The 141,071-nt window shown below is 37.1% G+C and overlaps 13 protein-coding genes across 21 annotated transcripts; 3 read left to right on the top strand and 10 right to left on the bottom strand.

Moving 5' to 3' along the window:
* Nucleotides 1-2,171: 2,171 nt before the first annotated feature.
* On the bottom strand, nt 2,172-3,257 carry LOC113777909. Its single transcript, XM_027323140.1, has one exon. It carries the CDS (start codon nt 3,255-3,257, stop codon nt 2,172-2,174), a length of 1,086 nt encoding a protein of 361 aa, XP_027178941.1.
* A 15,054-nt stretch (nt 3,258-18,311) lies between these two features.
* On the bottom strand, nt 18,312-23,172 carry LOC113777400 (LRR receptor-like serine/threonine-protein kinase HSL2). Its single transcript, XM_027322450.1, has 2 exons — nt 20,263-23,172; nt 18,312-19,048 (listed from the first exon to the last, which is right to left on the bottom strand). The coding sequence occupies exons 1-2, from the start codon at nt 22,883-22,885 to the stop codon at nt 18,678-18,680; spliced, it is 2,994 nt and encodes a 997-aa protein (XP_027178251.1). The 5' UTR covers nt 22,886-23,172; the 3' UTR covers nt 18,312-18,677.
* Nucleotides 23,173-37,606: 14,434 nt separating this feature from the next.
* On the top strand, nt 37,607-42,507 carry LOC113777792 (malate dehydrogenase, glyoxysomal-like). Its single transcript, XM_027322993.1, has 9 exons — nt 37,607-37,967; nt 38,139-38,354; nt 38,978-39,292; nt 39,435-39,524; nt 39,661-39,744; nt 40,946-40,981; nt 41,088-41,177; nt 41,264-41,358; nt 42,066-42,507. The coding sequence occupies exons 1-9, from the start codon at nt 37,893-37,895 to the stop codon at nt 42,136-42,138; spliced, it is 1,074 nt and encodes a 357-aa protein (XP_027178794.1). The 5' UTR covers nt 37,607-37,892; the 3' UTR covers nt 42,139-42,507.
* Nucleotides 42,508-53,146: 10,639 nt separating this feature from the next.
* On the bottom strand, nt 53,147-57,486 carry LOC113778761 (leucine-rich repeat receptor-like serine/threonine-protein kinase BAM1). The gene is made up of 2 exons (XM_027324252.1): nt 54,775-57,486; nt 53,147-53,999 (listed from the first exon to the last, which is right to left on the bottom strand). Exons 1-2 carry the CDS (start codon nt 57,362-57,364, stop codon nt 53,536-53,538), a joined length of 3,054 nt encoding a protein of 1,017 aa, XP_027180053.1. The 5' UTR covers nt 57,365-57,486; the 3' UTR covers nt 53,147-53,535.
* Nucleotides 57,487-66,377: 8,891 nt separating this feature from the next.
* LOC113778446 (probable hexokinase-like 2 protein) lies at nt 66,378-70,036 on the bottom strand. The gene is made up of 9 exons (XM_027323859.1): nt 69,733-70,036; nt 69,452-69,602; nt 68,879-69,055; nt 68,370-68,444; nt 68,084-68,239; nt 67,894-67,992; nt 67,679-67,809; nt 67,159-67,240; nt 66,378-66,793 (listed from the first exon to the last, which is right to left on the bottom strand). The coding sequence occupies exons 1-9, from the start codon at nt 70,005-70,007 to the stop codon at nt 66,470-66,472; spliced, it is 1,470 nt and encodes a 489-aa protein (XP_027179660.1). The 5' UTR covers nt 70,008-70,036; the 3' UTR covers nt 66,378-66,469.
* An 840-nt stretch (nt 70,037-70,876) lies between these two features.
* Nucleotides 70,877-73,988, bottom strand: LOC113776697 (COMPASS-like H3K4 histone methylase component WDR5A). The gene is made up of 2 exons (XM_027321759.1): nt 72,965-73,988; nt 70,877-71,631 (listed from the first exon to the last, which is right to left on the bottom strand). Exons 1-2 carry the CDS (start codon nt 73,616-73,618, stop codon nt 71,341-71,343), a joined length of 945 nt encoding a protein of 314 aa, XP_027177560.1. The 5' UTR covers nt 73,619-73,988; the 3' UTR covers nt 70,877-71,340.
* A 2,593-nt stretch (nt 73,989-76,581) lies between these two features.
* Nucleotides 76,582-84,248, bottom strand: LOC113777535 (kinesin-like protein KIN-8B). The gene is given in 17 exon segments (XM_027322656.1): nt 76,582-77,439; nt 77,571-78,134; nt 78,435-78,548; nt 78,627-78,731; nt 78,955-79,191; nt 79,268-79,330; nt 80,049-80,095; nt 80,098-80,198; nt 80,275-80,421; nt 80,510-80,611; nt 81,278-81,369; nt 82,302-82,397; nt 82,494-82,638; nt 83,418-83,506; nt 83,655-83,771; nt 83,965-84,036; nt 84,145-84,248. Coding segments are annotated over 17 exon segments (2,394 nt in total). The 5' UTR covers nt 84,193-84,248; the 3' UTR covers nt 76,582-77,184.
* A 2,500-nt stretch (nt 84,249-86,748) lies between these two features.
* LOC113777712 (probable starch synthase 4, chloroplastic/amyloplastic) lies at nt 86,749-95,097 on the bottom strand. Of its 5 annotated transcripts, none has more exons than XM_027322892.1 (19): nt 94,827-95,091; nt 94,263-94,296; nt 94,104-94,182; nt 93,879-94,007; nt 92,991-93,201; nt 92,613-92,747; nt 91,849-91,953; nt 91,541-91,639; nt 91,174-91,303; nt 90,689-90,739; nt 90,472-90,582; nt 89,628-89,737; nt 89,251-89,419; nt 88,780-88,847; nt 88,538-88,589; nt 87,780-87,893; nt 87,405-87,466; nt 87,225-87,321; nt 86,749-87,114 (listed from the first exon to the last, which is right to left on the bottom strand). In XM_027322892.1, the coding sequence occupies exons 1-19, from the start codon at nt 94,928-94,930 to the stop codon at nt 86,995-86,997; spliced, it is 1,980 nt and encodes a 659-aa protein (XP_027178693.1). In that variant the 5' UTR covers nt 94,931-95,091; the 3' UTR covers nt 86,749-86,994. The 5 variants fall into 5 exon arrangements, with proteins under 5 accessions (XP_027178693.1, XP_027178692.1, XP_027178694.1 ...); XM_027322891.1 differs by having other exon boundaries at nt 88,538-88,609; nt 88,780-88,866; nt 94,827-95,090; XM_027322893.1 differs by lacking the exon at nt 91,541-91,639 and having other exon boundaries at nt 88,538-88,609; nt 88,780-88,866; nt 94,827-95,089.
* Nucleotides 95,098-95,478: 381 nt separating this feature from the next.
* LOC113777705 (protein SPT2 homolog) lies at nt 95,479-100,481 on the bottom strand. Of its 3 annotated transcripts, none has more exons than XM_027322877.1 (11): nt 100,177-100,481; nt 100,032-100,098; nt 99,304-99,379; nt 98,973-99,217; nt 98,121-98,238; nt 97,594-97,674; nt 97,365-97,482; nt 96,720-97,267; nt 96,418-96,557; nt 96,105-96,191; nt 95,479-95,912 (listed from the first exon to the last, which is right to left on the bottom strand). In XM_027322877.1, the coding sequence occupies exons 3-11, from the start codon at nt 99,325-99,327 to the stop codon at nt 95,801-95,803; spliced, it is 1,473 nt and encodes a 490-aa protein (XP_027178678.1). In that variant the 5' UTR covers nt 99,328-99,379; nt 100,032-100,098; nt 100,177-100,481; the 3' UTR covers nt 95,479-95,800. The 3 variants fall into 3 exon arrangements, with proteins under 3 accessions (XP_027178678.1, XP_027178677.1, XP_027178676.1); XM_027322876.1 differs by having other exon boundaries at nt 100,032-100,068; XM_027322875.1 differs by lacking the exon at nt 100,032-100,098.
* A 2,486-nt stretch (nt 100,482-102,967) lies between these two features.
* On the bottom strand, nt 102,968-108,031 carry LOC113777907 (phosphoenolpyruvate carboxykinase (ATP)-like). The gene is made up of 12 exons (XM_027323139.1): nt 107,787-108,031; nt 106,947-107,131; nt 106,636-106,789; nt 106,371-106,455; nt 105,753-105,853; nt 105,247-105,545; nt 104,905-105,078; nt 104,672-104,737; nt 103,969-104,147; nt 103,642-103,811; nt 103,346-103,514; nt 102,968-103,228 (listed from the first exon to the last, which is right to left on the bottom strand). Exons 1-12 carry the CDS (start codon nt 108,029-108,031, stop codon nt 103,085-103,087), a joined length of 1,971 nt encoding a protein of 656 aa, XP_027178940.1. The 3' UTR covers nt 102,968-103,084.
* A 2,382-nt stretch (nt 108,032-110,413) lies between these two features.
* LOC113777463 (tRNA-dihydrouridine(20) synthase [NAD(P)+]-like) lies at nt 110,414-115,520 on the top strand. The gene is made up of 9 exons (XM_027322551.1): nt 110,414-110,522; nt 110,661-110,766; nt 111,660-111,798; nt 112,180-112,288; nt 112,386-112,522; nt 113,027-113,163; nt 114,467-114,573; nt 114,744-114,871; nt 115,054-115,520. Exons 1-9 carry the CDS (start codon nt 110,478-110,480, stop codon nt 115,124-115,126), a joined length of 981 nt encoding a protein of 326 aa, XP_027178352.1. The 5' UTR covers nt 110,414-110,477; the 3' UTR covers nt 115,127-115,520.
* A 2,368-nt stretch (nt 115,521-117,888) lies between these two features.
* LOC113778361 (protein RMD5 homolog) lies at nt 117,889-123,126 on the top strand. Of its 3 annotated transcripts, XM_027323750.1 has the most exons (3): nt 117,889-118,161; nt 119,388-119,470; nt 121,675-123,126. In XM_027323750.1, the coding sequence occupies exon 3, from the start codon at nt 121,714-121,716 to the stop codon at nt 122,872-122,874; it is 1,161 nt and encodes a 386-aa protein (XP_027179551.1). In that variant the 5' UTR covers nt 117,889-118,161; nt 119,388-119,470; nt 121,675-121,713; the 3' UTR covers nt 122,875-123,126. The 3 variants fall into 3 exon arrangements, with proteins under 3 accessions (XP_027179551.1, XP_027179553.1, XP_027179552.1); XM_027323752.1 differs by lacking the exon at nt 119,388-119,470 and having other exon boundaries at nt 117,889-118,059; XM_027323751.1 differs by lacking the exon at nt 119,388-119,470.
* Nucleotides 123,127-125,839: 2,713 nt separating this feature from the next.
* Nucleotides 125,840-128,637, bottom strand: LOC113778144 (E3 ubiquitin-protein ligase WAVH1-like). The gene is made up of 2 exons (XM_027323432.1): nt 127,934-128,637; nt 125,840-127,825 (listed from the first exon to the last, which is right to left on the bottom strand). Exons 1-2 carry the CDS (start codon nt 128,357-128,359, stop codon nt 125,960-125,962), a joined length of 2,292 nt encoding a protein of 763 aa, XP_027179233.1. The 5' UTR covers nt 128,360-128,637; the 3' UTR covers nt 125,840-125,959.
* Nucleotides 128,638-141,071: the final 12,434 nt, after the last annotated feature.

Raw genomic sequence — 141,071 nt, 5'->3', positions numbered from 1 at the left:
ACTTTATCTACTACTTTCTCTCACTCTTTATGGGCTGGGTACTGCTGGCTGGGATGTGCCCATTTCAAGTACAAACGTCTAACAACCAACTATTCTTAGAGCAGTTGACCTGCGTTCTAGAGACTCTATTCGATATAGGTCAAAAGATTGAATTTCTTGACCAGCGTTCTAAAAATTCAGAACTTGCTAGAATGTTTCGCTAGTGGGTGCGTAGGCATTCGTCAAGACTGATAATGATTTAATCCCCTTGAATTCTCCCCTTGGCCCCGTTGGGTCATTCCCCTCCTCATAGTATGAAATAGGAATAGGCTCCTTATAGTATAAAATATGAATAGGTCTATTGTATCTAGCCAAAAAAAAAAAAGGTATGAACGTCTAGCAGAGGGACTCATGCAAGCAATTTCATCAGTCCAACATATATATTTCTCTTGTGGATGTAGCCATCGGATCGTAATCTCAGTCATGTATCGCTCCAGAAAATCTCAACAAAGCAATAGCGACTCTTCAGATTTTGAATTTAGAAATGTACTCAGTCCGTCGTCCGCCTTGGGAATTATCAAGCTCATCTGGACTTTTCTTGTTTAGCATGTACGGTGAATCTAGCCAAAAATGTGACTATGTGAGTTGTTTTTCGTTAGCTGGCGGAAGGACTGGACTGAATTGATAAACAAGACAGGAGCTCCTTTGGAGAAGCTACATTCACTTGTTCATTCCGCCAATCGATTAAATGGTCTAGACTTCGTAAATGTTTTTGGAGCTTGTTGTAACCCAGTAAAAATACACTACTAACATACCAAAAGAAAGAAGACAAATATCCCCAAAATAAGAATAGGGTATACAAAATTTACCCCTCAAGATTAATATCATCATTTTGTATAAACAGAGAACCTCCAAGATCCACAGTGTAAATCCTATAGAAGATGATGAATTTCGAGGTTCTCAGTAATCTGATTGACCAACGTCCAAAATTAGTTCAAGCCCATGGAAAAAAAAAAAAAAAAACTATCAGGCCTTTCTCAGCGCAATGCACACGGCTCACAGTCCGCACCATTTAGCCTGATGGTGGAAATTATAGAAATTTGACATTGATGAGATCATATGTGCTTACCTTAGTTATGTACATGATTTACTTTTTAAAGGTACTAGAGTTTGTTTTCCTGGGTTAATTCCAGAAAACTTCCCTCAGAAATATTAATTAGTATTTTTGAAGTTTAAAAATATTAATTAGTATTTTTGTAACAGATAAGATTATTTCATTTCAAAATTGCTCTTTTGTTGTGGCCCCTTTATTGCCATTTCTACGCTTTGGTCTCAACATGGAGTAGTGATGTGAATCGTGTGTTTCCCAAAATCTATCTTCTTCTTGTCCTAACTCCTAACATTTCAGGTTTCCTCATCCTCAGACAGGCAGTGGCTTCCAATGCGAATAGCGACCCTACCATACTAAGATTCTATTCATTTTCTATGGGAATTCTAAGAACATAAAAAAAAAAAAAATTTGTTTTTGGGGGAAAGAACATAAAGATTAACTATAAATTTTGCTTAAATCTTTTAACTAAAATTATGTCCTTGTACATTTCTTTTATGAATATCAAAAGAAATAATATTGATAATAATGAAAATTCGAAGGACGTTCCTACATTACCTCAGAGTGTCTGTCATACGTTAAGAAACTTGAGAAATCTCGGAATATATACAAATTCATAAACCAAAAAACGAAAAAAAATATCTAAAGATAAGAAATGATTAGATGTCCAACTTTTGCGAGCAAGTGCTAGCATAAAAATTGTGTGTATATGGTGGAAATTTGTGTATTCCTCCCGACATCAGCTTCGTCACATTCAGCCTAATTATCCAGATTCTTCCTCCATCTCTTGATGGCATCGCCAGGAATTGAGTTGATGATAACTGAAATCAATATATACAAAATTTTAGCCGCTAAACACTCTCTGCATGTACAACGAATTCACATGCATGCATTGAAGTGTTATTATTATTATCTAATCTCATAATTGAAAATTTTATTTACAATGACTACAAGAATTCCACTTTCCAAGAACAATTCTAATTGCGTTAACAAAAAAAAGGAATAAAAATTAAAGGGAAAACAATAGAAAAGCCGATCGATTGGGAGGTCAATGAATCCAGATACCCCCATGGAACTGTGGCAATCACGCCTTGATAGAGTGCATGTTCATTTGACTCTCCTTAGTAGTATTAGCATTAGAATTATTTTTTTGATCGTGTCGAAACTCGAACCAACAATCTCCATCAGGTGGTGGTGGGTCAGGATCGCCCAAATAATCCTCCGGAAAACCGAGCGACTCCATCACATCTTCCCCGCTCCACCCCGCACGCAACAGCCTCTTAGACAATACCTTCACGTGCCAGACGATCCCTTCCTTATCAATCAACGCAGCGTTCTTATCAAAACCATTTCGTCCGGTGCAGTGATCATCATCGTTCTCATCACGCCCGTCCATCATCATCATCTCCCTTACATCCTCTTCTTTCCACCCTCCGTTCCTTAATCTCCAAAACACCTCCTCCAAGCACCCCCCTAACTCCCCACTCCACCACCTGCGCGTGCCACCACACGCCGCCAGCCTTTCCCCCCTCTCCACCAACTCCGACCATACCTCGATCCTCCTCGGCTCAGTCGCGGCCCAGGCCGGCGTGCTGAATAATTTGGACAAGGTGGGCCTTCTCAAGATGTCCTCGTTCGTGGTGAATTCCGCCTGCTGGAAGAATCCGGCTATATCGAAACTCCACAGCTGAACATTCCCTCCATGCACGTAAAACACGGGATTCCCCGCCATACACGGCGTCGAAGGAACGTAGAAATGCCGGTACACCGGAACAAGAAACGGCGCATTTCTCAAGAATCCTTTACCTAAATTCACAGCTTGATCATCATCTCCTGGCCTTTCACCCCAAGAATCGAGCCACAAATGGTTTCTTGATATTTCCTTGCATACACCTGAGACGGGTAGACTGGTGAGGACCTGAAGTTGTTGAACGGAGGAGGATGATCGCCAGTTGGGGAAGCCGGGACCCACAGGGAGGCCTTCTTGGAGAATAGAACGTAAATCGGGGGGAAATGTGAAATTGAAGGTGGATTCAATGGAGGATAATTCGGCGTCGGTGAGGCCTTCTTCAATGGGAATATCGGAGGATTTTAGGTAATGAATGAGGTTCTTGGTGTAGGCTGCAAATGAAAAACAAACCCGCATGGGTTTTGGATCGGTGACCGCCATGGTTAACGGGCTCAGTGGTGGTTCGACGAGTAGTGCTGCTGCCATTGAATACGAGTACTTGGGCTAATATTGATTGACAACAACAACAACAGTTGTAGATAACACATGTTATGGAGTAGATAATGCATATGGAAGCAAGCCAGTAATGGTAATTCAGATTTGAGTTTCGTGTTTATCCACACTGGCAGGCCGGGATAGAGTAGTTAGAGCATATAACGGAGGAAAAAGTGAGTGAGTTTTTACGGGAACTTTTGATGCTCTATTCTCACAACTCCTCCCATCTGATGTCGGGACTCTTGAGACTATTTCAAAGTAACAATGAACTGAAGCGATTTGTTTTGGAATTTTGAGGGCACAAAAATGCAAAATGGGGTCTCTGACTAATCATGGAATTGATACGTGAAGTCTTTGCTAACTTGGCATGGATGTAATGCATTCCAAATGTCACTTCCTGATGATCCATATTTTGTAGAAGATTTGGAGTCTGGCCAAAGTGCTGAACCATACGTTGTCAGTCAAGTTGGGGTTCTCAATTGTTCTTTCACATATTTTCTTGCTTATGGTCAGAGATGCGGCTTTACTAATTACTACGAGGGCAGCCGGCAGCCTAATTAAGATTTATAAGAAGAAATTTTGTAGTAGTTTATATCGGGAAATCAAAAGGTTCAGAAAATTCTAGCTGTCCAACCAATAGTAGTAGGCTTAGTCGCTACAGAGAAATATCAGGAATTGTTAATTGGTATCAGGTAAGCAACTAATTTATAGAAATGTAGTTGGCTTACTCCATTCCTTATGAGAAAATTTCAGTTGCATAAAAAAATCAACCTTAACAACAAGACATTTGTCATTTGTTTCACCAACTGTTATAATACAAATGTTCAAATTTTAGGCACCGACCGCCCTTCTTGATCACCTTCCCCTTCGTCCGCCCCCTCCTCGCTGTGAGGGATCAAGACCATATCAGTGGTAGCATACTGCTTTATAACGTATGGTACGTCAACGTAATCTTTTATATTTGGAGAAAATAGAGATAAAAAAATGTTATCAAGGAGAATTGGTGCAAGTGCTTCTATATATTTATGCAGTCGATTAACTTAGAAGCAGCACCTATTCTTGCGCATTTCGTCATTTAGCCTCACTTTGAATAAGAAAAGTGAAAAGACAATTGACACTGTTACAATTCAAATCTGAATACCATGAGCATTCCTATACCATCCATCTCCTCAATTTTTTACTATATTTAACTTGACTTTAGAAATATTTTATGGTAAATTATTTGTGACGTTAGAACTTGAACTTTGAGAATAGCACCAGCCAAATAAAAGTCGTCCGAGACATCTCAGCTTATATCACATTTATAATTTCCTTCCATCCAAATGAAGAGAATTTTCTGGTCCTTGTTGGAATTACTATGGAAGAAACTCAGAATTGGAGAAAAGGAATTCCCCTAAAAGGTTCCTAACCACCATAATCTTGTCGATAGCTTGTCTATTGCTTTGACCGTTTCTCCTTCTTCTTCTTCGTATTCCCTTTTGTGCGACACGTTATTTCTGAAATTGGGTGTCTGTTTCTTTCTTTCTTTCTTTCTAGATAACTTGAGGACCGTGTTGATAATTACGTTTTGGCAATCCTGATACTTAACCTATACATAGAACCATTTACTTTTCTAACATTCTATACAGATCTCTTAAGAGCCTGGAACACGGCTTTTTGACGAATGACTCAATGCTTGGGATTTTTTTTAGGACACGATGGAATCTATTTTAGACATGCTCCTACTTTATACTAGAGGGAAGGAAGGACCTGAAGAGATCCAAGAAGAATTCGGAGGGGACTAATCACCGATTTAGACGGGTGCCTACGCATCCACTGACGAAATCTCCAGGAAAGTCTGAATTTTTTAAAATGCAAGTTAAGAGATCAAATTCCTTGACTTACACTCAAGTAGAGTTTTAAAACTCTTTTAGTGGCTAACTATTCTAGAAGTAATTGGTTCAATGCTTGGGAAATTGGGAATATGCTGAATCTCGTTCTGCTGTGCATCTGCTCATCTAAGATTTGATCCAAGAGTCTTAATAGAAAAATTTAAAGGCAGCAAGGCCTAGCCATAATGTTTCTTTTTTACTGTTGAGAAGGACTATTGACCATGGCAAGACATCTATTTGGCATCGTGCGCATCTAGAAAATTACTTTCAACCCAAGTTCCCTGGAACGTGTCCTCATTTGCGCTTTGCTATTTTCACATTCCAGTTGCCTGGTGATGAAATTCACCAAGTTTTTAGGGGCGATGACAGCAAAGTTGCACTATTTGCCTCCACTAAAGTATCAGTTGACATTTTGCGCCAGATTCACGAAAATAACATTTTAGAACTATTATAATAACGATGCATAATCTATTATAGTCCCTTTTTGTGCCAGAAATTCGGTATTTTTTAGTCATAAAAACTGCCATACTGTGTTTGACCGTGTGGATGAAGATGACAATAATATGGATTATCCGAAACATTATTAAATGGCAACGTTTATTTTTTCTTTATTTTGTGGGATGACTAATCACCGTAGGATGACTCACCCAGAAGGGACTGAAAAAAAAAGTTAAAACTTTTAGTGTCTATTTGATAATATAAAAAAGTGCTGAAACTGAATTCATTCAGACATTCAGATGTTTTGGGTGTTTGATAAATCAAAATTTTTCTGCTGAACTTATTAAGTGGTGCTGAATTTGTATATATTTTTTTCAGCACAAAAATGGTAACTGAATGTTTAATTTGATAAGAATCAAGAGATTTACTTCAACTACTTTATCTTATCTACCAAATCTATCCTTGTTTGTTAATTACATTCAAAATCTTTATCTAATTAAACAACCTAATATTCTCTATCCAAAATCCTTATCTAATTAAACAACCTGGCATTCTCTGTCTAATGGCTTTCTACTTCTATTTTCTCCCTATTTAATGACTTTTTTACAATTTCTCCATGCTCCTCACATCTGTCTACTCCTTATCTTTTTCCATCTTTCTACTCTTGCATAATTTTGTCATTTTTTTCCTCCCAATTTTTTTTATTGCTACCGTACTCAGCGATCTCAAATTCATTATTTCCAAGGTAGATTATTTGTTGTTTTGCGTCAACATTTTTTCATTGAAGTAATTAAATTTCTATATAATTTGGTGTGAATTTAAAACTTGTTTATTGCATCTTCCTTTTGCTTATATTTGGACTTTTCTTATCAAATTCTGATTTAAAAATATATTTGCACCGATATTTGGACTTTTCCATAATATATTTCTTCTTTTATATTACTTTGATTTAAACATAAATATTGTCATTTTCATACCTAACAATTTTAAGCTAATTAAATCATAGGTTCTATTTCCTTTTTGAATTAAAAGATAGAAGGGCAAAATTTTACAATTTAGCTTATTAAGCATTAAGTTATAAATGTTTATCAAACAGTATAAATATGTTCAACATTAAGATTCAGATATTCATATATCTCTTTTCAGTACTTAATATTCAGCAAATTAATTGTTTTAGTATTCAGAATTCAGAATTCAGATTCAGTTTTATCAAACGGAGCCTTAGTTTTTTTTTTAAAGAAAAAAATATATTCAATTTCTTTGAAATGCGGCTGTGTTTACACGGATGCTTACCTTCACAAGATCGAGCTGCTAATAAGGCACAAAACATACAGGTTAAATTTAAACTCAATTCTATTAGTAGTTCTTCAAATGGATGCAAAATTTTCGCACAAGTATGTCCAACATTGTCAAATTTCAAGGACCTTTCACTGGTCAAGCATTATCTTCTGCCCCTGAGCTCTTGTCATTCTCCGGTTCTTGTTTTTTCATCATCAGCTAATTCAGCTTCCACAGTTTGAACAACCGATCCATCCTCTTTGTTCCCAAAGTTCCAGCCAACGACAGCTTCGCTTTCATGTTCTAGAATATTCATGTTGTTATGGGATATTTGAGCTGTAACATCTAGCATATCTCTTCCGCATTCTTCAGGGGAGGTAGTTGATGTCCAGAGCAAATTTGCGTTACTGGTCATCCCCACAAAGTTTCCAGAAGAATTACTTCCTCCAGTCCTATAAACATTCTGAGATGAATTTGTAAAAGAAGCGGAGCCCCTAGTGTCATAATTCTTCAACTCAGGCTTGATGGAAGCCTTGCTAATTAGGACTGCAGAATGATGATAGGAACTGTTGTCGCATAATCCGCTGCTACATGGAATCTCAAGACTGCCACTAGAATTGATGAAAGGAATTTTAACCTTTCCCTCGTTTGTATGCTGCACAGAAGGCTCATTTTCCACTTTTTTTAAAATCACTTTCTCATAGTGTAGTTTTTTAGTCTGACAAAGAGTTTCAAGTAGTCCAGACTTCCTATTCCAAATTCGAGGGCATGAAGTATCTGTTGAAGGCAACCTTCCATCTGGGGTTACCAGTTTCTCTGGCCTTCCTCTCTTTGAAGTCTTTGCACCTGAAGAAACCCCAGTTGCAGTAGTTGTTCCCTCTTTTACAACAGGTTTTAGGGACAATACGTCTTCCTCAAGCTTTGTTAACCGGCCCTTACAATCTGCCAGTTCAGATTGCAACTCACCAACAATCTTCCGTAGGTGAACATTCTCCAAAGACTGTCGCCCCAAACACCAAAGAGCAAAAGGAAAAAACAAACAATGGCATCAAGGTAACTTACATCACAGAGTAAAGAATGGGCCACAAAGAAATGTATATCCTAGTATCTTACTTGAGCTTCCCATAGTTGCTGGTGCATCAGAGAGAGTTTTGCAGTTGGTCTCATCGTACTTCCCTGGTTTGATGTGGTGGAAGCCGATGAAGAACCAGGTATTGGTGGCTGAATTGGAGAGAAATAAGGACAGTGTCCAGGGAAGGCACTGCTATGAGGAGGTAGTAGATGTTGTGGAAGGCTCAACCAAGATGAAGGATCCCAAGGGCCTATTAAATATTAACAAGTAATATCTTCTGCATTAGTGGCACATATAGCACTACATCAGAATTAATCAGCTATGAATGATCAAATTTAACTATGTTTATTCTTGAACTACTTTTAGAATGTATATGGCATATTTGCAAATATGGCCGTTGAAAACAGCAAACAATTAGTCAAAACACTCCTTGGTACTTCTTTGACACCTCAACAGACTTGATCCCAATACCACGACCTTCCAAGCCACATTCTCTGGGTAAATCAAATTTGTTCTGGAGAACTTGTCAGAAACTTCCCACAATGTCAAGCGTGAAACAGATTGATTGTGACATTATACCTGGAAAGCCTGGATATGGGTAGCCAACATGGTAACAATAGCTAGGACTCTGCTGTTGGCTTCTTGGAGTTGCTCCATAACCAGGTCCTCCCCCGGTAATGCCAGTCGTTCCTGCAGGAGGAGGGACGGGCTGATAGAGAGCTGGCAGACTGGCACCCGGCAAATGTTGACCAGGGAGCAGGGGAATCCAGGATGGCATGTTGAGTTGTGTAAACGGGGGCATTGGTTGTTCCTGTTGGAACTGCTGCATAGTGCAAGTATGTTGCTGTTGATGACATTGGTCTGGGATGAGTGGTGGAGGCAACTGGTTGAGACTGCAGGATTTTAGGATCAAAGGGGACTTTTCACAAGCAGGTTGAGATGAACAAGGAAATTGGACACCATCTGCAGTACGCTCAATCGGGGAAGTTGCATTTTCAAGTGAAGAGCCACCGACCGCTGTACTATTATTTTGATTTTGATGTTCAATTATCTGTTCAAGAATGGATTCATTTATCAAGAGTAAATAACACGAGGAAATTAAGCAATCAAGAGTACTAATAAGTAGTTATATTCCTGTAGCATTAAGGATCTCAATAAAATTAATTTCAATGCCATAATGCAGGAGGACAGACACATATCAAGTACTTTGACAGTGTCGAAAAATAATCTGCAAGAACTGCTGCTTGCTTGAATATTCTTTAGAGGTAACCTTGAAACACCAAAAGTAAGGGGAATTGATCAACTGGGAAATTAGGGACCGGTACAATATTTGCGGAGTATTCTGGGGGAAAAAAATCAAATCGGTCCTTCTATCTCTCTCTCATTATCTGGGTACAACCCCCAACACATGCAGCAAGAAACAAAACATCTGGAAAATAAAGTATGTGAAAAACCAAAAAAAAGTACTAATGATTTTAAGTATGTGAAAATAACGGGGAAGCCACGAGTACTTTTTAGCAGGGAAACTTGCATATGAAAAATCCACCAAATAACGAAGTGAGGAGATGCATTACCCGGTTCTCCACTGAACCACTAGCATCTGGAGAGGTAGAGTTTTCATGTTTTTTCTTTTTATTCTTCTGATTCATGGTTTTTTGAAAGTGATTTTTTTTTTTCCCTATATTTTGCGAAAGGGGAGCAAAGGTAAAACTTAAAAGAGGGAGTAGAGCAGTGGCCTCCGCCGGTAAAAGCCTGCCGTACAACAACAAGAGAAGTGGTGCGTTGGAATTTTAAGCCCCAAAGCCAGAAACAAGGAAAACGTGCGTGGTGCGGGAGCCGGGGAATTTCTACTTTTGGAGCAACATTTTCTAATTTCTACTCCATTGCCGCCCTGCCGCAAATTTGTCCTCTGTCTGGTCAATCACAGCCGTTTCTTTTTCTTTCTTTTTTTTTTTGGTAATAAAAGATTGCATAAATAAAAATTTTAAGTCCGTACATCACATATTTGTTTGGGAAGGAAGGGCCCCTTAAATCATCACACAAAATAGTTCCTAGCTGGGGAGGACAGTTATGATAAGAGTGAAAAAGTCGACAAAAAGATTTCCACCCTTAAATCATCACAGCCGTTTGATTTTGCATCATTTTAACCTTTCTTCCTCAGCTCAACTGCACGAAGAACGAATGAAAGGAGAAAGAGAAGAAATTGGAGCATTGTATTTGACGATTGCCATCTTATTTTACTGGTTAAAGAGTCAAAGAACAAAAAATAATAATAATAATAATAAAAGACGAAGCAAAGCAAACACTTGTCCAGTTTTAAAGGTGTTGAAGGCTTGTTTGGGGAGTTATTAGAGTCAAAAGCTGTTATTATTGAGTACTAATACACAAGGATAGTCCTCGATCTTCGTTTTAAAATTTCTCATACAAATTCTATTAATCTTTTTTTCTTGTGCACCAATTTTAAAAGTATCTATTGGTGTTGCTATGAAACTTTTGTATTGTGGATCGTATTTTTCTCTTCAGAAAAATAATTCGCGAAACCATCTTAATGCGAGAGAAACTTTGAAGTCTGCATGTGTCAAATCGATATAAATCATATATATATATATATATATATATATATAATAAAGTCGTATTTTCATTCTTATTCCTTCATGTTTTTTCTTTCCTACGTGGCTTAATGAGACGACAAGTAGTTTTCTAATAGGATTCTTAATAAATCATATATATATATATATATAATAAAGTCTTATTTTCATCCTTATCCTTTTAGTTTATCTCTTTCCTACGTGGCTTATCGACATAGCAAGTAGGTGCAACGCGCTCTATGAGTTAACTCCCTAATAATCTACGCTATTCTATCTCTCTTTTTTCTCTTGACTTTACAATTCTAGATAATCCTTCCATAATTATCTCTTCCATCCTCTCACATTTTTTCCCTTAATCCTAATCGTCAAGCCTAAATTTTCAGGGGATTAGTATAAATAATTTTGAATTTTGTTTTTAACTTTATCTCATCTTCAACTCAAAAGTTTGAAATATCAATTCAAATATTAGATTATCTTTATCAGATTATCGCTATCGAAGATACTCTACATTTTTACTCATATATATGGTTATCGATCTATTACTTATCACTTTATCAAGCAGTGCAGCTGTTTACACTTTTTCACAATGTTTTTGGAAATATTTTTTTTTCAATGTAAGGACCGGATTTGGAACTTCGTTTTTATTCCCTTCAATACAAGGACCGCAGTTGGACTTTGTTTATGCTCGCTGTATATGGTCTGTAATTTCCTACACTTTTTTCATAACTAGATCATTGAATTTGAATTTTCTAATTCTTCAAAAGTTACGATTTGGTTTTTATTTCTGACAAGATTTTTGTAATTAATTTGTTATTTCAATTTATGGATTTACTCTTCAATTTAAGTAGAACATATATTATTTTTTTGGTTAGTGATTTAGAAGTGGCCTTTTAAACTATGTGTTTTCACACGATTTTTTAATTGCCTTTGACAATTTATTAATTGTCTTCAACAACGTATTAATTTTTTTCATTTTTTGGGTTTCTGGGGTTAAAAAAATTTTGTGCAGTTTTTAATGTTTTTTTTTTAGATTTTGATAGATAGCTTCTAAAGAACAAGAAGGTGTCATTGATTACATAAATGGCAAGACATCAAGTTCATTGTCATACAGCAGTTCACGTCATGCAATATACATCAGATTATTTAGAATTTTTATATTTTTGACTTAATAGCAAAATACATCTTATGTTTTCGTTTTGGTTTCTATTAGCCATGAACAGATTTAGAAGGTTGATATGTTTCTGTGACTTGATTGATTCTGAATTATTATCTTTTATTAATATTTCATTCGACTTCTTTTCTTTTCACATTAACCTTTAAAGCCATTTATATTAAGTACCAAAATTGATGTTTTGGTAACGGGTTGGCCATTCTTTTGTTTACAAAAAATCAGCCAAGATTTGATCTTCTCTATTTTCAAGTTTTTGAATGTCATCATATTGTCGATTTTTTTTTTTTTACATTTCGAATTATTAATCACTGAATTAGATGTTTAAATTTACATTATAAGACTATTTTTTAATAACAATGTATTTAAGAAAAGTTATAATAGATTATACAATAAGTTTTGTATTTTATGAAAATATTTTTATGAACTACACTAAATAATTTATTATTTTTTAACAATTCCCATTCAACGAATGGGTACAAAACTAGTTGTAGTAGAAATTCAACCTTGTGGAATTAAAAGTCTTAAGAGTGTTGGTGATAAGAAGTGTGTTTTCTTTTCTTTTCGCATTTCTTTTTTTTTTCCCCGTTTGAAGGGAAGGCCACTCTTTGAATTAGTTTCATTTCACCTTCTTTCAACAGTTAAATTGGAGTGAAAATTGGACAATAGGATCAATAATCAATTGATATATACCATCTTCCCATGTCTTGATCTTGGTGCTACATAGTGTTTTTTTTTTTCATTTTTTTTCCCCTTAGATCGAGTTTAAAGACTTTGATGCATCTTGGCTCGTAAGTATAATTTTATATTATCATAATCCAATGAGTTTTTAGAAAAATCAGGTTCGAGGTTTGCTCCGATCGTCAACTAACCACTTCTTACGTACATTATTACCAAATGTATCCTCGAAAGAATTGATTGTATAAGATCAGTATTTTTGGAGTAGTTACCAAATAAATAAGATAAAGAAATGATATATATATATATATATATATATATATATATATATGCAGATAACGTTTCAGTAATAGAAGGATTTGATTTATTAAACGATCACAAGAAAAATTAACGTTAGAGAGTGAAAATATCAAGGCAACTAACGAGGTTGATAATTCCATGTGTACTAGATTCATGATTCTCGCAAGACATATTGGAAAAGGACGAGAGGGCCCTGATCGATCGAGGATGTTAAATAGAAGCTAGCAATTCCGAAAGAGAAGGCCTATAATGATGAGAAGCGTCTGTCAAATGAGCAAGGACGACTTGCCATATCAAAATCAGAAAGGCTTTGAACGCACGCAGGCAGTAGGAGGCAAGTCATCCTTGTTGGCGATGAAACCAGAGTCTCCTCCCCATTTTAGCCAACTCTTTCTACCAAAATGTTGATCCAATTAAGCCAGAAGTACGTCTTTTTTCTTAACGCAATTGATCGAATTGCTCAATATTCAAGACTGTACCCTAAGAAGACAATAAAAAAAATGCAGGGCTTACGTGAAGCACAAGAGACATAAACTAGTGGAGTACTACGTAACTTGAAGCTGCATGCCAAGCTACAGGTGAAGAGAGTGCTACTGCATGTAAGACCTCCCTTTCAAATGGGATTCCATGAAATTTTCTTGTGCTTCGATGATGAGTTCATTACAAGTTACATATATATATGTAGAGCTACAGAAAAGGAAGATGGGGGTCGACGATCTCGCAGTTTGAGCTCCCCTAACCGAGATTTTCCTCAATAATTATTATGCAATGAAAGAATATATTCTACCTGTGCTACAGGAGAGGAGGGTAGCTAGGGGCCCCGACTTATCTTCTTCAGTCTTCATGTCTTACAACTTGATACGATGGGAGAACAGAATTTCAACGTAAAGGTGCCCTTCACTTTCTTGCCTCTGCTGCCTCTCGTGAAACTTCAATGTTGGCAACTTGCCCGGAATCAATTTCCCTAACCAATCAAATGTTTAAGGGACTTTTTTTCCCTTTTTTTTTTGTTGGATTAAAGAGAAAAGTAAACATTATAAAGAGGAGTACATAGTAACGCCACTGACACAACATCTGCCAGGAGACTTAGAGTCAACATTAAAATTGTAATCAACTCCCCAATGTGCTAAGAATCAGCACAATCAATCAACTCCCCAAGTGTTTTTACAATAACATCCCTAAAAAAAAAAAAAAAAATCCCCGAGTGCCAACTTTCACATTTGAGTGACATTTTTTCTTAATAAGAGGAAAAACTACACTGATAATCATATGCAAATTATTTGCAAATTCTTACACCAAAAAATAAAAAAAAAACACTGAAAATGCAGAAATTTGTTAATATTATACATTCATGTGAGTCTTTGAGCCTTGACGATATTGCGTGTTAATATTATCCAGATTTTGGCTTTCAGATAATTTGTTCATTTTTTTTGTCAAAAATAAAAAACAAAAAAAGGAAAAAGCAAAATGTTAATCAGTTTGTTCTCATTTGCTATAGTTAAAAGATTAGACAACTGTTGTGGTTTTGGCGCGGTTGGTTCGAACTTTTCTTTCTTTCTCTTTTTTTTTTCTTTTGCATTAAATTGAACAAACTTTTTTTTTTCTATAAGGGCCTTGCTGTATGTTGTACACGAAATTAAGGAACTAAATTACTAGTTTTACTCAGTTTGTTTCGTTTATCCTTAGTTGGGATATTCCTAGATATCAAAGTGAGGAGTATTTTCAGTTGGAAATCCAAATTTTTTTTAACCCTCCCTACACCCTTTCCATCCTTGCCACTACTACAGCTACCCAAAATATGATCTTCTGATCGAGAACACCATTTCTTATCAAGATCGTTCTGAGTTCCCCCTGGTCTTCCTTGTACCATTCTAAGATGCATCTACATCTTAATGTATAATTAGCAACAGCCTTCAAGACTTCAATGGCTGATTGACAAAAGATTGAAAGCCTGCTGCTTTTGTTGCCCTGCTGGTCTTCTAAGCTGGCCAGAAAGGGTGTCTTGACAAAAATCATCAAGAAGCCAGAAAAAAGTTCGTCATCCCTTGGCATAGCACCTCATAAATTAGTACACAATGTCTGAATTTTCTTCAGGCCTTAGGAGAGGAGTACTAAAAGGCAACCAAAAAGTCATAAATATAACCGATGGTTACTTGATTCCTCGTCAGACGTACACAAGAGCAATAGAAGCTTTATTGATTTTCTCCGGGAAAACAGATCACATGTTTTTCATATTATTCGATTTGGAATGATATTCCATTAAGTCAGAGTTTGAGTCTTGCTGATCAAAATCATCGACTAAGGTATTTTTAAGGTTATGGACAAGAAAAAATACAGGCTAGTTTTTGTTTGATGTTGTAGAACTAAACTTGTACGCTAGTTTTTCTTCAAGAAAGCCAATGAGATTAAAATGGCACTGCCTTTAGAGAGAGTAACTAAGTCCCAGGTTTCAGCATTGTCAAGGAGTGATCTACTGTTGTGACTAGAGCATATTTGTTTCTTAATTTAGAGAAAAACAAGTAATAACAAGGATTAATTCCATTTTGCATCCTTCAACTATACCCAAATTCTTTAAAAAAAAAAAAAAAAAAAAGCCTATACCCGAATTCTTACTTTGATACCTGAACTTCAAATGGAATGCTTTAGTCTCTAAAGTATAAAATTTGTCACATTTTAGTTCAAAAGAAGAAAACCTATCCTATTTTATTTCTTTAAATACAAAGTCAGTCCACTTTAGTTCTTAAATTATAAAATCTGTACACTTAAATATAAAATTTGTTCCATTTCTCTCAACGATTTTGCTTAAGTGGGACAAATTTTATATTTTAGCGATCAAGTTTTTAATTTTAAAATTTAGGGACCAATGTGTACATCTCATGTACTTGAGAGGTGGAAAGTGAAATTAACCCAAAAAAATAATGATGCAATCATCATCTGGCAAGTTGGTCGTGAGTATGTGATGTAGCGTTCATATAAATATGGTAACCTGATTACAGCTAGTTCAGGAAGTCGCCCCAAAAAGAAAAGATGAACAAATTAATGAGCATGTGTTTGATAACTACAAGAATCTGATCCAAAGCGCAAAACAAAATTACAGGTAGAGAATGAAAAATTCCATATTTGAACTCAGCGCTCAAGAACTTTATATTCATCTTTAAAGAAAAAACTTTATATTCATCTATCCAAAACCTATAACATCAATGGATTCTTTTTCTCTTAGTCCAGGAGGGGGTTACCGAATCAGCTTGATGGAGGATGCCAGGTAGTAAAAATTCTGAAAGAGGATGCCAAGAATGACGAGGAAAGCCTGTCAAGGTAGCCCGGACGACTTGCCTGCAAATCCATTAATCAAGAATTTACACTTGTACATGGATGGATCTTGAAGGATGAAGAGGCAAGCCATCCTTGGCTACGAAACAGGAGTCTCATCCCCATTCCAGGCATTTCTTTCTATAAAATGTTAACCACGAATTATATCGAAAAGGTATACAAGTGCACTCTTGACTGATAACGATCCCGATAACTCAACGGAAAAGGGGTCTTGCGTGAAGAAAAAGAGACATTGGTCAAGTGGCCGCCAAGGCCAAACAGCATGAGGCTTCTTCACGTAAGACCTCCCTTTGGAATTATTGAGTTGGTCTTTTTCTTGTATGCTGATGATCGTCTGTTTCAAGTGTCTATTTATAGCAACAGAAAATGAAAGATGTGAGGCTTCGGAATTAGATGATGTGCAAGTTAGAGCTAGCCAAGTAACTTTCTTCACTATTATTTTCGTGAAGGAATATATTCTCTTCCTGTTTCAGGGGTGCAGAGGATCCCAACTTATCTAGTACCTCATGTTCGTACAGCTGAAAGATGATAGGAGAGCTAGCCGAATTTCAACGTAAAAGTCCCATTAATTCGCACGTTTTGTTGGCAACTTGCACCGAATCATTGCAATAAGTGCAATGAATTTCCTTTTCCATATCTGGTCAATGTTCAGTAGAATCATTGCAATTAGCGCATGGCTTGAAACCTGGGACCTCTTCAAAACCCGAGCAGCCAAATAAAAGGGGGGGGGGGGTGTAACTTATAGCTAGTTTGTGAGTTGAGGATAGAAAAGAAAAGAAGAGAAAGGATAAGTTATGTGAGAAAAGAAAGGATAAAAAAAAAATTTGTAAGCTTCCATCAGTTTTCCTTCGCTTTCCGCCCGTTTTGGTCAGAAAATTTTTGCACTGTAGTAGCGCTTGGCTTCTCTTCAAGATCCGTTCGTTTCTTTTCTTTTCCGTCTCACTAAAATCTCCCAAACGTGAAAAGTTCACCTTTCCCTTCCTTTCTTTTCTATTCCTTTGAAATCTGAACTCCCAAACTAGCTATTAGTAATGTGTAGGATCAAACCATGATATTATCTGCTGTCAAATTCCCAGCTATATAACTTCTCAATGTCCTGGACATATTACTGGCACTTGCAAAGTCACACTAAAGCTTTTCTTTTTCTTTTCTTTCTTTTTTTCAACTAAAGTTCATGTTAAGGGAGAATTTCAGTTGAAGAAAGAAAATTCAGCAAAGCAGTAGTGTTAACTCAGATGGCAAAGTCGTTCATTTATTTATTATTTCGGTGAAATGTCAGTCGTTTGTGAACTTTTTGGAGTTTGGACTGTTGAAACCAAGTTGGATTTGCAACGTTGTGCTTCTTTTTCTTTTTTTTTTTTCTTTTTTCTTTACACGCTTCGTTGAGATTATCAGATAAAATTCTCCTTAATTTGCTTTTTTAATTAGCTGGGTTGACTTTAGACTGTACCCAGTGGGTCTGAATGTTCACGTAAGTGCTGCTATATCTGTAGTCCTTTGCATAAATAAAACTGACAATAATACGAATCACGTCTGTTTTCTCTCTGCCTGCTTTATCCGTTTGGATTTTATCCTAACTTTAGGTGGGCTTGATTCGTATTAGATTGGAGTGATAATGAGATGTATTCGATATTCTGTACCGATAAAGAAGGTTATACTGCAACAATAGACACCTCAGCTGATCTCTCGTTTCTATTTCCCTAATTCATGCTTCTAGACGTCGTTGACTTATGGGGGCATCCTGTCCTGTCCAGTTAGTTTCCGGTTAAACCTTTCTGATTCTAGCTCAATCTTCATGCATTATTAAGTACGATTGCAGGTTGGAGAAAGTTCTATAACAAATTCTTAGTCATCAAGATGATTTTAACAATTCACTTGATAAAATCAAGAAAATTTTCTAAGATTTTAGATGGGGCAAAATAGCGGCTGTAAATGAAATTACCAAAAGTCCTTCAGGGTTAAAAAGCATTAGCCAAAACTTGGGGCCGGCTGCTACCAACTCCTGCCGCAGTGGATTTTGTGGTAACTATGAGTTCTAGGAACGCTGGTCCTGCGTGCCTTGCCTCAAAAAATGACTCCTTCATATTGTTTTGAACCGTCATCAATAGTTTGATTCGCCAACCAACCCATTAATTGGGATCGTTCATGCCTGAATTCCAGACAGCCTCTATGCCTGTCGACATGCTTGCCAAGGTAGACGGAGATGGAATTCCTTCGAAGCACCGTATCAAAGAGTGTGACAGCATCATGCAGAGACAGCCGCGCGGAAAATGCGAGTGGAACAAATACCCAGCTTTAGCACTACTACATGCATTTGTCTCGATCAAAAGAGTAGAGATTTTACAGCAATCCAACTCTGGTACTGAATCTTCTAGTATTACAATTTTCAGTGCTTCTATCTACCTTTCTAATTCACAGCGTACAGAAGTAGAGCTAGTCAACTTTTAGCACTTGCTACTGAATAGTTTCTAGGACTTTTTAGACATTGTCAAGCATCTGCTTAGTCGCTATCCAGTTGGTATTGGCACAGTCCTATACATTCTAGAACAATACCGAGGCCAGATTCAAAACCGCAATGATTCTTCTTCTTTTTTTTTCCTTTTTAGTGATACACCAACACTGTATGTGCTATATACTACATTGCTAAGAACGGGCCCTGGATTTGTCTTTGAGCAATTCTACCACTCTTCTCATGGAGGGCCTGTTCATTGGAAGAGATGAAACGCACTGAAGGGCGACGTCTAAGACCGCCCTAATCTCTTCAAGCTCAGATGTTGATGGTTTCAACCTTGCATCTACAAGGTGATCCAAATAGTCAGCACAAATTTTGGCAGTATCGTTGGCTATTGGTTGTTCTGCAGATGACAATGCCACCTCCATTACCCACTGTACGATATCTTTATTCTCCCCAAAAGAGGGATCGATTGGCCGTTTACCAGTAATCAGTTCCAACAGAACCACACCAAAGCTGTATACATCACTCTTCTCTGTGATCTTCAGAGTGTATGCATATTCTGCAGAAACAAGAAGACAGCAAAAGCATGTTAGTTAGCCACCATGGCTTCAGACTCAAAAGATAATCACAGTCAGGGAAAGAACATTTTAAAAAAAAAAAAAAATTTTTTGAGAGAATTAATATCACGATTACATTAATCGACAATCTAGCATTAATTTCTAACAATCTCCTTAATAACTAATATGCACCCCGAGGGCAAAGATGAAGTATGTCTACTTGATATGTTCCTTTTCCTTTCATTCCAAGCACAAGTAAACCTAAAAACAGCTTGAAACCTATAATCAGAGTATATAACTGGTCTTGCTCCCTTCAGTAGAAGTTCATGTCCAGCGAAGGAAAGCTAATAACAATAAAATGGCATTCGATAAATATAGGTCAACATACATTTTTATAATAAATAAAAAAAAATGGCTTTTAACCCAGTCACTCTAACTGGTTGGAGTTGAAGCCTTCAAGACAAAAGAAAGGAGGTTTGAGATAAACACACCAAATGAAAACTTGACTAAACCCCGGTCAAACTAAGCTCAGTGTCGCTACTAATTCAAGTAAAATCAACTTTCTTTCGGCAAGAATTGGTTCAAAGCCAATTCATATCTTCCACTTCAAAACAATGGGCTAAAGTTGCTAGAATAAGACAATCTTCCCACCAATCTTAGTCATAGACTAGTTCCCTCATGCGATTTTCCAACTGGAGCGATTGTTCATGTGTAATCACGATTACGGGTGAATAGAGAATTTTTAATCTTTGTTTTTGTATTATACAATTGTATCTTACTATTTGTTGTCCTTGGAACAGAAACTAGATATCTCCAAGCTCCTGTGTCTCTTTTTTTGGTCTTGCAGTCAAATTCGCTTTTGGCCACAGACAAGTACATGCAATATGATTTGAAGCGATGTCGCAACAAAGACAAAGTGACAAAACCATCCGTAAACATGAGGCAACTCTCAATTCCAATCAAATGGAGAACTCAAAGCCTAAAACTAGTCAAATTAAGAACTGAGAGCCTAACACCATATGCCGCTTGCTTGCTGGAACAAAATCAAGAATAGCCATCCCCACTCTACACCCATAATACCCTAGTAAAAACATAATTGCTGCAGGGGAAACTAAAAAGAATTACATTAAGCCAAATCTATCATATTAATGAATGAAACAATTGATAATTACTACAAATAAAAGGCCATAATATAGACAGAAAAGTTATGCCTCACCTGGAGCAATATAGCCGTAGGAGCCAGCAATCTGAGACATGAGTTGGCCGCCCTCCTCCATATTTTTATGCAGAGTTTTTGCCAAACCAAAATCAGCGACCTTTGGCCTGAATTCCTCATCCAACAATAAGTTGTTAGACTTCACATCCCTATGAACAATTGCGGGTACGCAATCATGGTGCAAATAGGCCAGCCCTTGAGCAGCCCCAATTGCAATCTTGAACCTCGTATGCCAATCCAACAATACCCCACCTTTCTCTCCGTGTAGTACATCCCCCAAGCTCCCATTCTCCATGTAATCGTACACTAATATCCTAAAGTTGTCTCCAGAGCAACTGAACAACAACTTCACTATGCAACCATGCTTGATTCTGCCCAAAGTCTCCACCTCTGATTGGAACACCTCTTCAGATTCTGGTCCACGATTAGCATCCCAGAGTCTCTTGACTGCGACTGTCGGCCCGTTCTTCAACATGACACGATAAACTTGGCCCGACCCGCCTGTTGCAATGAGATTATCTTGACTCAGAAAGGCAACAATATCTTCCTCGTTGAACCACAGTCGCTGAAATGCAGTCATTTTCCATGATTTTTTGCCCCGACCTGCAAATAAATTTAGCTTCTTTGACTTGATCAATAGCCATAGAAATGATACGACGAGTATTCCTGACAAGGCTGATAAAATTCCCACCAAAACCAAGCTTATGGGTCTTCTTTTCTGGCATGAAGGGAGAGGTTTAAGATCAGGACTGCACAAATCCGAATTGCCCACTAAGCTTGAAATGAAAATTTCATTGTCGAATGCACTAGGTACTCTGCCCTGAAGCCTATTATTTGATAAATTGAACTTATTGAGCTTGAGTTTTGACAAATCCGATGGAATCTCACCAGAAAGTAAATTCTCGGAAAGATCCAAGTATGTCAAATCAGGCAACTCCCCGAGCTCAGCTGGAATTGTACCAGAAAATTGATTGCCAGATAAGTTCAATTCTGTTAAATCAGTCCAAGTGGTAACAGAGGTCGGGATTTCACCTGTGATTGAGTTTTCTTGGGCATCAAGCTTGAGTAACTTGTTCAATTTGGTTATGCACGAGGGCAGTTTGCCTGAGAACCGGTTGCTGCTAATGTCTATAATTTGAAGCTGTTCCAACTCGCATATTCCCTCCGGCAACTGACCAGAAAAGCTGTTGCCCGATATCAAAAATCCTGTTAGATTACGGGCATTTGAAACCGTAGGAGGAATTTCACCCTCTAGTCTATTGTTTCGGAGTTCAAAAATCGTAAGCCCAGGAAAACTCCAGAAACTAGGAGGTACAACTCCAGACAGCTCATTACTGAAAATCCTGACGTACGTTAACGAACTGCACTCACCATACGACTCAGGGATTGGACCAGAAAAGTTATTGTTAAACAAAACTAATCTGTCTAGCTGCTTCTTGAAACAAAGATTTGGAGGCAAAGGCCCTTCTAGAAAATTCCCAGATACATCAAAATCTTCCAAGCCTGAATTCCTTCCCAAATTAACCGGTAAATTGCCGGATAATCTGTTATTAAAGAGCTTGAGCTGATAAAGATAAGGATTTAGAGCTAAATTTTCTGGGATTTGGCCTTCCAAATTGTTGTCATTGAGATTGAAGGATTGCAGAGCTAAACCGGTTAGACTTTCTGGTATTCTTCCGGTGAGATTGTTCGATGAAGCATCGAAATTATATAAAGAAGTCAGGTTCGAAAATGTATCTGGAATTTCACCGGAGAGTTGGTTTGAATAGAGCTCTATCTGTTCGACAGCAATTAGTCCTCCGATACTTTCTGGGATCTTTCCAGTGAGGTTGTTGACGGAGAGGTCGAGGTTTTTAAGAGATTTGAGGTTTCCAATTGATTCTGGGATTGAACCAATTATATTTGAAAATGGAAACCAGAGATTTTCGAGTTTGGTGAGGCGGCCTATGTCGGCCGGAAGTGGGCTTGGGCCGAAATTGTTGGCAGCGATTTCTAGACGAGTTAACTCGGTGAGATTGGTTAAGAAATCCGGGATAGACCCGTTGAGTAAGTTGGAGAGAAGACGGAGCACCTGAAGGTTGGGTAAGCGGGAACCGTAACTCGCCGGAATCTCACCGGAGAAATTGTTACCTGACAGGTCGAAGGTGGTGAGGTTGAGGAACTGAGTTTGAAGCTCCGGCAGCCCGCCAACGAACAAGTTGGAGGACAGATTGAGGAATTGCAGGTGGGAGCAGAGAGTGAGCGCTTCAGGTGAGAGGGTTCCGTTGAAGTAGTTACCGGAAAGGTCCAGAAAGCGGAGAGTCTGAATCCGGCAAAAGTCCGCCGGAAAATAGCCTGAGATGCTGAGGCTGGAGAGATTAACGGAAACGACATCGTTAGTTTGGTTGTCACAACCAATGCCAGTCCAGTTGCAGGGAGCATTGGGTGCGGACTGCTGCCAATCAGCGAGAAGACCACTGGGGTCTTGCAGTTCATTGGCCTTGACTCGAAGCAAAACGACGACGTCCCTGTTCGATGAACTGGTACCAGGAATTATCAGAGCAATGCAGAAAAGCAGTTTGATGAGATAGAGATAGAGGGGCAGAGGTCTGCAGGTAAAGCTAAAGCACATAGTACCGGTCATTTTCTTCTGTTAATTAAACTACCACCCCACAAACCGCAACTACTAGAATGTATAATGCAATCTATCTAAAGAAAATTGAGTTTGAGGAAATGATGGGCTAATTCGATGATGAAATCGTGAAAATGAGAATTATTCATGATTTGTATTTAGCCATTGGATTTGAAAGACGGCAGCAGGCAACTGGCAAGTAGTGCATGGCCATGGACAGAGTAACAAGTGCAGGCAGATTGGGAGAACCGCTGGAAGGGGGTGGAGGTAGTGAGCTAATTAGTCTACTCATTCTTGACTTAGGATTCTTAATTTATGGTGAATCTTGATAGACTAAGGTCAAAATATCTTGATAGACTACATCGATACTATTAATGTATTCTGTTCACATGTGAAGGGCTGGTCATAGATGGCATTTAGTGTACTAAAAATTTCCATGTGGAGATGAGAAAGTCAGCAATAATATGATAAAATCGACAATGATTGTCGAGTCGAGTCCGATCGAATTTTCATTTAATTGAATTGAGTCTCGATTTCATTTTATCAAATTCGATTAGAATTTAGTATAAAACTTGAGCTCGACATCAAATTCGCTTGAACTAGTTTGCAGGATTCACAATGATTATCATTTTTTTTTTTTGGAAGCAAATGATTGTCAAAGATTGGTGGGAGTGAATTAGGCGGATTAAAACTGAAAGGTAAGGAAATGAATTTTTCCAGAAACACATTATTCATTATTTGGTCATAGACGGAAGATTGATGGTTTTATATGCTTTTGTAGATAGTGTAGAACGTAAGAGGGGCATGTCTCATGTTTACAAATTACAACTGCTGAGAAGAAGATTGCCCTTTGGGAATACCATTGCTTGTTTGGGGTGGATATCAACCACTGAGCTTGGCTCAGTGGCCACCAAGGAGGAAAAAAACCTCATCTGTTTGGATTATAAATGGGGATTCAAATCACACATGCAATAAAAAAAAAATCAAAAGTGGTGTCAAATCACCCTTTTGGTTTAGTCTCTAACACAAGTCTGTTTAGATTTTCCTGAAAAAAAAATTTAGGATGGATATCTTTATTATATTTAGATCATCCATGAACCATGGCCCCGTTTGATAAATGAGTATTTAGATATTTGTCTAAAATTTTACCTTCTTGTAGTAGTTGTATGAATAATTTGTAAGATAAAAAACTTTTTTTTAATTTTCTCTCTCTCCCTCTTCCCCCTCTCCCCCCCCCTCCCATGCTACTATCCCCTTCCCCCGACGCGATCTGATCTCACGACTAGATTGAGCAAAGGGGGATAGAGAGGGAGAGGGGAGGAGAAAGGTAGTGGGGGAGGAAGAGGAGCGGAGATAGGTGGCAGACGAGAGGAACGGAGAGGGAGGGAAGAGGAGAAAAAAAAAAAAAGGTGGTCGTCTGGCTGGCGGCAAAGGTGGTGGTGGGTTGAGGTGGAAGAAAGAAGAAAAAAAAATTTTAATTGTTTTGGGCATTTTGAATTGTATAGTTTAAAATTTTTGAAATTTTTTTTAAGATTCTTGTAATTAAAATTATTAAAAAAATTGATGTGAGACAAATTTAGCAAAAACTCACTTTGCCAATCAGGCCCATATTTCACCATGTAACGATGATTTCCTTCTCCATGATTTACTTGTATTTTCTTGTGTCTTAGAAAGTCTTATCCTTTTACTACCGGTTGGCTACCTTTCACAACCACTGTCGTTGTGCGTACAGGGATTACTCGTGTATTGAGTGTGATGCCTTTGGAGTCTTCGCCCATGCCTGAAAAACAAACGAGTAAAGCAGTCAAAAAGGTTCTCAAGCGGTCATACAATGCAGTTGGCCGAAATTGGTGACCAATATATAAATGCAAGGGTCCATCATTTCTTTTCACTTGATTTGTATTTTTCTTCGGAGGGTCCATCAACTCTATGATTTTTTTTTCTGAGGTGCTTATCAACTCAATGATCTCAATTCAAGACAAAAGGATAAGTTAACAATAATCGAAGACTCGGGGATTTGAAGGTATGCGAGTGTGGAATTATTCCAGAAGCAAAGATAATAAACACATGGCTAATTATTTTAGTGCGGAGGGTCAAAAAAATCTACAAGTTGATGCAAGCAAAAGGGGTGCAAACGGATGTTGTTGCAAGCGAAAGGTGTTTGCATCCCTTAATTATGAGATTTCGGATTCAAAATTTATGGGAATGAAAAGGACAATGTTAAGAAAATTTCTCCTGCAAGAGATCGAGTCGACTCGGGTCGAACAAAATTAATCACAGTTCGTGAAATGGACACAGATACCTGTGGATTATTAAAAAAAAATCTACAAATCCCAATAGTAAGGGCGCGGCGAATGGTAACTCATTTTCTACATTGCTGAATTTAACACCAGTGTGGGACACTAAATTCATAATCGAATCTTTGACTGTGAGCTGTAAACTATGAAGGACAGCTTCTAGGAATTGAATTGTGTTCGAAATTTGGGAAAAAAGATGTACAGTCGCTTCAATTCGAAGCAAAGTAGTAGTCAGCAAGCAGCAGTCCAGCCACTAGTGGAAAATCGTATCGTATTGTATCACTTTTTCTCTGGGAATGTTTACATGAAAGAATTGATGCGTGCGTAAGGATTGGAATTTATTAAGATGGAAGAGATCGTGCGAAGGAAGCATAGAATATAAAAGTTCGGCTTAGTTGGTTCTCGTTCTGTTTCTTTTTGGTAGTTATGGGATTCTTTTAGCAAGTCTCTGAGATTCTAAGTGGATTGGTTGGATGCCGGTTCTAGAATTAATAGATTTACCCCTCAGTTTTAGTTAGATAACTTGTACTCAGCTGAATGTTCTTTCAATGGGAAAAAAAAAAGAAGGTTTGATATTACTAGCAAATTAAAAGTGCTTCGTAGCCTTGACCAGGGAAGAGCTAATAGTAGTGGCTCCCTCATAGTAAAATTTCTCTAAGCAACTCATCAAATTTTGGTGTTTGGAGACTTGGAAAGAAACTTTCAACAGATTACAGAATATGATAGGACATCCCTTGCAAATGCTTAAGACGGTACTTTGCAGTCAAGAAACAATAGAAAACAATAATTGGCTTTATTAAAACTAAGTATTACTTTATTTTGTTTTGTTGTCCTCGTGCTTTCCCATTTTGCTTTTGCTTTTTCTGTCCTCTTCTTTAGCTCCATTTCAACGTTGTAGGGTCCCATAATTATGGCTGTTCCATAATAGCGTACTCAGAAGTCAAAATTCTGTTCATACAAATGGGAAATGCTAGGACCGCAAACTTGAAATTAAAAGGATCAGCCAATCACACAATTGCCAAGTGCCTCGAGGCTGGGGACTACTTGCTTGACGTTTTGTCATGATAGTAGTTTAAAACTGAACCACTGAGCTTTTGGCTGTAAGCCAAAACCACTAAGCTTTTGGTTGTAAGTCGGTTCGAACTTCACCAGCGGTGAAAAAATTTAAATTTGGCGTCAGATCATATTTTTTATCTAGCCAGATTTATATACCTACCTGTTAATCTCTTATACAGTCTCGTTAAACTTTTATTCTCTATAAAATAGGATAGATCAGAATCATCAGATTATACAATATTATTATTGCTGGAAAAAAAAAATAGTATAAAACTGTGTCGTTCAAAAAGTATACATGCAAACGAAAGATGATGACGGTCCGTGTCATGCTCATGTATAGATCAACAACTAATTTTAACTTTTATTATTTTCTCTTTTTTTTGGTCCCCCCTTTTTTTCTTTTTCTAATTTACTAGCAACCAATTTTATATCTGAGATAGTGGGACAGAGAGTAAACTTTAAGGGCATTAGCTAGGATTTTTCGATGCCTAGCTTTCTAGGAGTACTCAGAGAATTCATTCACCGTATGCCAGTGGATAACTTCTCAGTCTCCATTCAAGCATCTAGTATATCTTGTTCTCTTCTTTTGTTTGACTTGATTTAAATTGAAACGAAATTATTAGGAAGTCCAATTCAAAGACCAATTAATTCTTCGTTAATAATGTCGCGCGTTGATGGTAACATATGTTCAGTTTCTGGAAAATGCTCCAATAAACTATTACCACTTGGAATGAATTTGAATGGCTGGTACGCCCGAAAGAGATATACGCAGGGAGGAACGTTGTTTGGACTTGTACAACTTTCAAGCAGTCTTCAACACTTGAGTCAGTACTGAAATATAACAAAGAATAATTGAAATTCAAAAAGATGACAATAATTAGAAAAGCGTAGAATGAATAAACTAAACTTGGTGCTCATATATATATATTTTTTAAGTAGTTAAAGTAGAGAATGTAGTGGACTTCTTGCCAAGTTTGCTTACTAAAACTTCACGGCCTTGGCCCGCACCAAAATACAAGGGTCCAACGGGCTTGAAGTATGCTTTCCCCGAGAGAGAGAGAGAGAGAGGGGCAAGAACGGCTGCTTCCTGCAACCAACCGTGTCTGTATAAAGTTACATTTTGTATAAAATCCGCCGGGACAGTTTTTTTTTTTAATTTATTTTATGTGGCGGAATGCACAAACTAACTGGGGGTGCAAGAGCCAAGATGGAATATCACGAATACTGGAGATGGATAGCTTCGGGTTTCTGTGTTCTGCGAGAATTTGATAAACAAATTTTAAGAGGAAGCTGTCTGCAAAGTGAGGAACGGACAAAGCAACTCAAAGTCAACGTCGCCGTGAAGCAAAAGTTGTTCTACTAAAGAACCCGACGATCTTCCCATTTGTACTAATTTTACGCTTTTCAGCTCCCCAGAGGGCAAAGGCGAACGCCCCAACATGTGTTCTAAATTCTAATCTACTACTCCCAGTGGCGATTGATGCTCAGCACCAGTTTTTGTCATCTTTCTAAACATGGATAGTCCGTCCAAGTAACTCGAAAAACCTGATCCTCTCTCTTGTAACGTAATCAATGGCTTCTTGATGAATTTACTGATACTTTGAAGAAGCGTGCATGGGAATCTGTATATATCAAATGTTCTTCATTCGAAAAAATATAAGGACTGACATTCTTTCGAGTGTATAAGATGGTGCGGTTAGGCAAGAGAACACATTCAGATGGTCAAAAGTGTTTGGTGCAGTGGGTGAGGTAAATCTTGATTAGCACGAACTTCAATAATCAAATGATCAACCGCACCTGATTAATTTTTGGTGGTTCAGTTTGGAATTCAATTTGGAACCACACAGTATCATTCGTTTTTACGCTCAGCACTAGCCACCAAACAAGATGATGCATCAGTTTTATAACTCATTCACGATCGTGGATTTCCTATATTTGTTTTGCAAAAGGATTGGAAATTTAATAACAGCATCAATGGAACAAATGATGGGTTAGGTCTGACGGCGATTGGGGGTGAGAGAAAGGGTTGGTTGTTCCTTGAACAGTTGTTTAAAAGGATATGTATCATCTGATTGATGAGTCGTCATAATAATAAGACAATTCGCGGTTCGCATACTTATTAAGTATGAATTTTTGCTAATTTAGGAATAAAAAATTGATCCATCTACGTGAGTTCATGAGCCAACAAATAAAATAAAGGATTTTTATCTTCGAAACCCATTGCATTGCTCTTACAATCATATGATTTTATTATCTAATTTTGCAAAATTCAATACTGGTTTTAGAGTTTGTAAAATTATAATTAAATCATTAGTGCAATTCTGGAGATGTAAGTACATAATATATAAACTAAGAGATACTTTATACTTCATGAATTTAGTTTGATGATTTTGTTTTTAAAATTTTTAGCCAAAAAAGAAAAATAAATTCTTGGAATGACTTGAAATTTTATCTGTTAGCATATAATGCTAGAAATTAAATATTTAATGTGAAGAGCTTTACTCTTCTTTTTTTTTTTTTTGGTAAAATTGCATTTTCAAATTTTGTTTGCATATATTTTCATGAATAATAAAATTTTAAGTACATAAAATATTGATTTTTTATATCATAACTTTCAAAACGATTCAAGGAGGGATACCAATCTTAAGAATGTTGTTTCTAATGGCGCCCTCCTACCAATCTTAAGAATGTGTTGTTTCTAGCATATAATGCTAGAAAATATTGAGACTGAGGACGACAAAAAACACCAGAATTTGTGCTCAGAAATTTAAGTCGGGCATGGTCCAGTACTAGGAAAATGCGCAGTCGCCACTGGTCAAATCCATACCCCAATTCAAAGCGTCTGGGCATCTTCTTCAATTTTGGGCCCATATTAAGTTAACCGCAAAAAAAAAATTTTTAATTATTATAAAGACGAGAGAACACGACGCGATGTTATTATAAGCAAGACTCCAAGGCTCTGATATCTGATCCACTCGTCCACATGCCGTTGCAGCACCGTCACTGATCGCCTGTCGTCTGCTACTAAAAATGCATGTTACGGTAACAGCTCTTTTCTGTTTCTTTTTCTGGGTTACTCAATTAGGTGTAATCTTTTCTCATTATGTGGTATAGATCCCTGACTCTCAGAAAAACTTGCGGGTGTAATGATGGGGTGATCAGGGTCCGATACCCGACCCATCATCGTAGTATGACCAAGAACTATGGTCTAATCCGATGTGGGGAAAATATAGGATTAGTTGAACTGAAACCGACCTAGTTAAGCTTCTAATCTGGCATTTTTCCTGCTTACAAGCCAGAGATGAAAGGACGACAGTTGTGCTTCAGAAACTAGTCCTGTTTAAAACAATTCTCCTCACAACAACCAAGACATTTACAACATTCCGTTTCCACCTGACATGTCCTCCATTCCCTGCCTTGGAAATGCAGAAAGCCAAAGCTAGCAGGGCTGGCAGCAGGAAAAAGTTCCAAATTGAATGGTCTCGGCCACATTATTTGACATTTGTCCCTAATGATGCTAACTAGTTAAAGAACCAATAATTGATCTTCCCTCCCCTGGACTTGTTTTCCACATTCAACAAATTATCGGAATCTATTCAGCAAAGCATTTGATCATGCTGCTTTTTTTTTTCTTTTTTCTTTTTTCTTTTTTCTTTTTAAGGAAACAGACTCATGCATGCATTACGGTTTTCAATGGGATCAAAGGAAAATTTTGTCCTGTCGTTGACCTAAGAGTAATTATGAGGTTCTTATCTAAAGTTACTTCGTGAATGTTGCACCCGTATTCCTACCACTCCACCACGTAAGACTGCAGTTGAAGCTTGAGAATATACAGATCATGAAGCAACACATACAATGTAATACACTTTTCTTGGTTTAGAATGCGAAAAGGCAGTGATGGATTAATATTTATTAGTTGCTATTTCCTAATAAACATGGGAAACATAAGTTTGTGATGACAGCATTTTAGTTGACACCGGAAACGACATCAGTGAACATTTTTCCTGAGCATGCCATTTTAGTGGCGTTTGACCCACATACATATTAACTTTTAGATTTTTTTTCCCTATTTGAGTTGCAAGTTTAATGTAAAAGATTAAAGATTGTCGTGTGCCCAGGATTAAGTTGAACCAGACGCGGGTTGCCCAAAAAATCTGCGGAAGAATAGCTTCGAATTTGTTATGAACTAACAAAACACGAAATTCATTTGCATGTTTGTTCTGTCCCAGGACAGATAAAGAACACTACCTCATTACTCGCTATTATATTGGCTTCAGTAGTAAAGGTACTAGGTCTTGGTATTCCGAGTGATGACACGGGAAATAATCTGAGAAGTTCAACACAAGTACATGAACACGCAGGAAAACTTTTACTTCGCAAATGTATAAACCTTTGAAAGAAGTTCTTAATACATGTCTCGTCATGTCTTAAGAATACGCATTTCTTTATATGCTAACTCTAGCTTATAGCAAGTAAACTCTTATATCTGAATCTTTCGAAGACAAAATGTTGATATGCAAAACAAAATTGCAAATTTACAGAAACCAAGGGGATTAAGCTCCTACAGCAGGCGAATAAAGGACGCATCATGATTTTGTGATTGTCGAGAATCACTTTAATTCTAGTAAAAGCAAGGAATGTATTTCCTCAAAAAAAAAAAAAAAAAGGTATCCATTTGATTATGTGCTTCTATGTGAAACAATATTCCTTCTTGATGAATATGATATGAAGCATGAAGAGAGAGAGAGGATTTCACAAGCAATCATGAATTTCGATAAACATTAACAATTAAACAAATTTTTGCCCCACGATCTCCTTGCAGTAATAGAGAAAAGCCCTGAAACCAGCGCATGGCCTAACGGAAGAATGGAAAAAGTATTTCTCATAAGCTCAAAAAAAAAAAAAAAAAAAAAAAAGAATAAGGTTGTCAAGTACTCCCATGTCAAACTTATAACACGGCATTTCCAGATTTCCCGATTAAGTGGAAAAAACAAATGGATGACAAAAATCCTGTGCTTGCCCTAATACCTATCTTTGTATAGAATTAGATGCTTAAACGTTCAGCGGGAAAATAACAATACTACTAAACTAAAAACATATGCGACGTAAAAACTATAGAATGCACAGGCCATATAACCGAATTAAGATGAAGGTGATATTTCTCTTTTCAATTTTCCTTTTTGTCAGAGTAAACGGTAAGCTTTGAGGTTGCTGTTCTACAACTGTATTTTCGATCTTTTGTTGTCAGTGTCCTCGCCCTGTCACGATACGTATCATGAAAATCACAAGCAGAAAAGCAAACATTAAAAGATTGGCAGTTAAAAGCAAACCCTATACATAATTACATACTAAAATGGCAGATTCAGAACTACAAGTCTACGAAATAAAATTCCATTAATATAATATACCAGAAAAACAAGTAAGAATACCGTATATAGTGTTGATATTCTTATAGGAGTCTATCTTTGTGGGAATATCCACTACTCAGTACGATCTGTTGCATAACCAATGATCGAAAATATCATGATACTCAGACAAAGCAAAGACTCTCAAGAATATTAATTTTCTTTGAACTTAAAAAAACTGAATGGAACTAGGGGAGTAATATATTTGTGCATCTGATCAATAAAATAAAATGACGATAACATGAAGGAAGTAAGAGAGTATTGTAAGTAAATTAATTAAGAAAAGAAACCCAAAACAGTATTGCCTGGCTCCGTTCTGTCTGCCTCTTTCTTTAGCTTGGGAGGTTGCAGAGGCCTTATAACAACAAAGAGCCCCCTACTAGAACTGATGAAGAACCCTTCTTGGACTTGTTGATGAGTTTTCCCCACCAACTTGAACGTCCTCGACCACCAGAAGAGAACTTTGCTAAACCTTTTAGTGGTAGTACTACCAGTTGTAAATCCTTCTTTTTCTTGAACCAGTGCAACAAGTTGGCTTCTGGGATTAGTAATAATATTAGCAGTAAACAAGTAAATGGTTGTGAAGCGAAATTTTCATCTTCTTCAACCATCTTTGCATAATTATTTAAAATGCAACCACCAACCACCCTCCCTCTTCTTCTTCTTCTTCTTCTTCTTCTTCTTCTTCTTCTTCTACTGTTACACAAACCCCTCTTTTCTTATTTCTGTTTGTGGCCAACAGCGGGATTTGATATACATCACGCAAAAGGATACATATGTGTATCCTTGGAGAAAGAAGAGAGAGAAATGGAGAGTTGAGAGTAGAGAGGGGAAGCTATGGGATGGTGAAAAAGAGAGTGGCTGAGAGCTGAAGGAGGGAGGGCAGAGAGAAGGGAGGGTTCTTAAAAGAAGGGTCCCAGCCCCGGAAGAGGAATAGACATTTTGTCCATGCGACTTGTTCTATTTCACGCTTCTTGTTTTGCCTTCCGGGTCGGCCAGTTGAATTCCCTTTCAAGTTTTGTCCACTCGCATATGCAGTACAAATCCGTGACCGACTCCTGCCAGGCACTTTTGGGAATTTTTTGCAATTTCTATTTTAAAAAATATTCAAAATATCTCTAATATTTTGTTAAATAAATATATATTTTTTTTTATTTTTAAAATATTAACTTTACGTTTCTTATAAATTTAAGTTAGAAAATTTTAGTTTAACCTAAGTTTTTGCCCATTTTTTAGTCAGAAATCATCATGTGACATATATTCAATATTTTTTATGTATAAAAGAGTTAGATTTTACCTTATTAGTTACAAAAATGAATATGAATTAAATTAGATCTCACTTTTTGGAGAAAAAATAAACATAGATTAGGTCAAATTTTACTTTTCAAGGGGTAAAAAAAATATGAATAAAGCAATTTATTTAAATATAAATAATATTTAATCATTTTATCGTTAAAAAAGTGACTATATGTGAGTCATGTGATGAATTTAGAATAAAAAAATGATAAAAACTTATATTCAAATTAAATTTTATAGTCTTGATTTTATAAGAAACGTAAAATCGCCTTTTTAAGTAAATAATGAAAATTTTTATTTGATAAAATGTGATGGAAACGATTTTTCCTTTATGTTTTAAGGAATTATTGTTGTTATTATTGGAGGTTGGTGATGTAATATGGTACACTTGAAGGTTTGTAAAAAAGCGGCGAGTGGGATTGATAAGTACGCGCGAAGGAAACGAGTAGGAGAAGAAAAGGTACATGGAAGGCCGGTGATGGGCCCTTTTCAACTTTCATATTGGTCCGTATTCTAGTGAATGGGCGAGACGCAAATTCTCGCCTTCGTGGTCTCATTCAACCAATCGATCATAATATCATCTGCTCATTATTCTTCCTTGTCCCTCTTCAACACTTCTGGACTCGAAACTTTTTAGTACTACAAGATGCTAAAGCTGAATGAAGCTGGAGTTTCATGCTACTCTCCATTCCTTCCGTATGTATTAGCTATTTTTTAGAGTGTTTTTGAAAAAAATACTGTAGCAGTATATATGAAATTTTTTTTGAAATATTTGAAATATTGTATGAATGAGATGTTTTTTGAGTTATTATGTATTATTGTAGTATTGTATTTAAAAAACTTATTTTTGAAAAAATGGTCAATCCAAACGGAGTGTCTAAAAGGTACTCTGGGATATAGTTTCGATTTTCATCATATTCCAAAATTGTTTCTGGGATATAGTTTCGATTTTCATCACATTCCAAAATTGAGCTTAACGCTATTTCCTCCAAAGTTTCACAAATGATATCATATTAGAGTAGTTTTTATTTAGTTATATTGAGTTGCAAGCCCTTCCCTTTCTATTTTGTAAGGTTTGGAGTTTTCTCTTAAATTTAAAAAATTTATAATTAACATAATAAAAAAAGAAATATAATTTGCACTCCATTTTTTATTATTGGCTCTTCTAGCATTTGTTTTATCATATAGTCTATTAAAAGAAAACTATATGATTAAAATGATAGTAAGAATGTAATTAATAAAAATGAAAGTGCAAATAACATTTCTCTTAAAAAAAAAGAAGCTATAGTAAGGGTACATTTGATAAAATTGAAATTTGAAAACTAAAATCTGAGTCCATTAAATTGTTGACTCGTTAAGTATTAAATTTTGATATGTTTGAATATATATATTAAATGAGTATATCTTATATACACTGACAATGTATGCACTATCACCGTTTGATTCATAACATGTGCGAAAAGTTGAATTTCAAATTTAAATTTTGCATAGTTGTCATTCATCCAACGATGACAGTGTAGGAAAGATTAATCCATATTTAAATTACATGATAAGTGATATCACTGGTCACTTTTTTTTGGAGTAAGTTTTGTTTAGAAAATTCAGTATCATTTAATTAATTTAGATGTTCTATTTTAGTTATTAATGTATATGAACATGTTAACATCTGAACTCATTAAACTTAAATGTTAAATTGAATCATTAAACGGGGTCTAAGTTGATCATAATGTTGTTAGCGTGGCCAAAGTGAAGCTAAGTTGGTAATAGCTGAAAATTGCGCCCTGTATATATGATGTACCCATGACCTTAATTGAATGTCAGTCGTTTTCTCATGGAAAAGTAGAGTAACGTAACTTCGAAATTTAAAGTCCGTCAGGAAGCAAATGCGCGCAAAATGCAGGCTTTCAGTTGTCTTGTTATGTCGATTACTATTCTTGCCATTATATTCCTTTATAACACGACCATGCTTAATTGGATTCTCGATTTAGAAAGAAGATTTGATTGGTTGTACTAAGGTCTACTTAGTAGGGTTGCTCAGTTCATCCTCGCCGTCTAATGAAATTTTTGCTCCAGTTACTAGCTAAGGATGAATCTTGAATCAAAGGAAAACCAAATCTAGCACACGACGACACTATTGATGCAGCCAATTGCAAAATCCAGAATATATATATATATATATAGAGAGAGAGAGAGAGAAGCAGGCCATGATGCCACGTCGTCTACGCTGTGCAGGAAATGACTTTGGAAACCAAGACAATCCAGGGTCGGCTATATTGACTTGCAATCCATCCATTTTTTTTTTTTTTTTTCATCACAGTGGGTATCTGGGGCCGAGGACTGGTTACCGTACGCCCCAACTAATCCCACTGCGTGACCGCGAGAGGCTGCCCGACATCATCGATCAATGGTAACGACTGGGATTCGATCCTTGGTTGGTGGCTCTCACCCAACTGGGCTACAACCACCGGACCGAACCCAGACTGGGCGACTTGCAATCCATCCATGTTTAACGTATTATACTACACTGCTGTTAAGATAATAAGATATTAATTGCTTTACATCATCGTATTCTAATCAAAATTAAATCTAAATCAGTTTGATGTTATCCCATGAGACATTATTGATTCATTCACTAATCACGTGACGCGTTTAAATCGGACCATTGGAGATCGGGGATGACAAGATCCAAAAAAGAAAAGAGGGAGAAAGAAAAAGAATATCCTACTGTATGTATACAGGAAAGCTATTAATTAATCACGTATGGAAGGACTAATTGTTTAACCAAGAATGAGCTGGTTGTAGATCTGAATTAGAAAATATCAAGTGTAGATGAAGCAGCCACCATCTTTGACAAAGACAGAATGGGTAGTGTGCCTTAGACGTCAATGATTCCCTGAATCGTCTGAAAAACACTCATCAACTGCCCCCTTGAATTGCACCACCATTGTCGACACTTCCCCTTTTTCTAGAAACTCCCCACTCTCTTGTGTCTTCCTATCTTTTTTTAGATAATAAATCATTATTATCATTGTAATTGAATAAATGCTCCCAACATGGCTATATTAGTATCAAATAATGCTGATGTTAGATAGTGTGGCAAGCACAAATTAAAATCTGCACCATATTTGCCCCCCTTGAATTTTATAAAATTCTCTCTTTTCAGTTGTATTGCCTCCTCTTAAATTAAAGAAAATTCCTTTCTCTATATAGATGATCCTTTGAAGTTTTATTTATTCCCCTCTTATTCTACATTTACTCCCCCCCCTCACAAAAAAAAAAATAAGATTTTTTATTAATTATCTCTAATAAAAATTTTAGATCTATTCCAAATTAAACATTAACGACGTTCTAATGGGAAAAAAGGATTTGGCCTTTAAATCAAAATACATATTATATATATTTTTTATAGAAATCTGAGAGCATGATTTATGTTGAAATTGATCGTTGCATCTCTTTACTATAGGGTCTTAACTCTGCTACTGTGGGGGAAAGAGGTGTAAGTGAGAGGTCTGAGTTTCAAGCCTATAAGTATTTTTTTTCTAAATAATTATATTTGGCATATTTGCCAATTTAATTTTGCCATAGAACACCATCTTCCACTATGTTTTGGATTCACTTGTCAATGAAAATATATAGTGTGGCATGATAAAACTCAATCATCTAGAGCGATAAATTTGGTAATTTCGACAATTGTAGAAATGTCTTATATTAAAAAAAAATTTGTAGAAATCTTGTTCCAGTTTTTTACGGGGAGGAAGGAAAGAAATGAACTTGCCTTGCCAGTCGAACCCAAGACGTCACTCATCACCTGACATTGTGTCCATTTCAGCAGCCCAAATGTTTAGCTACCGTAGTTCCATTGGGCTTATATTTGCTGAGGTCCAATTACAAATATGTCCAGAGAAGGCCCGCTTCTGTAGAAAGTTCGCGTTACTTCTCTTTCTTTTCGAAGTCAGACAATTTGCTTAATTTTGCTGCAAGAATAGTAGTTTCTCTGGCAATTGGCAAAGCTTTAGCTCCATGTAACTGTGTAAACTAAAGAACTAACCACTTTGCACATTGTGTAATTTCATGGAGAGGGTTATGATTTGGGCTAAGTAAGAAGCTGGACTCAGCTAGTAGATCTTCTACATCTCATCGTGTAAAGTAAAGAAATAGTATATACACCGTTATTCATCTTAAATTTAAATTTGAAGTATAAAAAAATTTTGTTCATCATCTGTCATGCACTTGATGATGATATCGTATATATTGTTAGCTGCTGTTAGCGTACGTAATATTAACTCTAATGTCCCGTTTAATAACTCAATTCAATATTTAAATTTAATGAATTCAAATTTTAATATGTTAAAATGCATTTGATAACAAAAAATAGAGCATTTGAGTTAATTGAGTGACACTAAATTCTTTAGATAAACTTTGCCTATAAAATTAAGTGATAATCTATTCATTGAATGCGATATATATTCAAATGTATTAGAATTAGTATTTAATAATTTAATAAATTCAGACTGAATTTTAAATTTTAAATTTTAGTTTTATCAAACGCTCGTAAATAAGTGCTGTGTATAATAAAGGTACATAAACCACGTCTTCCGCAAAATAAAATGGAAATAGTCTCTATTAATTAACAGTCACAGGCCACAGCCCATACATAAATGAAAATGAACAGTGTCTGACACATATCCAATTTCACACATCCCAACAAGCTCAATCGTGATCATATGCGTTCTCGGCCTCAATTCCCTTTCTCTTCTTCATTGGATGTATCTCTACCAACTTCCTTTTTCCATTCCGCTTGAATTATAAGGAGAATTATATATTGAGTGCAGAAATTTTGGCCTACACTCCACGACTATTCTCTTCTTCTTCTTCCAAATTTGATTGCATAAGAAACACGCCAAGGAGCTTCTAGTCCTTCCCCATCGTGCACTATTAACGAAATAGAGCAAAAACGATACCAGCATGGAGTCCGGGGCAAGTGTTAAGCAAAGAATTGCCAGAATTTCAGCCCACCTCAACCCTCCAGCCATTTCCCAGGTGGTTTTCTCTCCTTTCCTCCTTAATTAGCTTTGGTTTTATGAATTTTTTGGCTTTAGCTTCCGCCTTTCTTGATAGGTCGTTGAAAATTGATTTTGAAAGAAGTCGATTTTTATTTTAATTTGGGTTTTTAATGGGAAAAATTTCTCTTGGCTTTTGTGGGCTATAAAGGTGGAGGGAAGTTGTGGGTTGAGAACAGGGAATTGCAGGGCAAAAGGGGGCTCACCTGGGTTTAAAGTTGCGATCTTGGGAGCTGCAGGAGGCATTGGGCAGCCTCTCGCTATGCTCATGAAGATGAATCCATTGGTCTCAGTTCTTCATCTCTATGATGTGGTCAACACTCCTGGAGTCACCGCAGATATCAGTCACATGGACACCGGTGCAGTGGTAAATTTCCCATGTTAATTAATAACCAAATTGCTGATTTGTTAATGTGTATCTCATGTACCCGCTTGTCAAAGAAATCGATGTTAATCGTTAATGGAAAGAGAGAGATGAGATGGAAGCTCTTGAATGAGTTGTTCCACCCGCGGTACTTTGTAGAGTAAGGAACTTTGTGTCAGTAGAAACCTTGCGTCAGTTTACAGAGTTGCAGTTGAAATCAGCATAGGGGAAGACAAGAGTTAATAGATTGTCGTCATTGTACAATGTTAAAAATGTGAAAGTTAATGAAGAAAGAGAAAATATGGGTAAATATTCTGTGTCTCGTATGTTTAGCAAATATCCACTTTATGATTCTCCAATGCCTCTTCGTCACATATGTGGCCTTAAGGTATGGGAAAAGACTGTAACATGGTAGCATTGTCTCATGTATGGTTTACTTTGTTGGTACAACTTAGTTCACTTCAACTTAACTTTGTTGGTACATCCAGGGATCAGGAATTTGATAACATGAAATTCAAAGCAACGATGAGTGAAAATTGAGATGTCCCTTTTTGTGCTATATAAGTTCTTATGTTCTAAATTGTTCAATTTGGCATAGACTGCTAATGTTTGGTTTACATTTCCAGGTGCGTGGTTTTCTAGGGAAAGAGCAATTGGAGGATGCCCTTATTGGCATGGACCTTGTGATCATTCCTGCTGGGGTTCCTAGGAAACCAGGAATGACTAGAGATGATCTTTTTAATATCAATGCTGGAATTGTTAAGACTCTATGTGAAGGAATTTCAAAGTGCTGTCCGAAAGCCATTGTCAACTTAATTAGTAACCCTGTTAACTCCACAGTTCCCATTGCTGCAGAGGTTTTCAAGAAGGCCGGCATCTATGACCCCAGGAAACTTTTGGGAGTGACAATGCTTGATGTTGTTAGATCCAATACATTTGTGGTATGCATGACTCAGTAGCTATTCCTTTTGATATATAAACCAACCGTTTATTCTCTCTGTCTCTCTCTCTCACATATGTCATTAGATTTGTATCATTCTTAGGATTCTCTATCTTATATTGTATCTTTTACATCATCTGAAGGCCGAGGTTTTGGGGCTTGATCCTAGGGAAGTTGATGTTCCAGTTGTAGGGGGTCATGCTGGAGCTACAATTTTACCTCTGCTGTCACAGGTCAATATAACTTCTTGAATAGCTTATAAGTTCACTTAAATAGCAATAACTCTCTCTCTCTCTCTCTCTCTCTCTCTCTCTCTCTATCCTTTATTAGCCCTTCTTATGTTAATGGAACTTGTCTCATGTAAAACAGGTTAAACCTCCTTGCTCTTTTACTGTAGAAGAAACTGAGCATCTGACTTCTAGAATTCAGAATGGTGGAACTGAAGTTGTTGAGGTAAGAAGGTTTCCCATTTATATAATGTGAAGTCTGTGCTTGAGTTTCTAACTGCAGCAGTGACGGCTGTTAGATGTATTCGTAAAAAATGCCTAGTACTCCAGTGCATCAGTCATTTCTATGCTTGATACAATGTTGTTCAGTCATACTTGCTCATTATGTTTTGTCATAAATGAAGAGCTTAGGTTTAACGAGTTCAGTTTCATCTGTTGCCATATAGAAATTCATAAGCTGTGGAGCTGGCATGAAGGGAGAGTTGCATTTAGGTTAAAATCTAGGAGATGCCACTCAGAACCATAGTCGAACCTCTTTGTTTGCCTTACTTGCCCTTTCTTCAACTGGATAATCTTGTTTGATTGACGTAAATAAGATGTATAAAAAGCTTGGTCCTAAGTGCCTTTAGTTGGAAAGTGCCAAAGTCTGGGATATGCAAATTGTTGATTTCAGTTTTTATTAGATTGGTGTGCCTGCGTAAAGATTTTGTGTAGACAACGATTTAAAAAATGAAAAGGAAATCTGTTAAGCTGAACAGCAAGCTTGGGATTTGTTCAACTTCCCTGCTAGAAACATTGTGGGTTCATTTTGGCGCATTTGATACTTAGTTAATCTGGAGAGCACACAACATAAGTTAACTTGTACTTCTGCATTCTATACCATGCTGGAGAGAGCTAAAAATTGACTGTGTTAATGTGGAGACTGAATGCATATAGTTGTAGGACCTAGTCAATTTTCCGTGAGGTTAAAATAAGGGAAGAAAACCCAAGAGTAAGGATATGGAAAGAAGCAATACCTCACTTACACATCGTCCTCAAATGAACTGTTGAAGCTTTGTCTAATAATTACACTTCTCTACAAGATGTGTTTTGTGAAAATTACTTTTGAATAATTGCTGAAAGTTCTTTAAGGTGACGTTACTAAAATTTCGAATGACTAAATATATATAGGTGGATGTCTCTTAGTAATGGCTGGTGGCGCGAAATTTTGGAAATAGACTAATTAATATTTTAGTATTAAAAAGTGAGAAATTTGTCTCTGTAGAATTTTGGCTGCACGGTTTTCAACGAATATCTATACTTATTTTTCGTTTGGCAGCCAAGAAACAATAGTGATATGAACTGTTATATAATGGCATGAATAAATTGTTCCATGTACACAATGGACGTCTGTATGTATTTTAATATAATTGTTGCATCCCTTTCAGGCCAAAGCTGGTGCAGGATCTGCTACTCTCTCAATGGTTAGGCATTGTTATCAGTCCTTGTTTTACTAACTGTTATTCTGTTACTACTAAACAACATTGGCTCTTGAGATAGTGCTGAGAAAGGCCTGCTGGTTATTTTCAGGCATATGCTGCTGTTAAATTTGCAGATGCATGTTTACGGGGGTTGAGAGGAGATGCTGGTGTTGTCGAGTGTGCATTTGTGTCATCTCAGGCATGTCACTATCATCACTTATCTAGGATTCATAAACACTCTTCATGATGTTATTGTAATTGATTGGTTGATCATTCTCTTTTCAGGTGACTGAGCTTCCTTTCTTTGCAACCAGAGTACGGCTTGGTTGTAATGGGATTGAGGAGATATACCCACTTGGTCCACTAAACGAGTATGAGAGGTCTGTATTAACTAATATTTTAGATTATCTTCCATCTTTTTGTCCTAATGTTCTTTCTAAGCTGTGTTATCAGCCCTCCTACCCTATGGACTGCTGAAGTTTTTAACCTTGTCCTCCGACTAATTCGTCATCTTATATCACTTTGCCAAACCAATTAAGTAGACCTATCTCAACTCAATCTGATGAAAGCTGGCAGTTCATTGTTTCAATGTGTACCCTTCAGTTCCCCCACCCACCCACCCACAAACCAATTTCTTGTGTGATTTGTCCATTCAAACCACAAAGCTACGGTAAAGACGCTTATAGAGGAGAAATGCTTGCTTTTTTATGCTAAGGTGGCATTTAACAGTATTATTAATAAATACTTGATTCTCATATTATTGGTTGTTGATATAATTCATGATGCTTTTTCTGAATCATTGGTCCTTCTGACGTGCTAATCAAAGTAGTCACCACTAGCACAAGCTCATCATCTCAAAATAAAGATAGTATCTGCACATTCGAAAATTACATTTTACCTTTATTCAGTGCTTGTCAGCCTAATTTAAGTATACTTACTATCCAATTATGTAATGAGATAATGTGCATGCTGTTGTTCTCTCCAATGTATCTGCATGCCTGTGCCAGTATGGTGCATCGGATGGGTCTGACATATTTGTCCGTGTTCAAGAGAATTGCTTGTCTTTACCGTGTTCTGATTTTTGCAGGGCCGGCTTGGAGAAAGCAAAGAAAGAATTAGCTGGAAGCATTGAGAAGGGGATTTCATTTGCAACGAAATGAAACGGCCAACTAAATTACCTTCTTCAGGATCGTTATTACCGTGGTGCCTCTTGTTCTTCAGTCAAGGCCTCGGTTTCTGGAATAAGTTGTTGAATCCGATGTTGTATCAGAAGTGCATACAGCCTTGCAGTGTACACAAATCAGAAAAATAAGGCAAAGATTTTGTCCTACCTCGCTCCCTCATATTTGTTCCCTCCTACCATAGAACATGAAAATTAAAGGGGGGGAAGTGTGTTCTTTTAAGATTGATGGATGGACTTTTGGTGTACTTCACCGGGGTAATTGAGAATGAGCATGTTAGTATAGATCTAAACTTTCTTCATCTTCAATATATTCTTGGTAACTTCTGATGGATTTTCATCAGTTCAATTTCTTGGTATCATCTTTTCGGTAATTGATAGGTGGTTTCTAGCTCAAGCCCGGTAGATTTTTTAATTGGGATAATTTCAGATACCTCCCCTAAGGTTTTTAACAATTACACTAGCTTCCTTTTAGGTTCGCAAAATTACACGAGCCTCCCTTGAAGTTAATGATGTAGTAACAAAATGAGTCCAAATCAGAAAAAGTAACATTAAAAAAATATTTTAAGGAGAGATGAAATCTTTATTACATAACTACCCCTTATACATATATATAAGTTGTATTAGTAAAAATATGGAAACAATTAAAAATTAGAAACAATTAACACACATTTCATTACTCAAAATATTCACATTCAATGCATTGGACAACACAAATAAATGATAAAATTACATTAATGATCACAAGATTCAGTAAAACAGACAAGTCATCGTTCTTAACATCAAGTTTGTTATGATTTTTGTGATTTTTGAACAGAATGAATTTTTAAATTTTACCTTTTTTTCTTCTTTCTTCTTTATTTTCACGAAATTATTTTACAACTATTACAATTTCAAAAGTTCCAAAGAAAATTTTCTCACGAATAATTTTTTTTTTACCCCGTGTTTTTTTTTTATTTTACCAAAGCTCTTTTTGTCACAGTGTGTTTAACTGGTTTTTTATCATTGTTAAAGTTTTATCAATCACAAAATAGCATCATTTAGTATATCGATTAGCCTTTATTTTATAATTACAAGTCACTGTTCATCATTAAAGAAATTTTCAATAGTTATTTTCTTTAATTAGTTATTAATAGTTAATTAGTGCTCTAATTACTCAATCGTTAGATATTAGTTTCTATAAGACATAATGTCTTAAGAGTATATGGGTAATTTTTTCCCATGTGATGAAAGTAATCAGGCCCACAATTCTACCAAGAGAGGTAAATGTAATTTTATAAATCTCAAGGAGGCCAGTGAAATTGTCAAAGAAATCAAGGGAGGTTTTTGTAATTATACCTTACAGATTATATGTAACTACATTTGAGAGATCAGTACTTCATTTTAACCGAAATCACAAATACGGTTGATTGTTAAAGACTAATATAAAACTAAATTACATTTAAAGACTAATATAAAATTAGATTACATTTACATGTAAAATATGAATTCAAAAACTTCGCTCTTCAAATCTCAATCTTAGTAATAAACGAGTTTAGGCGGGAGACCTGTGACGTTTAAACTTCGATAGTGTCCTATTGATTGATTTTCCTTCTTCTTTAAGTTTTTAGGTTTTGATACGACCGTAGTACAGGTACTCACTTGCCCACTGACCCGTCTCTTATACGATGAAATTAAGTCCATCAACTATATAAGAAGAGGAGACAAAGAGGTAGTAAGTTGCCTGCTTGTAGCAAGTTTTTACAGGACGTAGCTAAACCCTTCGGAATCTCAATCTTAGTAGTAAATGAGTTTAGGTTCAAACCTTGTGTCTCTTGACCTTCGCTCATGATTAGAACATATTATTAATTAGCAAAAAAATTTGCATAAGAGATTACAAATTATTGATTTTGTGACACAACAAAGCGTTATAGATTCAAATCTTCTTTTTTCCTCTTCGGTTTTTAAATCTCAATTCGTGTATTTTTCTTTTTTTTAAAGTATTTTTTGAATGGCCTGATTGGGCTTATCCAAATACGACAAATAGATGGACCAAGTGGGTTTACCCAATGCTGATGGGAACCCAAATAGGACAATACTGATCCAATCTAAACTAAGGTAGGTAGCAAGAAGTCCTACATGGTGTCAGCAAATGTTGAAAGGTGCAGCTCAACTGGAGATTACTCATAGAAGAAGGTCCGCGGGTACTGCAAGAAAATCCGTCCATTTTTAGTCACCTTCGTAAAATCCCATATCTGTTTATCCAAGTCCCAAGTGAGCGGGGTCTATACATAATTGTCGTGGGTATCATTACCATCAACTAAAAATGATGAGAAAACGTGTACTTGAGAATTTCTAAGCTTTTGACTCATGAGCGATCTGCAGTTAATTGCCCCTTGAATAATACTGTACTACATGCGAAGCTCAGTTCATGATAAACTCTGGCAGTAAAAAGCAAGCTCCTGAGTCACGAGCCACCAAATGGAATGATTAAAGCTGCTCTTAATTTGCTTCTTTCATGATCAGTGTATCCCAGCCATCGTGCACTTTTCTCTTGAATCCCTTTTTTTTCTTGACCCCACAAATGCCCATCTTTTCTCTGACTTTTGTTTTTTTTCCTTTATATATATCTGCATGGCAAAATTCAAAATGTAGATTGGCCATCTGGGCTCCTTTCCTAATCATTCTAATCAGCATCTGTCATAGGTAATGGATCTATTTACGCATCTAAACTTTAGTCTACCATCACTTTAGGTGGTGCCAAAGAGTTCCTGTGTCACAATCTTTTCATGGACATGATTATGGGCTCGAGTTCATCATTGACTATCAATGCATATTTTGTCCACAACTTGTTTCAAACTACACGTGGATCTTGTTTATTACTAACTCTCTGTAAAAAGTGTGATTAGAAGTACTTAGTGGCAAAAAATCTGGCTTCATTTACTTTACAGCTAATTCATTAGTGTGATATTTGCGCCCCACACCTCCCCAACTTTTTTTTTTTTTTTTTTTTTGTTTACGTTGAATGTTCAAAGTTTGGCAAAAGTCATGTATGTCGCCTTTTTGGCCTTTCCGACACATCAATGGTGTCTGCTTTTCCTTTTGATTACAATATCAAAATGCACTTACCGGTGTTCCAATTTACTACTCCCACTGCTGCAACCACTCAATCTTTTAAGAGCGAAAGCTAGCTAGCATTAACGGTCTTGTTACAGTATACTAAACAAATTTTAGTGGATTTGTGCATAACATTCTCGAAAGTAGGAAATGTAGCTGCACCAATCAATGTTATGCTGAGCATGAAATGAAATTATTCCTTTTGATGCAAGTGAAATAACTAGTGTGTAACGAACGGACTCAGTAATTTTTCCACATGTACCGTTCCTTTGACCCCTTTGAGTTTTGGTGCTAAAATATTTTTGGCCCTAAATCTAATTATTGTCTTTCGTTCTACGAACATTTGGGGCGATATCCAAGTCCACTCACTCTTGAAACCCACCTTTCTCCATGCAATTAAAATGTCTCTTTAATCTCCATCCACATTTGTGATAGCCTTTAATTTTCGGGGACATGTTCTACCAAATTTTGCCATACTTTGCACTGCTCTATCATGTGCATTGCTCCTGGAGTACTGTACTGTCTCTCGTCATATCTTTTTCTGTAGGCTCCTCCTCCGTTTCATTTGGAGAGTGAAAGCGATTCCGATTGAAATACTTTCGCTGTGCTTTTTTGATCTGAAAGGAAAAACCAGCAAATATATTTTCTTAGGAGTACTTTTCTTTACTTGCTAACGGTCCTACACCATCCCGATGAATTATGATACACACAGGGGAAAAGAGGGGGTAGTCGGTCGATTCGATCCATTTTGAGACACAGAATATATATATATAGAATAAAAAGCAAGACGACTTTTCTTGTCAAGAAAAGCTTCGAAACACTTAACTATTGGAGTTAATCATTCTTGATTTATCAAAGGCCACAACGTTTTACAAGCGGTGGAATCCAAAGTACCTTTAATTGCACCTTTTTTTTTTTTTTTTCCAAGTGTGCAACCATCCTTGAATCCATTAATAACCAACTAATGCCCCATGAAAGTCTATTTTATTTGGTTGCATGATTTGAGGAAGAGGGGTTGATCGAGATTAATGGCCATTGATTACTTAAAGTTAATAGTCGACAATTGCATAGTTGTTCCATGAAGAAGTCGCATCGTATCTGATCTGATCTGATCAGGTTTCATTGGCGATAATAACACGGGACCAAGTAGTAAAAGCTAAAACACAAATATTATCTGTCGGTGGTGCTAAACGTCCAGACGAGTGAATTAACGACAACACATAGGGTATTGTGATCTCAAATCTGTACAGAGTAAAACATTGATCTGGTGATGCAACGCAGAGCTGGAAAAAATAAAAAGACACTGATCATGACTACCATGTACCATGTAGGGGTGTCCAAAGAAAACGTTAACGTTTGACATAGACCTGTTGTTTTGTTTCATCCCCAGCTGCTCACACAGCCATAAGGCCAACTGGCCATGGACTCCAACTAGGAGGCCCTTATTGCCTTTAGGGACGCAATAATTTATCTCCCGTGGCGACCGGTGAGATTGAGAATGACCATTCTCTGCTCATATTGAATGACTCTGCAAATACGGCTGCCAAATTCGTTCCCATGCATGTTGTGCTTTCGGACTTTGTATGCCTCTCTGACCCACGCGTGTTTGGATAGAAGTTTATTTGAAAATATTAATATAATATTTTTATGATATAATTTATGTGAGATGAAAATGTAGTTAGAAATAAAAATAGGTGGGTGGAGAATGTTCTTGTGATGCAAGCAATTTTTTTTTTTTTTTTTTTTGCCAATTAAAACTTGTATCTAATTAAACAGGGCTGTTAGTGGCAAACACGATGTGAAGTAAAATAGTAATGGGAAAATGTGTCAAAGAAATATTTCAAAAAAATTTTTGCCAAAAAAAAAAAAACTACCAATTCCAAGAGTTTCTTTTTTTTTTTTTTTGATGTGTCTAGAATAATAAAAGTAGAGTGGGGCTAATGTAGCATAAACCGATCGCATTTCTAGGGTGATATGGAATTTATATTGTTTTTGTAAGGGAAGACTAGTCATTTGCAATGCTAATAATTAGCGTTCAATTAGGCTAACACTTGGGAGTGTTCAGATAATGTGTTATTTGAAACAATTATTACAACACTTTTGTGATGTAAGGTATATGAGATAAAAGGATAATTGATTGAGAGGATAAACAAGATAATTGAAAATTGCGTTTTTGATAGAAGCACAAATATCATTTCAAATAATACACATGTATTCTGCTGCAGTTATTGGAGCTTATTTAAGTGAATGAGAATTTCTCATCACTAAATAAATTTGCTTAATTACCAAGAAAAGAGAAGAGGACTTTTTCTTTCCTACCCCCCTTGAGAGAATTATACGAAAATGAAATGAATGGTTGCGGTGGGACATGAGAGTTGTACATTTTGCATCTGCCGGACAGCCGAAGCCATTTTCATGCAGGGCGTGCTAGTCATCGGAGACGTGCACCTAATCAAAGAAAACTGCAAAACTTGCGCTCGCAATACTTTTGCCTTCGAAAATAAATTTATACCAACAGTTTGTCCATTCCGTCTATTGGCTCTTTCTTTTGAAACCCCCACTCCTCCGCCCCCCTCCCATAAAATCCCAGAAAAAAAAAAAGAAAAGAAAAAAATTTATTGGCTTTTTCGAGGTTCTCGTTTTTTTTTTTTTTAAAAAAGTTATTTTAATCTCTTTTTTTGATGGAGTAGTATGTATAGTACTAATATACTGTATTGTTCTTTGTCTATGAATCATGCTGGTCACTTGTGTATACAGAACTACTTATCAATCAATCAATCAAAGACAGAAAATGCACAATGATTTTTGTGTCGGATCCTATTCCCGGAAAAAACGACAACGGACCTTTCACCTATTCCTGGCGTTTAGTGGTGTACGATGCTCCCATTACGAGGCATAGGCAAACAAAACCCATTTCTCCTGTTCCTTTTTTTTTTTTTCCCTCTTGAGCAAAGCAAAATCGGTTTTGCAATTTGGACACCAATAATTTACGAATCTTCTCCCGCTATAGGATAATCGAGTGGTGTTAGGTTTGGTGGAGCAGGGTTCCATTATACAATAATATATTTTATTTTATCTTCACAATAAAATAGAAGGCTAAAAGCTTCACCTGCAAATCAATCACAAGGGGGAATTCAACGCATTTTGATGACAGTCGCAGTAGTGTGACGATGAGAAGAGAAGAAATAAACGGTTGAGAAGAAGAAGTTGCATTGAGTCACGGGGTGCCCAGAAAAAGGAAACAGTAGTGAAAACTGCAGAAAAACAGTTTTTAACTTTTCCAAAATTCCACGGCAACCAAAGGAAATGAATGAAGTAAATACCACCGGCATTGTGCACTGCACTCTCTAAGGAAAAAGGGCAAAAAAAAGGATGAATCGTCAATCACAATTTATAGGCTGGCTGGCTGAAATGTTTCCGTATTGCTCACAAATATGAAAGGTTCGAAGAAATAATAATGATAGATTATAATAAATTAAATTATAAAAATATTATCATTATCATTTAAAAAAAAAAAAAGACCGTAATGGCCTGCATTTTCCTGAAAAGACGGGATGAATGTGGATGATGCAACTTCTCAATTTTGGCATTTACAACTATTCAACCAAAATCCTAGTCCATCCAACGTAGCTGTAGTAGTTGTTGTTGTACTTAAAAGTAAGAAACAAAAACAAAAGAAAAAAATCCTGCATGGGAAGTAGCAACGTCCTTAATTGCTAGTATTTGATCCACTCTAGACTGCGGGACAATTCGGATGAATGCTTTCCCGATAAACTTCTTATCCAATCAAGTACCACGATAGTCAATGGCGGAGCCACGTTGAGGTGAACCTCCTCACTTTTCTAAAAATTTTAATAGAATATAAACCTATTAAATATGTTATATAAAAATTTTAAAAATTATAATATTGCCTCACTCTTGTCTTGTCCCTCTGAGTTGAAATATTACAGGTCTTGTTTTCATGTCTTTTATAAAAGACCAACAAAATATGACCGGGACAAGGGGCACGGGTGCAACCGGCCCAGCGGTTTTGGCCATTTTTACCAGCGCGTAATTTTAGTTGTACATGGCGTAACTTTGTTTGCACAACGTGTAATTTTAGTACTCCCTCCGTCCCACTTTAATAGTCATGTTTCTTTTTTCACACAGTTTAAGAAAAAGTAGTTAACTTTGTTGAAAAAGTAAATTTAGATTGCTATTTTCCTAAAATACCCTCATATTAAATAGAGTACAACTTTATGGGAACTTGAATTGATGGCAAAAAAAAGAATCAACTCTCATTAAATGGGGTAAGTTTATAGTAACAACAACTTACATTGAATAAGGGCATTTTAGGAAAATTAAAATACAACTACATTCTTCAATTGGAAAGTGGACTACAATTTGGAACTGACGAAAAAGGAAAACAGGACTATCAAAGTGGGACGGAGGGAGTACAAAATTTTGCGAGTCCCACACACGATGTGAAAATCAATGCACAACTTATGATTTAGATCGCACAAAATTTTTTGGCCAAATCATGGCCATTAACTGTTCAGGGACGATTGCACCTGCAATCGTCTCTGCCCCTTGTCCACATGACCGTGTAACCTTCATCCCTTCCCTGCCCATTTCTGTGAATCAACGCTTGCTTCGAAGTACAAACCCAACTTCAACAAAAGGAGCAAATATTCTGCTGTCAATGGCGCATATTTAATAACGCATACTGATCAGTGGCTTCATTTTAGGGAAGGAATGAATGAATACTGAATAGTCGATATTCATGAATGTCGTTGTATTGCGGGTTGAATCATGAAAAACATAGCCCAGCTTGGAAAATTTTCACGTCTAACATTTTCAACCTTCATCACATCAAATCATTCAGTAGCTATTAAAACTCTTCCATCTATCCTGCTAGTCTTCAATTACGTCTCAGGGGCCCCCCATCATCCTCCTGACCATAAGCTGCCAATCTGTAATATCAAACGATTTCTGCCGTGCCAAGTCATCAAAAATTTGTCTTCTATCGGCCTGCCTTTCTTGTCACATCAATACATCGACGGACAAGAGAAGCATTTGCAAGATTGTATCCCTTTTTTTTTTTTTGTAAATGACAATAAAATCCTCCGATGGCTCACTATAATTACAAACACCTCCCTAAGGTAGTAAGGTTTGTTTTGTTTCTGAGAGCTTCTCCAGGGTTTTTAACTCAGAGCCCGTACAGGCATAAATGCGTCCAAGTTTGCAAAATTACCCAACAATCAAGGGAGGACTCTACGCATGAGTTTACAAGCAACTAAACTAAAAGGGCTACGAATCTTCTGTTATAACTAGTGTAATATTTGGTGTACCGTTCTACTGAGTTGGTGTACACCACCCCAGTGGAATGTACAACAAATATTGCAAGGTGTACTGTATACACCAACAGTAGAGGGTTAGGACCTCCGGTGAGGGGAACAATTTTCAATGTATAAATTTGTAGTAAAGTTAAATCTCTAGTATGGATGATTATATACCTTGATATATAAATTGTTGCTGTTGATATTTAAACTTGAGGTGGGATGGTGGCAATTGCCCACGCTCGTGTACATGTGGCTCCATCACTGTACACCAATTTAATGTAACGATGTACCAAATATTACAAGATGTATATACACTACTTTTATATATATATATATATATATATATACACTCACCGAGTATATACACTACTCGGTGAGTAGACTATAGGTGAGTGTGACAGCAACTTGGGCAACAGGGGATCGGCTAACAACTAAAAGTAGCCAATGAGAATAGTAATTTTTTTTTGTTTTGTCGATAGGATAAATTCATACACTAGGGGAAGGGAAGGATTTGTAGAGGTTCAAGGGTAACAAAGAGAGGATTGAATCACCACCGGATCAGACGGGTGTACTATGCATCCGTCTGAATTTTTTAAGTAGAGCCACTTTTTAAGGTGAAGAATTGGTCGGAGGTAAGGTTTGAATGCATTGATGGTGACTACCAACTCAAAGCCTAGTGGTTAGTCAATGAGAGTAGTAATTGTTATATTAGAGTTTATCTAATGGGTGCTTACTTGGCTATCGTTAATAAGGAATTTATGTGTTAATTGTTAAATAAATTTTTTAACGGATGTCTAATATACATTCGCTGGTACACATAAATTACATCTAATTTACTATGCGAATATGGGTATTATGTTTATTGTTCCCTTTGCGTTTAGACACTTTGAATTAATTTTTTATTTTTTAAAATTAACAACTAACGTCATTTGTCAGCCAAATCCAATTGAATATAAATTAAATGTACTAATTGGTACCCCCATTGAGTTCTCACTACATAAATCCTTACACTTTGAAAATTTTGGTGGGGACAAAAATAATTGGAGAAGAAGTGACAAGTGCTAGTCTTTGAAGTATTAGAGATTCTAAGGCTTTGTTTGAATCTCTAGCTTTTATAGACACTGTATATTTATTTCATATACATCACAATGACATATTTCAGAAATACAAACAACTACTTTTCTACCCAAAAAAAAAAATACACTCCTGAAACTTCTAGAAAATGCAATCCATACCCGCTCTAACTTTATCGAATTCATAAGCGATTGCTGAAACATTTGACAGTCATCCCGCTTGGTTGAGGTTACAACACCTGAAGAGATTGAAACTAGTCAGCACGTTATCTTTTTCTGTCAAGATATCCATTAATCATTAAGAACACGACGAATGCTCATATGGCAATGGAAACAGAGAGTGAGTTAAGAGGGAAAAATAAAAGAGTGGCCCTCTCCCCTCCCTCTGGTGTTTTAAATCCGAGGTTGGAGAATGGCTAATTACCCAATATGCAACATAACAACTAACAACTATCTGGTCTTTCCTTTTTCCGGGCAATTCCTCATTTTAGGCTGAATGCTACCAATCTAACACGTAAATTCAATGTACGTCGCTTTCTGATGGCTAGGAATCACCAACCAAATCCAAATGTTAGAATACTGAAGAAGAAATTGCCTACTGCTAAAAAGACACTCCTGTCTCTACGACTTACTACTTCATACTACTACTACTAGAAAACAGCTATCGTAAGGATAGTTTGGACACTTGGAATCTCCACTTCTTAATGCTCAAATGTTCAACAAACTTTGGGACAGGCAAAGGCTTACGTTGTTGTGAGTTGTGACAACCAAAAAGCTTATCGTAGAGTTGAGTTGCCAGCAAAGTGAATCACGTGCTGGGCAAATGGCAAACATCATAAATGCAGGAAACCCATCAGGATCGATTCGCAAATTTTGACCCAACATTTTCAGACCAGAGAGAGAAATGTACTAATGTAGGGAACCCAATGGTGATCCTGCATTTATTTCCAATACTGGTCAGGTCCAAGATCATTTAAGCGGAGTTTGTATAAATGAGGAGAGAGTTCTTTACTTCCTTTAAAGGCAAACTTGCACTCATTGATTCATCTCCCTTCCCAACGCAACCCCTCCCTCCCCCCCACCCCAAAAGAATAATCCCCCTGTTGAGTTGAGTACTTGAGGGTTGAATTCAATAAAAATGATCCCGAAAGCGGCAGAACAGAACCACCCCATTTGCCAAGAAGAAGAGTTTTCTCTGTCAAGCAAAGCCTAACCCAATGCCCCCCCACCCAACTCTCCACTGCACGCCACGCCGGGCTCGATGCACTCCCACTAGGTCGCCTGCCATCTTTCATCATCGGCCTAAAACAAAATTATAGCTAATTAATTCACGCTTTTATCCATACGTACGCATGATCATCCGACCTCTTAACCACTCACTCTAGTCACCAGAACCCACGAAGAAGCATAAACAACTCTTGATTTGCACGCCCGTGCTTTAGGCATATAGACTTTTCTCCCAGGTTCTTTCGTGGTAAAAATAAGGGAAACAAGAACATTTGCAATAAAGTTATAAAGAAAGATGAGCAGTAGGAAGCTACATCACATGTTCAAGATAATTTTTTGCCAACAACTCCCACTGTACACGGAAAAAAGAAAAAAAAAAAAAAAGCACTTTCAAACTTACCGATAGCTCCCATTTACCTTCAAGGTTACAGAGTCAACCCAGGCCCTTTTTACCCTCCTCTTTCCTCCCCAACTTAAAAGGAACAAAGCAAATGATCACAAAAAGAAAAAGCTAGGCCAACCCCATTCCGGGAAACTTAAGATTAAATATGGAAAAAGCTAAATCCTACAATAAACTAAACAATCCAACCAAGCCCGTCCAACCCCCTCTCTTCCCCCCCCAAAAAAAAAGGAAAAAAACCATTCAGTAGAGAGCTCTGCTTAAATGCTAAGGAGATCAGGTGGAGGGGACTGAGGTGGTGGTGGTTGCTGATGGTCTTTGGAGTCCACAGGAGTTGTGCTTGGAGACTCCACTGTGGACGCCGGTGGGGGAGATTCCGTGTCTGTTGAGTCTCCCTGTTTGCCGTTGGCTGGCTTTGGTAGCTCAGTCAGTATTTGCACAACCTCCCTCATTGTGGGCCGCTCCACTGCCTGTTCTTCAACACAGAGCATCGCCACATAAAATACATGCATCACCTCATGAAGGGGAACTGTAGGGAGTCTTGGATCAAGGATCTTGAGTACTCCTTCCTTGTTCCCATCGGTCATCTTCCTCACCCATTGTACTATGTCAACCCCATCACCAAATTCCCCTACTGGCTTTCTCCCACTCACTAATTCTAAGAGAACTACACCAAAGCTGTATACATCGCTTTTCTCATCAACTTTGAGTGTGTAGGCATATTCTGCAATTTAAAAAAAAAAATGATTAAAAAAAATTAATCTGAAACACATTAATGTAATTATTGCTTGCATAGACCAGAATTGCAACTCTAAGTACATCTGACAATAATTAAGAAACTGTTAGCAGACCATCAGAAGCAAAGATTATTTTAACACCAATGCTTTGACCAAATAGCATGATATTCATACCTACCAGAAAAAACAAATGTTAGCATGCTAGCCATATCCTGTAGACTCAAATTAGTCTCCGAGACAATTACTGTTGGCTTTGAATTTGCCATCCAAGTTACTCCGTAGAATAGTAATAAACCCACCACACCAATATATTACCTAACTAGTTGGAGATCAAATTGAGTCCTTTCAATGACTTTCCTTAATAAATGAAAGTCAAACGCTACAGGACCATTAAGTTCATGTTCATTTTAAGTGTTTTCCTCCAGACATTAACTGTCGAAAACAGCTAAAGGAACTGATGATTATTGAGCCAATATTCTCAAAGGCAAGAAGGAAGTGTATAGTCAAGGTGACAAAGTAGTACTTGGAAATACAATAAAGGCGCACATGGTATGTAAATTGGAGAATCAAGTCAAGAAATTCAGGAAACAAATCAATGTCAGATCTCAACGTAAAGAGTCTTACCAGTCAAAAGTCAGTGCAGTTCCAATTTCAAAAAGGGATTACCAACTTCATACAGTAAACAAGATAATTATGAGCAGAAAAATACCAAAAATTCCTCTTCCTATACTACTATTGAGAAATCGTGCATTTGAGCAGTACCTGGTGCAATGTAACCATAGGAACCAGCAATAGCAGACATGCATTCAGATGTTCCTGAATCTTGCAAGAACTTGGCAAGTCCAAAATCAGCCACATGAGCCTCAAAGTTAGAATCCAAAAGGATGTTATTGGATTTCACATCACGATGGACAATCAAAGGCGAGCAATCGTGATGAAGATAGCAAAGGCCCTTAGCAGCCTCCACGGCAATTTTATACCGTGTATCCCAATGCAAATGACCCCCTTTCTTGCCATGAAGCATTTCTCCCAAACTCCCATTAGGCATATACTCATAAACCAAAAGATTAGTCTCATGATTAGAACAGAATCCCAACAATCTAACAATGTGCCTGTGCCTAATCCTCCCAAGAGTCTGAATTTCAGCATTGAACCCATGATCATGGGATGAGCCTCGGCTCATCGCGGGCAACCTCTTCACAGCAACATGTTCTCCATTAGGCATTGCCCCTTTGTACACAATCCCGGCACCTCCTTTCCCAATGATATTATCCTCCTTCAAGGAATCCAAAACATCATCACAAGTAAAATCCAGGCGTTGGAAAGCCGTAAGCTTCCAAGCACGGGCCTCGCTCGCCTTCTTTAGCGAACGTGCTTTGATAATTGCAGCAACTGCGAACACGATCGAGCAAACAAGCAAGCCAATCACAAGCAAAAGCTTCATAGAGGGCGAAAATGCTCCTCTCTCATGAGGTTTAGTACTTCCATTAACAATCCCTTCTTTGCAGGGTCCCAAGTAAGGGCCACAAAGATCAGGGTTGCCCAAAAACGAAGTATAATTGAAATAACTAAATTGACCCGTCCCAGGAACCATCCCGGACAAATTGTTGTACGAAAAGTCAACAGAAGTTAAGCTCTGCATGGATGCTATTGGAGACGGAATGCTTCCCACTAAATGATTTCTTGACAAATTCAAATAGTTCAATATTCTCATACCTGTGATCTCAGTTGGGATTTCACCAGCAAGCTGGTTCCTACTGAGGTCGACAAAAGTCAAGAGCTTGCATTCGCTGATTTCAGGGGCAATGGGGCCTGAAAAGCTATTGTGGCTGAAATCAATTTTTGATAGTTGCTGCAACTTTCCTATTTCAGCCGGAATGGGGCCAGTAAACTTGTTCCCATCAAGCAAAAACTTTTGTACACCCACGAAATTCCCAATACTCGGGGGCAGCGGCCCAGATAAACGATTGTTTGAAAGGCTAATCTGGCCGAGAGTGGTCGATGTTTTATCCGTCTCCGGAAATGAGCCTGTTAAAAGATTATCCTGAAGCTCAACTTGAGAAAGCTGTGGCAAACTCAAAAGCCCTTTTGGGATCGACCCATTGAGATAATTCTCACCCATCCGAAGTCGACTCAGCGACTCGCATTGGCCCAAGGATTCAGGAATCGTCCCAAAGAGAAAGTTTCCCAGAGTAATCAATGTCTGTAACTTGTTTCCGGTACAAATATTCGGGGGCAAATTTCCAGTCAATTTGTTCGAACTGAGGTCCAGATTTTGAAGCTTCCCATTAGTCCCCAGCCCTTGTGGGATGCTTCCAGTGAAATTGTTATCCCATAACTGCAACACCTCCAGCTCCGGCAAGTCTCCAATGAAGTCCGGTATCGACCCGTGAAGCTGGTTTCGGAAAAGATTCAAGAGAGTGAGATTTTTCAGCTGCGCAAACGAGGAAGGTATTTCGCCGGTGAACATGTTGTTGGACAGATCCATAGATTTCAAGGTTTTCAAGTATCCCAGCTCCGACGTCAACGGCCCAGAAAGCGCATTCACTTGAAGAAAGAGGGTATCCAAGTTCTGCAGCATCCCAAGCTCCGGGGGAACCTCGCCGGAGAGGCCACAGTTGGCGGCATCAAAACGCAGAAGCTGCGATAAGTTGCCAATTTGGGGTGGGATCCCGCCGGAGAAAGTGTTGAAGTAGCCAATGTAAAGGTGTTGAAGCTTGGTCAAGTTTGCTATCTCCGGGGGGATCCTACCGGCGAGCTCGTTGCCGGAAACGGCGAGGTATTCGAGATTAGGAAAAGAACCATACTCGGCGGGAATGCTGCCCGAGAAGAAGTTGCCGCCCAAGTGGAGATGCCTGAGGTTGGTTAGCTGGTAAACGTCCACAGGCAAAGGGCCGGACATGTTATTATTGTAGAAATCAAGCACCTCAAGATTTTTGAGGCGAATGAGCTGCCGGGGGAAGGTGAGGTTAAAGATATTGTTGGAGAGGTTAAGGTAGCGGAGAGTGGAGATGGAGGAGATTTCAGGAGGGACAGGACCACAGAACTGGTTGGCGGCGACGGAGAGGTTGAGGAGAAGGCGGAGATGGGAAACGTCAGGGGAAAGGGTGCCAGTGAGATTAAGTCCGGAAATGTCAAGAGCAGTCACGTGACGGCCATAGGAGTCGCAGGTGACGCCAGACCAGGAGCAATGAGTAGTGGAGTCATTCCAGGAAGCCAAAGAAGATTGCGGGTCGGCGGTGATGGCAGATTTTATGGAGAGTAATGCCTTGTACTCCGGCATTCGGGGTGTTCTTGCAGCAAAGCAAGAATGGAGATGGAGTAGGAGAAAGAGGAGGAGAACAAAACGCATTTTCAGTTTGCGCTGGCTTAGCTAGGGGAAGCGTAGAAGAAGAGTGGGGAGGGGACTGACTACTGAGTACTGAGTTGAGGAGGGTGGGAAAACTGGAATACTTGCCACTACCGCTAGAAAGCTATAAGAAAGAAAGGTGTGGGCTTTATTTTAATGGGTATTTTTTTATTAAAAAAGAAAAAAGAAAAAAGGTAGTGGTCTCTCCTTTTGGGTGGGTATTAGTTAAGGATTTGGTGATTTTGCTTTTGGAATTTTTGGGATGAGAAGGGAACAGTGGGATTAAAAGAACATTTTGAATGTCCTGACTGCCTAAAATTGTACTGCTGAGAGTGATTAAAAGGTGGGGCGGGGCCGTACGTAGTGGATGATTCAGGGGCCGGGTACTCAGTACTCAGTACTCAGTACTGGCGTCGTAGGCCTTTGTGAGACGACACCGGACCGGACAACCCTCCTCCACCGCACCCCACTCCCCATCCCATCTTCCTGCCTTTTCTCTTTTCAAAAGCCTTCGGCCTTGTTTGGATTGCGATTTTCCGTCGGAAAATTACGTCGTTTTTCGTGATCACATTTTCCTATTACCTTTTTCCCTCACATACATCAAATCGCTACAGTATTTTTTCCATGAAAAATCATGAAAAATGCAATCCAAACTCTCTTCTCCGGAGGTATACAAAAGCCATCTTTTTGGCTTTTGGTTGTCCAAGATTGAATTTAATAAAACGCTTCATTGTTTGAGAAATGAGACTTGAATATATAATTTCTTTTGTTTTCAAACGAAAAAAATAATAATAATATACTAGGCTATAAATGGCTAAGCAAGAGACAGCACGCCCCTAATTGAGCTCTAAATAGAAAAATTATCAGTAGCTTAAAATCTCCCTTTTTTTTTTTCCTGTCCTGGGGATTATTTACATTTAACGTCACCCTTGTCCTGTGGAACTATTAACAGCAGCACGCACCCTTTTCCCTCCCTCTCCATGAGTTGGAGAACTGAGAGATATATCACTTAATTCATGGGTTAAACATTTGATATACTAAGCATTATAATATCAAAAAAGAAGAAATGTTTATTGTTAATCAAATAAATACGAAGCAAATCTGACTCTATTAGCTTTTAGAGTTTGGGTTTACGTGGATACATGAGTTTAACGTTCTAAATAGTAAAGGGGTTATAATTGTACATATGCTACCATTCATGACTTAGGAGTGTATTAAAACGAGTCTTTTTCTTTGGTGTTGTGGGGGGGGGGGGGGTTAAGTAGTGTCTTGGAAGCTACGTTGACTTAATTTACGCTGTATGACATTGTTGTTTATTGAAGACGCCAGACTACAAATTGGCACTCTCCCATAATTACTCTTCTCTTTTAATTACTCTTTCTCACTCTTTTTTTTTTTTTTTTTTTACGAAACTACTCTCTCTTTTGATTAGGCATGTTAATAGGTACAAGCTGAGTGTAATCTCTTTTATCCAAATCTAGATCTATTAAATTTGATTAAATCCAAACTGTTATGGGTCTAAAAAGTAAATTCAGACTCAAACCTTATAATATCCAACGGATATTCGTTATGTTTCTCTAAACATACTAAAATAAAAAATTATTAAAACATGTAGAGTTCAAAAATAATATAAATAACACCCAATTTTTACTTTCAAATAATAAAATTAATATTCAAGAAGTGAAGTGCAATATTATGAACTAAATTAACTACTTCTCTTTATTTTCAAAGTGTTATATCAATGTCCAATATTATTTTATATATTTACTAGTATATATGTATACATACACACACACTATTATTTAATTATATATACATGGGTTTGGATTTTGGTATGGAATTACAGGCGTCTGGGTTTGAGTTTAAGAAATTAAATCAAAATGCAATCCAATTATATTGGATTTGGGTAAGATCCGACCCAATAATATGACTAGTCTCAAAATCAACTTACTATTACAACATCAAATCAACATATATAAGAGCCGTTTAGGTTGCTATTTTCTAGGATTTTTGAGAAAAAAAAAATTTATTATAACGACATGATATATGTAAAGTAAAAAGGTGATTGAAAAGCATATTCACAAAAAAATATAAAAATATTTAAAAAATGACAATTCAAATATTAATGTCTTTCTAAATTGCCATTACGTACAAACTAGATTAGTAAAAGGATAAATGTGTAAACAAAATCTTATGCCAGTAATCTTGTAAAAAATAAAATAGATATGTCATTTTTGACCAAAAAAAAAATTATAACTTTGAATTTGGATGGATAAAGGGAAAATACCAAACAATAGGATAAAAATAAAAAAGGTATCGCAATTGACATCAATTAATAACTCTACGAAACCTTTCAGCGCAAGTAATGCTGCAAGTTACACAGAGACAAGCGCAGTGCTGCTGCGGTGCAAATTTTGTTTTGTCGAACTTTTCACTCATAACCATTTGTTTTTTTTCTCTTACCCCTTTCTCATACGAGAATGTGCTAATTGTTGCTAAGTGTGATTATCTACCACGTGTAGCTTTAGTTAGCATCAGCCATAATTAATCTGAAATTACCGTATAACAGTAACCAACACCAATAGTAGTGCGTCTATTTGGTTTGTCTGTAGTCATTTTAACTTGTATACTTTTAGCTATTTTTCTAAGACCTAAAACACAACCAAAATGGTCGGTTTTTTCACTTCTGTCACACACATATTTGTTTCGACATACTGAGAATGCCCACTTCATCGATCGTGCAGATTAAAAACATCTATTTGTGGGGTAAAAAAAAAAAACATCTATTTAGTTGTATCAAGCAAAAGGCCACAAAATAAATTCGACGAGCGCGTGTGATCTATATATTTATAGCAAGAGCGGATTATAAGAAAGCCCTAAAACCGTGCCCAAAATTTGGCTTTCGACATCGGTTAAAAAGGTTAGCACCGAATGGGTACGTTAAAGTTCAGCCTCAACCACTAAATACCCGTTCCTTTCAGTACAATACGGATAACTAGCGGTCATTTGTTTTAATCTCTGATCATCCACGGCGAATTGGTGAGCAACTTTTGTTGTTTCGTTTGAGCTTTCTCTCCTTGCAACTGTTGATTCAGTCATTAGACACACCCATGCAAACCTTGTGACCTTATTGACACAATCATCAAATTGTATTGTATCAGACACCTTCCCCACCCCCCCCCCCCCCAAAAAAAACAAAAAAAAAAACTCCCCTTTTTCAATTCAGTTACGAAAAAGTCAGGCACAAGATGGTCATGCTATAAGTACTGGGAATAGCGAAATTAAAAAAAAAAGGATATATCTCATCTTTATCATAGAGTGTTTTTTTTTTTCCTGCTTTATTGACTATAAGTTATAACTACAGAGCGAAGACGACCTATATTGCTACTTCGAGAATGACGTCAAGGTTTATCTCTAATTCGATCCGATATTTCATATATATTTTTTTTTTAAAAAGAAAGTAATACGGAAGCATTCATTCATGCCCACCTCGCAATCAATCAAAAAAAGGTTCCAAAAAAAAAAAAAGAACATTAATCAGGAACTGCTCATAATTACAACAGTAATGATTTTGTTTGTTCTCATAAAGCATGGTCAAACATGGCTGACTGACAAAATGAGATGAGATGCTCTTGGGGAGGTGGGGTTGTTTTCTAATCTATCCACATTGCTACTGTACCCCTTCAATCATAGTAAACTGGAACCCCCTCCTTCCCTCTGCCCCTTGCAATTCACAAGTCATTTTACGGAAGAAAACAGAAGGACGAATTTGCAATCTGGGTTTTCTTGGATTATAGCAGATAGTTCTCATTATGGAGGATACGCAGGCAACAACTAATTAGTGGAGTGTGGACCAACCTAGCTACATAATATGGGTGAAACTGGGGAAAATTGACCAACCAGTCCCTCGATTTGGACCCCCCACCCAAGAAGCCCCAGTCCAGGGAAAAGGAAAGTGACCGCCAGGCGCCAGCAACAGCGGCAGGACGATAGTTTCTACTTTGCTCCCCTCCACCTTGTGACATTTAATGACTTCCAAGCTACTGTCCCTTTCCAAGTGCCAGCTCATCCATGAGGCCGTAGGGCCCAAAGCTTTTCTCCTCTTTTTTCAAATCTAACGTATCTATCTATGTGCTGGGGGACTGGACTGGGTTTAGAGAATTTCTTTTCTGTTTTTTTAAATGGAAAATAATGAAAAGGGCTGATCAATAATATTATGTTATTAAGCTAATCCAAGCACGCATTAATTGATGTCTTAACGAGATTTCTGACGACGGCCAGCTCTATTTCTTATTTCACGCATGTTATGAACTAGTAGAGTGTTAGTTATAGTATAAGGATTTTAAATCAATTATTTTTATTCACACTAGTATTTTCCTCATTAATACTACTAGATGGTCCATTCAAACTAGATAATTTATATTACCGAATTATTCTTGAAACTTAGACTCTCTAGTTTTTCAATGCAATATCAGCTTAGTCAATATTATAATATTTGACTCAATATTATTTGTATTTATTCCCCCAACCAAAACGATTAACTAATGAAATACTTACTACTAGCATATTTTCTGGTAACAATACACATTAAATATGTGACAGAAGGATTACTACTTTCACCAGATAAAATCAATATGAATTTGTATGGTTTCATTTTTTTTTTCTTTTGTCTGTGTGTGTGTGTGTGTGTGGTGGGGCGGGGGCAATTGAGGGGGACAGCCATGGAAAGGCTAAAAGATTTATTAACAGTTGATAGCAGTAATTAAGGGGGAGAAGGGAGTGGTTAATCAGAGAGATTCCCCGTGGTTTGATATTCTAAACTTAGTAAAAGCAAAGACTCGGGACTCGCCTAAAAACGCCAAGTCCGAAGCTCCTCCACCGCCAGAAGACACGATTTAGCCTTTCAATAAACGGACCTTAATTTTCATTATAATCTGTCTCGAACCCTGTTCCTCTTGTCCCCTTCCTCTTGGAACCCCCCTCTCTTTCCCTATTTCTTGCGAGTTACAGTTATATCTATTAGTCCCTTATACACAGTCTCTTTAGGCTCATTTTCCTCCTAAATTACGATGATTAGGTTATAAAAATGTTCTCGTTACCGTAAAAAAAAAAAAAAGGACCATACCTCGGAAAGTCTGTAGGAAAGTCCACCCCAACAAGCCTGTAGCATTCAGTCTAAAGTATTCTTCTTGTCATTTCATTTGAAAACAAGAAAAGATTTATCGAAAAATAATTATAAGCTTAATTAGATTATGAGCTAGCTTATATAGTGACCACCACTTTTGGTTATGGTACCCAATGCAATGCAGTACAATTATGTGCACAAGTCCCTGAGCCTTAGTGTTAGCATAAGCTGTAATATGCGGATTTTGTTATTTGCATTTGTCCATTTGCCATAAACCGAAATTGCTAATGACGCCAAACCTCTATCTTATAATTTATATTAGTGCTAGTCGTTTTCTCATTTGTATTGTATGTGTCGTTCTTTGGATGTGATTAGTAGGAGCTTCATGCGGACGTCTATCTGGAAGCTCGTCAGCTGATGATTACTGTTAAGTTATTGAAAAGGAAAAAAAAAGGAAATACTAACAAAAGCTGTGGGGGGGAAGAGCGAAAAATGTCTACTATAGTAAGTAGTAGTAATATCTAAGAAAAAACCGTGCAAAAATGAAGATGTGAAAGGAGTTTTTCTCACACAAGACACAACAACGTTGAATACTCAGCTGGTGACAGTTTGAATGCCACAGGGCTTTACTTGAAAAGAAGTGGAACGAATTGGCACTCAGGTCCTCAGGACAGGACCCTTTTCATAGACATTATTGATTCGCAAAATGGGATTCTTTTTCTTTCAATTCACACACACACACACACTCTCTCTCTCTCTCTCTATATATATATATATGTTTTTTTTTGTTTGGGGGAGAAAGGAGGGGGGGGGGAAGGGCCGAAGGGGGAAGGGACGTTTAAAGATCTATACGAGAATCTATCAAAGTCCATTCCGTTTGACCATAGAGTAATGGGCATTGGCAATCAGTCTTGTGCAACTGCATAATTAAAGATTGGACATCTCAGACGCGCATGAGATATATGTAGCTGGAGAGAAAAAAAAAAAAAGAATCAAATTCGAGGCATGAGTTTTGCCATGCTTCTTGATTCCGATAGGCGCATTTCATTTATTTATTGGTTGCTAGCACAATTTTCCTGCATGCATTTTCTCAAGGCACTAATTTTTTGTTGCAACCGTTCAGGGTACTGTGGAATAGTAGTTAGGAGTAGATGTAGATTTGGTAAAGTGTTGAAACTCCTTTAAATTCAAAATGTTTGTTTGTTCTCTATCTATGTTGCGAGTGACCAATGTGATGAACTCATCAAGCATTTTTTTTTTTAAAAAAAAAAAATTATAAACTTAATTAGTGAATCTTGAATTTCTAAATGTGATTTCAACGTGCAACCATCATATTTCATCCAATTACATTAACAGTAAAAGTTGTTCACGGCCGATCACTTGCGCTCCCAGAGTTACTCCTCAGGTAAATTGATGATGACTCATGATCAGATACTACTACTACTACTAATTAAGTTCTTTTTTTTTTTCCCACTTCTGCCAGATATTATATGAAATAATTTGACTGTTACTGATTGGAGGAAGAAACGGAGACGAGCAGAATTGTTTGAATCTAATAGTGTCCCTTATGTTAGCTTTTCGTCATATGGGGTGAAAAGATATGGCAAATTAAGTGCATACTTGGAAGTTCACCTTTGATTTGAGTCTGCCTCTCAAAATGAATTTTTTTTTTCTTTTTCCCCTGTGCTGTGGCGTGGAGCGGTGGAGGGCATGCAGCCCATTACGAAGATATTGGCTGTGGGGCGCAGCCCTCACTCAAGAGACTTGCAAGAAAATTCGGAGTATCCTGAGATGAAGAATTTACTGCGGCATAAGACGAGACATGTTGAAGCTAGCGATATAGTAATATTCTTAGCCCCCCACCACCCCAAAAAAAAAAAAAACAATATATAATAAACAAGAAGCTAGTTTTAAGTATTAACTAATTGATAATGTCGTGACATTTTGTTTTGTTCGTTTGATGGATAATGATTTTAGTGCATGATTGAGGAAGTCGGCGCTCCAAGTTCTCGCTGCAGCCCTCTCACTTGACAGCGCGATACGCGATAGAGATAAATTGCTAATAGCACTATTATTAGTTTTGATTTTAAATTACTATTTGCATAATTTTATTTGTTTACGTATCATCAACACGTTTTTCAATCATCTTTTTATCTCACATATATCACGTCAAAAAAATGTTATAGTAATTTTTTTTCAAAAATTCATACCAAATAATCTATTATCCAAACACTACTTTTAACTACATATTCGCTTTTCATTATCTGCCTGGTTTACAAAATGTTACAAACTAATAGGCATTATTATGCCATTCTTATTTTGCTCTCTTATGCTGCAAGAGACAAGCATGCAAAATAAATTGAGAGGACGTGACCGCATAAATTTTGAACACTAGTTAAAATAAATCATGTGCGTTTAAAATCTAAGTACAACTATTTTCTAGTGTAGCTTCAATTATTAGTTGTTAGCTTTAGGAGAAGCGTCTCACATAATTAATCACTTTTTCCTTCCTTCTCTTTCAATGAGGCTCTCGTCTTAGCCACTTGCAGAAGATAGGCAGTTAGTTATGTAGCTTGTTACCAAGTTTAAACTCCAAATTCAGTTTAAAATACTTATGCTTGAATAACTTTTGGCGATTCCTCTTCAAACTTTTAGAAAACCACAGGGACTTATTAATTCTGGCTTTTGAATAAATTAAGCTAATTAATAAGCGTTGATAAAATCCACAATAAATTTGAAACGATTATTACAACTGATAATAAGATGTGCAGTAAGCAATAAACAAATAATTATAATCCACGTCGCTATAACCCAAAAAAAAAAAAAAGAAGACGATTTTTGATTTTTCTGGTCCAAGTATTTATGTTACGGGTAAGGATTGGGGTGGACCATTTTCACTTGCAACAGCTAAATGGTCGCGGGCTAATGTGTGGTCTTTGTCTTATCTTTCCCCGGCCGAAACAAAAGGCCCAAGCTTTCTTTGGACGCATTCGGGCGATTTCAAAAAGAAGAATCTATATTTGTTGGTACTAGTCATCATTTCAGGTTATTACTCTGACCATTTTCCATCTTCGCTGCTTCATTTTTTTATGGGTATTTCTACGAAAAGGCTGCTGAATGGAGTACTACTTTTTTCTTTTCTTTTTTTCCAATAGAAGAAGAAGAAGACAATGAATGAGACGATGTTGTTTACTGTGTTGTGTTTGCACCTCGCCCCTCTCAAGTCCTTTTCAAACTCTGGCTCACTTTGCGTGTTTGATTTGATAGCAGTTTTGTGCAGAATCTTCGACACTGCTGCAAGATAGACAAATACAATGCTCTATTATTATTTAATACTACTAACATGTCTTCTTATTTTTTACCCACAAGAAAACAAAAAAATTTCGTGCAAGAGAATGTCATACGCATGTCACGTGCTGACAAGGAAACTGGATGTAAATGTTTCAAGGCTTCAAGCTAAAGGCCTTCGAGTTTCTTTGCTCTCTGTTTTACTTCGCCACTCGCGTGGGCTGGAGGATCCTTTATTTTGTAGGATTTGAAGAACTCGGATGGTTTGTTCTTAGAATTGAAATCCATTCTGGAGGAGTCTTAAGATTAAACCATTTGAAGTCATCTGCAATTGATTGGAGCTCGAGATACTCTGTTGGAATTTAATCAAGTTATGAGAGTTTGGTGCCTTAGCCATAGCTTAGGTATGGACAAGACCAATGATACAGAATCGGACAAGCCCAATTCTAACGACACGGCCAAGTTTCAAGTTGATCCAAATTAAACGTTGCACTTTTAGCGGCCACTTTTTTTTATTTTTATTTTTATTTTTATTTTTTGGCTGCTGACTCTGTTGCTTGGTCTGAGTTGTTAAAAAAAAAAAAAAGACAAAAATAAACAGTCTTAACAAACAAATGAATGAACAAAATTCCACAATCTCGATATCAGATTACAATAATATAGGGGCAACAGGAACAGGGTTCAAAATGGTGTGCCTAGGAATCTGCACCTCGCGTCTGTGAAGCAGCAATAAAGAGAGCCCCAGCTCCTGAACCTCCGTGAGAATGCTCTATAATCACATTGTCAGAAAGGTCACTCCCCAGCATCTCCCAAACACTGCTATGCAGATAGTTTCTAAAGATGCGATAATGCTCATACAGTCCACCTTCAACCGTAATTACACTCTTCTTGTTAGCAATTCTTCCGAGTTTTTTGACAATCCCCATTATTCCAGCTCCCACAAGACGAGCTCCGCGCTCTGCAACTATGTCACAGACCTCTGCAACGATTTCTCTCACCACTGGTGTAGTGTTGGATATCTGGGATAGATTGGTGGTGCGTTACTAAGAGCCACTGTGCTTGTGCAGACCAGCAGTTTTGTGTAATCAGTTTTAACCAGTTTGGATGACATGATAAGCACCAATTGCTTGTGGACTGATGGGCAGAAGTTGAAAGATACAACGACTAGTACTATTATGCATATGACATGGTAACTAAATTCGCAATCGCCAACAAGTTTTAAGCTTCCTTTTTTTTTTTTTTTTTGGGGTTAGTCACAGACAAATACTCTATTTTGGAACGACAAAGTGTGCTTCTGAATTTTGATTATGTCCGGAAAAAGTGTTGTCAGTGGTCATAAAAAGAGAGTTAGCAAATTTCTACACGAGAAGATGGTTAAAGTTACCTCGAATATTTCCTTCAGTTTTTCATCAACCATTTCATAATCCTCTGATGTGTCCTGGTGCATAATAGCCACATCATGTGACCTGTCAAAGCACAAGACTTATGATAGAATATATCTCATACTTCCTAATTCCATGAACGAGTGCATAGAATGGCTTGTAGTCTAATAATCAAATGGTCTATCGTGAACTGTCTTCCTTTCCACCCAAAAAAAAAAGAAAAGAAAAGAAAAATATATTGATTCTCCTACTACATTCCTTCAATTCATAATCCCACCTTTGCATCAATTTCGATTGCTTCAAATAATTATGACATCAAAGGGAAAAAAATTTGATCCTGCTCAAAGTCAAAGTTTAAGCGTAGTTTCTTTCCTGAACTGTACGGATAAATTTACAAAACCATTAATGTCATACCAGCTCCAAGTGTCTGGTTTTCTGCTTAATTGACATGAAGGAATGCATCTCAGTTCTGGAATTGCTACCGAACTTATATAATGTCACAAAATATTGACTTCCATTTACCTCAACAAGTATGGGATGGTGAGCTTGATTGGGAGGTTATCTCCAAATAAAGCTGCTTCTTGCGCCATCTTCAGTAGGACTTTTCTAACAATCTCTCCTAAATACATCCCTGAAATAAGCTTTTCAAATATCTGAGACAAAACAAAACAGGATTCAGGAAGGGATTCGTATGACTTAGAATGCGAATTCAGACACCTGATATCCAAGTTCCCTACCCCGCTACCAGGATTTGTGCTTTCAGAATCTAAGGAAGCATCAAACTCTGTCATTGGAAGGTGAATGGAACTAAAATTTCCCCAATTCACACTAATAGCCTGCAGAGTTATAATAAGCACGTCAACAACTTACAGGATATGATGCCTATATAATCTGAATATGTGCTTATACAACATATGACAGCACAACCATTTCTCCAGAGTTGGATAATTGGCCCTGCAACTTTTGAACTTCTTGTACTGATTCCATATAAGCAGCATTAACGGCCATCCCTAAACTAAGTGCAGCGACACTTTCTCTACTGTAGTACCTTGCCCCAGCCAAACAGCCAATGACTTCATCCACCTGGGAAATCGCCAAGCTATTTGAGTCAATTCCTAGCTTGGAGACGCTATACTCTCGTCAAACTTGGGGTTTACTTGCACAAAAATTACAGAATCCCAGTTACAACTAACCACCAAATTGAGGATCTTACCATAGCAGAAACTTGCATTTCCACGCCATGCTTCAGCAAAGCCTCATTAATTTCAGTCATCATCTGTGTCCTGACCTGATGAATTTGTTCTGAACAAGATTACTACACAATGGAGTCTGAGGAATCTACAAAAATTCATGAAATCCTTTCATGGGAATCAAATTGTGGCAATCCTTACACTCCTCTGCAAATCATGTATAAATAAGTGAAATCATGGAAGCCATTTCAGTGGAACCTCAATAATTAGATTAAGGATCTAGATCCTCTTATCACTCGCAGACTCTGAAAGGTAAACTCTTACATCAATGTGTCATTTTCACTGTAAATTTTGAATGCTACACAGTAGTTTCTTTTTTGGCGAGCCATAATTTCTAAATTAGTTCTATTGCAATAAAGCAGGTTTTCTAGGAAGGTAAATTTACAAGATTTTCATGGCGACTTTCACTAATAGTTCCCAACATATGCAACATGTTAACCGGGAAAGCTTCAAATCAAGGAGCAGACTTAACTGTGTCATCTGTTAACCTCCTCCAATCGATGCCTCTGCACGAGGAGGCTGCAGCTTGGTCAACCGGAGGTGATATTGTAAATCCTAGTTTAAGCTTCTCTAGTTTTGTCTTTCCTGTAAGGTCTTCATGAAGAGAAACAAATTTTGAAAGCTCCAAGGCAATTAGATCAAATAATTCCTGCATGAACAAGTGGACTTGAGTAGAGATTAGCTGACGAAAAACATTCGACAAAACCTTGCCTGCTGCCTTTATGGAAGATTCATTCTATTAAGTTGAAATATTATCCCTTAAATATTTCTTCCACACAATTAAACAATGGAAAGCGAATGACTTTTGACTTTTGTACTACTCCTCCGTCAAGCAATGTTCGAGAAAATCAACAAACATGGGCCTTTTGAGTTGTTTAATTTGAAATTGAAGACGACAGGCATTTGGGTAAGACGGTATTTATTTATTGCTACTAATCACTGCCACCATTTTCTTTTTCACTTTATGTTCTAGAGTTGCCATGTCCATAACCTGAGGTTTAAGTACTCACATATTTGAGAAATGAAAACAACTGCTAGTACTTACCTTGGAATCGGCAGAAATTACACGGGAAGGAATTTGAACCTCCTCCCTCTGGAATTCAGATAAAATTTCATTCTTCCCTCCAAGCTGCGCTCTTAGAATCAAGAAATTATCACCGCGAAGGTTTATTCCATAGTATACCCCTTTCTCATCACTGCCACAATATACGTGTATATATATATATATATATGTAATTTACACAATGGTGTGACTACTTACTATAGCGTCTAAAATCAATTTTTTGTAAACAAAGGAGATTGATCATTTGGAGCAGTGTAAATTACCCGGTGGGCAGTGAACCGGAGTAGAAAGGAAACATGCCAAGTTTGGATTGTTCAGAAATAAGGCCGGTTTGCATGTCAACCGCCAAGTCATTAGCCACAAGCCAAAGTTTGGTGACTGGAGTAGCACTCTCCCTCGCAAACTTTCGCAAAATGCGCTTTGCATGCCTCCAACTTCGCTCGTTTTGGCGCTTCCAGTGCCTCACTAACACCATCGCAGCGACAGCAGCAGCTGCAGTTGTTACAGTTACTGCCGCCACCACCACCTCCTTCCTCATCTTTTCTATTCCGGAATTGTGAAATGTTTGGTGCGAGTCTCTAATGGGAAAACTTGCTGTGGATTGGAGGTTGGAAAGTGGTACCAGAATAGCAACGTTTAGGGATTGTGACGTTTGGTCCGAGTCTTCAATGGAAAAACTTGAGTGATTGGAAAGTACTACTACTACCAGAATAGCAACGTTTGCGCAGGGATTGAACGAGTATGACGGCTTGAGATCACATATGCTGTTCTGGTGAGATCACCAAAGTTAGCGTTCAACTGATGGAGCACGTCTTGGGAAATGACGCAATCATATTATTGAAAGTCTTCTAGAATATATATCAACTGGTGAATAGAATATACTATAAGACAGGCACAACTAAATTGAATTATAGCACTGAATTAAATATTGCACAAATATTATATACTCCCCCCCCCCCCTCTCCCTAAAAAAAAATTGTCCTCATTTGTATATTTGGAAAAAAAGAAAATTCATGAGTGTGAGAAAAAATAATTGAACAATTAAGAGATAGTACTTAATATGTCTATCTGTGCTGAGAACAAATATACACTTTGTGGGAGAGCATATGTGTACAAGAGTGTACCATACGTGTAAGAGGTGTGATATGTACAAGCAATTCACAAAATTCAATAAAAAATTTTCACTTGAAATCTTATCTGCAAATTAAGAAGTGCAAAGGAGATGCCTGCATTTCAATGGCATTCAAGGATGTCTCTAATACTACTTTCTCAAAAGGATTCACTACTGTTACCCACAATTCTATACACTACTTGCCGTGTAGAATCCAAGAGTCCAAGACCAGTTCTTTTCTTTTTATATATATATATTTTAAGTTCAAGTTGAGAGATTCACATAACAGAGGTTGCTTACAAAAATGATAGCAACATCCAAAGTTGCAATCTCAAATCTCAGTTCATCAGAGAAAACATTCGTCAGCAACATACACATCTCAATGTCTAACTTCATGTACCGACAACCACCAGAGGGTCTAGATGATGAAACAATTCACCCCCCCCCCCCCCCCCCCCCATGTTTTGTTAACACAAGATGCATAGTGAACGGGGGAAATAGAACACTGTCGTTCAGATGAATTAACCATTTTGTCCATTCAGCTCCCAGAAGAACGACACTTTCCCCTCACACTAAATTACGTATGAGCAGAAAACAAACAATAAGGCTACAATAGACTATCTTGAATAACTACCTGCATCTACAAATAATCAGAGATCCTTGCCACGAGCAATCCATCTTCACCAACTGGGAAGTCAAATTTCACGACCAGGAGAGAGGACTTGTCAATGTTACTAAATCCCCTATGCTGGTCACAAACTCAGTCCTCCTGAGTCCAGATTTTGACTGTCTTGTCCTCTCCGAGAGCACCAGATGCTATCATGTTTTCGGTTGGGTGACATGATACAGATACGACAGTATCAGTATGACCTTCCAGTTTTTGAACAATCTTCCTTGACTGAAGCTCCCATAAGTAGATAGAATTATCCTCTGAACCGCTTACAATGTACTTGCCATTTGTCACCGAAAATGTAGCAGAGATGCAATACTTTGAATTGACATGGCCTGTGTAGGTTTTCAGATATTTTCCAGTTGAGAAGTTCCAAAGCCGCTGCAACCACACCAAAATGTTTTACATACATGCAAAATGATCCCCAAAATTCAAAGCATCTGCATAGTATGATAACAGTTCAGCATTTCTTGAACCCAAGCCCCAAAAACTACACCGTTGCACTTATGTCAGTATGAAACAGTGGGAACGGGACTCCGCAAATTACCAGAAACAGCATATAGTGTGGCACCATGCATTAAATGGAACTATACCATTCTAATAAATCTCGGAAAGAAATTTATTCCCTGGCAGAAAGTACCCAGAGGTGTTCAAGCCTGTGCCCCTTAGATGATAATATATGATCAAATGCAGTAAGGCAGTGCACAAAGCTTGCGATAAAAGATCATCATATTTGACAACCACAAAAATCCAACACTCGAGAAAATGCAACATTCACCATGATGCAGTCTCATATCCACAGTCTGAATTATGTGTTGTACACACCAAGTGAGATTTTGGATTGTTGTAACCATGCTGACTCTAAAGAGCAGCCAAGGATAGTAGCCAGCAGCAGGAAATCAGAAAAGCAGTATTAGCACAAAGTGAATGAGATTGAATATGCTAAAAAGTACTAGCACAAAATGTCTGTGTCTCTACCTCATAATCTATTAATTATGATTGATCATAAGATAAGCACCTCTTATTTCCTTTGCACTCGTTTTAGTACATTCAAACATGTCAAAAATCAGCCTGCTGCACCACGCCTAATCAAGAAGTGGGCATCGGACTATATTTAGTATGTGCCACAATATTTAGGTTCAGTATGTTTTTGACGCTTTTTTTGGCGTCATGCATGCCTTGAACTTAAGACTTTAGAAACTCAGCCCTACACATATAATCACAAGGCTTGAATTTGCTTGTACCACCCTCACTTATCCAAACTAAGGCAATGTTAGGTATTCTACTCCAAGAAGATTGCATTGCAATCTCCCCTGCATTTTACATGAAGGATTTCATCAAAACACAGACTAGGTCTCTGCTCAGGTTAACAACAGAGCACAATCAGTTTTATTACCATGCTACTACATTTACAATGGCCAGCATTACAAATTTTCTCGCTTTGCGACTACTAGAATGAACTTGAAGCCCGTGATGAACTTCTCAAATACCTCTTATAACAACAAGTTCATCCATAACAAGTCCGAAGAAATTAACAAACGCAATAACAAACAATTGAAGAACTGATGCACCAAAAAAATCGTCACAACAGACTATTATGCTCAGAAACTTTAAAATCCAATATTGCACTTAAAGACACCAGCAATGCAACATAAGAAAAGAGAGGAAAAAGAAGGAAGGGAAAAAAAAAAGAAAAGAAACACAGAGCACTTACAAAGGTATTGTCCAAAGTTCCAACGAGGATAAACTTTCCATTGGGCGAAAATCTCACAAAGCTCACAGGTGGATTCTCATCATCAATCAGAGTCTTCATACAATGCCCAGTTGAAGCATCCCAAATCCTACACAATCCATCATAACTACTAGATACAATCAGCGTCCCATCCCTGTTAAAATGAACCGCCGTCACAGGGTCTGAATGCGCCGGCAAAACCTTCAAGCACTTCCCCGACTTAACATCCCATACCCGAACAGTTTCGTCGAACGACCCGGAAACAAGCATGTTGGACTGAGGATTAAAGTTGACGCAAAAGACGTAATTGGTATGGCCAGAGAGGGTTTTGACTAGGCTTCCGGTGGCAACGTCCCAGAGGCGGACGGTTTTGTCGTCAGAGGCGGTGGCGAGGTACCGGGCGTCGGAGGAAAAGGCGAGGTCGGAGATTCCTTGGTCGTGACCTTGGTATTCTTGGAGGAGGGAGCCGTCGGAAGGAGACCAGGTGCAGGCGGTTTTGTCGGCGGAGGCAGAGGCTAGGAGTCGGCCGTCATCGGAGAATTTGACGCTGGAGATGGCTCTTTTGTGGCCACTTAGGTTATGTTTTAGCTTGTAGGGGTTGAAGGCTTCTGCTGGTTCTGTTGTTGCTGAAGCCATGCTCCCAAAAACTAAATCTTCTTCTGCCCCTTGTTTTTATGGGTGGTGCTGGGTGAAACTGGAGAAGGATTTCTGGCCGGAGTTGGTGTTTAGAAGGGGTTTAAGGAATGACACTTGCCCGTAGTATGGATGTGGTATTAAGTGATTGAGTGAGAAAATCTAATGACCAGGATTTGAGCTCCAAGCCTGAGACTCACCGGTAACTCGTGCGGCAAGCGGGATTCCCGGAGGCTCGGCCAGCCTGAGACCACGCAATGAGCCAAAAGCAAAAGCTATGGAGATTGCTTGCTGAGAAGTCTCGCAATATAATAATGTTGTGTGATCGACTTGAATTTGTACTCGGACAAAACTTCTGGGAATCTGAACCTTGTGGGAATAGGGATTGACCAAAATTCAATTTTATTCTAGTAGTAATAACTTTTATTTTATTTTATTTTTTGCTTTTGGCACTCGGTATCCTTGCCTTTAGTAAGACTAAACTGAATTTGACTCGGAGAATGCTGTAAAGTCCGGCTCTTACTCGAAAGCGGAGGTCAGGTTCAGAACTTTTCAAAGTGAGTTGAACTTGCGACCTTAGCAACCTACCATTAGCATTAGCAACTGCTTATCAGCTAGTATTTCAATAACCCGTTTACCAATTGTCCCAAACTCATGGTAGTAATAATAACTGTCATAATTATTATGAAGAGCTCGCCTGGCCCAAGGATCTTTTATACATATTTTTTCAGTAGTAATTATAGGTACTATTTCATGTAACGTAGGTTTAGCGGTTCTAGAATCATCAATGGTTGATGAACCAGCAGATCCATTCGCAACTCATTTGGAAATATTACTAGAATGGTATTTCTTTTTCGTATTTCAAATACTTTGTATAGTATCAAATAAATTGTTGAGTACTCTTTTAATGGTTCCAGTACCTGCGGATTATTAACAGTATATTTTTTTAGAGAATGTTAATAAATTTCAAAATCCATTTGGTTGTCCGGTAGTGACAACTATCTTTTTGATTGGCACTGCAATCGCCCTTTGATTAGGTATTGGCGTAACATTACGTATTCTGATTCTTTCTTTTTCTCTTGATTTTTTTTTTATCGAGATATATAGATTCTGTTCATAGATTAACCAAAATGTGCAAAAGCTCTATTTGCCTCTGTCATTTTATGAGTCTCTTCCTTTTTGGGTATGGCATCACCACTCCCTTTGGCAGCATCCACTAATATGGAACTTAATTTGAAAGCCATATTTCGACTCGGATGTTTTCGAGATGCCGCTAATAACCAATGAATGGCAAGTGCTTTTCTAGTGGAAGTAATACTTGAAATGGCAATCCATAAAAAAAAAACACCAATAGTAAGGCTAACTAGAACAAGTCAATAACAAAAAGGAATTACTATGCTTGGATTGCTTGTTTCCGTCGGAAAATATTGTCATTTTCCGTGATCACATTTCTCTATCACCTTTTTCCCTCACATATATCAAATCGCTACAGTAATTTTTCCATGAAAAATGACGGAAAATGCAATCTAAACACAACCTAAATAATTTAGTAAAGTTGATATGACTGCAATGGATGGTCCAATATTGAAGAAACGAGCATCGTCCCTAGATGGAAGAAGATTTTTTATTCACGTAGTTTTGTACCATCCACTAGAACTTGAAGACAAAATAACCCATGAGAAGGGCTGATTTGCGGATGAGGAATTAGTGTATCAACTCGCGTTCATCCTTTCTGGCTTGGAGTCCAAGAGAAACTAAGCAGTAAGCATTGATAGTTCACATAACTCGAATACTTTTCAATAAAAATAGGAAAAGGAAACTAAAAGAATAAATAAAAACGAAGGGCGAAATGAAACAAAAAGAACTCTAGTCAATTTATTCCTATAAAGAATGTAATCGATTCTTTCTTGGGCCGCGAACAGTGATTCAATTGATAATGAAGAAAGAGAATTCTTGATTCAATTCTCTACCTTAACGACAGAATAAACTTCTCCATCTTGAAAATGAGAAAAAGAAAGGTAAACCTTTTACCTTGTATTTATTCGTTTGTCAACAAAATTTTTATTTTTTTGTCAGTAAAAAGTACTAGGATTTTTGGAATAATTCAGTAACCAAAAAATTCTTATTTTTAAAACTAAAAGAATGAATTTAATTCTATTTCATATTGATTACATCAACTCAAGAGATGATGAAATTTTTCTATTTCATAGAAAATTGAAAATGGATCGATTTTTAAGTGTATTCCGATTATTCCAAACTTTTATTACTTATTTATTTGTTTGTTGAACAAAAAAAACTTTTTGAATTCCCAGTAGAAAGAGATTTTCCTAAGGAAAAAACTTTTAAAACTGTCCAATATCTCTTCCTTTTTAAATATTTTACGAATACGTTTTTTTGATGAAAAATACACTTTTTTAATGAAGAATTTTTTTTTGGAATTGCCATTTAAAGGGAATTACTTATTGTTCTAACTAGATGTGAAAGACATCTATTGTTCAAAATCAATCATTTAGACTATTTATTATCGAAATAATAATAATAATATCTTTCTAGCTGGTTTGGAAGAATTAGGAGATCCTTTAGAAGAAATATGGTTCTCCTTCTGGCGGCAACATAGTTGGTACCGCTGATGGGGTCAAATCAATATCTTCATCACTTTAGAATGTGAGAAAATATTGTGATAAAACCTTTATTGATATGTTGCGATAAAAGAAAACAGATTAATCCAAATAATCAAAACATGAAAAACGAGTGATTCGGTAAATGTTTTTGGATAGGAGATTATTTAAAATATTATCAGAATAATTATTGTAGGACTTTTTACGAGATGTATATGAAATAAAATGGTGAATAGAAAGATAAAGATTGTATTAAAAAATGTGTTTGTGATGCAAATAAATATTTTTTTAAAAATGATTTCTGTCTAAACACAAACACTAGCATTCCCGTTCATGTTACTGATTCAATAGCAAAATAAGTAGTGGTAATAGTTTGTTGTGATGATTTGTAACTAATGCTAATAATGACGCCTTCAGGCGCATAATCAAATGCATTGTACATATGAAATCTGTAAGGGAAGTAGCCCATAAAAATTGAAGCTGCAACTCGAGTGGCAAAATATTCTTCGAGCTTTGCAACAATGTTTGTCAAAAATTCTACGCTAGAAGAAACCACCCACTAGATTTCTCCGTTTTCTGAACGTAGATGGAAGTTTGAATGAGTGCCTTTACCGCTGCTCCATTACAGATAACTCGGGCTGCTGCTACTACTACCCTCTGCCACATATATGTACAATTAAATCCCATTCAAAATCACGAGCCTACGTAGTTCAGGAAACATTCTGAAACAGAGAGAAGGTAAAAGAATGATTTGAATCGCAGGGGACAAGAAAAGGGACAGAATAAGGACTCGGCTGTTTGCCCTTGGCTACAATCATCTCTCGATGGTCCTAACTCCTAGTATAGTCAAAATTATGTACAATCCTCGGGCGCAAAGACATGAAGAGGAGGCTAAGAGATTAGGCAGTCGGTATAAAGTTTATTGAACTTTGGAGAGATAAGAATCAACAGTCAGGGACTAAATGAACTTTTTCTCGAAGTAACAAAAGAAGGTAGCTGTGATGTCTCTGGTAGATTAGAGGAATTGGCTTTTGCAGAAACAAGTTGAGGACCGGCAGGAATATTCTCAAATGGCCTATTTCTAAACACATTATACATGTCGCTAGCACAAGTCATATTGGTTCTTCCCTGGGTGTCCTGACTAGTATGCATTCCCACTCCCAGAGTTGCTTGATTTTGTTGACTGATAGAGTTTGTCCATATATCCTGCGAAAGATTCAATAGCTACTACATGCAGTTACAAAAATAAGAAAGGAATGGTATTATTAAAAAAAAACGCAAACTATCTAAAGGACATAACTTGTGTCATTTCAGGTTGGTGATTAATTGATAGATACCTGCTCCTGCCTACTATTGCTGTAAGGCGAGACCATGGTTCTCATCTGTGGGAATGAGTTACGCAAATAAAGAGGAGATCTATCAGGGGTGCAGTACTGTGAGTTAGGCCCATTTCCAAACCAGTGCTGACTACTAAGCCTCATGTATGCTGCCGGTGAGTGATTGAGAGACATGTAATAATATGAACTATGATGCTCCTCTCCGCAATATGTACCAGGCACTGTCCAGTTGTCCTTGGAAAGTGACCTGACACTCAAGTTTTGGTGTTGTGGAAAACCACAGGGTGCTCTAGTGTGCAACTTATTATTCGTGGAACAAGATGAAGGTGAGTGTCTTCCACATCCCATATCTAATGAAGGCTGATAGTATCTTACTCCAACTTGAGGCGTTGGCATATAGTCTTCAATTGTAATCCCTTGTTTCTCGGTAAGCTCCAATAACTGCTTCTCATCAAGTCCCAAACTCAGCAGCAGATTCCACATATTCCTCTGTGCTTCCCTCTGGCTGCAAATAATTTGATCTCTCATAGCCATTTCAAACTGGAGCTCAGTGTTTGCAATTCCCTTTACATATCACAATTCGAGGATTGTTAGGTGCAGCAAACAAGTTCCCAGGCCCAGAAAAAGCCCTAACAATCATTGGCTATCCAGCATTCAAAATTCCCAACCAACTTGTGCCAACCAATAAGCGAAGTTGGAGAAATACAAAAAGGGCAAACCCATTAAGCATGCTTGAAGAAAGGTACCAGCTCGACAAATACTCAAATAACAGAAGCTACTAAGTCTAATTTATGAAGAAGGAAAATGTTTCTAACATTTTATGTTGTGATACGGAAACTAAATGATGCATGTATGATGTAATACCAGGAGTCTGTATTGACTCAGAACTCGCAAATAGGTTTTGTTGCCATTGTTGTTGATTGCATCTTCAATCATTTCTTGTAGCTGATACCTGCGCTTCTCATTTGCTTCAATTTCCTGCAGGATAAAAACTTGTTAAAATAAGAAAGCTACAATAGAAGGAACCAATTTACAAAAACAGCTATGTATGGTCACCATCTGGTAATGGACACCAAGTTCATCATTGTCACGGATATTGTCAAGAATCACTTGCCGCCTCTGTCTCAAAGCCTGCACAACTGCTCCATCTTTTTCAATTTCCTGTGATGCAAATAGGAACTCATTTGGACATGATTTTCTGGCATATATGTCTAATATCAACAGTTAATCTGGACTTCAGATGCCTTTGTATCCGCAGGAGGTTTGGAATTCATCCTCCCAGAATGAAAGAAGAGGGGATTTTCGTTGACAAGGTCACTGGTAGTTCACCTACTTGTTTTGGAAAATGTTTTTGAGTGTAAAATAAACTCTCACTTTTTTCTACCTGCTGTTTTGCAATAGCGTCATCAAGTTGTTGGAGTTCAGTGCGGTTATGAAGGTTAGTTTCCTCCAGTTCAAATAGAGCCTTCTGCAAGTTTATCCTTTCCTGAACATTTTCACTGGTTTCTTGGCTCAACCCATCCAACCATGACATTTCATCATGCACAGATTTCTCAGCAGGCTTAGCACTCAGTTGAGATTCTTTTTCTGATAACTCCTTTCTCAACTGACTCACTTCATTCTGCAGATATTTCATTGTACATGGAAGTGTTAATACCTGACATAATACTTTCATGTTGGTATATCAAGCAGGTTACCTGTAGAGTGTCGATCATCCTTTGGTAGTCTGACACGTGTGTATTTATGGTGCCGATATTTTTCTGACATGGGTATGGACAGATTATCAAATCTATGACCATGGTTGGAAATTGCGTCAATTGATTAAGCATTCAGGATACCATTAGACAAGGAATGAGGAAAGAACACAATAAACATGATAACCTTCAAGAAATTAAAGCATTGTCATAGCATGTTTTGGAGAAAGATACCATGCAATTATGGTATTCAAAAAGATATAGGACAACATGAGGACCCAAAACCGCAACTTGCTTTCTGGAACACAACATACAATCTCTGAATGTAATTTTATTTCCTTGGAATCACTTTTATGAAAAAGATTCAATTTGCATCCCTGATAAGGGCTTCTTATGCGGTTTGGAGATACCACTAACATTCAGCAATAGTTCTTAAAGTGAATCTTTTAGTGAAAAATCATCAAATTTATTAGGGAAGTGACTCTTTGACAGCTCAGCAGCACACCCTTACAGGTTTTTCATATGATTCCCCAATCCTTAAATCACCAGCAATAAAGCTTAGCACTCTGACCATTTGATGGATCATTGCCAAGATATTTGTGGTCAATCATTAGTAAGTTCAAATATGAATCCATAATCAAAGGGTATTCTATGTAAGTTCACCAAAACAAGAAGATAGATTCTGTCATCTCCTCATGCCACAAGAATTTCTTGATGCAATGAGATTTAAATACCCCATCTTAATTTTCCTCAAAACAAATGTGAACATATATACGAGTCTCACCTGGATGTGTGTCCGGATTTCTTTTGCTCGGTCAGCATACTTTAATTATTAACTGTGTGGTGATACTGACTATCGGCTGGTGATACTGTAGCAATCATTATTGTTTGGGAATTACCGCTCAGACCATCTTTAAGAATCCGTGTCAATTTGCTGGAAAGGATTTACTGTTAGATATAAGAACAAGAGAAACCATTGAACCATGAGTCCATGACAACTGAAAGCATACCTGTTTCTATAAGGAACATAAGCTAGACCCTTTTTCTGTTGCTTGCCAAGGGCATTTATGCAGTTTGCTAGTGCAAGAAGAGATCGATTAATATTGGCACCATCTCTCAACTTTTTGCCTCCACTATTTGTTTCAGATGCTCGTTCACTGCATAAAAAAGTTTGCAATGATAAGTAATTAACACCTTTGAGTAGAGCAGGATACCTAAAGTGCAAACAAACAGAAGGAACCAAACCTGCCAGCAAGATCGACAAGGGAAAGTTTTCCCCTAATGACCTGATTGGGATACTTCTTACTCTGTTTCCTTGTCACATTTATCCCCAAAACTGCATGTGATCTGGCCATTGAAAGCTAAAATTAGTTCGACACAAAACTCAGATGAAACATATTCTACTCAAATAAGTGAAATAATAAGTGAAATAACAGGTGACACAAGACTCTCCACTACATAATTGAGATTTTATGCTTCACTATACCAGACAAGGCCCAGTTAACATACTAGTGGAAGTGTTAATTTCCCAGAATTACTTAAACTAGAGAAATGTTTATTTTAAAAAATGTTGGTATATAGTTAAAGGAATAACAAAAATTAGAGGAAAATTAATGGGCTTAAATGGAATCTTTGTTCTCAATTACTGCTGATAAAACCTTTGCGATAATCACCCAAAACGAAGAATAGCTGGACCCAAGTTTCTCAGTAGAAACGGAGAGAGAAATTTGGCACTCAGAAATCTGGACGCTACAGGGTTTAAGAAGAGTCAACCAATTCAGCCATAATCCCAGAATTAAAGAGCGTTCTTCATGCTTGAAACCCCTAAAAACCCTGTCAAAGTGAAGCTTTCTTATGGCCATAAAAGGCCTGGGCTAAAGTACAGTTAACCATATATATTACTCAGAAAATACAAAAGTCCTGGTTCCAGTCAAGAACACCATAACATGCCACCAGTTAACAGACTGCAGCAACTTAATTCAACTAGATGCACAAGAAGAATATATTGCTAACCTGGATGAAGTTTCATTAGCTTCAGTGCTTTCAGTTTTTCTTCTACTGTTCCCCAAATTCAAAAGTTCTAGAATCTTATCAGCTGAGTTTACCTGGAAATGACAAAGAAGAAACTTAGGAAATTACACACACACACAGAAATTACAAGGTTGTTAAGGCCTGTGAGTTGTCCTATTGTACAAAGTAGATGAATCCAATATTTATATGCACAAAAGACTAACAGAAACCACATAACATCAGATTCAATAGCAAAAGGATGGTTCATCCTCAAGACTTGCGGTAGTTCTAGTCAATGTAATTATAAGGCCATGATCCCCAAACATACCAAGACATATCAAGAACTATAGGGAATTTTACTAGCTAGGTTTGGAAAATTCAAAAAGGAAATGTAAAATCAGTAGCATGTTAACGTGTGAAGTATAAAACTGAAACATTTATTGGGCCTACTGTCTTAAGAGTCCAAATTGAGCAAAGAATTTGGCAAAACAAGAAAGGTATAAGCATAAGAACAGAGCAGAACATGAAGCTGCATCCTAAATTGAAAACTCTGACTTTAAGGATAAAAGCGTACAGCTGCTTGTGAATATTTCTGCTCTTGACAATCCACAAGTACACGGATAAGGCGAGTACTAAGACTATTTTATTATGTCCTCAGCTCTAGCTGAATGTTATACTTGGCGTGAGTGACAACCCATTACAAAAATCAAAATTGGAAACAACTGGTATGGTTGACTAAGCCAAATTAAGAAAGTGGAAGTCATAAGAGCAAATGAGTAACTGGAGTGAAATAGAGTGCTGATACCCTTTGTCCAATAGACCAGCTTAATGATACAGTTTTATACTTTGAACATACACTTCTTATACACATACATGAGCGTATCTCACACATGCATAAATGCATAGTTTATACTCAACACTTAAAGCAGTAAATATATCGAATACTCTGAAAAAGATCCTGACAGTCGTAAATGCTGGCATCTAGCATGACACTATGACCTGAGTTTTACCCCAGGAAAAAATGAACCTTGATGCATCTAAGGCCAGCAACAATTATTCCTTGCTCTGGGTCTTCTCTGAGTTCCAGGTGGCCTGATGACCTTTCAAGCAAGTCATAGATAACCTGTACATTTTAATTGTCAGACATGGACCAATATGATTAATCATAAAAGTCAAAATGAAGATCTTTTCTTTTGTTCTTTACATATGGGAACTCTACCTCATTGTAAACTTCAAGATAAGAACAAGTAACTTCAAATTGATCGCAGCTATTATCTTTCTTTATAAGATCAAAAATTGTTTTAAGACTGAGAACCATAAGTCCAGGGTCATCTTGAGTCCCTACCATTGTATATGTTTTACCGCTGGAAAGAAAAAACCATATTAGATGAAGAAAAAAATTCACAAGGTGCATATTAATCACACAACCAAAAAGAATAAAATCTGATAAGATCCTCTTGTGATGATATGAGAAGATGTTGCCTACCAATCATTTGATTGCAAAATACAGGTGAACGAAGGGCAACAATATATGTACCATTACATAAAGAACCAAAGGAGAGGAGAGAAGGATGAGAAGCTGAGCGAATTGGAGAGGACAAGGTTTAAGGTCTTAAACCTACATTGCTCTGGAAAAGATAATGACAATGTGGCATCTCCAAATAAATAATTAATATATTATTCCTTAGGCTACAACTAATTGCAAGACTCTTGCATTACTAAAACTACTCTTTTGGTATCATGCATTTTGTCACTTCCATTTCTTCTGCCAGTTATAAAATGAGAGAGAGGCAGTGATACTACTGCAGTTGGGGTGAAAAATTTTTTGATCCTTATGAGGAAAAGTTTGAAATGTTCACGAGGCCTCTGTCAGTGATACATAAGGCCTTGAGATCAGAATGTCTTAGGCTACCAGAAAATGCACAGCAAGTTATTAGTATACCTATACCTTACCATGTGTTAACATGCATTTAATTCCCCTCACGAAACTAACAAATTTGAAACCAAAAGCAAGAGAGAAACAGGCAAGACAAATAAAATCACGAGCTTAAGAAAGCTATCAATCTATCTTGATATTTCTCGAAGTGCAAATGTGTCTGGTAAGCTCCACTCACTGGCTACTTGCAATGCTTTTATTATGTACCTTCCTGTTGAACCATAAGCAAATACAGTTGCATTCAGACCTTGAATCACCCCTGCTATTGTAGAATGTATGCTTCTTTGGTATACGTCCTAAAATAATGCAAAGACTATATTATGCAGAGGAAAAGAAATTTAAATATTGCATATTTGAGCTTTCTAATGCCTTTCAAATTTTATCAGAGGGCTATGTTATACCACAAAATAATTGAAAGCTACATAGAAATTAGAGAAGACATACCAAATTCGTTGAGATAGGGGCGAAGACGTAATCAAAATTATATCTGCGTTCTTTGGTTCTATTCTGTATGCGATCCAGATAGTCCTTTGATAGGTCAGGATCCAAAACAAGTACTTCCTAAAATTTCCATAGTTTTCATTACCGCGCATTACTTAAAATAAAAGTACATGACATAAACTGAATTACTCAAACAAGAAGTTAAACTAGAAACTGAAATTCCCTAACATTCCACCAAACTATAATCTGATTAATTCCGCAAAATCTGAGCAGAAAGTAAGCACAAAATCATAGAGCAGTAAAACGAATATACCTTATCGTTATGAACTCTAATTATATTTCGGCCACGATCTCTTTCTGTCAATGGCCGACATTTCACAGCTACCTATATTACACACAACCATACAGAAATTCAACAATTCAGCAAACTAAAAATGGTGAACTGCAATTCCGGTAAAACGTGGCAAAGACCAAAGCAGATAAATAAGCAAACCGTGAGAGTCGTCGTCCTCTTGGCAGCTGGAGCTCTAATGCTTGGCATCTTTTGACACCATTCAGCTAAGAATAATACTCCGCTTGAAACTCTCAGTATCGACGATTCTACACCAGGAGGGAAACCAAAAAAAAAAAAAAAGAGCCAAGTACTACTGAAAATTCGTGCTCTGTGGCGGTAAAAAAATTTTTTTTTCCCGGTTCAACATATGCTTCATGGTAGTGTAATCAACAGCGAAAATGATTATCTAAAAACTTCTATCAGCTGAAAATCTCCGGTTATTTCAATGAGCCTTATTTAAAGACAAAACAAGGTTGTTTCTACAAGAAAACGACAACGTATTGAGGACCTTTGTGCAGAGTAATTCGAAATGGCAAAACGAGGACGGGTGAAGGTGATGAATGTAATAGAGAACACGGTTTAAAAATTAAAATTAAAGAGAAAGGAAGAGGAGTATTATTATTATTATAACTCCTGCAAAGTGTTTGAATATTCAAATCTTTCCAGCTTTTGAATATTTGTAGGAGTAATTGTTCTTTCTTCCATTTTTTTTGGGTATCGGTAACGGCAGCGCAAAACTTTCATTTGCATTGAATGTAGCCGCAGAAAAATTATAATACACTAAATTAAAAGGCTACATTTCGATATCAGGATAAGAGGCGGGCGGGTAATCCAATTGCAATTTTGTAATTTGCAAATGGTAAGCTGAGTGTGTAGAAAGAATGAAGACAGAAATTTTGAGGGGAAGTTGGTGGTGGTGGAGTGAGTCCCTTGTCCGTGTTGGTTTTTATCATTTATGGTGTTGCCGTTGACGATCCCATTCTGGGGTTTCGGTTGAGGTGGCCCTTTTTGTGATCGTGGCCATTTGTTTTGTTTTTTTATTTGCTTTATTAATCGGGAAACTTGGATAAAATCAATCATTTTAATAATCCATTAGAAAATTAAATCCAGATCTTTTTCTTTTTTTTGGGCGAAGTATTATATTTTCCACATTAATCACGAAGGAAAGAAAAAGATTTCAAAACTTTTCAGAAATTTTATTATCTCCAAATTAAAAAAGCGAGGTTTCCAAGACAGAACAAACGTAACTTTCATACCCTACCCTAACTAAAGAGTTACCCAAATTGTAGGATACCTCAGTCCTAACCGCACATCAATCAACTTCGCTTTCGCTCGTTATCCAGAAAAGGTGCAGCTGTATGACTAACCCTTTTGGTGTTGGTGATGCAGTAAATTGACAGTTGAAATCCAAGTACGTGAAACAGAAGACAGCATCAAATAAAAAGAGTAGGAGAATGACGTGGCAAGAAGCCGCAATTTTACGTAGGCCGTAGACAATTCCCCATGCACGTCACCCGTCTAATACTCTACTATTAACTCATGTTAGCTCAATTGACAAAAGAAAAGATGAATTATTTTTTCGATTGTGTGTTGGAATTTCACAACCAACATGAGGGATTTATTGATTTATAGGTTTTTCTATTGTCATAATTAATTACGGAGTGAGGATTCTGTAGATAGAAGGGTATCACCATCAACTTTAACATAAATTAATACAGTCTATTAGATTGATGTAAGAAATATCCATGTTTATTGATTTAAAAAGGGCAAATCCATTTTTTTCTTTTACAATGACGTCAAATAGGTCCAAAAATTTTATTAGCAAAGGGGGAAAAGAAGTGAAATAAAATAAAAAAAGGAAAAAAAAAAAAAGAAGTGCCAATGTATGATGAGGAGGGAATATATAGAACTCAAGAGGCTAATTTATATAGAGAAAGTAATATTTTTATGCAACTAAAGAAGAGAATTTTATAAAAAGTCTAGGGATGCAAGTATTACGATTCGAACTTACAAATATTGAAGAGTTTTAAGCCTATTATGTAATTTTATCAAATTTGAGGGAGGAAGAGGGTAATTGTCCGCCTTCGCTCCTATCTATGTAACTCCGCCACCGGCCATATCCATGGTCTCGAAGCATGTCGTGATCGATGGTGATGGTGGCTGAAAACGAAATTACCCAAAATTTTATTCCAAAACATAAAGAGACCGATCTACTTTAACATGGTAACATGCAAAAATTCAAGCACTGCTCCGAACTTCGAAGTTACTGGCAGGATAGAGTTTACTGCAGTAGCCGTATTGGTATGATAGACCACCAAAAATATCGAAGGTTTAAGAGCAATGAGGGAGGGTCCGCCGAATTATAACCCAAGATGGAAAAAATGGCAAAGCGTAAGGATTGGTGATGACAATCCGCCGTTGGCTGCCTTTCTAAGAAAAGAACCAAAACTGTATTTCATATCAGTGGCCGTCCTGTCTGGAATTTGTCATTATTTGTTTGGTAGGATTGTACTGTGATTAATTATGACATCACTCTGAAACCTCATTAACGTTGACCCTGCATGTTTTGCAGCTGTTCTTTCGCTGCTTTGGTCAGGTGGTCCAAATGGTGATAGACAGTAAACAATACTGGACTTGCGCTCAGACTGCCCATGCTTTTTCATGAGGACATTGATTTCCTTGGGCCAGGTCCAGCTAAACAGTTTTAAAGGCTACTGAAAAAATTTTAGTCCACGAACCCCTGTAGCAGCTCAGAAATCAGGCGAACAATCAGAGAGGAAGATTCCACTCTTTGGGACATCTGATAAAAGAGAAATTTCGGACATCTCAGAATAATTAAGGAGCGGCAATCATCTGAAAAATAAACAATGAGACGGACAGGAGTGTTTAGTTTATGAGCACAAATTGCCAACATGCCCGTGAAAGTTTATATGCACAAAAACAGAAAGCCTCCTTCGATCTCTCCATGGACTTGCGTATGTACAGTTCGTCAAGAAACGACCTATTACTTCATAGATTCTTTATTGCTGCATATGCCGAAACATGAATATCACAACACTCTGCATCCCACGAGAAATCCTTTGCCATGGCATCTGTGATCTTTCTGTTCCACTGAGATGGATCCTCCTCCTGCAAACAGGAAAATAAGAAACTTAAATATCTTTGAAGGTTTTTTTTTTCAAAGCTTTTTGAAGAATTCTGAAGCTGTGAAACAGGAAAAGTTTAGAGGGAATGCCCACGATTTCATTGATTGCTTGGCTTAATGACATATTTCCAAAGGAATTTCTGATGTACTTTGAAACTTCTGGACGCCCAAAATCATGATCCGCAAAATTCCTGTTGAACCAGTAATTGCATAAACATTTTTCAGCTGTTTGACAAGCTAAAAAGCCAAAAGATATAGGAGTATTCAGACTAACCCGAATTTGTCATCAGTAAAATTTAATGCAACAAGTCCAGCTCCATATTTTATGGCCTTCAGCTGCATGATTTACCCCAGCACAGAAAAAAGCTTCAGCATTGTAAATACCCTTTTGTCATGAACGTATAACCAGAGATGCACAGGGAGATAGACAAAGTGACCATATAGGCACAATAAGCTAATTTAAGAAAATTTGTCAAGAAGGGTTATCGGGAGAAACCAAAAAAAAAGAGCCTTGGCTGCTTGAAAAATAAACAAGTCTATTTCAGTTGAGATAACAAAGACGAAATAAAAAGCAATTCTATGCAATAGTATTTAATAAAAGAAAAGGTAAAGCTCACCAATTTTAGTAACAATATTGTAGTACACATACCGGTACTTGAAGCTCTGGATCGTCGAAAGATGGGCACAAAATAATGTCGCATCCAGCTAATATCAAATGCAGTAAAGGTTCGTCATATTTATCAATAAACTTCACATTTCCATCCTGCATAGAAGAACATATACTAGATGATTTGCAGATCTCCTTTATTGGATCTAACTATTAGTCATATTCGTTCCAAATCAAAACACAAGTTTGCAGCAATGAACTTCTTTAACGACCAGGAAACTAGCTTTTAGCTGAAGATCTTCAACCATAAAGAACACAGAAGCAATCTTTTCAAGCTTCAAGTCAATCATTACAAATGATCTCCAATAAAGCATAACACTTAATCAACTTCAGCTAAACCATTTCAACTTTCAATTTATCCAAGGACAGAAAAACTTCATCTATACCATTTCAACCTTCACAGAATAAATCATGAAACTGCTATGAAACCACCACCATGACAATCATAACAGAAGGTGCTGCCTGTATCCATACGTAAACATCTGCCAGCACACAACACAGCTAAGCAATTGGAGACATGAAACAGTCAAGAATGGAAATGGAAATACGGGGCATGACATTAAGCCATAGCTAGCAGTTTTCTTCAATAATTCACCATGAACTACCTTAAGCCATAGTTAGCATTAAAATCATTTTGAAGGTGTTTTTAGCAGGAAAATTTCTATTTCTCCCCTAAAAAGTAAAGAAAGAGTGGAACCAGAGACACCAGAAATATTTAGATAAAGACAGGTGCAAAATACCTTGAGTTCTAACAGCAAAGATTCCACTTCTCTTCTTAAGTCTGGATTTTGGCTACACAACATGAAGACAAACTGAAGAGGATAATAAGAGAATCAGACGTAGGCAATAAATAAATATAGAAGATGATAAAAGGACTTTGACTGCTCAGAAGCTGATCAGTTAGTTATTCAGCATGGTTATCTGCAAGTACATTAGGATAAGCTGTTAAAAACAAATAGAAAAAGAAAGGTTCAGAAACAACCTGAATTCCCTTTCTGGAAGCCATCCAAACAAGAGTCTTGAGGTTCTCCAGGTAAACATCTGAAACTTCTGTTAACATGCAACCAACCTGGAATTACAACATTTCTATTTTTGGGTTGGTAAGACTTCATATGCTGTACAGGATACAAAAAATTTTGTGGAAACACAGATAAGTACATAGAATACATGCGAAAGGAAAGACATTTTTAATGTGCATGACTCTCCAGAAAGGTTGCTGGAGGTCGGCCTCACAGATGCTCTTTTACACATAACTAAAGGTCGTCAAGGATGAAAATGCAAAGATTAAACTCTGCTTTCCTCTTTATCTTTCAGCATACTCTATCGCTGGCTATTCTCCCAGGTGAAAGAAAGGTCAGTTCACCTACTCCCGAGATTCCCCCTCTCCCGAGATTCCCCCTCTTATCTTTTATTATTGGGGACACTTCAAGAATAAGATTTTCAATGTACTTACAAGAATCATGGAAGCATTCTTTGTTAACCCAAGGTGCTTCTGCAATGAAATTTTGCATACAGATTTCCCTTTCATATCTTCTTCACTGTAACTTTCTGGAAGAAATTTGTCCACTGAAGGATCCCAAACTGACTTGTCAAATCCATAAGGAGCAATCAGCAGCTTGTCCCTTCAATCAGAATCAGGAGTAAGGAAATGTGAGGACTAGATATCAGATTACCATGACCATGAAATAAATAATGATGGGTACAAAGCTTAGATTCTAAATTACATTTAATTGCATCACCACATCTGATGTTCAACAAAGTTACAAACACCATGCCTATTTCAACATTTTAAGGTCCAAGTTCAAAGAATGCCTCGATGGTATTACTTACTTGTGAATGGCTAAGGTGGGTTCCATTCCATGACCCAATTCAGTGATGAGATGGGCCTTTGTTTGCATGGATGCAATCACTATCACTTTATTGGAGTAAACAACTCCACCCTGAAATTTAGCAAAGAGAGTTCAAATCAAGTTCACAGCAAATTCAACGAAGCATAAATGCAACATCAGTACTTTGCAGTGCTTTCAATAATCACAAGAGAACCCACATTTCCACTATAACTGGACCAGTGGAGAACTACCTCTCTCTCTCTTTCTCTCTCTGATTTCATCTTCCCCACTCTGATCTCTATCAGTAAAGCACTTTAGAAGAACAAATTGGTGACCAGATATTTTGTTACCAATAAAAGAGATACTGCCTGTGGGATTTTTAACATTTACATGGGTCAGAATTCTTTGAACATTAAGACTCTGGAAGCTAGCAGTACCTAGTAAAATACAACTTTTAATTCATATCTGAGTTCATGCGATAATCTTCACTTCCAATTATTTGATGATTTTTGGTTGCTTAACATTATTCTTTTCCTTTTCAATGTAGAGCAGTAAATGCAGATGGCACTCAGCTTTTATCCTCAACTGGAGCAGATTTAGCAAATGTCCGGGAAGAGAGGGCAGGAGAAACACCTTTTTCCCTATATGAGCACTTATATCACAGAAACAATGATTGCACCTTTGCATGATGCTCTTCCGAAGACTAGCATTGGCTTGATCTCAAACCTTGAGATCAACCATGCATCCAAAATAGCAAACAACACCAATAAGAAAGGACCTACTTTCCCGTAGAATTCTTCCAGAGCAAGGTAATGTGCCCAGAAGCTCAGAAAGGAGGAGAATACCTTCAAAATGTTGACCATATGAGTCTTGTTATTATCTTGAAGGCGATCAGGACGATGTAGTCTTGAAGGATCAAGTCCACACAGAGCAAGCTTCTCAGGTCGTTGAAGACACTAATGAAAAAAGAATCATCAGTATAATTGCTACAAACATGGAGATAGTGCAATAGCCATCCCACAATTCAGATATATTTTACATCTGCTAAGCATAGATACATGCCTGTGAATCAAAGCCCTGGCACGTCAATAATATTCTAGTACCTTCGAGTCCCTGTGTAATAAAAGCTCAGAACTGTTAAGGTAACATCATGAATTAGTAAGCCTAATACTTAAGCTAACTTGTTATAATTAGTAGTACAAACAGACCATAAGACTAATACAGGGAGGGGGGAAAAAAAGAAAAAGAAAAAGCGTATGGTCCATTCAACCAGGAAACATAAAACTGGAAGCTTTCCAACGCCAGTTTTAGCTGTTTTAACCTAATACAAATGGATGAAGTAATAACAACCTACGACTCATGCAAAAGAATCTCTAGTTCCATGTTCATATTCCTAACAAATTAAAATAACATTTTGTTTACTCCATTCACAAAGCAAGACGCACCACAAGAGTGCTACACATAAATGTGTCACCTTCCCAAAAAAATTAAACTACTTTATTTGTATTCCTTGTGTGGTCTCGAAGAGAGGGAAGAACCAATGAAACCTGATTGACAAAAACGTCCCAAAATAGGGGCCCAACAATTGATGTTTCCCAATTGTGTATGTGAACAATATCGGGCTTCTTTCCTGATTTCACTAGATAATCCAGCGATGCACGAGAAAAATAGGTGAATCTAGCAGCATGAAGAAGTTGTTAGAAGACCACAACAAAAGCTTATGATTGTAATTATCCATGATACAAAATAAACAAGAAATGATCAGCTTATGCTCATGTATTAGGGACAAAATGAAAATATTAGGGTCAGAAATAACAGATTTTCCAGAAGAAGACTTCAAGCTACATGAGTGTGTCACCATTAGAAATGCTCAACATACAACCAAGTGAACAAATATTGGAGATGTCTACAAACCTTTCAAAGTCATTTCCATATCCATATACTCTCTCATGACTGAAAAATGCTGAATAGTAGACTGGTTGTATAAATGTAACTCCAATGCCAAAGACAACCCTGTTTTCCAATCACTTAATTGATAAATAAGAGACTAAAAGGGAAAGAAAACTGTAGCTTCTGTGTGTCTGTATATTGTTTTGCAGAATTTCTTTAGCTCCCAATAAACACAACCCCACTTCACAGAAAGACAACTAAACAAAGACAAACACCACAATTCCAACAGACAACACAATATAAGATAAAACACCGCAAAAATCCATACTCACCCAGTCCAGATTCTGTTTTTATGCAATTGACCATTAAAAAATGAATAGACTTCTGCTTCAACTTCTCGAAGACCTTGAACTTCGTCTAAATTTAGGCATGCATACCTGGTTGAAGCATTATACCAAGAATCAGATGCTTTCAGATGAGAATTAAGAGCAAGCAAAACATAAGTGCTCCTTTTTCATTGTAGAAACTGCATTACTTAAAGTGACATCGTCTACAAGTCGGTGCTTGTTCAACCACTCTGTTTTAGGTCCTAGTGATGAAGAGATGCAACAGGTTTTCTACAGCATGAGTGCACTTAATCAGTTATGATTCCCTGTTCTGGCCCAAATAAATTCACATATGCCAACAAGGACGTAAATTTTAATCTTAGTGCTGAAAGTTGCCAACTGATCGCAAGGGTGATAAACTTCATGAATATACTTGTGCAAGGGTACAGAAACCAAAAGTCACATGACACGATTTTTTAATGCAGATAGAAATGTAATTAATATTTAATACTATTAGGAACCTAAAGCAAAGACCAAAAAGTTGTTGAAACAGACATTTAAGTAATCTAAATTGCAAAACATAACTAGAAGTTGCAAAACATAACTAAATTGCAAAACATAACTAGAAGTTGGTCTACCTTCTAATCAAAAGAATGTCTCCAGCAATGGATAAAGGAGGTTAAATGAAGCTAGTCAATTATTGTTTTACTTGAACATCCGCAATAAGAAATGTAAGCAAAACTTAAAAACTAAGAGAATGCTGTGATTACTTGGGCAAAATGACCTCGACCACATGTCCCTTTCTCTGCAGAGCACAGGATAGTCCTGTAACATAAGATGCCAAAGATCCCACAGAGACCACTGGTGCCATTTCAGCAGAAATGTGAACTATGTGGAAACCCTTCCTGGATTTGAAAAAGATGAGGATGCATAGAAATCAAAGAATAGCAAAAAAAAAAAGAATAAATGATTAGGGATAATATATATTATCCCCTAGGTGGATGTCTTCAATGTGAAAGTGGCAAAAAAAGGGAGAAGGTGGAGGTCCTATCCCATATGGGGAAACATTGTAGATGTGAGATGCATGGCTTTTGAAAACAGGAATCCAAGAGTTAGAATTAGACGCAGGATCTAGAAGAATACCTTACTTTTTACTTTTGCTGGAAAAATGGCGCAATTCCACCAGAAGTTCAGAATCTTTCTTGTGCGTGTTTTGAAACAAATTAGCTGCTATACTCATTCTTGAATTCATGACCAGCCTTCTCAAGTCAGAAGCCTCCGCATTATCAATCATTCCACTTAGAACCATTGAATCAATCCTAAGCAGCAACTCAGAGCTAATAGAAAGTGTATCCATTTCTGGTCACAAGATTAACAAACTGCATTAGAAATGTTAAAAACTTGAATAAAAAGATATCCTGAGAACTCATAATGGTTCATAACAAGAATAATCAAGCAAGATATCCGACAGAGGAGAAGACTCCATTTGGTTGGTCGTTAAACGCACTCTGAAACATTGATTGAGAAAGTTACTCAAATAAAGCACCAGAATATATGTTCATGTGGAAAGCAGTTTGAGTATCATCCCGCATTTAATTGAGCATCTTTATGAACAGCACCTACTTCAGACATCTAACCCTTCTGTCAGTGGTCCTCTCTTGAATAGGCCATTCCTAAACCCATCAAACTGATCAGAGATGGTCTACCCAAGCATGACCAATTCTCTAGCCGGGGCTCTGGGCTGTGTTTAGGCTGCTCAAAATTATTGTGGATCTAGCGGGTCTAGAAGAGCAGAATGAAACCAAACTTGCTATGTTGCCTCAGTTTCTACGAGTATAACAATAATAATGAGCATGTGATGTAATGACCATTCATGGAATACAAGTGGAGAATTAGTTTCAAAGTTTCATATGACTGCCAAACGAACGAGGTCAAAACAAGTTTTACGAGAGGAAACTTTTCAGAATAGCAGAGAACCAAGTATTAATCCTACAAGGATTGTAAAACAGAAATTCAGGCTTTACAGCTATAATCACCTTTTTCGGTGTTCAACAGCATTTTGGCCTCCAATTGCTCTATCCTATCAAGCAGTGCCGTGTTTTCCCTCTTCAGTTCATCCAGTTCTTCCAATGCCGTGAGTCGTTGTTTATTCAAATACAATATATCTGAATTCCGAAGCGAATCAGAAAATTAAGATAAGAAAGAAACCAATATGTGGTACGCAATTAAGGATAGCAAGAAAAAGAATAGCAATTGAGTACTCTGTTGTGCTTCTGTGAAGAGTTGCCATATATCATTCTGCTTCTCTTTTGGTTCATGATCCATAGACTGCGGAAGATCCTGCAAGGGAACGAGAAGCAGTCATTTTTCTAGCTACACTTTAAATCTTTCACCAACTCATGCAAGAAACAATTTCTTACCTTATGGACATCCATGTCATCATGTCTTTCCACCCTAAATTCCACAATGAAACGCAGCAAGTCACGTAACTTAAATAAGGATGCAAAATAGTAAACAAAAGAGAAAAGCTAAAACAGACCAATATTTTCAAAAATAGAAAAAGAAGAGAAGGAGCTCCTCCAAAATTACGTCATTACGTCATTTTCCCGGGGGGGGGGGGGGGGGGGATCAACTTAGTGCAGTGACTGTATAAGACCCCACCAAAAGCTGAACCTTAGGTGTTCTGGAAGCAATCTCGAAGTAAATTAATTACTATTACTTAGGCTGTACTCAAGTTAACAGAAGCCCCAACAACTAATCACGCTCTCGCGAACTTGTATATGCATACTGTATATCGATGCTTAATCCTCCAGAATATGTTAATGTGACGTCCGCATATGCGCTTATATGAACGTTATCAACATGTATGATGAGTGAATGAACGTACGTGTGTCTGTGTGTTTGTGTGAGAGAGAGAGAGAGAGAGAGTGAGAATCTATATCAAGAAGGGAGTTTGACGAGAGAGTGGTAGTAGTAACAAGTACCCCAAGCAAGAGGGAAGCCGAGCACCAAGGGGCTTGCGCTTCGTCGCACAGATTTTAGGCAAAGGAGGAAGCTTAGATAGCGGAGCATTTAACAGCAACTCCATGGCAGAGCGCCAGACCGCTACTATATTTCATTTATTCCGACCCTGAGAGACGCAGCCATGGGAGATGGGACTACTGATATCACCGGAAGGTAGCTAATTTGTTTGGTCGGGACGTGGACATGTTGGTCACGTGAGTTTTGATGACATGGCAGGTCGCTCATCACTTCATATCCCAGACTTTATGGATAACATGGCTGCATCGTGGATCATGGATGTAATAAATGGAGCAACAAGTGCTCCTGCTTCCTCGATGAAGAGAGAGATATATCCGATGTTATGAGACACGCGTCGCTGCGCCGAAAGGGCCACTTTTAACAAATTCAATTACTCTCTTGAGAATCCAACCAAATCAATGCCAAGAAGTTTGGTCTTCCCGTGATTTGATTCGTGCAGAAACTCGGATGGAGATGCTGCTGTAGGACTTCGGAAGCTTTTAACAACTAAATTCCGCGCATCTTGCCCAGTACATTCCAACCATTTTCCAGCTCCCTCACAACGTTCCCAAAAAATAAATAAATAAATTTAAGAGCAACATAGCAGGGCAAAGAAGGACTTGCAAAGAACAAGTAATTCTGAGGATAAATATACACCTGATCAAATGATTTGCTACACCAGGAATAAGGGACCCAAAAAAGAAAAAAAGGGGAAAAAAACCTTGTAAGTCTATCTTTTGACAAAAATCATTCCTAATAACTAATAAACAATGGAGCCCCACATCTAAACCACCACGTCGGGCTTACAGATGAAATAAAAAGACTAGTAGAGAGCAATTTTTCTCCACCCTCTTTTCTCCTTCCTCTCGCTTCACATACTTGGGCTTTCAGCAAAGCAACAATTACACAATTCCTGTCAGATTAGCGCATTTTCTGGTCATCGATGGCTTAACTTGCGTTTTTTGGCTTCCTTGTGCAAGCGCTCCCTTCTTTCTTCTTCTTCTATCTTGCGAAGCTCTTCTTCATCCTCTTGCCGAGCAATCCTCGCACTGAACAGTCAAAAACCAAGAAAATTTGCGGTTGTCAACCTCAACAATTGAAAAACTAGAAACCCGTACCAGCGGGAATAGGAATTCTCAAAAGAAAACCATGGTAATACATCTTTATATTCATCAACCACTGGCAACTAAGAGCAAGAGAATAAAAAACTAGAAAGCATGCTATTTCAAACGCCTACTAACCTTCTCTTTTCCTCCCTCTGAATGTCGTCAAAATTAGCCTCCATGTCACTATCATCGTCAACATCCTCATACCTACTAGGATTATATCTGAAAGAATTCACACATAAATATCAAACTGATATTTAGTCACCCAAACATAGAACTTCTGGGCTTGGGATAAGGTAAGCCCGTAAGAAGGAGGTATCACAAGGTAAGTCTCTTTATCCAAATCATGGCTTTGAAAGAAAATGTTAAAAGATATGCAAGGTAATAAGACAATCTAATAGCAATTGGACGAAAATTTTGACAATAGAAAAGGACAAAAAAAGAATACCCGAACATATTCCTGATCATACGCAAAGCAGTTTCAGGATCATCTTCATCATCTTCATTGTGTCTTACGGGCCTCTTCCTTGGGCGTTCACCTCTTGAAGCATCCCGAGCTGAAGGTTTTGGTGGTGGTCGCAATACTTGCTATAATTTGGGACAATTAAATAACAGCAAAAAAGTTAGCCACCCAGCGTCTAGGTTTTGAACTACAGAAAATCAAACAACTTATTCTTAAATACAAGAATGCGGTGCACCAGGCAGTTGACATACAGCATTATTTCTTACTAGAGATAAAGAGTAACTGACCTTAGGTTTTAAGGGTGGGATGGGTTGTTTTGGTAATATCTTTGGCTTTCCTGGTGCCTGGTGTTCCTCCTTCCTCGCAGAGGACTGCTTTGAAACAGAAGTCTGCACTTTTGAAGGATTTGGTTTGTGAATGCCAGGAGCAGAGGTTCTTGCAACAGGAACCGAAGCCTTCTTATCTGACGTACTTACTGAAGGCTTTGGTGGCACACTCTTTGACACCAAAGGCCGACCTGGCCCACTACCATTACTGATGGGCTTTGTTGGCACACTCTTTGACACCACAGGCCGACCTGGCCCACTACCATTACTGATGGAAGGCTGTTTTCTATGATCTGCTAACGCACCATTATTTCCACTGAGATGTTTCCCAGACTCTACTGATGGCCGAACCAGCTTATCCCTGGAACCAAATTTCTCTGACCCTACTTTAGGCTGCATTCGGTTAATAGCAGCTGTAGGTTTCTTATCCTCGCGACTGCTGGAAACTTTTTGTCCATTAATGCTTAAAGAATCTCTGCTTCTTTCTGACAATTGTGCAGAGCGCGCCTCTTCAACATGATCAAAAAACCTGTATAAGTTTTCCTCATGAAAGTACAAGTAAGGTTTGATGGAAACTGCTAGATACGTCAAAGAGCAGCAATGTACCAGGTTTTTGGGCAGAAATACTATGAGGAACTTTTTTTGGCACAGGAAGCTCAGCATCATCAGCTAATAGAAATGAGTAATCCCTGGTATTTTTTAGCATCTCGACTTTCTTTTGTAGCTGCGATGATAAAATTTTCAGATGCAAAGCCTCCCAAATAAAAGAGCACAACAGCACATCATACAAGCGAAGGGGAAAGAGGAAGCATAAATGCAAAAACCAAAATATTACCCCATTTGTAACTTTTGGTCTGGGGCCAGCACCAGCTTGAGACTTTGACACAGATGAGGCTGAACCAGAGCTCTTGTTTCTCTGCAGGGAGATCCACAGCATTAATTTCTTAAAGAAGGATACGGAAGAAAATTTTACATCATCAGCAAAGTCACTAATATGCACCATATCAGTTTAGTTCACTAACAGTTGGTTGTATACTGGAATCTAGATTTAGTAAGCTACCATAGAGTACAAGTCATGTGCAACTAGAGGCTGAAAATAAAGGTTGCATTTCCATTCAATGATGAGATATGTCCTTCAACACATTTAAAAGTCAACCTTTGCTCAATCCGACATGAATTATAACTTCGATGGTCTTAACCCAAACTATGGCAGAGCCATCTCTGTTAAATTGTATGCTAATCATTATAAAAGCCAACCTAGAAGTTCCTTTTAGGATAGGTAATAACCATGCACAGCAATTTCAAACACTAGGAACCAAAGTCAACACCAAGTTCTTAGCTGAACAATCTTTCTCCACATACACTTTGATTAAATTTAATGACTCTAGCTGCCAAATCCGGGTTCTCAAGTAATGACTTGCTTTCTTCGATCACTCTCTGAGCAATAACTGGTTGTGAAGGTCCAAAAAAGGAACCATAACTGCACCACAAGAAAAATTAAATTAAATTAAAAAAAGATCAGTTAAAACCTTGCAGCTTGGAATGTATTTGAATCTTCAATATTGGAGAGCAAGTGAGAAGTGTAAAATCATTGAAACTGCCAAGAGATGCACAATTACAGTAGGTGTCAAGAAATACATTGATCAATTATAATTTATTAGTAATTAAATGCTAAGCAAAGATCAACAAAAATAAACTGTAGGATCCCAGCATTCGTCAAGTTCAGAATTGCACCAATTTCTTGCATTTCAGTTGTTTTGTGCACTTTCCAACACAGTACTTCAGTCTTTCAGTAAACAAAGTAGTAGCAACAAGGAACCGATGGCGACTAAATCAGATACACTGCAACAATTGGCAGATATCCTAACTTTGCAGTTGAAAAACTCCAATATATAATTGGACACATACGTCTCTTATTTTGCCAATTCTGTTCATTGTTATTTAAAGCTCTACCTGTTTAAATTCTTGAAATCAGAGAATACATGCATTCCAGCAAAATTATATCATGCCTACATTTATTTCTATAGTCAATGTAAGAGAAAAATTTTAAAACGAAGGATTGTCTCCACGTTCTGTACCAATTTGCAAATTTTCCTGTTTAAGTAGAATAGGAAATCCAGTGGTAAGTAACACTCCATCATTACAGTCTGCTATTAATGTTAGATGTTATGGCAAGTATATCAAAACTTCCATTCCCAGAAATATAGTACTTACGTATCCTTTGAGATCACATCCTTTGAGATCACATTCTTTTTCTCACGAGAACTGCCATTAGCAGTTCCCAATTCCTTCTTCAACTTCTTTCTTTTCTCTTCTTTTAATCGTTGCCTCAGTTCAAGATAATTCAACACCTCCTTAGCGGGCTTAGGATCGTCTTCCTCTTCATATTCATCTTCACCAGCATCTTTCTCTTCTTGCTCATCACCATCCTCCTCATACTCGTCTAAATCTTCATACTCCTGCATTAATAAAACTTCATTGAACATGCTACACACATCCATTAAAGCAAAAGAAATGTGAAGGAAGTCAAGGCGAGCTTTCATACATCATATCTATCATGTGCTCGCATTGCTGCATGAACTCACGAGGCAAGATTTTCCAGACGCTTGCTCCTTAAAAACCTGAAAACAGCAATGCCCAATCAGAGTAAATAAAATCAGGGAAAGCTGAATTTTGGAGAACCAACACCAAGAAACCAAAATGTTGCATACAAAAAAAGAATTAAAACTTCCGAGCTTCTTATCCGTGTAAAGGACATAACAAATTCCACAATTTTGCATATACAACTTATCAAACCGTATTCAGAAAGGAGACTATACCAAAAACACCACCTAAATTTGACATTTTCACTACGTGGATAAATTTCAAAATTTCAAAATTGCAATACTTGAACAAATTTCTTGGCCTTCATCAGGTAAAAAATAGAAATACTTATGAGGTTAAAAATGTTCTGCAATCCTCTCACTCTAAATCAGCCGTGAAACGAAAGATTCCTTGCCACTATATCATTTGCGCAAGGAATCCGAAAATTCAATTTCAGTCAGAAAACCAGAACATAGGTCCAAAACCCTAATTACCGATAAGAAAGTTGACAATAGAAGTATTTTTAAAAAAAAATCAAATCCCAATCAGCATTAGATTTCAGATCCATGATCAAGCGTTGACGTACCCAAAAAATTGATAAAGGAACAATCGTGTGCCTCTGAGTCGATCAAAACCAATATAAAGCCCTAAATTCTCTTATATTTTGGCGGAAAAGAAAAAAGTCCAAACCTTTTATCTAAATCAGTCGGTTTCAGGCAATGCCCAGCTGAATAAAACCCCAAGAAAGAACAACGATCTACAATCGGTCAGCAAGATGAGAAGCCCCATATGAAAAATCAAGAGGAAAAAAAAGAAAAAGAAGATGAATCATTACCTCAATTGATCCGAAAAACCTGAAAATCGGGTGGAATTGATCGAAATTGAACAAACGTGAGCAAAATCGAATCCAGATCCGAGGCGGCGATTGCTGAGAGGGGAAGGAAAGGATGATCGTAGAGAGCAAGAAGGCTTCGCCGAAGCATACAACATAGAAGACAAGATAAAGTGTGTAGGGCTAGAAGAAGGAGCAACGGAAGGACCCAGAAACAACGGGGATTCATGCTAACATGCGCATGGGGCGTGGTAAATAGTAGCAGCTGCAGCAGCACCAGAAGCCCAAACCCAAACCAGGGTTGGGTCTGAGACCGACTGTGGTAATGGTAGTTGGACATTTTCAGTTTTGGAGTCCGCGGGTCGACTCGTGCTTCGGACACATGTCTGATTGGATTTGACTCTTTGGGGGTTTCTTCGACAAGTAGTAGTGAATAAATGGAGCCTATGGCGGTTGCGGTAACGGATGGAGTAATGAGAATTATGGCCTCCGTTGACTGGGTCGTGTTTTTCCTAATTATCACAACCACTTTCCCCATCTCCTGCCGCAGCATCAGGACAGGATTTACAAGTGGCAGTAATTCCGAAAAAATTTGTACTCCGGGGTAAAGAGGTGGTAGTTATTTCCAAAATTACCACAAAGTAGGAGTAAAATATTATATTCAAAAAGAATAATTTTGATGGATTTTTTAGATAAAACTTTTTAGATAATCACTAGAATAGATTCAATGGTCAATGAAGTGCATTTTTCCGTTGTCATGCTCAGGGTTTGAATCTTGAATTTTGAAATTAAGAAAATAAATGGTGTCGACTGATAAGTACTAGGGTGAAAAAAGGATATTGGGAGATAATCAGTCGGGTGAAACTTGTATTTTGGAATTAAAAATAGGAAGGGTGTCAGGAGATAATCAATGTGGTGAATTTTGGATTTTGTAGTTGAGAATAGAAAGGGTGTTGAAAGATAAATCACTGGATTTGCTTTAGCGATCAGCAATTGAGAATAGGAAGGATGTTGAGAGATAATGGTTTTAGAATTTTGTGGCATGGTGATTAGTAGTTGATAATACGAAGGTGTTGGGAGATAATTGCTCCGTTTAGATTAGCTATTTTTGGGTGTGTTTTTCAAAAATTTTACTGTAGTAGAGTTTTTATATTGTATTTTGGATATTTTTAAAAAATATTTTGGAATATTTAAGAGTAGAAAAGTTTCTAGAATATATTTTGAAATGTTTTTAAAATTTTAAAAAAATTTAAACTAATTTTTAGATGACCTTTTAGAGTACTTTTTAAAAATTTTTATTGTATTTGAAAAACAAACCCATCCAATATTCTTATAATTCTAGATTTTGCAGTTGAGAGTAGTAGGGGTGTCTGGAGATAAATCACTGGAGTTGGCATAATAACGCGAGAAGTACTCTTAGACCTCTTCCCATTACTAGATTCAGTTTGAATCCTAGAGAAGTGCTTTTAGAGTTATCCCACGGTCGAATTCAATTTGAATCCTTCCTATTGTTATATTTGGTTTGAATCCTGAGTTTGACAATTGATGGTAGGAACGGGTGATAGGGTAAAACAAATAAAAAAAAAAAAAACGTTTTACATTACTTTACTCCTCTGGATGGTAAAGATAATTTGAAGTGTCAAAACTGTGATAGATTTGTCAAATTTGTTATATTGCCCTTCAACCAAAACTACCCCCTCCTCTCTCTCAGTCTCACTCTCTCTCTCTTTTAATTGGAAAGTTTACACACTTGAATTGATGAATGTGTTAGGCTGTATATGAAAAGATTTAGTACAATACTAAAAGACACTTTACCTTCTATTTTCCAATTTGAACTAGTAATTGTCAGTTCTCACAATATTGAGTAAAGTTTACTAGTGTGAGAATTTGTATTGTTTTCTCTTATTTTGCTTGTTGTGTTACAATTTACACGTCCTTTACCAGGTAGATTAGATGTCCATCACTTATATGAACAGTTGAACAGTTATTGATTGCTTGCTGAACTCTTGCACACCATGCTATGTCTGATTATTTGCTAAGTTCTGTTTGGATTGTAAGTTATTTGGGATATTTTTACTGTAGCACTTTTTGTGGTGTGATGTATGTGAGATAAAAAGATATTGGGAAGATAAAAAGATGTATTGAAAATTGTAAAGATGATGTAAGCAAATAAAATTGGAGAAATATGAAGCAATCCAAACAAACCTGGACCATATTTCTAATATATTGTATGCTCTCCACGGGACATAGGACTAAAACATGGTACAAGTATTTTATTGAGAAAAATATGAACTAGTTATGGAAAGATGAAAAAATAAATAAAAGAACCATATTTTTCTTCACTACAAGCATTTCTTGCCTTTTTTGTGTGTATTTTATATACTTCTTTTTTCTCTTCAAATATTCACCTAATATAGTAATTTTAATATGCTTAGAAAGAGAAGACATGTGGTTTTTTTTTTTATTTTGTTTCTATCACACAAAGTTGTACATCATATGGAATAGCATTCTTCTAAATGTATATAGGCTTATCCCTTTTATAGAGCAATTCAACCTTAAAAAAGAAAAAAAAAAAAAGTCCGATGTGAACATGGTTAATTTCTTGATATCCATTGTTTGATGGTTGCATTTGGTTCACTAACTACTACGTGATTATTTTTGTTCCACTAGAATCATTACCAAAAACATAATGCTATATATTACGCTAATTTATACTAGGAACAGAATCAGCCATCCAGTTCACGAGAAATGATTTATTTCATTTCAGATTTCACCAAGGGAATGGCGTGAGGCACTCTTGTCTCACAAAATGGGAAGGGAATAGGACTACTAGCTACTTATTTGCATCAATTGTAGCTTTTTTTCTATTCATACATATGAGGTTCCAGTACTCATTTCTTCCAACAACATGTTAGAATACAGGACCAGCAGCCAAAATCTCTTCTGCCAAGTTGTTATCTATCCCGATCTTGTGGCTCACGAATACTTCAAAGTTGTTCTTGAAAAGGCCAGCTAGCTTCAGCAGTGTTTCATTATAAGCATCCTTGTCGGACCACTGCACCACAAGATTGAAGGATATAACTCGAACGTGGACGGTAAGCAACATAATGAAAGACTGGTAAAAAATGAGGACAAGTTAGTCAGAAATGAAGAATAGAAATCGTCAACTAACAGTGTTCACGGGATCCAGAATATCAGAAGGCACTCCCTCAATCTCGGATGGAATTTCAAGCCCAAACACCTTAGTCTTTTTGTAATTTGCATTCAAAAGACTTCCTGAGTGTATGGCATCAATTATTTTCCGTGTATGCGCCAACTTTATACGGCTTCCTACACCGTATCTGCAAGAGAAACAAGAGACAAGCATTAGCATAATTAGTTTTGCAACAATGTTGTATGAAGTTCTCAGTTAAGTTTACACGTTAGGAAATTGAATATTCTATTTGTGCTACTTTTACACATGCATACCTTCCTCCCGACCAACCAGTGTTGACGAGCCACCCTGTTGCACCGTGTTTCTGCATCTTTTCAGCCAACATTGCAGCATACTTAGTAGGATGCAACATGATAAATGCTGCGCCAAAGCATGCAGAAAATGTAGCCTGGGGCTCTTTTATGCCATCCTCCGTGCCTGCAACCTGTATTTAAGAATATTTCCGTGAGAATAAAGCAAGTTAAAGATACAAAACGGAGAAAAGAAGAGAAGGGATCTCAAGAAAGCTTTGTATTGCACAACCGATGTTGATGAATTTGCCTTGAGAAATTAAAGGGTACTCTATGAAGAGGGATAAATACCAGAGCAGTGTAGCCGCTGATGAAATGGTACATGGTCTGTGCCAAGCTCAGCTTGCTCACAGGGGGAAGAACACCGAAGGCATCACAAGCCAAGAGTATGACGTTCTTTGGGTGTGGGCCAACACATGGAAGTTTTGCGTTAGGAATGAATTCAATGGGATAGGCTGCACGGGTATTTTCTGAGGAAACAAACAAGCAAGTTTATTGAGCAGTCAGATGTTCATAGAAATTTGACACAAATTATCTTCTACATCATTTATTAAGCAAGTTCAAGATCTATGCGCTCAGATTTTTCCGTCAATAGTGACTACTTAAATCAAGCTTCATCATTTTTCTAGAACCAAATCCAACATTGGGAATTTAGTCTCCAAGCATAAATTGTTTGACTGTTGGCTAGCTATCCCTCAAGGCATAATGTGATGGATACAACGACTATTAGAGGTCAAACTTGCTCACTACACTAACCATTTTGAACTGACCCCATCCCACCTAGTGTTTAATATTATTAAGTTTGTAAACATTGTCAACTAAGGCTTAACTGCTCTCCTAATAACCACATATCTTTTTTCTCAATTGTTTTCCCCATTAGACAAATTTGGGCGGCCAGGACGAGGATGAGCTTCATATAATATAATGTCATAAAAAGCAAAATCCAGTTAAGGACTGGATCACCAAGACAGCGAATTTCTTTTGCATTTATTACCTGTGACAGATTTATCTGTATAATCCACTTCTCTTGTATGCTCTTCGAACACCACATTCTCCAGCACTGGAAGCACCGGGTAATATAAATAATCATACAGAGAATGACACTTTTTAAGGTAAAAAGATAATCGATAACAAACTAAATAGAATTAGCTTACCATTGATCTTTTGATTTTGAAACAAAAGAACGATTTGATTTATTTAGAGGTTAGAAGAGAAAGAGCAGTGTACCAGTCCCAAACTTAATAGCGTTCCAGATGTCAGGCTCCTTCTCCCTTGATAGATCAATGCATTTGGCATAACAACCACCTTCAATGTTAGACACCCCAGTGTCACTCCAACAGTGTTCATCATCTCCAATTAAAAATCGATTGTGATCAGTAGACAGAGTAGTCTTTCCGGTCCCTAGATGATGAAAACAACGGGAAAGAAAACTCAGTAACTAGAAATGGATTACATAATCAAAGCTGTATCGTCTCCTTCAATCAGTCATGGAGAGCTAAAGGCAAAAAGAGATAAACTAGCTGGCAAAAGATACCCACACATCATAAAATCGATCCAATGATACTTTACCTGACAATCCAAAGAAGAGGGCAACATCTCCATCTTTGCCCATATTGCTACCAGAGTGTAAGGAGAGGATTTGACGTTTAGGCATGAGATAATGCATGACACTGAATAGGCCTTTCTTCATTTCCCCAGCATACTGGGTACCGAGGATGACCATTTCCCTTCTAGCCAGGTTTAAATCTATGCTAGTAGACGATGTCATATAGTGGGTATAACGATTACAGGGAAACTGTCCAGCATTATATATAGTGAAGTCCGGAGTACCAAAGTTTTCCAGCTCTTCAGTTGTGGGTCGGATACACCTGCCATCCACCCAGTTATCCAATTGTATACACATAGAGCTGACGGTATTATGACACTTGAGAAACTATAGGCTTTTAAAACTTTATGACTATATCTTATAGCAGGGATTGTAACAATCTAGAAAATTTCCAACGGTAATTAAACTTATCTGGTAGGTTTAAACCTGGTAGAACGCAACAACAATATTGATAAATAAGGCCACTTACATGTTATGCATAAACAAGGAATGATAAGCTCTGGCAGAAACAATTCGGACTTTGATGCGATTCTGAGGATCCCAGTTTAGAAATTGATCATTGACAAAGACCTGGAATCGTTGTTAAATCAGGATATGTGATGATTCGACTCAGCATTATAACTCTTATTTCTTTTTTGAATATCTAAAAAGCTTGGCAAGTGATTCAATCAGTTTTATGTTGTCTTAATCATGCATGGTGCAAAAATCGCACTGTGTTATAGTTTTAGATGCGTATGACTAACTAGGGACATATTCAAATGCAGACAACCAACTTGGTACTACTTGACAAGGGATCAAGAATTGTGAATATGATACCTTAACTTATAGCAGACACAGATAAAAGAGTATTTATTCCTTAGCCTTTAAAATTTGGCATTTTAATCATATTCTAAATTTCTAATTGAATCTATTATTTTTTTCATTCCATAAAGTTCTTTTTTCTAAGAAAAAAAAAAACGTTACATATATTTCATAATTTTGACTCTAGAGTAGGATAAAGTTTTGTAAACAACTTGTCAAATAGATAAGTAAACTGATCTCATTTTACATCACCAAAATCAATTATGAAGGAAAACTTATGGATTACCTTCTCTAAAGAATTCAAATAATCCACAGCCCTTTCTCTATTGACCATGAATGTCTGCTCATCCATCTCAATATTTGGCGATCCCCTAGACAAAGCACATAAGAATATAACTTAGTTGGCAAAACGTACATAACTTCTTGCATGAACAAATCAAAAAGTCAATTCCCATGACTGCTGGGGGGTAGTATTAATTGTATGTCCACGCTTAAATTATGCCTGGAAAGAGAGTATTGCAGCAGAGATAGAAAAGGAGGACTCAGCTTACTTTCCCCACCAAAGGTCATCATGTGTAGTCTCATCTTTAACGACACGTTTATCCTTAGGGGAACGTCCAGTCTTGGCACCAGAAAGCGTTGCCAGTGCACCAGTAGACGTAATAAATGACCCTTTTTCATACTTGATCGCCTGCTCGTATAACTCTGTTTTCACATCAGATAAACGCATTACAAGAATGTACCATTAATGGTTCATCTCTCATCTAGTTGATTTATTTTTCATTATAAGTAGACAGTATAATAAAGAAGAAGCAGAAGAAGAAGAAGAGCTACAGTCTATAAAGAAGAAGAGAGATTATACCAGCGGGAGAGAGGTTGTAGAGGATGTGAGTGAATTTCAAGGAACTGTCACTAACGCTTATGGTTGGGGTGCCATGGGCAGGGTGTTGGGTTACGTGTGAAACCCCTGCAGTTTCGGCCTTTCTGGCTGGGTCTCCTTTCACCAGTTTGGGTCCATATCCTCTCGTCAGCGATGCTAGAGAAGCACTAAATAATAAAGAAACCACCCCAAAACAAAATTATATAATAAAAGGAAAATAAGAGAAAGAGGAATGATATTTGCTGCACAAAGAATTTTTCTTAAAGAAATGGTAAGTGATAGATACAAAATACAGAAAAAAGTGAAATATGAAAATAAGTAAGTTGTGCAATAATCGCTTAATAAGGAGAAAGGCTCTTAGAGGCTTCCCTAATGCCACGTTTAGAAAATAATTCTGTAGCAGATAGTTGGGAATGAAAAGTGTATGGGAAGAGGCGAATGGATAAAGAAAAAAATATTTATGTATTCTTCTTTTGCTCTATTATTTTCTTTGTTTCTCTAAAACAGTAATATGCTAAGACATCCATCCATGTATCCTGATAAATGTAGTCCTTTTTCTAGTCCCGCAACATTTTTGCATTTTCATAATCAAGCTATTTGGTACTCATACTAGTGACATGAGTACATGCAAAGTTAGAATGTCAAATGCTCACCAATCTATCATTAAACTTTCAAAGGGGTAACATCTTCATCTACTGGTCGCTTTACGTTCTAGAAGAGAGCTTAAAAGGGTATCATTTTGATTTATTCTTTTTCCATTATCGAAATCAATTAGTACTTGCTTCTGGTTTCTAGTATTTTCTAGTATTGAATATTGATTACCTGATGGACTGCAGCTGCTGTTTCTGACGTTCTTGGCCAGACGGAGGAGCAAAAGCAACATCCTGAGTCTTGTCGGGAGTGGGAGTAGAAGGAGCTGACTTCTTCATCTGCAGCGAATGAAGCTCGTCTATTGTTTGAGCCTTCACGGTTGGCGCGCTGTCGTCGTGACATATTTCGTCATGACTCTTGTCCGTCTGAATCTTCGGTAATCCCCGGCGTCCAGCTGCCCCTTCGTTTGAAGTCATTTCGTCTGCTCTTTTATAAATTTACCCTACACCATATCAAACCATCTTCCATAACTCATTAATATAACATATATAATGGACCCCCAAAGAAAAAACAAAAAAAGAAAATCAAATAATACACACCGAAAAATGCAAGCTGAAGAAGAAAACTTCTACGATGAAGAATATGGGCTTTTAAAGAAAATTGGCAGATATAAAACAAACAAATGACTGAACCATCAAAAGGGTTATAAGTGTGATGTGATATCACTGCACTGCCTTGTTTTACGGCTAAGCAGAAGGTGATGAAATGTGGTGTAGCTCAAATACAGAGGTCGTATTTATAGGACTGAGGAGCACTCTTTTACCGTAGATTACAGTTAAACTCTTGGGGCCTTGATCGGTTCACCATGTCAAGCTCCGTGGTCTCCGGACATTTCATTTAGTTGTCTTTTGATTTTTATCTTATCCTTTTTCTTAGTTACAACATCTTTTGACATCCTTATACCATATAAGAATGAGTTGTGGTCAAAGAGAGATTTGAATTTCAACCGTATGGATAGAAGCTTTTTGAAAATGTGAAATGTTGTATAGTTTTTTTTTTAAATTTTTGGTACAACTAAAGGCAGCATGTGCTTATTTATATTTATCGAAATGCTCTCATTTTAGTACATTTAAAGCTTTAATTTATCGAGCCATTTGAGTATTTTTGGAATATAGAATTATTTTGCAATCGTTTTTGCATCGAGTACAATTCATATAAGTTTATGTGTTGGTGTATTTACTGAAATGATGTTATAGGCACATTGAATTGAAGTGTAGCTTTTGTTGTGTAATTAACACAAAAATATATTAACACATTATGTAATTAACACATTGCTATAATTAGCCATTGGAGGATATTCCTTTGTCTGAAACAACTTATGTTTCCTCTTTGACGATTTTCAATTGATATCTGTAGGGGTCTTTTGGTAATGGTAAAATTGTAAAAATATTGATAAAATAAAGTGCATAAGTGTGTGCTACAATTAGAACATACTATTATTAGTTTTGTAATATTTAATGACTATTTATTTTCAAAATATATTATTATTTGTTCAATGAAATTTTTTTTTTAATCACAGGCACCAAACACCTGTACGATACGTGAGCATTCCCCCCTAGTACTACTAGTTTTTCTAATAGAAAGCGCTGCGATAAAAGTCCCGAAATTCATGAGTTGCTTTAATGTGTTGGGATGGTTAATTATTTGAAAAATTATTTTAGAATAGCACCATAACAAATTTTGTGAAGTTATGCATGTCACGTAAAAAGTGGATGGAGAGATAAAAAGAGTGATTCGAAACCGGTTTATGATGCAAACAAAAAGTACTACCAAATGACAATATAACCAGATAATCCAAGTTTAACAGATAATGTACAAAAATACAGCAATACATAGAATGCAAAATGAGTCCAGAATCTTTTTTATTTCCCTCATCACGAAAAATCTTACTTCATTTCGTCAGAACAAATGTTGAAAATACTAAATCATTGTAATGATAATAACTAAACTATTGAGATTTTACTAAATTATGGAAGTTATCTGCATGTGCCTCCATGCCATGGCATCATTCGACTACCTTATGGGGTACTTCATTTACATCTTAAAAAGTATTGTGATACAATCACTGCAAATTATGCGAAGTTTTTAATATGTCTCCTTGAGCAGATAGATTTTTTACTCTATTACCATTTTCATTTTCTTTGCTAGTAACCATAGATTGGTCCCCAACTTTCTTCATTCTTCAATTGTTTTAATGTCCTTCAATCCTGATATTTACCTAATATATGGTATTATATTGACTTAAAAGGAAATATGTCAAGTTTAATAGTAGGATATATTCATTTTAAGCTAATCTGTTAGGTGTTTATTAGTTGATTAATCTATATAAATACTAGTATTAGTTAGAAAGAGAAAATTCATTTTATTTCTAATAAATTAATTATACATGATTTGCAGCCAACAAACTTATACGCTAAATAGAGAATAAATGAATTCGTTAGAATGGAAGATTATTTGAAGAATTTTTTTTAGAATAATACCGGAGCATTTTTTTATGATGTTATCTATAAAAAGATGCTTGAAATAGTGAAAAAGTTATTGAAAAATATACCTCTAATGCAAGCAAAATAAATTTTATAAATAAGGGCCGTCGAAATTCGAAACAAACGCGTTACACTTTTGTTTGTCATATTGTCTTATTTTATTTTATTATTGTCATTGTTATTATTTATTTATTTTTTAGTACAGGGGGGATTAGACTTGAAACCGGCCCCCGTTTAATCGACTAACAGGCTTTTGTATTTAAGCCCAAATTTAACAAACCCGGATGCCCGCAACCCGGCTGGGTTCTTCATCATCATTCCTCAGGATTCAACTAATTTGTCGTCTCCGCGTGACCAGGCAGAAGACGGCTGCCCGAAAATGGATTACAGAGACAAGCTAGTTTTGGCGCCTATGGTCCGCGTTGTAAGTTTCTACATATTGTTTTCTAAACTATATCTGTTTAGCATCTTATGTTGTCGCAGCTCTAATTATTACCTATCCACAAGAATGAATTTATTCTCTGAAAACAAAATAAAGCTAAAAAGTGAAGACATTTTACAGGGGACGTTGCCATTCAGGTTACTAGCTGCAGAATATGGCGCCGATATAACATATGGGGAAGAAATTATTGATCATAAACTCCTCAAGTGCGAGCGTCGAATTAATGGTATTGATTTCTTTTTTCTTAATTATTATGATTGTTCCTTCCTTGCACATTTGATTCTATTAGTAAGTTGAGTTATATTATACTAGAATCTAGCACCAGTATAACTGATAGCCGGGATTTGGGTTTCGATGGAAAAAAGGGGAAATGAAGTATAAGTAACTGTCTAAACAATTTTTGTATTGGGTCAGCTTTAATTAGTCTTCCTCAACTTCTGCCTGTATAATTTAGCTACATACGACTTAATGTGATCGTTTTTGGAGGCTGAGCTTAAAACAAATCAACTCAAAAGAAGCTTTCTGCCCTTTCTTACCACCTCCTAGGCACCTTATGCTGTAAGCATTTGAATGATGTTTCCTCATTTCAAACGTAATTGCTTTTCGTTGTAGGTGCATATCAAACTTAGGTTATGCATTTGCTGTGTGTTCCAATTCGTGAAAATGCATTGTCTGGTGAGGAAAGGGTGATAAATGTCAGAGTTTTTGGATGCCAGTATAAAGTGAAGCTAGTGAACAAATGTTACATACAATAAATATGGTGCCCCGTATAAGTTCGCTTATGGTTGTGGCAAATGGTTTGTTAATGGTGGTTTAAAGGGACAAGAGGTTTTGACCATAATAAGTACTTGGAAGCTAGTGAGTGGAAAGTTGGTGACGCTGCTTAACATGGTTACAAGATATGTCCTTTCCAAACTTAAAAATTCAACCCTGTTTGCTTTAGCCATCTAATCATTGCATGAGAGGCATTTCTTCTTCGCAAAATATAAAACTTTTTTTTCTTTTCTGTCCTACTCTTCTTCTCGTGTGAAATTTTCTTGCTTTGTGAACTTAATGGAGTCAGACTATTAGCTTTATTTATGTGTTGAATATTCTAATCCAGTTCTGTTCTTTTTATAGATGTGCTCAGATGCACTGATATAGTGGAGAAAGGAACAGAAAGTGTTGTTTTCAGAACATGCCCAGAAGAGAGAAATAAGGTTGTATTTCAGATGGGTACTTCTGATGCAGTAAGGGCTCTTAAGGCTGCTCAGTTAGTGTAAGTTTCTTATTCTTGTTAAGGTTTGGACTTCTCTAAGAAATTTGGTCGGGTAATTTAACCTGAATGAGCTGACATACTTTGTCTTCGAGACTTTTTTTTGAATCTTACTTTATTTTAGGGTTTTCAAATCAGGTTTTACAGATTCTTCAGTATACTATTTAGCTTTTCTGCTATAGCTCTTTTTTGATGTATAGACATTGGTAGTAGTGATTTTGATGCATACCTAATGCTTAGCTGTCTTTAATATGCTTTTCTGGAAGATCCAAGTAATTTGGCATCACTCTTGATCAAATATCATTCAGCAATGTCCTTTTGTGTCTGGCTGATTACCATCTTCAGCTGCTACTTACATTCTTGGACATGTGACTCCTGTTACAGGTGTAAGGATGTTGCAGCAGTGGACATTAATATGGGTTGCCCCAAGTCATTTTCCTTAAGTGGAGGAATGGGTGCTGCTCTTTTGACTAAACCAGAGCTGATTCAAGATGTAAGGAAATCAACATTGGTGGCTAGAATTCTTGCTCCACCTTCTCACTGTAGATTTTGCAATCCACCATTCTTTGACTTCTCTCTTTCAAATGCAGATTTTAACAACCTTAAAGAGGAATTTGCATACGCCTGTGACATGCAAGATTCGGCTGTTAAAATCATCTCGTGATACGGTGGAATTAGCGCAGAGAATTGAGAAAACTGGTGTTTCTGCTCTTGCTGTCCATGGGAGGTGATTTTTACGTCACCTTGCATTTAAGAATCCTTTTAAGCAAGTGTAGCTCTTCCCTTTGTTGTTCTTCTAGTAAAATCTTTCAAGTACCAATTCTGTCCATCGCTACTTTTACATTGGTTCTTGATATATTTCAACGGTCTAATCAGTTACTTTATCTTTGTCTACGGGTGCCATTCAAATATCCTGCTAATGCTTTTCTTGTAGCTATAGGCCATTGCTTTCTAGAAATTTTCCTTTATTCAAGTATTTAATAGACTCTTGAATGAAAGAATTGCAGTTATTTCTGTAGAAATGCTTTCACTTTCATTTTCAGTTCTACTAAGAGGAGGCAAAGTATTAATTCTCCATATTGACTTCTTGCCAAAGTAGTTCATAAAGGATGCTAGATGTTGAAAGGTTGTCCTGCAATTACCTTCTTGTTAAAATGTTTACTTGAATTCAAGAACAACTATTTGGATCTTTTCAAACCTTTCAATTGCTGTTTCACCAATGATTACGCAGGAGAGTTGCAGACAGGCCAAGAGACCCTGCTAAGTGGAATGAAATTGCTGATGTTGTAGCTGCCCTTTCAATACCTGTTATAGCCAATGGTGATGTTTTTGAGTTTGAAGATTTTGAACGCATGAAAGTTGCTACAGGTATGTAAAAAGAGAATGCGTCAATCTTTAGTCTTTCCTTCTTGACTTCGTTTAATCTTTTTTGGGTCGATAATTTTTGTAGTCATGATAATTTTTAGCAATAAGAGGTACTTCTTTTCATGAACAATTATTCCTAAGATATATATTTTAGCAGTAATTGTAAGGAACGGATGGATGAATGGGTTTTGTCAGGATGCTGAAGACTGCCTCTGTGGTCTTAATGCTTTAGTCAAAGACAAATTACTGTTTGTTAAACAACACTGGAATAATGTTATGTAATCTTTTGCACCATTATCTTGTTTGTGTTTTAATGTACAATTTGGATGTGGTTTTTGTGTACTAACCAAAGATATTTTAGTTGTCTAATGATTGAAAGCTAGTTGGCATATGCAAAAGGTTATGATGGATTAAACATGCTGGTTGTAATACAGCCTCTAAAATCTTTTTGAATTTTTCTGGTTTTGCTAATTCCTCTTTTTTAACCATTCATTCTCTACTATGTCGTTCTCCCCTGTTTATGCTTCCTCTGTGATTGATATCTCCTTTAGTGATTCCTGAGGTTCAATGGGCTTTGTGGCCTACTCTATGGGCACTTTAATACTTCCAAACTCCTACATGAGGTTCTACTTCAGTAATTGCCCGATTTGCTTTAAGACGTGCTTGTTTACTGCTTTCCAAAAGCCTGCCTTAAATTTTTGGCTATGTTGTGGTTTTAGTTTTTCTTTTGAAAGAGGGTATAGTTCGTTGGAGATCTTTGTTTATGTGGATCCAAGCCTTTTTCGTTCTTTACCGTCTTTAGCTGACCTTTCTCTTCCTTGAGCAGACTTCTTTTCTAAGGGAAGTCATCCAACTAGCTGAAGGGGAATGTGGAATTTTTATGCTGGTAAACTCCATATTTTTTTGTTGAGATGCATTAATTTGCTAATGGCATGCAGTCAAATCTGGGTTCTGCTGCCTGTTAGACCTAGCTTTTTGTAGTCTCCTGATAGGGGTACAATGTATTATAGCTTTGTTGGAACATTTGACATAAAATTGACAAAGTTAGGCAAACATATTGGGTTCTTTCATCCACTCTACGTGATTTGACTCACTTATCAATCTTTTTCTTTTTGAGGTTGGATGTGCGGGTTAGTCTATGGGAGATTTTAACTATTGGATACAGGATTAGGTTTATACCCTGCCTCTGAACCTGGCTATCACCCTTATCTTCAGTTTCTGTATTCAGGGTGGTGTGACTTTTCCGCCTAATGTCATAATAGTTTGCTTACGTAAGACACCCTGTTATTGATTTCCCTCCTGACAGGTGCCTCATGTGTTATGGTTGCTAGAGGTGCTCTTTGGAATGCTTCTATTTTCTCTCCTACTGGCAAACTACCATGGGAAGATGTGAAAAGAGAGTATATAAGAAAGGTTTAGGCCTTTAGATAATTTTCATTTTGCTTTTTTATTGCTTATATAGTTTTGAAAGTTCAATGTTTCTGGGTTTCCGAATTAAGAATGGTGAAGAAGTCATGATCAATTTGCTTGCAATTGATTCTGTTTGAAAATACTTTTGGCCAACCCTTCGGTCCTTTGTTCAGAGTATCTTATGGGATAATGACATCAAGAGCACCAAGCAAACTCTGAAGGAAATGATAATGCATTACTCTTGCCTTGAATTCCCGGAGGGAAAGGCTGTGACTAAGGCAGAGACTTTGGCAGATCTCGCGTAAGTATCACTTCAAATTACTTTCTTGTCATAAATGTTCTTGCAAATGAATTGAAGGTGTTACGCAACATGGCACCGTCTAGGTATAACTTCTCATGAAGCTGTTATGGAGGTCAACTATTACAGGTTCTTCATGCGAGATTATTGTGTTGACTTTTCTTTCTTTCTTTCTTTTTTTCAAGTCAACTTTATGGGCAAGAGCAATATTATGAGTATGTCAAATTGAACCAGCTCTCATCTACTCGAAGTAGGTGAAATCCTTTCAGCAGCTTAACCATGAGCCTAATTGCAAAAAGTAGGTATGCTTGCTCTTCAATCTGAGGAATGCTGATTTTTGTGGTTGTACTATATTGGGGCTGCCTGCAGCACACGTAATTGTCAGAACATTTACCATGTAAGAGCATATATAATTTGCCTGGCGAGCTTGCACTGATTTCATTCCAATGATAATTTTTGCTAAAAATTTTAGAACTTCTGGATGTGTACATAAAAATTTATAGTAGACCGAGTTTTCCTATAATAGCAATAATTGTATGACAATCACCCCTTTGACTTTTTGGAAGGATATCACTTCAAATTCTTGGCAGGCGTCTATTTGAGTACCTGTAGCTGGCATTTCCTTTTAGTTTTTACATGTACTGCCAGCGGCATTTTCTGTCGCAGTCGTGTTATAGGCTTATTATTGGGCAAGAGCCAATGAGCCATAATAGTCACGCGAGCTGCAAAATTCGAGAGCTGCAGCTACCCGCTTGTTTTTTTTTTTTTTTTTTTTGATTTCATGGTGTTTTAGGTGCTTAGTGGAAATACGTCAGGGGAATGAAATAGCGAGGACAAGCCCCCCATCAAAGACTGGGAAGAGGGTGCTAATTGTTGCTAGCTGATTTTAAATTGAGGAGAACTCTTTTCTACCAGAGGTTGTGGGTGAAATGCTATAATACGGTGCAACCGCCTAAGGTCCTGCTTGATAACTTTTAGTTCAACACTTAAATTTAATGGATTTAAATCTTAGCATATTCATACCGTTTGATAACGAAAATTGAACATCCGAATTAATTAAGTGGTACTGAATTTCTTAGGTAAAACTTTAGATTTTAGATTTTAGATTTCAGTTTTATTAAACGCATCCTAAATCATGTTGCCTCAATAAGTACGTGACAGATTTAAGGGCGATTCTTCCCCCATTTTTAATAGATTGATTTTTGGTTTCATAATTTTTGCTTTAATTTGACCTATTTTCTGCAATGTTATTCCTATTTAGCTTCATTGTTTTATACTCTTGACCTTCCCGCGGTCCTAGAATCGAAGGCACACTATGAGTTACCATGAATTTCTTATGGGAAAGATTTCTACAACCACCAAAAATCATATTAATGGTAGATTTGCCGCTTTTAGGTTTAAGAGGCCTTTCTTGAATTTGTATTGCAATTTTGCTCAGCTAAACATTTGGACAAAAATTTAATAAAAACATTTGGATATTGTATAGTATGCTGCGCTCTTGTCCCTCAATAGTGTATCATATGCCCTCTCCAAGTTAATCTCTCTAAATGCCACTATCATATATTCGGCCCATAATGCAAAATTTTGTTTCGGTTTGAAATGATTACATGGCAAGTCTATCCGTGAAAATGCTATAAATAAGATCGTGGAGTTCAATGATTAAGCATTAATGGAGATTTTATTTAAATTGTTATTACATTCTAGTAGGTTTTAATTGATCAGATTTGGCAAGAGTTTCTCTCCTAAATTCTAGATTTTAGCCTTTAAGAACATACCCAAAAAAAAAAAAAAAGAGGAAAGAAACGGTTGGGAATATAACCACATTGGCCGCCTCCTCAACAAAATCACAGACCTCATTCACTGCAGGAGATTTGTGGAAGGGCAAATGCTGAAAACCCCTACGAATTATTATAGTAAGTGCATTTTACACTCTAAATTATTTTAACAGACGCTTTATAGCCTTAATTAACTAGAAAATAATAAGAAAATTAATTCCATCCAAAAAATTGAAGAAATTATCAATTTATCTTCCATTAAAACTTTATAAGTGACAAAATACCTTTTTGGTAGAAAAGTTGCAACTTTAAATGGATTAATTTTCACTTCGTAATCACATTCTAACTATAAACATATAACAATAAAATATATGATCACTTTGAATGACAATTAAAACAAAAGAAGTATGAAAAAAAGAAGAAGAAAGGGAACAAATTTAGTTCAAAAATCACAACAGCCCTATTTTATTACATGTTTCAAGTTAGCTTAGGTAAGAAAATATTGCAATGAAGAAAAAAGGCACGTGAAGTCCTATTTATTTCTCATGCAAGCCCAGTTAGGCTCCCTCTTTCCCACAGGATAGAAGTAATGTAGATTGTTGCCATTAAACTCAAAAAAAGTCTTATTTATTCCTCTAATTTCGAGCTATACCTTCGTTTTATTTCTATATGCACATAACAAATGAAATAATTTAGGTGTTTTATTTAAAATTTTGAGTTCAATATTTTGTTTACTAATATTTAGATTAGATTTTAATTTAGGTTTGGCATTTTGAATCTTTATTGCTTTCATATGAAAAATTTGTTTTCTATGCTATTGTGAAGATTTCAAGTGAAATTTTGCTGGTTATATGAAGTAACGGCATTATGATGCGTCGGAGAAAATTATGAGATTTTAAAAATTGTAACAGTAGTATCTCAATATTTCCATATTTTGCCCCTATTTTAGTTCTAATAGTCTTATCATTCAAAGCAAAGCTACATATATAGTAATCTTTTTCATGAAAATGGTATTTTTGTCACTTAAGTTTTTATGGACAATAAATTGGTCATTCCATTAATCACTTGGAAAAAATTAATTGTCATATTATTTTTTAGTTGACTAAGGGTGCAAAGTGTCTACTAATATTTTAGGGTGTAAATTGTGCGAGCTCTCTGCATTTAATTCTACTAGAATAAACAACGAAAAACGAGGGATAAAAGTGGAATGAAATGGTTGAGGACCCAAACGTAAGCAAACAGCAATCTGTTCTCCCTATTTTATTTAGAAAATCTTTGGGCTTCTATTCTCTCTCTCTCTCTCTCGAGCGTTTTCTTGTCTTCAAGCCAAGGTTCCACACAACATCCGACCCGAACCACCTAACCCACCCATCTGTCGACGGTCGGGTATCCATTTTCATGGTTTAACAATCTCCGGTAGGACACAATACTAGCATCTTCTTTTCTGTCCTAAACTCCCAAAGTACTTGTTGATTATATTTTCTACTACTTTTGCTGAAACGACGCCGCCAGTTACCGGTGAGTTACTAGCATAAATTTGAAGGGGGGAAAAAAATTAAATTTTGATGATTGCTTAAATTTTCGTGTCATGATTTTCGATCTGAATTTGTGTGATGCATCATTATTCACGCATCCAAGCACACAGTTTAGTATATTTTGTTGCGTGGAAGCATCATCTATTATTTGTTTTTTTTTTTAATCTTTCTTCTTTAGATATGGAATTGCTTCCGAGTTACTGCATTTTCTTTTCTTTGTTTGAAATTTTTGATTCGGCGAATTTGAGAAATCGTTATTTATTTTTCTCCACGTATTGTTGATTCTTGAGTGTGATTAGTAGGCGGAGCACTTCTGATTGGGTGGGCTTACAGATGGCACTGCGGCTAATTAACAATCTAATGCTTGTGTTAACTAAATTGAGCTGCTTACAGAAAACGAAAATCAAAAAACTGAATTGAGCTGGTATTACTTTTGCTTAGTTGAAAAGTTGCTTAAGAAGGAAATCTTGCTGTTTTCTTTATGACAAAAAAAAAAAAGGGTGTTTCAACTGTGTTCTATTGTTTATTTTGTTTTATTTCGGGAGATATGTATTTAGGTCTCTTAGGAGAATCGGAGGGTAAACTTGAGAATAGAGTATATAACTTTCTCGTGTAGTTTGGGAGTCCCAGAGAGAAAACAGAAATTCAGAAAGGAGTTCTATTGAAGTTTGAGTTTTATGGGTCATTTTTGTAGTTTTCTTTCATCATCATCATCATCTTCTGCTTCTTCTTTTAAATCGAAATCCTTTTTCTTCATTCCTTTTTGTTTTCCTTGAGTAGTGAGTTATAGATTTAAAGATGCAATAAAAAATTTGATTATCTTCTTAAGCTTGTTATGCATATTTTATGTTGGTGTTTAAACTTTTTCTCATCTATGTCATAATGTCTGATTTAAGTTCAAGTTTTAGTGGTCATGTGACCATTGGAATGAGGCACATTCTAGGTTTCATGGAAAAATTTCCAGAATTTTTTAATTTTTTTTTTCGGTTTCACCTAACATTAGTAGAATCTTCACTTGAAAGCTAATTTTCTTGCATCTTTATGCCTGGAGAGTAAAGACTAGCTGCACTCGACATTTTGTCGCTTGTGTGTGTTTGGGTTGGGGGGAGGAGTCTTTTTTTTTTTTTGAGGACAGAATTCTCTGTTTTTGAATAATTCCCGTGCATGTATGTGCCTTTCTTAAATTGTACAACATTAACTGTATTTCAGGTTTGCCCCTGAGTTGGTATAACACAAAAAAGTTGTTAAAGTTGAAAAGACCCTGTCTTCCTCGGTGCTTTAACAACTTTCAGGTGACTTTTACCTTTTGTATTCGTTTCCACTAAATAAATCTGTATTCTTCGACTGTCAATCTCCAAAAAAAGAGTCATGTGTTTGGGTCTTAAGTTGTTTTTATCACTATTCATTTATTTTTCATAGTCTGATATATGGTCCGCTGGGTTGAACCTGCTAAGTGTATTCTTTTTCGTTTGAATCCGTGCTGTAGATAATCTCATTATCGAGCAATAAATTCTTCCAATTAACACTTAATAAGTTTTAGATCTGAAATTGGATGAAGTTGGAGAGAGATAAATAACAGAATTTTCAGAATTTCAAAGCAATTAAATCTTGGGTGATTAGCCATTCTTATTTGGCATCCCGGTGCACTCATAAAGACTGGCCCATCATTGTTGATTGGGTTTTCAAGTTTTATCAAGGCTTTTTCTTTGCTGAGTGAAGGGAAATTTGAAACTTTATCTGAAGTAACAGTCTGGAAAACATGACCCGGACTTCCATCTGCCAAATCCCTCTACCTGTCAAAAAATTTTAAAAGCCATTGTCAAGTTATTGTGGGTCTCATAGGTTCAGGCTATATGTTACTTCACATTTTTATCCCATTTGTTTAACAATTTCAGCCAAGCTTCCTTTATTCATGTTGTGTAAGAGGTCCAAATATGACTCGTTTGAGCAGCTTGGTGATGTTTGTTTTGTTAAAATCCTACTGATAAACATAAGTGAATCATCAGCTACAAATGTCTTATCTATGCAAAAGAACACTTTCTTTTGCCATTTTACTCTTTTCCTTTTTGAAAGGCCTTTACTAATCTTTCCAGAGCTAGTTATGGGGCGTCATTGACTCATTGAACTCGAGCAATATTTTCTCTGTTCTCATCTGGCCTTTGTCTTGTTGTGTATGTACTTTTGCCTGGTCAAGCCCTTGGAGTCACTTAAAAGAGTTTTGAGACCATCTTTTGTTATGATTTTGAATTTCTTTTGATATTTTGAGTCTCAGTCATCTGGTATTAATTCTGACTTTCACATAAACTGAAACTTAGAAGAGCATAATTATATTATCTCTCTGAGAACCAATGACCTTTTTGTTTTCCTCTTTTAATTTCAATTATTTCACTCTGGCTGTACTTGTAAAGTACTAATGATCATGTGGTGCATATATATGGATTTTCTGTCTGGTTTCATCAACATACAAGTAATTCATGGAGTTCTTATTGAGCTTTGCAGTGTTTTGTCTTTTAAAACTGCAGATGTTAAAGCTTGATTTTTGTTATGTAGCTAAATGGCAAGAGTAATTTCCCTGGGCAAAGTTAGATGACTCGATATGAGGCTATACATTGTTAATAATATAGTAAAATTGAAGTTCATCTAATAGAAAAAATATGCTAGATACTAGGATGAAGAAAGGAGCCTTCTTGCTATAGACGATTTGAGAGAGCCTATCTTGGTGGTAACAAATTAAACAATAGCTTATTTTGATAATCTCACTGGTTTTGTGAGTCATGGATAAAGAAAAGATGTACCATTCACCAACTATTATAGTTTGAGTAACTCGAGTATGCCTACTCTTTATTTTAATCCCTTGATATTTTAGTCTTCCATCTGCCATATTTCGGGAGAATTTCATGATGCTAGTTAAGTTGGTGATCGTCTTTGGTCTTGAATTGGAAATCGTACAAGAGAAAAGTTTTCGGCAATATTGTTTCTTTTAATGTGCTTGTTGTAAGTTTTAATCAAAATGTTGTTCTTTATGGAAGTATTGTACAATGAGTCCTGACTGAGATGTAACATGGTCTCTAACTTTTTGATGTCAAAATCGACTAGTACACCTGTTTCTTCTCGAAAAGGGAAAGGGAGAAAGAAAACAAGTAAATAGGGCGAAGAAAAGGGTAAAAACAATTTTTTTTGTTAAATGCATAATCACTCTTTTGTGTCTCCCGTCTTAGGGAAAAGCTGCTTCGGAATAAGTTGGCTGATCGTTTATCTTTGAGACTTTATAGGTACTTGTGTGTTTGTTTATGAAGGTAGAATAATGTTTATATCATCTCCTCTAATCTAGGCATTGATATTTACTAGTGATGAAATGTTTCTGCCTTCTTTTAATCTCTTGTAGATTTCATTTTTGCTTGCTTTTGCTTTTTCCTGCAATGAGAGAATGAGGGTCCTCTTGAGTTTTTGGGGACTCATCATTTTGATCCATTTCTTTTTGGCTGTGGTTGATTAGATTTAGAGTTTATAAAGAAGGAACTTGAGCTAGTATAAAATGGAGTTGAATACTATCAAGGATGCGTTTGATCGCGTTACGAAGAAGCAGAAACTGTCATCATCAAAATCCCAAGAAATCATAGAACAAATTAGCCAAGAGATAGAACAAGCCCTGTCAAGCATAGGACCAGGTGATGATATTATGACTCAGACTGATCCTAGGTTTATGTTATGTGAACTAAAAGCCAAGTTGAAAGAAATCGGGCCTCTCAGTCAGCTTGAAGTGACACAGAAGGAATTAAATGTGGCATTAAGCAAGTACCCAAAGCTCCTAGAGAAATCCTTCAATCCTGATATATCAAAGGCTTACAGAAATATTGATTTTGATATCCACACAGTGAACCAGATAATTGCCAGCCACTTTTATCGGGAAGGGCATTTTGATCTCGGTGATTGTTTTGTACATGAGGCCCGGGAACCGGAAGCTGAAGCTGCAAAGTCATCTTTTGCCGAAATGTACCAGATACTTGAAGCCATGAAATTACGCAACTTGGAGCCTGCTTTGAAGTGGGCTGCTACCAATCATGATCAGCTTAACCAAAATGGTTCTGACATTGAATTGAAACTTCATCGCCTTCAGTTTGTGGAAATTTTACAGAAAAAGCGTAGAGATGAAGCTCTTAATTATGCTAAAACTTTTTTGGCTCCTTTTGCTAAGAGTCACATGGCTGAGTTCCAGAAGCTTATGGGCTGTCTGTTGTGGGCTGGAAAGCTTGATGCTTCACCATATGCTGAATTGCTGTCCCCAGTGCACTGGGACAAGTTGTCTGAGGAGCTTACCCGGCATTTCTGCAATTTAATGGGTCAATCCTTTGAGAGTCCATTAAGCGTAACGGTTGCTGCTGGAGGCCAAGGTTTGCCAACCCTTCTGAAGCTGATGAATGTAATGACAGGAAAGAAGCAGGAATGGCAGTCAATGAAACAGTTACCTGTTCCAGTGGATTTGGATAGAGAATTCCAGTTCCATTCTGTCTTTGTGTGCCCTGTGAGTCGAGACCAGGCAAGCGAAGAGAATCCACCCATGCTTTTGTCGTGCGGGCACGTGCTCTGCAAGCAGTCTATAACTAAGTTGTCAAAGAGTAACAGTACTAGACCTTTCAAGTGTCCTTACTGCCCCTCTGAGGTTGAGGTAGGTCAATGCAGGCAGCTGTATTTCTGATGTTGACTCCCAACACATAACCCTGTTGTACTAAAATCCTTCTTTGGTCATCCTTTTTTGTTTCACATGAACTAAATGTTTTAATGGTTGTAGCGACACTGGACTCTCGATAGTATAGGGTTTGGGTGGTGGGGTGCTTAAAGCGGGTTTCTTCTGGTATACTGTTGGGCTGGAACGGGTGTAAATAGATATTCTTTGCACATTCATTATTATCAGTAAGAAGGCCTACCTTGATAGTATTTTAAATTTTAACGTTATCTGAACCGTCTCACTCGCACCAAATATTGGTGGTTGCTAATAAATTTTGAAGGCGGAATCGGACTTGCGTTGTCTTTCCATCTAAATCTAGTTAGTAGATCTGTATCCTGAGCAATGATTTGATTTCTGAGGAATTTCCCCTCCATAATCCGAGGGAGGGGCCGGGATTTGATATTGGGGCCATGTTTAATCCTCCTTGCCGCTTTACCACGTCAAAAGCCTTGCAGTGGTCTAATCTTTAAAACGCCCCGTAGGGTATTCAAGAAAATCTTTTAACAGTTTCCTTCTCTCTCAAAGATGGAGATAACACCCCCAGTGGCGCATAAATACAATAACGATGGACCAATCCATCCATAATTGTGTTCTACTTTTAAGAACATCTATCAACTGGGATACCAAAAGCGAAAGTGTCTTTGGATGACATTGAATAGGTTTTACCACCGGCATTGTTATTTATCTTTGCTGCCGAAGCTATCATGTCAAGATGGCAACAATACAATAAAATGCACCCCAAAGTGATCGGAAATTCTAATTGGTGTTCTGTGCATCTAGAAGTTATCAAAGAGATAAAAGGTTGCTAGTCTTCAGCGGTTGTTGCACTTGAAAGGCTTTAAAGGTGCGAGATTCGAGGAAATCATCCAACACAACACCACCATAAACATAAAGCCAAGTAAGTAACTCGTCCTGGTCCTTTACTGGATTGGATACATGAGAAAAGCTTTCTTCAAATTTCCCACTTTATTAATGCATTGGTTTCTTCTCCAAAACTTTTTTGATGCCTTCCACGCAGATGCTGCAGCAAGCTTTCACTTGAAAAAGCTTGCACTCTTTTTACCTTAATTTTCACAAACGTGTAGCTAAAGTCATGCTAACGTGGAACTTCTAAATGCAGAAAAATCATCACATTTCTTCCAAGTTTCCCTAGGGATTGTAAATAGAAGAGTAATTTACAGTAGAACTGAATGGAACTAATCATTTCCATTTCGGTGGGTTTCCAACTCTTCTTGGTGTCGATGATTCATTTGGTATGATATGGCCTGGTAGATCGCTGTGTCTCACTTTTTTTCCTTCTATTCGAAAATGACTCTTTTTTTTTTTTCCCTCGTATTTGAAAATGACTAGAATATTAGTAGTGTCTTGTCTGGATTGTGATTTTTTGTAAAATTTTTTTTACGTTTTCTATAAACACATTTTTCAATTATCTTTATAACTCATGTATATCAAATCGTTACAATACTTTTTTTTTAAAAATAAATACTACTAAAAATAGCCATTCAAACGGAATCAAGTTTTCTGACCATTATTTGACTGTGACAACAACATTAGTAATGGTAGTTTGCCCGCTGAGAATGACATTATTCCTTGCTGAGATGAGTTTGCACGTCTCTCCGCATTCATTGATTAATTTCATAATCCCATAAGAAATAGCCTGTTATGACATATAATCTTTTAAGGAGTAAAAATGAAGAATACGCGTAACCGGAGAGGCTATAAAATTGTGTTCTAGAAAGAAAAAGACGATCATAATAATATGTTTTACTTTTTGCTGCTTCGCACGCTTGCTCTGGTCTGGACGGTTTGGGTTCTTATACTTTGGCAGCTACTGTAGAAGCAACTCGAACAAATTTCTCTGGAAAACAAGAAGAGAATTATACCAATTCAACAAGTCTGATCCAATATATACAGAGGTATACGAGACAACAGGATAGTACATGAAAAATTAGTTGTGACCTGTTGAGTAGAGTAATATTTTTCTGTGGGTCCCACAGCAGTGAGCAACTAATTATTATAATCTTATGTCAAAGTAAAAAAGAATGAAAGAAAACAATAAATGGTAGGGAATCAGCCTAGTCTCCCATAGGATACTCATTTGTCAAGTCTGCAGTGGCAGTCAGAAGTAAACATAAAAACTATGCAATGGCAGGGAATCAGGAAACCTACTAGCTTATTACTATTATAGAAGATCTAAGATTGAAAAATAGAACTAAATTGTCCATTTTCATGAGGCATGGCATTGTCAAATTTATCAATTAGTATTGGGCAACATCTTGTCCAACAGCAAACTTTTGGCTTATGCGAATCCTCCCTGGAATTGGATACAGATAAAAGTTCTATTTCACCCCAAAACAAAAAAAAATAATAATAACACCAAAGCGCGCCCTCTAATTCCTGACCATCCAATGATCAGATCAACACACAAACAATAATCAGAGAAAAGCATTAATCATATCCTAAATAGTAGTAGTAATTTAAAAGACGAGAGCAACAAAGATACCTTCCCCTCGGAGTCGGGGCCACACAGAAATCAATCATCGCTCACTAAAAACTTTTATTTCTGTTCATTTTTATTAGTGACCACTCATTCATTCATTCTCTACACGGTAATTGTTGTATCGCTGCACTATATAATTGAAACCAATAATAATAATTAAAAGAAAAAGGATAGCAGTACTGTGTACGACCAAAAAAAATTAAAAATGGGAGAGCGAGAGACTTAAAATTACCAATAAAGACAAAAGTAGGCAGATAGGCCTTCCCCCCCCCCCCCCAACCAATTCGCCTTTCAATCAATCAGTAAAATCAATGTGGGGTTCCTCCTTTCAGGCTTTCACCGTCCTCTGCAGAAAGCGCCGATCGTCGGGTACTCCTTGTCCCTATTTTACTTTCTGGGTCCCTCCTATTTTAATTCCTTCTTCTTCTTCTCCTCTTTTTTTTTTTTTCTCCCTTCCTTCCTATGTCCAAGTCCAACAAAACTACTACTTATACATACATGGCAGTACTCACTACTATTTTTCATTTTAAAATTTACCAACTAATTAACACAAAATTAAAATCTGGCATTCTCAAAGCCGTGCAAGTCGCTGACCCTATTCATAGATTTCCTCATAATTGCGACTTTAGCCAGCCTCTCCGCCGCTCTCCAAGCCGATGTCGGCGTGAGCGGCTCGCTTGATTTCTCATCCAATCTGATACTACCGCCGCTGCTGGCGCCCGTAGGATGCCTTCTTTCCACGTTTCGTCTCCTTGGAATCTGCTGCACCTGATTTTGTCTCCTCCAATGCAACTCCGACAGCTCAGCTTCCAAGCCGCTCGCGTACTCCTCACCCCACTCACTACTACTGCTGGCTTGCAGTACCAGAGATCGAGCCGATGTCAGCACCTGATGGGCTCCGGCTAAATCATTTCTCTCGACTAATCTCCTAGACTCAGCCACAGCTCGCGTCGCAACAAATAGGCTTCTCAACCGTTCGATGCTGCTGGGCGTGGATGATCGGAGGGCCTGAGGACGTGGGACCAACAGCGCTTGTTCTTTACCTTGGATTAGCACCTGAGTTGACGGGTCTTTGTATGAGCATCGAACGGACAATGCGTGGTGGGCCCCAGCCGAACTCATCGACGGGACTTTTAATTCCACCAACAATTCTCTCTCTTCCTCAGCGAACAACTCGCCCAGTCGGACCAAACCCGAACCGAGGGCCATGGGCCGACCCCCGAACGAGTAGACTCCCGCGACCTGGCCGTGACCCGACCCGGAAATAAATCCTAAATGGACCCTCAGGTCCTGCACCACCACGCTCAACAGTCCTCCAACGCATTTGGCCAAGGAGTCGTCCGGCGGCTCCCCGTGTCCGTACGCCCCGCAGTGCCTCAGTCCGACTGACAGTACCGGAACTTCGTAATGGGTGACGCGCGTGGTGCACACGACTGACGACTGCCGCCTTTGATTGGCTGACCGATCCTCAATCGCGTCGGACAAGAGTATAATGCTGGCGACGGGGTTTTTTTCCCGGCGGTCCTCCAGAACCTTGGCGGCTTTCTTAATCGCGTCATTGGCACTCGCGGGTGCTGTTCCATCCAAAGATACTATGGAGTCCACTATCCTGCGGGCCGACCGCCGCCCCGCCGCCGTCATCCTCCTCAGCGGCAGCAGCCGTTTGGAAGTAGATGAGAACGCCACAATGGAGAGCCTATCGGCAGGCGAAAGCGAGGACACCACCAATCTCAGAGCTCGTTTCATCATCTGAAGCTTTTCGTTGGTCAGCTTCCGGCTCACATCCAGCACCATTACCAAGTCAATCGGAGCTCTCCTCGCCGCGTTCGTCGGAGCCGGTGGAGCTCTGATTTTTAGCACAACCACGAAAGTCTGGCTACTCCGGCCAATGGAGATCACGGCAGCCTCTGGCGATATCTTCGTTTCGATATTTCCCAAGGCAGAAGCGGTGCTCTTCTGAAAAGGACTCGTTGTAGTAGGATAAAATCCTTGAAATTCTTCTGTAATATTATCACTATCTTCTTCACCATTCTCATCGGACTCGGGTATCGGGTTGAACCGAGCTCCACATGTTGGCGACATCAGCGGCTCGTCGTCATTGTACACCTTTAAAACAGGTTGCTTACAACTATTAGACGAGGAAGGAGGCGGCGGCGGCGTTTTGGGAGATGACGGAAATTCCATCCTTTTCTCTTGTTTGTCTAACCTGCTGTGATGACTGCTGCTGCTGCCGCTGACATTGTGGATTGATAGTAAGGGCATTTCGGTCCATGTAGAGTTGCAAACCGGGCACGCGAGAGTCCCTTGCTTTCTCACGTGACCGGCGACGCATGGAAAATGAAAGCTGTGGCTGCACTCCGCCGTGAATATGGCCATCCCTTGCCCGCTTTTTATGCCGTGTAAACATATTCCACACCTTGTCTGCAAGGAAGAAGAGAACAAAATATTTAAACAAATTAGAATATGTTTTTTGTAAGTTTTTGTTTTTTCTCTAAAGATAATAAAGACAAAAAAGAATTGATGGTTTACCTTGGAGGATATGCGAAGGGTGGATTTAAGAAGAGAAAGAGTGGAAGGGGAGCGAGGAGAGGATGGGGTGGAGGAGCGTAGTTGGAAAAATCTGGGGCTGTTTTTGGCCGTCTTGCATTGGCGCTTTGGACTTTCAGGCGGTTGTAATGGTGGTGTGGATGGAGTACTGGTTGCCCTGGTGGTGGGGGTGGTTCGACATCGAAGTCTGGGGCTAGAAACAAGCTGAGATTGTAACCGAGGAGTGGAAGGAATGGAGAAGAAGCTTAACTTGGAGCTAAGCTTAGGAGTGGTTGGATTGCTTTGATGGGCGTCGTGACTAATTTTGTCTTGCCTGCCGTCGTTGCTGGTGGAGCTGCTGCTATGGATGCTGGAGTCTCGATCCCTAGAGATCGACGTACAGAAGGCTTTTCGCCATCCCAATACCATTGTGAGTTTTCTGAGCTCCTTCCACCGCAACCGATCCCGTCCTTATTTTCCCTTGTCTCGTTTTCTGGGTTTTATACTGCTATCTGTATGTTGTCGTTGTTTAGTTGTTTGATGTGGTTATCTTGTAGTGGTTGACGATGATGATGATTCTGATGAAGAAAGAAAAGAGAAGAGAAGAAAAGAAAAGAAAGAAATTCGTGGTGTATTATGGTATTGGGTTTGGTACTAGAGAAGACGAATGCGAATGAGAATTAATGGGAATAGATAGACAGGCCTACCACTAGCAGAGAAAAAGGGCGAAATTTTTGATAGAATTGACTAATAAGACAAAATATATTAGCAGTACTGTAGTAGCAATATACTGGTAATGCTAAGTGGAAGAAAGTTGACGACCCCTTTTTTTTTAAAAAAAATAAAATAAAATCTCTTGCCCTCTTCTCCTTGCTTTTACGCTTGTATGCAAAGTCTATTCGGTGTGTATAGAGTATAGAACCCTTAAAAAGATCAGAGCACAAAAGTTATAAACTAGTCGGTATGAGATATCTGTGAGGTCTCACTTGATGCCCCACTCTTATTTCTTTTGATGAAATGCCTTTTTCCAAGGTGAAACAGTGATGTTCAAATGGAGGCTGTGGGTTTTGTTCTTAATTTCTTCACCTAGTGACTGCCAAGTGGTGATTTGTTTTCTAAACCAAGGTTTGGAAGTCAACGGGGTCGGCTTTAGGCTCTGTCCACTGTCTCCTTCCATTTCCATACTTCGATGCAGTAAATCGCCAGCATATGAACGCTGGACACCGACCCTCCTGCCTCCTGAGCCCTGCCTGCCGCCTGCCATGCGAGATTCTCTGTTCGGCAGTATTAGGAAGCCCCTAAGTATGGACTAAGAAGAGGGGGATTAATTTGCACTTTCGCCTTACGCTCCCCATAAACTATCATTACTTTGTTAATAGCAGTACTAGCAAGTAAGCTGTTACTCCATGTCTACAATTCCCAAGGTTTTCATTGATTTTTCAACTTTGCAATAGGATTACTCAAGCCACGTAGTAGTTTACTGACATGCTTATAGTTTTAACTTTTAAAAATTTGTGCCCATTGGCTGTTTCTTGCTGGTTGAGCATTGTAGTTTGTTCCCTCTTACTGGTCAATTACACAACGGGATTAAGGCTACCTGAGCTGCTCTCTTCATTAAATTAATTTATCCCCCCCGCCCCCTCAGAACTCTCTATTTTCAATCTCATTCAACCAGAGCAGCGTTAAGGTTGAATCTTGGGGGGAGAATTAATGGAGTAAGAAGATGAGCTAAATCATAAATATGAAGGTGTGGCTTTTGCGAGGCCTGTACTGAACCATTTGTATACGAAAAATAAAATAAGATATGCATTCCCTACAACACCATAGGCAAGATATTTATGAGTAGCATTTAATACATGGGAATGCGATTTACTGAAACGTGGAAGAAGACTCTCTATTTCTTGATTGTGACACAAAGGAATGGGATATCTTTGTCAATAGTAAACAAAGTTTGGAATGACAAATTAAACCACCCCATCCTATTCTGATTTCTCTGAGAGAGGTAGAAATTTGGAGGTGGAATCGTGGAAGTAAATGATAAAATGGGCTAGACGATGATGATTCATGATAGCCAACTTAAATTCAATAGTGAGAACATAGAAGCAGACAGTTACAACTCTGTAGCTCTCCTAGGAGATACTACTAATTGCTACTACAAATTATCCCTTTACAAATTGCTTTCTGTATGGGACACGCCCTGTTTTAACTTTCATGCAAGGACAAATCCTTAGCGTAGATGGGATTTTCCTGTTAGGGTGTGACCTTTTTTGGCTGATAGCACAGTGAATGGGGGGGGGGGGAAGCGATAGCCGATAGGATGGTGGGCATAATGAATGATATGATGATGATCAATAATTCTAAAATGTACTCTTCTTGCGAGTCCGTTTCAATAAATGTTAAGCTGTCAATGCCAACGAATCAAATCGGAATCATTATGAAATATCTCGTCTGCCGTTTCTGCACACAAAATCATTAATGAAAAAGAGGGGAGGCGCAGTTTGACACGGCCCGTATCTCTTGGGTTGGGTTGGGTTGGGTGTAAATATAATTTGAGTCCGCAGTATTATGATTAAGTGGCCGACGGAGCAGGCATACATTTCTGTGAAGCGTCAACGTACTCGCCGGAGTACTTTAATAATGGCATAATGTGGGTACTTAACGCCTCTACTTATCAAAGGGTTGTGTGCTGCACTTTACTTCAGTCGCAGGATTTAACGGACCATGTTAAGTCAGACAAGTGATTGACGTTTTGTTGAGCATTCCTGTACTTAACTGCTCCATGATTATTTGTGGCAACTCTCGTTTGCCTTTCATGTACCATGTCGTAGTTTGATGCTACAAATTTGTCATCATCGCAAGCTTAAAGACGCATATAATGATTTCAGTAAATCACTTGAATTATTCATATGTGATACGATGTATGTGAAATATAAATATATAATTAAGAATATAAAATGGTGATTGAAAGCAAAATGCTTAGAGTAATATTTTGAGAACTTGTGTATCCAAACACACTAAGCTAACTAGATAGATGATACTATGGTACTTATCATCTACGTAAGTTCATCTGAACAATGATGAACAGAGTTTTCCTCAACAGGGAGATTAAGAGTAAAAGGATTGATGGCTTATGATGATGGGAAGGTGGAGGGACCTCAAAGCTAAGCTCGCTTAGGATCCCAATCAGAAGTGCTGAAAGATCGTCCAAACACAAACTTGGCTAAATTGGCTTTATTAGAACCAAAAGTAGCAGTAGTACTACTAGTAATGCTGGGACAAAACATATATTTTTGGTGGCTGGTGGTGGGTAAGAGTACAAGCAGGGTACCAAGTAGTAATGGAGGATACCTTTATGGTAGGAACCCGTTGACCGTGCCTATGGTAGGAAGGCCTCCAAAGGCCGACACGTGTTGCAGGTGGATGAATTGCAAACGGAGACGTTAAGCCGTGGAATCGCGCGTGGAGATGCAACATTAACATATTGTCCGCGGCTGCAAGGTAAAAGCACAGGTTCGGATATTGCCTATTATATGAATAGTACAATAGTCAATTGTTTTGAAAGACTAAGGTTGTGTTTGGATTGCATTTTCCGTGATTTTTCATGGAAAAATTACTGTAGCGATTTGATGTATGTGAGGGAAAAAGATAATAGGGAAATGTGATCACAGAAAATAACGTAATTTTTCAACGAAAACCGGCAATCCAAACAAGGCATAAGTCTGCCTAGATATTGCCAACTAATTAAAGATAACTTTTATTTAACATAGCAAATACATATTTACATATGAAGACGGTAATAAGAATACATAAAATAATTAATGATACCAAAAGTTATCCTTAGTGTTTGGGTTTTACATTCTTATTCAAATCTAATCAGGGTCAAATTTGGGTTAGATATATACAAATTAAGTAGTATTTTAGGGTCGAATGTTCTATATTTTTTCTTAAACTATAATGTTACTTTTTTTAAAATTTTTGGTAGAATTGGTGTTGTTATTATCATATTTATCAAAAAAAAAATTCCACGTTAAAAGGCCAGTAGTACTTTTTTTTTATTTAGTGATTTCATAATTTAGATTTCATGAATGGTACCATTCTTGATTTTTTAAATCCACGACATTATTTCCTTTTGTTTTCTGTATAATTTTGCTATTTTACTTAGGATTACTAAGTTAAAAGATAAAATATTATTATTTACTTTTTTACTTTTACTAAGTTTGGTAATGTTTTCTCTTTATTTACCTTCCCACTAATAAATTTCAAACCAAATTCCTATATAAGTGGAGCCACTTCTTACTTATTTAAATTAGAAAGGCATGGAAGGCACTTCTTACTTAGAAAAATGTTATTTGCACTCCATTTTTTATTATTTGTAATTCCACCATTTGTTTTATCATATAGTCTAATTAATGAAAACTATATGATCAAAATGATTATTGAAGTGTGAATAACAAAAATATAGTGTAAATAATCTTACTTATTTAAATTAATAAGAAAGCATGAAAGGATGTCATATTTGTAATCTCTTGTTATGGTCTTATAAAAGTTTTAATTGGAGTAGAATCATAAATAACGCAAGGTAATCGAAAACGTGATAGGTTGAAGTACAAATAAGATAACATGCACATTAACCAACAATTTGAAATGAAATGATTTTAAAAAATAACTAACAATTTCAAATGTGAAGAGTAGATGTAGAAGTTAAGAGAAATATATTTTATAAATTAAATTAAATGTGAAATGCTAGAAAAATAGAATTGGTAGTGGGAAGACGTGTGAAGGCTTGTTGCTAAAAATTCTTTCTCAAATTTATATAGATATAGATAGATATAGATGTCTTTTTTTTAGTGGTTCAATCTCATATTCATGAACTATCTGCAGAAAAAAAAAAATTCTGGACTATACTAATTTTGTTATACCAACTCTGTTATTCTTATTAGTGTATTAATTGTTACGCTATTTCTCTCATTTTGTTGGGTCTACATTAATACAAGTGTAATTGTTATTATGTCTCGTGTCCCAGAAAATACATAATATCCTATTCAGGTGGATACATGCAACAGATAATCAAATTGATGGTAAAAATTTAGAATGAATAAGTTGCTTTTGCATAACGGTTGTAAAGGTTTCTTGAGACTTTATGAATTAGGTGTCTTGCGTTTGCAAAAAGAATTTCAGAAGATTTTTTGTATTGGAAATGGAGTTAAAACTTGCTATAGGTTACTTTCCTGTATTTCAATCTTATCGTAAAGGGTAATTTGCTGTTGAACCTAATTTTTTTTCTGATTATATCCAGCTAATAAATTAACTTAAGAAAATAGATAATTTATGGAGGAAAGCTATAAGTAGCTGGTGCTTATTTTGAAAAATAGATTTATTTTTATTTTATCCAATAAATAAATTAGTTTATGAAAAATGGGTACTCTGTTCTTATAATGGAGGAAAGCCATAAAGAGCTAGTGTTTTATTCAAAAAGGATCTATTTTTATTTTATCCAATAAATAAAATTTTTGTATGCAAAAATGGGTACTCTATTCTTATAATGGAGGAAAGTCAGGAAGAGCTAGTATTTTATAAAAAAATGTGTTTATTTTTAGTTTAGCCAATAAATAAAATTTTTTATTTATAGAAAAATGGGTACGCTGTTCTTATAATGGAAAAAAGTCATAAAGAGCTAGTGTTTTATTGAAAAACGGGTTTATTTTTATTTGATCCGATAAATAAAATTTTTTATGAGAAAAACGGGCACTGTGTTCTTATAATGGAGGAAAGTCATAAAGAGGTAGTGTTTTATTGGAAAATGGGTTTATGCAGAATTTTATTTTATCCATAAATTTTTTTTATGGAAAAATGTGTACTCTATTCTTATAATGGCGGAAAGCCATAAAGAGCTAGTGTTGTATTCAAAAACAGGTTTATTTTTATTTTATCCGATAAATAAATTTTTGTATGGATGTCTAGATAAAATTTATTGATCGGATCAAAAGAAAATTTATTTTAACACTCATTTTTCCAAAAACAAATTTTCTTTTCGAAAAAAAAGAAAATAAGCCCGTTTTCTAATAAAACAGTCGCTGTTTATGGCTTTCCTACATTATAAGGAAAGAGTACCCATTTTCTCAAAAACAAATTTATTTATCAAAATAAAATAAACATAAAGGCGTTTTACAATTAACCACCCACTATTTACGGCTTGCCTCCATAAATTATCCACTTCACTATATTTCATAAGTTAATTTACTAGTTGGATAAAATTGGAATAAAATTAGGTTGAACAGCAAATTACCCTTTAGGATAAAATTGAAATACAGGAAAGTAACCTATAGCAAGTTTTAATTCCGTTTCCACTACAAAAAATCTTCTGCAATTGTTTTTACAAACGCAAGAAGAATAATTCATAAAGTCTCAAGAAACCTTTACAACCGTTATGCAAAAGCAACTTATTCATTCTAAAATTTTAGCATCAATTTGATTACCTATTGGACGTATCAACGTCAATAAGATAATATGTATTTTCTGATACACGAGACATAATAAGAATTAAACTTGCATTAATGTTGACCTAACAAAATGAGAAAAGTGGCGTAACAAATAATACAATAATAAGAATAACATATTTGGTATAACAAATTTAGTATAGTCTAAAATTTTATTTTTTTTCTGCAGATAGTTCACGAATATAAGGTGCAACCACTAAAAAGAATGACATGCATATGTAATGTAAAAATGAATATAAAATGAATGTAGTTACATTGTGTCATCCGGTATTCGGGTCCATAGTGGAAGCCGAACTTCAATAATGGAAAGCCAAAGTTGAAGCTTACTTCAGACGCTATGGGGAAGAAGTGGGGTCACCAAATATTTGGTACAAAGGAAAGACTTGCAATAACATAGTACGGAAGTCAGTCTGCTGTTTGCTTCCATCCGTACACGCTTCTACTTGATTCCCTATGCACGCGCTCTCCAACAATTTAACGTCTCCGTTTGGACCATTTTGCCCCCAACACGTGTCGCTCTCTGCCGGCATTCCTACCATAGGCAGGTTCCTACCATAAAGGTTTCCCTAGTAATGGATAGTGAATAGTAACAGACATTATTGCCTTTTGGGTGAGATCGTAGATGGACGACAAGTGTACCAAGCAGCAGTAGTATGAGAAATCACGGAAAAGGGGCATGGACAGGATTTGGTCACAAAAAATTGTAATACCTTGATTTTTACAATGCGTGTGAAACTCATAAAATTTTATTCTAAAATTACATGTTATGCATGCAAATAAAGTTATGTCGCAAATAAAATTATACGACGTGCAAAATGCAACCGTTCCTGCCCGGAGTCCGAGAAATCACTCGCAAAGCGGCATCGCTCACGGACTCGGGTGAAGTCCCAAAGTGATTTGACAAAGTTGCAGCGTCGTCTCGTCTGCAGTCACGTACATTACGTACTCTACCAGTTCTCTCCGTCTAATTTTTGGTTTTTCCTTCTCAATTTCTCCCCCTCACTGTCACTGGAGTCAGTGGCCCAAGCCAAAAGCAAAAAGGTCTAAATCCTTTGACGCCGCTTGATTCTCTTAACACGCTTTTTTTGGCTCATGGGAAATCGCAAACTCGGAAGTCCAACATCCATCCATCATCCATCTCCATCCCCACGAGTGCACGGTCAACGTTGTATCCACACCGTTGAGCTTACCAGTAACGTAACTACTCCTATATACTACTACTAAGATCTGCTGCTGCTGCTGCTCAAACCAGTGCTAATTAATTCCTGCTAAAGAGATTAGTATAATCCACCATCCCTTTTTTTTTTTTTTGGTTTTAGCTAAAAGCCAGTAGTATTGCTCTATTGATTTATGATGAAAATTTAGTAGTCATTATTACACTACCCCAAAAAAAAAAAAAAAAAAAAAAAACTTTAGGAGCAAGGCTAGGGCTACCGGTTTTTGAGGTGGGCCCACGAAGAATTTCTCGTTCTTGATTCTTAGAAAAATTTTTAGGGTTTTGTTGATTCTGTAGTGAGTGTGACATTGATGAGTCCAGTTGGACTGCTTTCCTAATCCCAAAATCAATCAAAGTAGTAATAGAGACAGTACAGTACTGCCACTAATGAATGGAGTACTACTTACTACTAGTGTATTAGTGGAGGCATGTGGTAAGCCACGTGATCGGTTTTGTAGTCTTGTCTTCATCACTTCATCTGCCGTTTGCTAGAGCGAGCTTCTGGGAAGTTTTATAGTACTACATCATTCATGCTACAGACCACTCGAATCCTACTAGTACTAATGATCCATCACACCCCATATCCTTCATGTAAATAAAATCGAAGGATGCTTCATTAACATGATTGATTGATTGTTAGTACTCACATCCTTAACTAAAAAATTGGACAACCACATGGATTTGTCTCCTACAAATGAACATATATATATATATATGTATATATAAACAATTCAATGTATATAGGCAAGTTTTTTTTTTTAAAACATTTTTAAGAGTCAAACGAAATGCAGGTACTAACTAAGCTCCTTGTCATCATCTGCGTTCATGGTGAGGTTGGTAGCGGAGAGCAAAAGAAACTACTGTTTGCAACAGCATATACTTAATTAGTATTATGGAACACTAATCACGAAAAATTAGCACCAGAAAGTTCCACCATTATTCCCTTCCTGTTCTTCTTCTGTGTGCCCTTTTTGTGTGCTTAGCTACTCAAAATTTTGGGGTCAGGGTCAGAGTCGTACACAGATACATGGTACGTATGGATGAGAGAAGATGGAAAAGTATATGATTGGTCAGGCAAAAATATAAATGGAAAGAAAAAAAAAGTCCATTATCTATCTATGAGGCAAACAAATATGTACTAGTAGCACTAGTAGCCATCTTTGGGTTGGTGCTGGCCAAGTATTTCATTATTGAGGCACATGCCATGGACTCCTTTAACTGCTAGAATCCTCACCAACAAACTCCATCCTAATTGAATGAACAGTACTGGTACCATATATAATTGCATCCTTATACATTTTATATTTTTTTCTGGAAAAGGCTGCAATTATTTATTACTATACATATAAAATGAGCATCTTGATTGATACCAAGCTGGGGACGGATGCTTCTTTCTATGAATTCCACGCAATTTAAGAGTGTCTCGTATCCTCCTTCACCACAAATGATAAGTCCTCAAATGTGGAAGGAAAAAGCGATGTAAAAGTGCAAAAAAGGAATGAATGAGGCATCTCTGGCCGTGTTAAATGATAACAAACTCTAAAAGCAGAACATTGAACTTGGGTGTTCACAATAAATATGCATATGTATACCTATATATCTATTTAATTTAAACTGCATTCCTGAACTTTTGAAAGAAAAGTGTAGCAGTGATGCAAGAGGATGGAGTATTGGAGTGTCCCTAATGAAAATTTACAGAAGAAAATAAAGGCATACATAATAATGCCTCCAATTTCAGAACCAAAATGATTACGCCTCGAACGCTTTCTATTAGAATGTCCCTCTCATCCATTTTCGCTATTTATGCCTTAGGGGGAAGTTGGCAACGGATGGCTCATTCCACTTGGATACAAAATCTGCAGACGTACGTGCACATTGTTTACTATACACTACTATTCTTAAGGAGATACAATTAAAGTCTCACAAATACCCAAACCCAGAGAAACTTCGTCTGTTTGAAGTGGGTTGTAATCGAATCCAAGCTGCTCTCGACGAGAGCAACTGGGTCAAAAACTTGACTCATAAATCGGGTTGATCTAGTTCGAGTACTTCGATAAGTCAATCAAGTCGAATTCGAGTATCCAGAAGCAATGTTCGAACGCTCGTCGAGTCTTATCGAACTTTTTAATTTTAATTCATTAATATATTATTATTATGAAATTACCGTTATGCCAACAAAAGTGGTTGAATTTACGAAATGTTTCAGGTCGTATGAAAATTTTTAAAGGGCAATAATGTCTTTTCGCTCAAAATTGTTAATAAAATGAAATTTTCTAACGCGAGCTCGATAAGGCTCGCATTGACTCGGATCCATGTGAGTCGAACTCGAGTTCTGTATGCAATGCATTGAACTCGAGTTCCAATAATACTATTCATTCGAACTTGAGCTCGAGTATCCTTCTTGCATCTTGAGTCGAGCTCGAGTATTGCAATATTCGATTTGATTCGATTCGATTACATCTGTAGTTTTAGACATTGCAGATAAAGGATATTTACTACTGGCGTTATAATTAAGAATAAATAATCAGAGTGTACATTTGATAAAACACAGAAATATCAATGTGACAACGTGCCCACTTCATTTATATGGAAGTGATTAATAATTTCACGTCAGTTGTATTTTCGTTATGGCCAAGTTTCTCTAGGTGGATGGTGGCCAAACATGTTTAGCTGTAATGATGACAAGTTATATATGGTAATGTTCATTAATAGTTATTTGAAGCTTAATACTACTAGCAAGTATGATTATGACGTTGATCAGGAGGCGAAAAAACATGAATAAAGGAGAGGACAGCTATCGTTTCAAAGGTCGAAAATATATTATTAGTACAAAACTTTGGAATATATATGTGTGTGTGTGTGGATAGATTTTGGCTAAATCATGGGGTCGGATTGATTCGAGGAGTCCATCTCAATTGGGATCAATCATTTCTTGCGAACAATGACTCCTAACGTTTCTCCATTTGAATCCATGGCCAGCCATAGATGCACAGCAATGTGGACCTCCGAGCTTCGCTTGCGCACGACCATTTGGGTGGTAGGAGAAACGCATCGTGAGTCCGTGGTGCATGAGAAAACGAAAGGTTGGAACAGTAGATTTTGAGCTATTTAATATGGTCACACCACAAGATTTTCAAGTGCAACAATCGGTGTTGAACCATGCAATGTGGCATGTTAGGGCACATACATATATATATATAGGAAGCAGCACTGTAAGCTAGTTGTAGGAAGAGGAGGGTGTTATATCGCTATCCATCATTAAGGGCTAACCAGATGGGGGACACATTTTTGGTGCGACATTTCCTCCTTGATTTCAAATCATATATTGTAAACCTGACTCTTCAATTCTATAGTTTGCAATTAACACAGAAAAAAAAAATTGAAATATTCCCTGTATTGAAAAAAAAAAAAAACGTAGAATGTCGATTACCAGTTTATTATATGATATATTTGCTGGTGATCACCCTTGTTTTTTGTATTAAGAAAGCGTAAACATCCGTTGTTAATATCCAACATGGGAAAAATGCACTTTTCATCCTCAAAGTTTGGGGGCTTGACCAATTTTATCCTCAATGTTTAACCCCAAACACATTTCATCCTCAATGTTCCGTAATTTTGACCAATTAAGAACAATTGACGGGAAATATCCAATTGACCGTTACAACCAACGGTTTTACCCAACAAAAAATGGGTAAAACCGAATGGAGCTAACTTTAAAGGAACAAAATGCAACGGACGGACGAAAAGCTCCATTGTTGTCCTTTTTCCCTCTGCCCTTCAACCCCAAAATTTTCTTGCCAATCTTTGCAGCTTTAAACATTCATCCTCAGAGCATCTGGCAGTGGAGCTCCCTGTGCTCTCATTTTTGCCTAAATGAGGAGCAGAAGTTCTGAAGTCTCCAGTGGTTCATCAACTCCATTCTGCAAGTGTGGGTTAAGAACAAAAATGAGCACCTGTTGGCGCGGCGAGAATTCGGGAAGAAGATTCCTTGGTTGCTCTCTGTGGCCGGTAAGAAATATTTGTCTAAAAATGTTGGTCCTTCAATGTGTTAATTTAGCTAACTAATTTCTGAGAAATGTCATTATTGTTATGGTAGAGACCCGAGAGATGCAGGTACTTTGAATGGGTTGATGAGCCAATTTGTCCAAGAGGGAGAGTTCTCATTCCTGGTTTGCTGAAAAAGACTAACAAAATGGAAGAACAAGTTGAAAGAATGCGTAAGAGGGAGAAATTTTTTATTATAATAATTGTGCTTTTGGTGGTTTTGCTAGTACTGAGTTGGAGCAGTAAAGGCGAGGAAAAAGTAAAGGGAGGCAAGTTGCTGCTAAGACTGGAGTGATTTTGGTAAAATTGCAGAAGAAAGAACATTTTGAAGCTGGCTGTGTTTGTTGTTGGAACGAGAGTTGCATTTTTTCCTATGAAGTAATATCCAATTGCAGGGTATAGAAAGGGACTTATTTTGTTTGTACAAAGGTTCCAAATGAACTCTGCAATTTATGTAAAAGGTGGGATTTAGGAAGGGAAATGTATTTGGCAACAATGCAATTTATGAACTCTGTAATTTATTTTGTTTGTAAAGCTATGCGTTGAGTGTAAGAAAATGGTCCTTGTCAAAGTGTTGTTCATATCATAAATATAAAATGGCCATGAACTGATAAACCACATGTACTGATAATACAAACAGATGCAAATAAACCACGCTAGAAAACAAATGCAAATAAACCAAACTGGCAACTAAGCTGATAAACCAAGATTGTCCCACATGTACTGATAAACCAAGTTGGAATATAAATGCAAATAATACAAACAGATGAACATGAAAACAGTTGCCATATATGTATATCATAACTTCAATACAATTAAAGTGCATTCTCAATGAAATAAAGCAAGGGATAATATCAGAAACCTCCCCTGAGGTTTCTTGAAATATCACTAAGCTCCCTCCACATTTTGGAAATCTCTCCTACCACCCCTTGAATTGACATTTTCTTAACAATGTCAGCCCCTCTAAGCAAAAGTAACAATAGATTAAGCATTTTGGAGGAGGGAGAGTATTTTAGTTCCCTTCATACCCTTAGTTTGACTGATACAGTGACAGAAGAAAGTTGCAATAGGTGAAAAATATGAATTGGAGAATATTTTCCTGGCAGAATATTTTCCCTTCATAAGCTACTTTGAATGCTTCTACTGGTATTAAAAGGTGAAGGAACCGCTGGTGAAGTAAGGCAGATGGAGAGGTAATTGGGCAAAGCAATGGCTAGTTCATCCTTTGCTAAATAAAATCAAAGCAAATCGTGTTAAATAAGGAATCGGAGGGCATAAGAAAGCAAATGATGGAGGCAGTGGGGGACAATATGCAGGAAAGGAGCAATGTTGAGGAGAGGAAGTCAAGAAAAGCAAGTAAGTTTAAATAGCCTGCCTGCCTGAA

The sequence above is a fragment of the Coffea eugenioides genome, chromosome 7 (genome assembly GCF_003713205.1).
Source record: "Coffea eugenioides isolate CCC68of chromosome 7, Ceug_1.0, whole genome shotgun sequence".
Taxonomy (NCBI): Eukaryota; Viridiplantae; Streptophyta; class Magnoliopsida; order Gentianales; family Rubiaceae; genus Coffea; species Coffea eugenioides.
Note: the sequence above shows the minus strand (reverse complement) of the source record. Positions and strands in the feature narration are given on the sequence as shown.

What these genes read in the sequence shown, in the direction of transcription:
- LOC113777909 (XM_027323140.1), bottom strand. Translation starts at nt 3,257, where the DNA reads ATGGCGGTCACCGATCCAAAACCCATGCGGGTTTGTTTTTCATTTGCA.
- LOC113777400 (XM_027322450.1), bottom strand. Translation starts at nt 22,885, where the DNA reads ATGACCGGTACTATGTGCTTTAGCTTTACCTGCAGACCTCTGCCCCTC. An exon ending in CTACGGCTATATTGCTCCAG is followed by an intron (nt 19,049 to 20,262) that starts GTGAGGCATAAC and finishes TTGTTTCTGCAG; the next exon opens with AATATGCATACACTCTGAAG.
- LOC113777792 (XM_027322993.1), top strand. Translation starts at nt 37,893, where the DNA reads ATGGAGTCCGGGGCAAGTGTTAAGCAAAGAATTGCCAGAATTTCAGCC. An exon ending in GTGGAACTGAAGTTGTTGAG is followed by an intron (nt 39,745 to 40,945) that starts GTAAGAAGGTTT and finishes CATCCCTTTCAG; the next exon opens with GCCAAAGCTGGTGCAGGATC. An exon ending in GTGCATTTGTGTCATCTCAG is followed by an intron (nt 41,178 to 41,263) that starts GCATGTCACTAT and finishes TTCTCTTTTCAG; the next exon opens with GTGACTGAGCTTCCTTTCTT.
- LOC113778761 (XM_027324252.1), bottom strand. Translation starts at nt 57,364, where the DNA reads ATGCGTTTTGTTCTCCTCCTCTTTCTCCTACTCCATCTCCATTCTTGC. An exon ending in CTATGGTTACATTGCACCAG is followed by an intron (nt 54,000 to 54,774) that starts GTACTGCTCAAA and finishes TTTAAATTGCAG; the next exon opens with AATATGCCTACACACTCAAA.
- LOC113778446 (XM_027323859.1), bottom strand. Translation starts at nt 70,007, where the DNA reads ATGAGGAAGGAGGTGGTGGTGGCGGCAGTAACTGTAACAACTGCAGCT. An exon ending in TCCGGTTCACTGCCCACCGG is followed by an intron (nt 69,603 to 69,732) that starts GTAATTTACACT and finishes ATATTGTGGCAG; the next exon opens with TGATGAGAAAGGGGTATACT. An exon ending in AAATGCAAGTTTCTGCTATG is followed by an intron (nt 68,240 to 68,369) that starts GTAAGATCCTCA and finishes GCGATTTCCCAG; the next exon opens with GTGGATGAAGTCATTGGCTG.
- LOC113776697 (XM_027321759.1), bottom strand. Translation starts at nt 73,618, where the DNA reads ATGGCTTCAGCAACAACAGAACCAGCAGAAGCCTTCAACCCCTACAAG. An exon ending in GAACTTTGGACAATACCTTT is followed by an intron (nt 71,632 to 72,964) that starts GTAAGTGCTCTG and finishes GTGTGGTTGCAG; the next exon opens with CGGCTTTGGAACTTCTCAAC.
- LOC113777712 (XM_027322891.1), bottom strand. Translation starts at nt 94,930, where the DNA reads ATGGAGTTGCTGTTAAATGCTCCGCTATCTAAGCTTCCTCCTTTGCCT. An exon ending in CGGCTTCCCTCTTGCTTGGG is followed by an intron (nt 94,297 to 94,826) that starts GTACTTGTTACT and finishes TGTGGAATTTAG; the next exon opens with GGTGGAAAGACATGATGACA. An exon ending in GCCAAGCAATCAATGAAATC is followed by an intron (nt 87,115 to 87,224) that starts GTGGGCATTCCC and finishes TCCTGTTTGCAG; the next exon opens with GAGGAGGATCCATCTCAGTG.
- LOC113777705 (XM_027322877.1), bottom strand. Translation starts at nt 99,327, where the DNA reads ATGCGAGCACATGATAGATATGAT. An exon ending in GATGTGATCTCAAAGGATAC is followed by an intron (nt 98,239 to 98,972) that starts GTAAGTACTATA and finishes CTTGTGGTGCAG; the next exon opens with TTATGGTTCCTTTTTTGGAC. An exon ending in TATTTCTGCCCAAAAACCTG is followed by an intron (nt 97,268 to 97,364) that starts GTACATTGCTGC and finishes ATCATGTTGAAG; the next exon opens with AGGCGCGCTCTGCACAATTG.
- LOC113777907 (XM_027323139.1), bottom strand. Translation starts at nt 108,031, where the DNA reads ATGACTTCAAACGAAGGGGCAGCTGGACGCCGGGGATTACCGAAGATT. An exon ending in TCCTTGTTTATGCATAACAT is followed by an intron (nt 105,546 to 105,752) that starts GTAAGTGGCCTT and finishes GGTGGATGGCAG; the next exon opens with GTGTATCCGACCCACAACTG. An exon ending in TACAGATAAATCTGTCACAG is followed by an intron (nt 104,148 to 104,671) that starts GTAATAAATGCA and finishes TTGTTTCCTCAG; the next exon opens with AAAATACCCGTGCAGCCTAT.
- LOC113777463 (XM_027322551.1), top strand. Translation starts at nt 110,478, where the DNA reads ATGGATTACAGAGACAAGCTAGTTTTGGCGCCTATGGTCCGCGTT. An exon ending in TGGCGCCTATGGTCCGCGTT is followed by an intron (nt 110,523 to 110,660) that starts GTAAGTTTCTAC and finishes GACATTTTACAG; the next exon opens with GGGACGTTGCCATTCAGGTT. An exon ending in AAAGAGAGTATATAAGAAAG is followed by an intron (nt 114,574 to 114,743) that starts GTTTAGGCCTTT and finishes TCCTTTGTTCAG; the next exon opens with AGTATCTTATGGGATAATGA.
- LOC113778361 (XM_027323752.1), top strand. Translation starts at nt 121,714, where the DNA reads ATGGAGTTGAATACTATCAAGGATGCGTTTGATCGCGTTACGAAGAAG.
- LOC113778144 (XM_027323432.1), bottom strand. Translation starts at nt 128,359, where the DNA reads ATGGTATTGGGATGGCGAAAAGCCTTCTGTACGTCGATCTCTAGGGAT. An exon ending in CCCTTCGCATATCCTCCAAG is followed by an intron (nt 127,826 to 127,933) that starts GTAAACCATCAA and finishes TCTTCCTTGCAG; the next exon opens with ACAAGGTGTGGAATATGTTT.